We start from the raw sequence: 144,179 nt of genomic DNA, 5'->3' as shown, positions 1-144,179 counted from the left end.
GAAAGTTGCATTGTATTAAGATGGATTTTTAAAATTGAGATATAATAAACATATAACACTGTGTAAGTTAAAGGCATTTCCCAGACAACTTTGCAGTTGGATGTGGCCAGGCCACTAAGCCTTCAACAGATGTGAGTGGAAGTGGTGTGGACAATGGGTGTGTCTCTTCCACACCTTGTCTCCTTCTTGTGAGATGAAAAAGTACTGCTCAAAGGTCCATAAACAAACTGTCATGGACAGTTTTCTCCACATCTTCACTGGCACTTGCTATCTCTTATCTTCTTGATTATGGCCATTCTAACAGGTGTGAAATATCTCATTGTGGTTTTGATTTGCATTCCCCTGATGATTAGTGATGTTGAGCACCTTTTCATGCTGTTGGCCATCTTTTCATCCTGTTGGCCATTTGGATGTCTTCTTTGGAAAAATGTCTATCCAGTTCCTCTGACCAGTTTTTAATCAGATTGTGGGGTTTTTATATTGAATTTATAAGTTCTTTATATATTTTGGATATTAACCCCTTATCTGATATAGGGTTTATAAATATTTTCTCCTGTTCCATATGTTGCCTTTTCATGTTGTTGATTGTTTCTTTTGCTGTGCAGAATCTTTTTAGTTTGATGTAGTCCCATTTGTTGATTTTTGCTTTTGTTGTTTATGCTTTTGGTGTCATCTCCTGGTGTCATGTCCAAAAAAATCATTGCCAAGACCAATGACAAAGGGAGGACCAATATCCCCCCTATGTTTTCCTCTAGGAGTTTTATGGTGTCAGTTCTTCTGTTTAAGTCTCTAATCCATTTCGAGTTAATCTTTGTGAGTGGTATAAGATAGGGGTCCAATTTCACCTTTCTGCATGTGGTTATCCAGTTTTCCCAACACTGTCTGTTGAAGAGACTATCCTTTCCCCACTGAGTGTTTGTGGCTTAAGATGGATTTTTTTTTCCCATTATTTCTAATCCAGAGATAACCTGAAGCTTGCCGAGTTAACGCTCATCCCCAAAGTCCAAAGGACATGAAAGCCTCTGTCCAGCCTTCTCTCCGTCACTCTCCCTCGGAGGCCTTCCTTGGCCCAGCCCTGTCCACTGCACTGCCAGGCGTATCTAGCATGGCAACCTGCGGGCATTATATTCAGGCCACAGACCAGGGTGTGAGGATGAACTGTCACTGCCCTGGTGGCCAGCGGAGAATCAACTGATTGCTTTCCAGACCAGATTCCTCTTCTCCCCTTACGGTTCCTTGGGCACCCTCCTGGATTTTCTCCCCAATCCCCTGCTGCCCCCAGACGGGGTGGCAAATCGCACACATGAGCGGATCACACCCTTGGCCTCACACCACGTGGAACAAGTTTAGAGTGAAGGTAATTGTCTCTGACACCTGCTCAGCTCTGTGCATTTCACTAAATTCTTTCACGGGTGGCATTATTTTGACCTCACCATAACCCTAAGAGGTACACGGGCAGCTTTTAGGAGCCCTGTGCTATGGATGACCAAACTGAAGGTCAGGAAAGTTGAAGATGTAGCAATCAATGGGATTCCCACTCAGAATCTAAATCACAGGGGCAGTTTTTGTGAGTTAGGTCTGCCCTTCTGGGAACAAAATCTACCAGCTGAAGCCAACGTGCTTGTCCATTCATTCGGTCACATGTCCGTTTGCTAATCTTTGTATTCCTCCCAATGGCACCCTGTTTAAGCTAACAGTAAGCCTCACTAAACATATTAGAATCAATAAATGGCACGTGTCCTTTTCTAAAAACGGAGCATACCATCAGTTGTAATGATAAGCAGGTCAACAGTCAAACTACAGTGTTAAAACTATAATGATATTAATTAAATTAATATTTGTTGAGCACTTGCTATATGCCAGGAGCTGGGAAGAGCCAGGAAGGTGCTTGTGGTGTGGAATTTCAGCAGTGGATGGGAGCTTGGCACCTGGAGTCAAGTCCTGGCTCTGCTATTTGAGCTTTGGGACTTGGGCAAATTATTTAACATTACAGGGTGTCAGTTTCCTCCTCTGCAAAATGGAGATCATAAGACATACTTCACAGGGTAGCTGTGAGGACTGTATTAGTTAACATACGTAAAAGTTTCAGAATGGTGCCGGGTCAACGGTAATTTCTCAATAAGCGTTAGTTATCTCTATGACTAGTTATTGCATTTAGGAAGCTGTGATGTAAAAGGCAGTGTCTACAACTAGAGGGAAACTCAGATATTTTTAAATTATAAACTTCAGATAAAATCTATGATTTTATTTTTTAAAATAATTACAACCCACCAACATATATATATATATGGTCAATTGGTTTTTGATAAAGGTACAAAAGGAATTTGATGGGGAAATGAGAATCTTTTCAACCAATGGTGCTGGAACAATTATTAGATAGCCATATGCAAACAAACAAATCCCCATCCTTATTTCACACCATACACACAGTTTAACTCATAGTGGACAACAGACCTAAACGTAAAAGCTAAAATTACAAAACTTCATCCCCAAACACTCCCTCATTCTTTTGCAGTCTCTCCCTTCACCCTTGACCACCCATCACAAGCTTGCTTTCGGTCACTACAGTTCTGCTTTTTATAATATAAGAAATGCCATATAAAGTGGCATCACACAATATTTAGTCTTTTGTATATGCCTTTTCTGCTTAGCATAATGCTTTTTTCTTCCAGTTTTGCTGAGATACAGTTGACATACAGCACTGTATAAATTTAAGGCTTCCAGCTTAATGACTTGTCTTACGTACATTATGAAATGATCATCACAATAGGTTTAGTGAACATCCAGAATCTCATAGAGACAAAGAAAAAAATTTTTTCCTTGTGTGAGAACTCTCAGGATCTATTCTTTACAACTTTCATTTATACCACACGGTAGTGTTAACTACAGTCATCACGCTGTACATTAGATCCCTAATAGTTATTTACCTTATAACAGGAATTTTGTACCTTTTGACCACCTTCATCCAATTCTCCTTCCCCCAACCCCCAGCCTCTGGGACCCACAAATCTGATTTCTTTTTCTCTGAGTTTGGTGTTTTGCTTTGGTTTTTAGATTCCACATATAAACGAAATCATACAGTATTTGTCTTTCTCTGTCTGACTTATTTCACCTCGCATAATGTCTTCTAGGTCCATCCATGCTGTGGCACATGGCAGGCGTTCCTCCTTTTTATGGCTGAATAGTATTCTACTAGGTATATCACAACTTCTTTATCCATTCATCCGTCGATAGACACTTATTTAGGTTGCTTCCGTGTCTTGGCTGCTGTAAATAATATCATAATGGTTTTGAGATGCATCCCCGTTCTTGCACTTTTCTGAAGTTTGTTCATTTTCACGGCTGAGTGGCACTCTGCGGTATAGACAGACCACAATTTCTTAATCCATTCACACGTGAACACTTGGATTATTTGTAGTTTGGGGCTACCATGAATAAAGCTGCTGTGAATATTTGAGTACAGGTCCTTGAATGGACACGTTTTCTTCTCACTTGGGTAAATAAATACCTATTCATAGGATAGGAGAATGTTTATAAGAAACTTCCAAGCCGTTTTCCAAAGTGGTCATACGATTTTGCATTCCCACAGCCTCTAAGCCAAACTGGGAGGAAGACGAGGATAGGCAGGACCGCTGGGCTAGCCTCGGACCTTCTAAAGAGACGCACATATGGTGTCAGATGGCGCAAAAGAGCCATCCCTCCTCCTAAGATAGAACCTTAGGAAGACAGAGGCAGAGCTAAGTACACAGCAAACGAATACCTACCGCTGGAGCCCAAACCAAAGGCAGGGTCTCATGCTGGCATAACCTCAACACATCTTAAAGGCAAGAGAAGGCAATTTTCTTGCTCTCCAAGCTCACATTCTTCATCCCTGTGTTCAGTGTTTGGCACGCAGAAGTACAAATATTTAGGAAACAAGAGGATGGGGATTATTCTACAGACAGACCAGGGGCCCTCCTCGTGAAGTGTTTCCATTATGTGAGTATTTGATTCATATTTGCCTCATTTGTTTAAATTCATTAGACGAGGACTGAAGTCCCCATGAAACCCAACAGTTCTGTAAAAGGCCGGAGGAAACACAAACAGCAGTGGAATGTTCTGCAGAAGTGTCCCCTGCAAGTCCCTCGCTGACCTCATCGACCGCGAGGCCGCACAGACCCGGACACACAGGGCGGTGATCAAATCGGCAAAGGAAAGAGAGCGTCGTATGCTGGGCAGGGCTGGGATGGGGGAAGGGGTCGCGGGCAGATCTGAAGGCCTGATCCTCGTGGCTACAGGTGGTCAGGCCAGCATCGGCAGGTGGCTGCAGGGGCAGGGTGTAGAAGGGCTCCCAGGGGCTGGGGGAGGGCTTTTCACACGACACCCCACTGAGGACGGGAGGGCACATGGGGCTTCTGGCTCCTCTCTCTGCCTTCAACCAAAGCAGCTCTGCTTTTCAGTGTTCTCTATATATATTCAGGTTTGCACAAGATTTTGTTGGGTTTTTTTTTTAAAGCATTTTCTTTCTAAAAGCAATTTGAAAATGACTCGTTCAGAACTACATCCCCAGATCAGGCCTCTACAGAGTAGAGGTAACATAAATGAGTGAAGAAGATGGAAAAGCATATAAAAGGGAGCGGCGGGCTTCCCTGGTGGCGCAGTGGTTGAGAGTCTGCCTGCCAATGCGGGGGACACGGGTTCGAGCCCTGGTCTGGGAAGATCCCACATGACGCGGAGCAACATGAGGCCCGTGAGCCACAACTACTGAGCCTGCGTGTCTGGAGCCCGTGCTCTGCAACAAGAGAGGCCGCGATAGTGAGAGGCCCGCGCACCGCGATGAAGAGTGGCCCCCGCTTGCCACAACTGGAGAAAGCCCTCGCACAGAAACGAAGACCCAACACAGCCAAAAATAAATAAATAAGTAAATAAATTTAAAAAAAAAGGGAGCGGCAAGGACCGCGCAAACTGGAGAACACCCGTCCCCTAACTGGCGGCTGCTCCGGGACGCCAGCGGGCTGGGGGGCTGAGGGACTGAGAACCTGGTGCTTCCAGACCTGCGCATTCTCAAAAGAAACCAGAAAACCCGAACTTTACATAAAAAGTCTCCATCATTAACTGTCCTCAGCTAATTCCATTTACTTTAGATTAATGTCTGGTTCCAAAGCACATCAATGACCAGGATTTGCCTCTAGGTCACTAATTAGCTCTGGTCTGGAAAATACTAGAAATGATAGTTTTCCATTGGAGGCGGGTGGGGCTCATACCTCCCAGGAAGGAGGAAGCTGGCTCTGTCTTTGCATTTTCTCGTAATCATCATACCCCCGGCGCTTAGCACAGAGCCGGGCACATTTGGTGCCCCCAGATATTGGTTGAAGGCCTGACTGGATCACTTTCGCCCAGCTCCCTCTGTTTGCCCAAAAAGGAGCCTGGAATCTGGAACAAATCTCCACTTTTGCTCTGATATCCAGGTGGCAGCCCTGACCCCTCAGGAACACGGAGGTGAGATCCAGAAAGCCATTCCTGGGCACACCTGGCACATTCGTGTCTTTCTGGGCACCGGTGAATAATTTTAAAAAGACAGGCTGTAGGTCAGCCTGTCAGGGGCACCACTCTGCAGTTCCCAGGCCCTTTTAAGGAGCAAGTAACTTCTGGCTCGTGCCAGCAAACCTCTCCCCGCCACCAACACTTGTACTTAGGGATGATGGAGGCCTCGCTTCTCTAAGGAAAGGACATTTGAGCAAAATCTTGAATGATAATATGGATGGATGTCAAAGGGCTGAGCCAGTTTCATCAGATGCCCCAAGAAAGCCGAAAGCAAGTACTCCCACACTCCAAAGTGAGGGATTTGGCCGACTTTGCAGGACTCGCAAAGGAAATAACTGAATGACTCTGTGACCCGTAGCCCACCTTGACCTTCCTAAAAGCTAAAAATAGGTGAATTTGGGAATCAGGGAGAAATTGTCTTTTAAGAGTACTCAGTGGGTGGTGAGGTTGGAAGGGCATTTTCCCTTCGTCTAAGCCTTGTGATGTCATGGAACCATCTGGAGAGCTTCCCTCACATCTCCTGGAGTTTGGAGGGCTCTGCGGACTGTGTTCAGGAATTTTCCACCTTCCTATAATGGTGCCTGTGTCTAAATAAGAGAAGCCGCGGCTTTCAGCCCGAAGAGGAAGACATGTCCACCCACATAGGGGACAAAGAATGTGTCTAATGGATCAGATGTGGGTCACAGGAGAGAAAGGACTTTCATGGGACCACTTAGGTCCTGCCCGAGAGATCTGCCCGGGGAGGTGTGATGGCCCCAACCAGAGGTGGGTGGTTAGACCTGGATTCCTAAGGGCAGAGGGAAGAGACAGAAGTGGCCGCTGGAGGGAAATGTATCTCGTACGCTACAAGCATAGCTGACTATTCCCAGTGCAGACCCCAGAGGACCCACAAACGCACCCCAAGAAGCAGAGTCAGCTTTGCCCATCTACCAACTTGCCATGGTCAGAAGCAGTCAACAGTCGATGACACAAATACCCGTCATGCCAGACCTTTCCTGTCGCCCACCCGTCCTCCCTCCCCTAATTAAGACCAGGAGGGTCAGAAATTTCAACTAGTAAGCTGGGGGCAGGGCAGCAGGAAGAGAAGTACGGGGGAAAAACAGAAGAGAAGCTTCCCACTCACACCCCACCCGGTGCAGACACACACACACACACACACACACACACACACACACACACACCCCACAACTTCCACAGTGGGTGAAGCTGGGATGAGAGAGGGGATAGAAAATTCAACCTTGAATAAAGTTGAAAGCATTTTTTCCCCTTAAACATTGCATTGGACTGGATATATTAATTACTAAAATGAAAGTATTCTTGAAGCTAAAAATGACCCAAAGCCTTTTTAATTCTTAAGAATGAGCTCGCCAACTCCATTGATGGCCCAGGATTTCATCAAAGTGCAGAGGAGACATTCTCCCCAGAATGTTGTGGGAAAGAACAAAATTGTTAAAGTAGAAGTTTCCTGATGTGGAGGAAGAGGGAAGGCATTCTGGACCTTAGGACTAGGATGTCCAAAAGGCATCAAAGGTGGGAGGCTATGAGGTAGGCTGATGAGGCCAAAGCAAAGGAAGTGAAGAAAGTAGACGGGACCGGCTCACAGGGAGACTTGTTTCCAGTGCTCTGAAGTGTGTCCTTTGTTCTGCCGGAGAGAAGGGCATTCTCTGAGGAGGCAGATGTGGTCCGGTGGGAACTTTCAGAACGTGAATCTGAGGACAGTGCGGGCAGAGGCTAGAGGCGCTCTGAAGGTCATTACAATAATCTCAATGAAAGACGAAGGGCTGAACCAGTACAGCTGTGGTTGGAGTGGGAAGAGGATGGATCTGGGAACCTCTCTGGAGGGAGAACGGACAGGAACCAGGCCCCCACTGGATGGGAGGAGCTGGGGACCAGGAGAAGCCAAGGAGGGCAACTTCTCGCAGCTGGGGCAACAGGGAACTGAATGGCTCAATAACCTGGGTACGAAGTAGAGAAGGAGGAACTTGGAAGGAGAGTAATGAGTTTCGAACGCGTTGAGTCTGAGTTGCTATTGACAGGGAGTTCTTGGGAAGATGTCTGAGAAGCAGCAGGAAATTCTGGTGTTGGAACCCCAGACAGGTCAGGGCTGGTGAGAGGGAGGCCCTTCTCCCAGCTCACCCTTCTTCTCCTGGGAACAACTCCAGCAGAAGGCATTTGTCCACCCTTGGAAAATTCTCCCAATTATTTGTTACTCCATCTTAGCGGTAGAGGAGAAAAATGGATCTCCTTTTAACATTTTCATTACATTAATTCTAAAATTATACTCTCCTGATTTCCGAGGACTTCCAGGGCCTGGGGTTGATAGGTAACCACATAACTTCACCCTCTGTATCTAATGCTGAATCACTTATGCCTTGTCCAGGGCTCACTCCTGACATGGGATGTCAGACAGAAATAGAACATGCACGTCCTGCATCTGGGGCTGAAACCTTACAGAGAATTCCATGAGCTGCCATAAATAATCCCCGACATCCCTGGAAAGGAGCTCTGTGTGCAGACAGGGTAGGGTCATTGCAGATTTATGGCAGCGGGCTCTCCAGGGCCCGGGGCAGGGGCCTGCGGATTGTGGGAGGTCCAAGGAGCAAACACTACAGAAGGATGGCTGGTCCTGGGGCAGTGACACCTGGCCACCTTGAGAGCCATGTAACAGATGCTTCCATTTTCTAGCTTTTTTTTTTTTGTTTTTTAACAGTGACTTTCACTGCCAGAAAAAGAACTGGAGGTTTATGGAAATCTGGATGTGTTTTCTGACAGGCACATTCAAGTCTGACACCGAGAACACTGAGACACACTTGTGCTCTTGTGTGATAAAACATCTCCTGGCTACACAGCACGTCCAGAGGTTGGCCTTAGATGAGCGATGCCCTCCCTGCCCGGGTGACGATTCCTCCCCATCTCCCTGTTTATGTTTTCTCATCTCCCATCCCCTTGGCTTCCCTTCTCCCTCCCTCCCCTGACCATCTCTTAATTTTCCTACGAGAGCCCCCTTCTGGTGCATAGTCTGTGGTACTTTACCTCTCAAGCCCTTTATTTTCTCACCTGCAAAATGAAGGTGTCAGACCAAGTGCTTCTCAAACTCGAATGTGCAAACGATTCCCCAGAGGCTGTTGTTAACATACAGCTTGTGGTTTAGTCTCGGGATCTGGGATGGAGGCCTTCACGTCTTCAGGGCTAACAAACTCACAGGTGATTTCAATGCTGTTAATCCACCAACCTCACCTTAAGTAGGAAGAGGAATCATGTGTGGCAAAGGATCCTCACCTGCAGGGCTATCTTCCATGATCCCATGCTTCAGTGGTAAAGGCTGCTCGTAGAACTGTGTTGGGAGTTCTGGGGAAGAGAAGAGAGTAGAAAAACGATAGAGAAAAATCAATGAAAATTCAACAAAATTGACAAATCTTTAGCTAGACTGACCAAGCGTAAAGGAGAAAAGACTTGAATTAAAATCAGGAATAAAAGAAGCAACATCACTAATGACATTACCAAAATAAAAAGGATTATAAGTGAATACTATGAGCAACCATATGCCAAAAAATTAAATAATTTAGATGAAACAGGCAAATGCCTAGAAAAATGCAAGCTATACAAAACTGACAGAAGAAGAAATGGTAAATATAAATAGGACTATACAAATAAAAAGATTGAATTAGTAATCATAAAATTTCCCACCAGGAAAAGCCCAGAGATAATGGTGGAAGGAACGTAAAGTTGGATAAGGTTGAATTTACTGATATGGACCCATTAAACAGAGATTCTGGACTTGATGTTGTAGCTCAAGGGGTTAGCAAGGGTTCTCATGGTACTTTTGGTGGTTGGTGGCTAAAACATGGACAAAAAGATGGGAAATACTAAATGAAAGTGAAAAATCAGAACTGCCTTGATATACTGTAGAGGAAGGTAGCCAAAGGCTTAGGGAGATTGGAATGTTCGAGCGGATTTGTCACGTAAGACCTGCTCACTTACTGCAGGAGGGTCCAGAGGACACACCCATCACCACGACTGTGAGAAGTAAATATACGAGGGGAGCCTAGCATCCTTGAATTGCTCTGTGCTTGTTTATCTCTGAAGGTGAGAAGTTACAGTGGAATCTGCTGCCAGTGAGCTGGGATCCTTCAATACAAGAGGGATCATTGGATCTTGGAGTGGCAGGGACCAAATGTTGGCCCTTAATTGCTGAAGACAAGGTGGGTGTGATGACCATAATGGACGGTGGAGCCAAATATGCGATCAGAAGAGTCTGAGTCACAGAGACCTATGGCACTGGCAGGGGATCACGGTGTGCCAGAAGAGAAAGCGAGGCACAGTCTACTAAATGCTTACTTGACCTGTATAGGCAGAGGAGTTTTAGGCTGAGTGAACAGAAGTCCAAGTTGAATCACCAAAATAAAGAGTCATGGCTCCCTAATCAATTCCCCAGCTTGAGCCGGTTTACAGAATCAGAACCCCTTGAATGAAGGGAAGACCACCGTGTCCTATTGAGGAAAGACCCCAGTACACTGCCAAAAATGTATACTGTTAATCTTTCTCCTAGCCTTCCCCCAAAGGCACCTACAGCCTTTCACCAATGACGGTGCATTGGAGAAAGAAAATAATCAGACTTTTGGGAAATTACTGGACACCAGCTCAGAATGACACTAATTCCAGGAGACCCAAAATGTCCCTGTGGTCCACTAGTCAGGGTAGGGGCTTATGGAGGTCAGGTGATCAATGGAGTTTTAGTTCAGGTACATCTCACAGTGGGTCCAGTGCATCTCTGAACCCATCCTGTGATTATTTCACCCAGTCTGAAAAGCAAAATTGGAATAGATCTACTCAGCAGCTGGCAGAATTCCCACCTTGGTTCCCTGACCTTGCAGGCCTGGGGTAATGTTCTCAGGAGTCTGTATATGCTCTAAATCAGCATTTAAACCATGGGGCTATTTCTCCCATAGCCAAGATTCATGGGTCCAGGAATCAAGAGGTGGAAATGGCAGTGGTACCACTCACTCTTACCCCTACTGATCCGCTAGCAAAAGTTTTGCTTCCTGTTCCCATGACCTTACGCTCTGCTGGTCTAGAGGTCTGAGTTCCAAAGGCAGGAATGTTTCCACCAGGAGATACAATAGTGATTCCATTAAACTGGAAGTTAAGACTATTCCCACTTGGCCACTTTGAGACCCTCATGCCTCTGAATTGACAGGCAGAGTCAGGCGTCATTGTACTGGCTGGAGTGGTTGATCCTGACTCCCAAGGGGAAATTGGACTCTACTCCACAACAGAGAGGAGGAAGAGTTTGTCTGGAATACAGGAGATTGTTTAGGGTCTCAGTACTACCCTGCCCCGTGGAAAACTACAATCCAATTCAGGCAGGACCAGTCCTTTCAGGAATGCAGGTTTGGATCACCTCACCAGGCAAAGAACCATGACTAGGAGGTGCTTGCTGAGGAAATACGGAAAGAATAGTGGAACAAGGTAGTTATAAATATCAGCTACAATCGCGTGACCAGGGAAGACTATCATTGTTATGGGGACTATCATTGTTGTAAGTATTTCTTCCTTACTTTGTTATGAATATGTCTCTGTATGTGTATGCAGCAAACATTTTTATTTTCTTCTCTTTTCCGCTTATCATCTAATACAGATATATTAATAGTAGTTCACTTTATATCATATTATTTAAATTATAGGCTATCAAGAAGACTGAACATCACTCAGGGCCTTTGCACCCTCTTCTGTAGAAAGGGTAAGCGTATTTTTTGGTGTACACAGGATCATTGTACCATTTAAGCTTGTGTGGTGCCAGATGGGTAAAGAGTTGGGTTGGGTAAAGAGTGAAATTATGTCAGGGTTATGGTTTGGAAACCACACCAACAATGAAGGGGGGCAAGAAAATGATTTCAGTGATTGACCATGGATTTTAAGCAGGCTATGAAGGAAGCAAGAACAGGAGAGGAGTGAGTAACAGTGAGAAGATGGTAAGATCAATGGGTGGAAGGTTCCATTGGATCCAAGTGCGTTTGGCACCCAGGCTTTGCTCCTGGCCAGTAACTTCACCGTTGTCGTCATTCACACATTAGATTCCCCTTATTTCCATTCTAAAGAGGAAGGCATAAATTAATATTCAAATAATAAATAAGATGATTTTACATAGTGATAAATGCAAGCAAACAAATAAAGCAGGGTACGGGCATGGAGAGTCGTGGCAGAGGTGAGGGCTATTTAACCTTGTTGGTCACGAGACTCTGAGCTCGGGCACTTGCTCTGCAGTCACCGTCCTTAGCCAGGTTCCTCCCCCTCTTTAACAAGCCCCAACCCCACTTCTGCGTCTCATCCCACCCTTGCCAGCTAACTGTGCTTCCTTCTTCCCTGGGAAGCATCACCTAGCAATAAGGTCCTCCGTGTTCCCTGACCTCTGCCTCCAAATGTTTTCTCTTGCTCCAGCCAGCCCACATTTCTGTCTCCGCAAGTGAGAGACCTCTCTCCTCGTAAAGGACAACCTCTCCAGCTTGCTCCTTACGCAGCATGTTTGATCTTCTCCTCACTGTCCTGCTTTCAGACAGCACAGATCTTCCCGTGTGGAAAAGAATATTCTCTTCAACTTTGGTGCTTTGCTCGAGAACACTCAGAAGGGGACCCCAACCCTGAGTCTCCTCACCTGGGAAATACTGAGAGTCTGTGCCATGGACTGATGTGGGCGCCCACCGAAAATTCACATGTTGAAACCCGCATCACCAATGGGACGGAATGTGGAGGTGGCCTTTGGGTGATAAATAGGGTTAGAGGTGGTCATGAGGGTGGGGTCCCCGTAGTGGAAGAGGAAGAGACATACTCCCTCTCCCTGCCATGTGAGGACACAGTGGGAAGGTGGCTGTTACCAGCCAGGAGTCAGCTTCCACCAGACACCATATTTGCCGGCACCTTGATCTTGGACTTTCCAGCCTCCAGAACTGTGAGAAATAACTGTTTGAAGTCCCCCAATCTAAAGTACTTTTGCTATAGCGGCTCGAACTCACTAGGATAGTCCCTGCAACTCTCATCTTCCTCCACAATGCAGCTTTCTCTCTGGCCTTCCTCTTTCTTCCTTTCATTCTTGGCTGCATATCTAAGTGACTTTTCTCTTTTCCCTGTTCTTTATTTCCAGCCTTCTAGTTCCAAGTCTTCTTCCAAGTTCCCTCACAATGCGTCTCACAGCTGTTCTTCCAGCTGGAGTCCTACTGTCCCCATGAGAGTCCACACCCTTGCCACCCAAGACTAAAAATCTTGAACAGCCGTCCGACTCCAGAATCACCTCCCGCTAATCCATCCTGCATAGATGAACCTTTCTAAACTACCATTTGGGTCCTTTCATGCTCGAAATCATTTGCACCTCGCCCACGAAATTCCAGACTAAGGAGTTTGGACTTTGACCTGGAGACAAATCTCTGCAAACATGGCTTCAACCTATCTTTTTAGATTTGTTTCCCATCATACCCCTCAAGGGCCCTTCTGTCACTGTCTGACCTGCCTTCCACCATCTCCAGACATCTCCTGCATGCAGCACCGCTGTCTGCCTCATCACATCCTACCCATCTCGTGGCCAGTGACTTTCCCCGCCAAGAAGCACCGCCTCCTGCCTCACAATAACTAGAGGATTTGAGGGCTCTGAGTGCAGTACAGCAACTTTTGCAGTATATTAACTCATCCCATAATTTTAGAGCAAAAAAAAAAAGACCCTCACACTCATGTGTAAGATCAAGGACAGGGCTAGATGATTGCCCACACCAAGAGGGAGTCAGAAACTTGCTGCAAACCAAACAGGGATAAGCAGGTCAAAACTGTTTTACTGCTTTCCTAGCACCCCTTGCCTCACACAGACTAGCTCCTGAAGTCTGTATCTTTCATTCCAACAATGTGCTAAGCACTGCTCTGTGCTGGAGATGTAGCAATAAACAATGGAGAGCCCTGCCCTCACAGAGCTAACATTCTCCAGGAGGGAGATAGACATTAAGCAAAGTAAATGGAATATCTAGAATTTGGGGTGTACGTGCTATGGAAGAAGGAAAGGAAGTGTGGGTGGGGGGGCTGTTGGAATTTTGAAGAGTGGTGAGGGGCGATGTGGGGGCACAGACAGGAAGGAAGGAGGTGAGGGGGGAGCTCTGCAGGCGTCTGGGGTCAGAGAACGGCAGGCGAGGGAGACAGGTCTAAGGTGGGAGGCTTCCTGGAATGTGCGGTGGCCAGCAAGGAGGTCAGTGTGGCTAAGCTGAGAGGCCAGGTGGGGAAAGAGTAGGGGACAAGGTTAGAGATATTTGGAGACACCACCGGAAGGGCGGTTACAAGGACCTGAGTGAGATGGGCCACCACTGGAGGTCTCTGAGCTGAGGACTGAGTGACACGACAGAGATTTTTTACAGCATCCCTCTGCCACTCTGCAGAGTAAGCTACAGAAGGGCAGGTGCGGGGAGATCAGCTAGGAGCCATGGCAACAACCAGAGATGAGATGATGGTGGCATGGACCGTGATGGGAGCAGTGGAGGTGGAAAGAAGTGGTCGGTTTCTGGATTTAGCCTGAAGATCACGGCCAACACTTTTGCTGGTGAATTCAACGTGGAGAATGAGAGAAAGGGTTTAAAGGCAACTGGAAGGTTGGCTGAGCAAACATAAGAATGGGGTTGCTCTGAACTAAGAAAGTCTGCTGGAGGAGCAGGATGGGAGAAGATAAGGAGCCAGTTTTAAACAAGAACATGAGATGCCTCACGGCTTCCAAGTGGAAATGTTGTGTAAGCTGTTAGATGAATGAGCCTGAAGTCCGGGGGGAAGATCTAGGTGGGAATATAAAGTTGAGAGTTAACCACTTACAGGGAATACTTAAAGTCTGAAATTGGATGAGCTCACCAAGGGAGTATGTGTGTGTGTGTCCTTATCCTTGTGTATCAGTAAGTTTCTTGAAAGCAATACCCATTGCCTGTATTTTGTAAGAACTGTGTATATATATCAGGGCATGAGATGTATTAAACAATATCTGTTAATCTATTCCTTTTTAAGCAAAGATCTCAACGAAATAAAAAGTACAACACAAATTCATCAGCCGAGAACTTGAGAAGGGTAGGATGATTTTCAACTCTACAAGGAGGAGCAGTAAATTTAGCCATGCTTGGAACCTAGTAGGCTTGTAACAAAAGTTGATTTTTTTCAAGTGATTCGCTGATGAATTGGGGAATAAAAAGACTCTAGTCTTTAGCTTACCAGTTACTTGCATGACTATGAGCAAATCACTTCTCCTCTCTGAGCTTCTGTTTCCCTGAATGCAAAAAAGAGAGAATGAAACTAGATGACCCTTAACTCTCCCTCTCAGACTAGAATCTCTACTTAACCTTGCTGGGAACTTGTCTGTTTTTCAGCTATATGGCTCCCCCAAGTGGTCGACGGAATGAATGCAACTTGCGTTTTAGGCCGTGATTATTAATAATTGCACTCCACCGGTGAACCACTGTGGTCACCATTTTGGATGCATTTTTCTCATTAAATTTTCACCAGAACACTGAGAGGCACTTATTGCTTTTATTTCTAGCTCATAGATTAGGAAATTGAGACACAGGACTCAAGGTGGCAACAGTAAGTGATGATCCAAGATTCAAACCTAGGCATTTAGTCTGAGAAAAGAGAGGAAAAACTCCCCAATTCATTCTATCAGGCAAAAGTAACCTGATTTCAAAAAAAAAAAAAAAGTCTCAGAGGAACGGAAAAGTACAGGCTTACATCACTCAGGATTATGGATTATGGATGTGAAAATTCTAAACACAACTGTGATTATTCTAGTAATTAAGGAATGGTTTAAAGGATGGTTGAATATTAGAAAAATCCGTAAGTAAAATTCCCCACAGTAATAGATTAAATAAGAAAAATCATATACTGATCTCAGCAGATGCAAACAAATCATTTGATACACTTTAACCTCATTCACTAAAAACAAAACAAACTCTTCATAATTTAAGGTAAAAGGAAACTTCCTCACTTGGTGAAAGAATATCTACTAAAACAAAACAAAACAAACAAAACAGGGCAAACATCATGCTAAATGGGGAGATGTTAGATCCACTCTCATTAAGATAAGGAATAAGACAAACATGGCTTTTCTCCCCCCCTTCTATTTACTGTGGGATTAGAGGTCATAGCCAGAATAATAAGATAATAAAAACAAAATTAAGGTTTAAGGAAAAAAAGAAGGAAATGAGACATTCATTATTTGCAGATGATATAACCACTTAAATAGAAAACCCAAAACAAACTATAGGCCAGTTATCAGAGAAAAAAAGGGGAGTTTAGCAATGTGATGTATATATCATATATCAAGATTCATATATCAAAATTCAATTAATTTCTGTATACAAGTAAAAAATATAAAGAGTAGATCATATTATAATACCAGATAATATAAATTACCTAGTAATAATCTTACTAAAATGTGCTAGACCTCTATAGAAAACACGATTTTATTGAGATATTAAAGAAGATGTAAATAAATGGAAAGATACCTCATCTTTATGATAGGAGGGCATAATATGGTCAACATGTCAATGCTTCCCAGACTGATTCACAGCAGCGGTTCTCAGAGTACAGTTCACGGACCACCAGCATCAGCACCACCTGGGAACTTGTTAAAAAGGCAAATTTTGAGGCCCCGCCCAAGACCAACGAATCAGAAACTCTAGGGGTGAGGCCCAGCAATTCCTGGTTTAACAATCCCTCCAGGTGATCCTGCTCTATGCTAAAGTTAGAGAACGACTGATCTATACATTCATTGCAATTCCAATAAAAATCAAAACAGAATTTTCAAAGAACTTGATGAGATTATTCTAGAATCAGAGAGAAGAGATCAACATCTGCCATAACATTAAGAAGGGCTCCACTGACCCCTCCCCAGCAAAACTGGTGAAAAAAAATTTTTTTTTTTTAAATTTTAAGCCTCTGCAAATGGTCCTAAAGGCAAAGGACAAACAAACATCTATTCAAGAAAACCTACAAGAATTCAGTAAGGAAAGTAAGTCTGTGGTATTTGAACCAAGACCTGCTGGCTCTCCCCGTCTCCGTTCGACAAGGAGGAGGCCCCACTGCGGCCCAAACCACAGGCCCCTCTTCCCCGCCCCCAGACAGACGACTTTCTCCCCCAAAGGCGCTCGTGCTGCCTCCAGCTACCGGTCTCGGTCTCGGGGACCAAGTCCCAGGTGAGTCTGATCGAGAGGGGTGGGCTCCCTTTCCCCACCCCCCGCTCAGGAGACGGAGGCTGCAGTGCGCATGGGGCACTGTAAACATCTGCTCCCTGATGGCTCTGACTGTACTGGAGAGTCTGGCCAGGGAGATTAGACAAAGAAAAGAAACAAGAGTCGTCCAGACTGAAAACGAGGAAGTGCAACTATGTCTATTTGCAGATGATTATGACCTTGTATACAGAAAACCCAAAGGAATCTACAAAAGTCTATTAAAACTAATACATGAGTTCAGCAAGGTTGCAGAATACAAGATCTCGCAAAAAAATCAGTTGTCTTTCTATACACTTGCATTAACAATCTAAATATGAAATTAAGAAAACAATTCTGTTCACAATGGCATCAAAAATACTTAGGAATAAATTTAACAAAAGAAGTGCCAATCTTATATCCTGAAAACTATACAACATGGATGAAAAACATTTAAGAGGAGCTAAATAAATGGAAAAACACCCTATGTTCATGGGTCGGAAGACATAACACTGTTAACATGGTAAACTGACCCCCAAGCTGATCTATAGATTCAGCACAATCCCGGTAAGAATCCTAGCTGACCTCTTTGCAGAAACTGAAAGGCTGGTTCTGGAATCCATATGGAATCTCAAGTGATCCAGAATAGTCAAACAACCCTGAAAAAGAAGAACAAAGTAGGGCGACACATACTTCCCAGTTTCAAAACTTGCCACAAAGCAATGATAATTAAGTAGGGTGGTACTGGCACAAGACATATAGACATATAGGAAAATGGAATAAAATTGAGAACCCAGAAATAAACCTATATATCTATGGCAAACTGATTTTCAACAGTTTGGGTGCCAAGTCTATTCAGTGGGAGAAAGAATAGTCTTTTCAACAGGTGATGCCAGGACATCTGAAGGGCCACACACAAAAGAATGAAGTTGGACTCTTACCTCCCACCGTAAGTGACGATTATATCAAATGGGTCAAAAACCATTTGACCTATTTAAAAGTTAAAACCATAAAACTCTCAGGGGAAATAAAAAGGATGTGGAGAAATCGAAATTCTCATGCATCGGCAGTGGGAATGTGAAATGGTGCAGCCGTTTGGAAGACAGTCTGGCAGTTTCTCGAATGATTACACAGAGTTTGCCATATGACCCAGCAAATCCACTTGTAGGTATATGCATGAGAGAAGCAGAAACATACATCCACACAAAAACTTACAGCAGCACTATTCATAATAGCCGAAAGGCAGAAACAACACAAACGTTCAGCAAATGAGTGGCTAAGCAAAATGTGGTAGACACATACAGTGGACTGTTATTCAGACATAAAGAGGAATAAAAGACTGATACCGTGCTACTTGGATGAACTTGGATAAACCCTGAAAACATGCTAAGAAGCCAGTCATAAAAGTCCACATGTTATGTGATTCCACTCCAGAGTAGGGAATCTCCATAGAGACATAAAGTAGATCAGCAGTTGTTTAGGGCTGAGGCAGGGAGGGAGTTGGTTGGGGGTCATAGCTCAAGGGTAGGGGTGTTTTTGTGGTGGTGAAAATGTTCTAAAATTGACTGCAGTGATGGTTGCACATATCTGTGAATATGCTAAAACTCACTGAATTGTACACTTTAAATGGATAAACAAAATGTGGCAGACTCATAAATGGATTATTCAGCCATAAAGAGGAATGAAGTACTGATTCCTCTTTGTATGGTATGAGAATTATAGCTCAATAGAGTTTTGTTTTTTTTTTTTAAATGTATATAGAGGTGGAAAGGTCTAGAATAGGCAAGACACCTGTTAAAAAAGAAGAGCAGGAGGGGATATCAGATATCAGGGTTTATGATGGAGCAGTAGTAAAGACAATGTGGTATTGGTGAGGGAGAGACAAAGTGACCAATGGGAAAAAATTGAAAGCCTAAAATCCCATGCATGTTTGAAGCTTTTTTATATGATAATGATGGAATGTCTGATCAGTATGGAAGAGAGGAACTGATTGTTTAATAAATGCAGCTGAAAAAAATGATTATCACATGGAAAAGTTGAAATTATATTTCTACCTCACACCATTTACAAAAATCAATTCCAAATGGATTTAGAACTTGAATGTCAGAAATAAAACTTTAAAACTCTTAGTATAAAATATAGAGTGAATATTTTTAAATCTTAGGATAAAATCTTATATCGTCTTTTAAATAAGATGCAAAAACCATGAATTATACAATACTGCTGTCTGTCCGAATAATTGATATTCATAACATTTGTTCATCAAAAGATACCTTTTAGGGCTTCCCTGGTGGCGCAGTGGTTGGGAATCTGCCTGCCAATGCAGGGGACACAGGTTCGTGCCCTGGGATCTGGGAAGATCCCACATGCCGTGTGGGATCTGGGAAGATCCCACATGCCGCAGAGCAGCTAGGCCCGTGAGGCACAATTACTGAGCCTGCGCATCTGGAGCCTGTGCTCCACAACGAGAGGCCGCGACAGTGAGAGGCCCGCGCATCGCGATGAAGAGTGGCCCCCACTTGCCACAACTAGAGAAAGCCCTCGCACAGAAACGAAGACCCAACACAGCCATAAATAAATAAATAAATAAATAAAAATTTAAAAAGATACCTTTTAAAAAGTAAAAAGATAAGTTATCGATGGAAGGTATTTTCAATACACACACCCATGAGCAATTTGGACCAATAATATATAAATGATAATAACAAATCAACAAATAAAGCATAAATAACCTAATGAGAAACTGAGCAGAAACATGAATGAGGAAAGCTAACTGGCTAATAAATGTGTATATAGGCATCTCATCATTAGTGATTAGGGAAAGTCATATCAAGGTCACAGTGGGACACCCTTTAAACTTCTTCAATTGGAAAAAATTAAGTCTGAAATACCAAATGTTGGGAAAGACGTAGAGAGTAAATTAGTGCAATTACTTGGAAAACAGTTTGGTATTGTCTCTTAAAGTTGAACATTCAATGCATACTTTCTGATCCCACAATTTGACTCAAGCACCCAAAGGAAATTTTGTCACTTGTGAAGCAGGACACATGGACAAGAATATTCATAGTGGTACTGTTCACTCTAGAAAAATCTGGAAATAAATGCCCATGAATGGGAGAATAACCCATTTTTAATGCAATGGAATATTATACAGCAATTAAAATGCAATATGGATGTAATAGGATATTAAGAGGAAAAATCCTGAAATAGTATAGACAGCATGACTTTTTGATAAAATATAAGACCTAAACTCAAAAATATGCTTGATCTATCTATCCATCCATCTATCTATCTACCTACCTACCTACCTACCTATGGAAGGAAGGAAGGAAGGGAGGGAGGGAGGGAGGGAGAAAAAAAAGATAAAATAGTTAGAAAGGAAAGCAAGTGAATGACCATCACGGGGATTCAGGAGGATTCAGGAGGCTTAGCTTGTGTCAGGAAAAGCAGGGAAATGTGATAATAAGTAAACTGTGTGGTTAGATACAGGTTATTGTTAGAGTTATGACTTACATTTTCACAAGTATTCATTATATTCCTATTAGTTAATAACCAATCATCTAAATAAAAGTGAGGGGGGAAATAGTCACTAGCTAGGCAACTATATGCCCAAATAAAACTCGTGTTTTTATTGCTAAAAGGAAGGAAAGGAGAAGATTCTGGGTGGGTGGGGTGGGGGAAGAAGGAAGAAGTCTCCACCGCACCACTCACTTTATTACTTCAATCTCTACATTGTTCAATTAGAGAAGTTTTATTTGATCATTTTCACTTCTCAATAGACTTAATAGTCTCTTATTCCTGGGCTCATATTTTCAAACTTCCCATTGATTTCTTTAACATATTAAACATTTATTTTATATTCTTCATCTGATAAGTCCCTGTTACTGCTTGTGGTCTCTGCTGGTTCTCATTCAGCATCTTGTTTGTGTCTTTGTGATTTTTGACTGTGAGCTATTCATTTTCCTTTGAGCCTTACCTGTGGTAATCCTTTGAACCTGACTTGAAGGAAGAGTTCCTCCAAAGATGATTTTGAGTTGCTTCTGCCAATCACCTGGGGACGATACTAACCTAGGTCTGTTTAAACTCTCTGCTTGGGTTTTTGGACCACAGAAGTAGTGTGAATTCAAACCATGAACCCACATGGAAGTTGACTTGTGGTTATGGATTCTTGGAGATTTTTAAAAATTTCCTGCGTCCAGTGCCAAGACGAAGGCAAGTATGTTTCCATTCCATCTTCCACCACTTGGCAGATTTCTTTGTCCACTTTATACTTTGTACGTGGCCCTTTGAAGTCCCAGCCTTCCTGGAGGATTTCCTAGTAGATATCCCACATGCGGCAGGCACCACACCTTACTTCCTAAGCCCTGAACCCTGAATAATTTTAAACACAAAAGTTCAAGGTTACCAAGGTTCAGCAGAAACTCTCAGCATGAGACTCACCTGTCAGCACTTGGTTAGACAACTTTCAAAAGGCCCTCACATCTTCAGGAACAAAAGTTGCTCATAGCAAGTTCTTAACACTTTTTTCTGTCCTCAACTGAAGCAACCCTTCATGCTCTGAGAATGGATTTACTTTCTAGAAACAGGAGAAAGCGGGTTGGGATAAAGAGCTCCCGCTTCTTCTCTTTATGGGGGTGCTTCGGACATTCCTTACTTTTGTGCCAACTGGGGAAAGCATTTTAAAATACGTAATTTTATTTTGTAATTACCAGTGTAGTTACTCCAGTTAGGAGTACTGTTAATGGTATTTAAGCTGTCAGCAACAGACGTCACTAGTACATGTCAGTGACGGTTGACTACTTCTGCTCACACAGGACCTAAGACTGCGTTGCTGACGATTGACTGTGTGGTGCGCCAACTACAGTCCACGTTCACTTCCTTGCTCTTAGCAGAAATATGCCATGGACATGTAAATCCAATTCACTTCGCGCTGTTCTAGGAAAAAATCATCTAGGTCCGACAGGATGAAATGCTACCTTCAGGTGTGAAAATATCAGGCTTACATGTCCTTTTTAACTGAAAAGCACTGTCATTGTAGGACGGCCACACTGACTACACCATTGGGCCACCAAGATGACTAAGGCTGACCTCAACTCACAAATGAGTAAGGAAAGAGACAACTAATGAAACATGATTAAATGCTGCATAGAGTTTTGTTTTGTTTTTTTTTAAGTGATTAGAGCTTAGAGGACAGAACTGGGAAAGGCTTCCCAGAGGGTGTGACATTTAACCCAGGTCTTAAAGAATAAGCAGGTGCTTTCAAAAGACAAGTGAAGAAAAGAATTACAAATGGAAGGGACAAGCTTAGACACCAAGAAGAAGGCATAACAGAGCAGAGCAGAGCAGGTTCAGTAAACAATGAAAGGTTGTGAATGGCACACAGATTCTGTACAGGAACCTTAATCACTCAAGCTGGAAAACAACTTTCTTCCAGGCTCCCACCCCACCCTTTTCTTCCCCTCATCAGGAGCCAGTTAGCTAATTCCACCCCAAGCTGTCGCTTAAATCCTCTCCTGTCCATTCCACTACTACACCTCCCCCAACTTTTGCCTAGAATATTCCAAGTTTCTTAATTGGTCTTAGATCTCCCCACTTCCATTCCAGCGTACATAGTCACTGAAATGATTTTTCCAAAGTACAAAACACATCAAACCACTTGCTTGCTTAAAATCTCATCTGGTTCTCCAGCACTTATGAGATAAAGTCCTTCCTTGGCATGATGTACAATTCCTTATATGATTATGACCTTAAGCAACTTCCTAACTACTTAGGAAGTTAACTGTAAGTTAACTTCCTAACTTACAGTCCCTGTAAGACTGAGGAAACAATACCCTTTCGACCTCAAAGAGTTGTCTTCATATTAAATCAGTAAGTGCTATGAAAAACTAGAAGTCCTATTTCACAGTTCTTCAGCAAAATGTGTATGTGGAGAGAAATTTCACATGCAGATAGAAATTTGACTCATTATACATTATGATGACTCAATTTTGACTTTACACTATGCTATATATGGATTGACAATTTTAAATAGCAGAATCACATTTTACATTTAAGAAATATAAATACACTTTGGCATATCATCAGAAATAATTTGTTATTGCGGATATTGAATTATTAACCCATATGATGATTTCAAGGTTTGAGATGACAATTCCTGGATATTCATTTACCTGAAAGATGGAGAAGACCAAACAATACATCACTTTAGTCTGTAGTAAATCCCCAGAAGACAATGGAAGCTGATGTTTCACAGACTATGGGCATTCCTTACACTACACGGTCTAATACCAACTTTCCATGATACCTGTCTTACAGTGGACCCTCCGAAGGAAGCCACCCATTGCTGACTGGATTTTCCCTCAAACCACTTAACAAGGTATTTAAGGGAGCCAACAAGGTCAAGACCAATGGTTTCTAGGTTCTTTACCTGTCGCATCACCAGTAACAAGCACAGATGCTGCGGATGTGACTGGAGCATACAGCTCTGGCTGAGAGCTGGGGACACAAACCACCTCTGCACCTCTAAGACGGGCAGCTAGCATCCGGGCACCTTCAAGACTTCATGCATCCCTAATCTATCCTCCTGCAGTTAAGACAGATGGATGGAATCAAGAAGTGAAAGGGCATTTTAATACTAAAAGAGCCACCTCAAGTCCTTTTCCTGCCTCAGTGACTGCCACATTACGTCATCATGTTGATGGGGACCTCAAGGCTTCTATACTGAATTCTCAGATGTTGCGCTTAAGAATTAGGACCTAGAGTTCTCTGGTTAGTTCTAAGTAACTACCTTCTACACAGCTGCCTTCATGGCGGCCACTAAGCCCCAGTGTGGCCCCAGAACCTCGGACTTCAAGACAACAAAGCAGGCCTTGGTAAGGCTTGTGAGTGGAGCTATCCCCATAGTTCAATCTCCCGGCGCTCAGCTCAACACGTTCTTGACGGCAGTGTTTTAATTAATGTAATTTCTTATGGTAAGTGTTGGATGTGAATCTCAGCTCTCCTCCCTACTGTTATCAGAGCCAGAACTTCACTTCTCTGAGCCTTGTATTTTTCTAATCTCTAAAAAGGGCCTCTACCACCTGACTTCGGAAGGCTACAGTCAGGATAAGCTGAGGTTAGCAAACACAGGTAGTGTCCACGAAGCACGGAGTACATGGTCCACCTGCGACACTCTGTCTTGCGCACAGCTGGTGCTCAGCTGGGATCTGGAAACTCCACGGGGTCTCCGTTCCCCAGCAGATAAGGCTCAGCCAGAGGGGCCAGGACTCCTCTGGCCACACCCTTCCTTGGACAATGCTCGATAGCTACCACACCTGCTCCTGTGATGGTGTCTCCTGCCTCCGAGATCAGGTTAGCAGCAGGCACAGGAAAAGGGTAAGGTGCTGGATTAGTCTGTGTTCAACGAGTCAGGATGTCGTCAACGAGCGACAGCTGGGGGCACAACAGGTCGGTCCGGGGCTGGAGTTCCAGGCTCTTCTCTGTGGTTGTTCCCAGGCCTCTAAGGCTTTTGCTCATTTCCACTGTCCTCCATCCATAAACCTCCCAGGCCTGACCTCTGCAGGGCTCTGACCCACCGATCTCCTCCCTACCCCCTCCTCTCTCGAGTAGCCGAGAACGAAGGCATCTGAGCTGACGTCTGATGCCTGTCCAGCAGCCACAGGACGGGCAGCAGCCAGACGTCGGGCCGCGGCAGGCCGGGTTCTCACACGCTGTCTCTCCACCGTGACACAGCACCCTCCTCCTTCAGCAGTAAGAAATGCTGGGTCAGGCCAGGGCAACCAAGAAAGAAACAAATCTGAACTGACCCCATCATCACGCCCGCTCAAACAGAAAGCAAAGCTTCTTTCCAAGAAGAATAAGCAGAGAAACAGCAACCAGAAGAAGGGGGGGGTGGGGGGGGGGGGAAGAAAGAAGCCATACACACTTCCAGAAGAAGAGAATTTTTCCCAATGTGAAATGCACAGATAATTTAATGGAATTTACTTGATTTTCCCCTCTCAGGGTCTGGCTTCAGAAAATCAAATTACAAAGTCGTCATCACATCCTAGATTTATTACAACTGACCTGCAGGCAAAAGGATAGAACTATTACATAAACACTTCGATTCCATGTATATATCTTAAATAGAGGAAGAATTCAAACAAGAATACAGGATAAAATATTCCAAAGCTCCAAGAAGCAGTTATGTTACTGAGCTCCATTTTTACAGACAAATAAGGCAATATCCCTGCACATTAGCTTTTTGATAATTTTTATACATTTTTCTATGGTACAAGAGAAAAATAACCAGAGCTCACAATGTACAGTTCTTATACTATTTTCACAGTTTGTGAACACTATACACCCTTTTGTTTTAATAAAGATACATTGTAATAAACTCCTTGCCCTTAAGTTTATAGTTTATAATAATCTATGATTAATGCACTAAAATTGCCTTTTTATGTGGTCATCCACACAACAGAACGGTCAGATTAGCTCCTGGACAGTCAGAATTGCTTCTATCTCCACTGGTACATGGCAAAGTGACCCTATGCTGAGCCGACAGAAGGCTGGCGGCAGAGATGCAGATTCCTCTGGTGTCCCCGGGAACGGTGGAGGAGGATGGCTTGGTGTGGTCAGAGGCAGACACTGCAGGGCCTCCTGTAGAGCACTGGGAAGCCTGGGCTTCAGGTGCCATGGGGGAGAAAACAGGAAAACCAGGCAAGTGGACCAAAGCGATAAACCACGGGTGAATTCTGAAATTTACAGGTATGTAACCGTAAACAGCACCATTCTCCCTTTATTGTTGAGAAGTGTTTGTGACCGTCACCTGGGAGGAGACACAGCAACACCTACCACTATTTGGTTCCGTCGCAGCCCCATCTGCGTCTCAGACCACGGCAGCTTTCTACTCCAGTGTGCGGGAGCCACGCACGGTGCTGCCTGACCGACTGTCACACAAACGCTCGGGGCCAGGGAGGCCAGAGGGAAACCACTGAGACCCGGCCCATGGGTAAGGGAGGAAGGACAGCAGAAGATGGCAGATTTAAACGGCCTCTTAGAACTATTCTGGGGTTCCTTGGGGGTTTTCTGGTTTTTGTCTTTTTGTAGACTCCCAATTCCAAGAAATGGTGGTGACCTGCTCGAGATTCTCGCAGGTGATGGTCTCACCTAAGAGACTGCCGTTTCCCATCCTCCTCTGGTCAAGCGGTGTCTCTAGAAAAGATGCTCCTTCATCACCTACCACATCAGCCGGGCCCCACGCTTTCCAGCCTTTTAAACAGTAGAGCATGTGAGAGACTGGGGGCTAAAAATCCTTGGTAAGGAACATCCTTGGTAATTATAAACGTTTCTGATATAGGAGAAAAAGGCGAAATATTGGATTAAGCAGAAGTCACATAGTGGCAATAGACCACACAGGTGGGCAAAGAGATGCAGAAGCTGAAGACCTGGGCCAGTGATGTCGAACAACTGAGATTTGGTCTTTTGCTGCCTAGAAGAAATCTTTATCTAATCAATCAAGGCACATTGCTACCCGCTACTTCTCCCTGTTAGTGAGTTATGATGGCTAAAGCATCAGGCTTGGGACCAAGGGGAAATATGTAGCTGCTACAAGTTGTTCCAGGTAAGATTCTAGGGTTAAAAACATCTGTAAACTTTGCCCTCCACACTCTTTTCTTCGTCCAGTCCAGGTGGTCTGTGGCAGGTGGAACATCCAGTTGGCAGCACACCGAATTCTGAGCATGAAAGTTCTTAGGATCAGCACCTTCTCTGACAAGTGGCAGACTCCGGAGCTGCCCAGCGAAGAGCAGAGGACTGGGGAGGGAGAAAAGAACACGTTCTGTCCTGTCTCAGTCTTTTAGTGTTCACCTCTCTGAACGCAACATGGTTTTGGTAAAGATAAATTCCTTCTGATCTAACATGATATCTCAAACAGGGAAGGAATTTGGCTAAGTACATCCATCCCCAGACATCGACGGTGGCTGTAAAGCAACAGAATGTCACATCAGTAAACCTATTGCACTTGGTGAAGAAGGTAAACCCCTCCTCCGTCTCCCAGCTCCAGAAGGCAATGTGTCTCGCTGGCCGTGCCCGCTCTTCTCACTCCAGCCCGAGTCTGTGTTCAGACACAGCGCACCCATCACCGCATCCTTCCAGCATTTGGAAGTCTGACAAAACACCACTCCAGTAGCTGCGTCTCCAGGTTTCGAGTCTAGAAATGAATTTAAGATGTGATCTAATCACGGTCAACAAATTGATCATACGAACTTCCACATTTCATGAATACGTCCATCACGAAAGAGCAGGATGAGGTCTCTCTGACCGGCACTAACACTGCGTGATCGCTCAGGTATTACAGGGATGCACGTTCTAGGTGACGAGAGTATACAGACATGATGGAAACGAACACCAATCTTATTGCACATGGTGTCTGGGCGAGCAATAAAAACACTGTGGTACAGGATGAAGATTCTTTACATCTTGCTTCCTCTCAGCCCTTTTGCCTAGAGTCTGACGTAGCAGCGATGTCAGTCGACATACATGGGAGAGCTGGGAGTAGCTGGCATTTGATCCAGGATTTTACAAACATAGCATGCGACCTCGACAGCGCGCTCTTCATACATCAAAATAAAGGGATGTTTCTGCAAGAATATTGAAAAACAGAAAAAGAAAAGAAAAATGATCAATATTCGCATCAGAGCTCACACGGAACTTTTCCCAGTTTCGACACAGCACAGAACTGCAGGCTCCGGCCAGGTCGAGCTGTAAACGACTGTAGCAAGGCAAGCACAGTCTGCACTCCACGCAGACGTGTTCACGGGTGTGAGCCGCTGAGATACGATACACGGTGTCAGGCTCTGGAGGAGCCACCCTGGCTGTGAGGTCTGGAAGCTTATCTGTGTACCAGGACGGTACATTGCTCAGCACAAAACATAGCTGGAGCCTCCGCCGCCATCTGAGAGCCAAGAAGAGCTGCATGAATCCCGGTCGCTATTCCTCGTGGGACACAGGCATGAACTCCAACCTCCCATACCTCCCCACACGTAGCAGGAGGACCTTACAAAAAGGGTTCAGTTTCGACCCTTCTGACCCCCACTCCAAAAGAGGCACAATGGAAACTTCTCCCATGAGCTTGTGTGCTGTGCTCTCCAAAGCCCATGGCTCTGTATCTGCCTTGCAAACTCACTTTTTCGTCCTCCACCCCCAGCGATATTTTTCTTTCATAGCTTTGCTAAGTACACTGACCAAATACGTTTAGTCAGTGCCGGGGTTGACTGGAGTTCTACCTAACATCCTTGGAGAACCAGAAGCTAGTGTGACAAGTGGGTCTTTTCCTAAAATATTCCCACATTATTAGGTCACAGGACTTTCTTCACTGCCAAGACCAAGGCCAGATCCGGTAGACTGCTTAAAAAGTCCGAGTTCCATGGAAGGGTGAGAACTTCCAAAGAAATGAGAATTGGTCATACGATGTCAGTTTGTGTGAGAGCTTTTAATAAAAGCAGGATAAGCACAATAAATTCCTATGGCTGTGTTACACACACAGACCACGCAGTGGAAAATGGCTCCTCAGAGTGAATGTTCAAGCTCCTTCGGGTAGTTTTTATAACATGTAAAGGCCAAAATTTTCCATGAGAATCTAGCTAGTAAATTAGTAGGAAAATTAGACCTACAAATTTTCTCTTTCCAAATCTCTTTGCTTTAAAACATTCTTTAACAACACTCATTAAGGTCAAGCAGTCTATGACAGAGAGGCCGGCTGCTTGCTTAGTGAACCAGCATGCTGGAGGATTCAGGAGTGAGGAGATACCTCCAGTTCCCAAAGTCTCAGACTCACCAGAAGTTCTTTATACTTTGGCCTTTTGGATTCATCCTTGGTAAGGCTAAAATAACACAAAAATTAACATCGTTAAAATGGACACACAGTTACCCAAGTATTTTTATTTTCACGAACAAAATATTACAATCAAATAGGTAGTTGTTTTTTCCTTCAGATACAAAGTCACAAAGCAGACAACCTGCCAAACATAAAAAACACACAAAAAATTAGGCAATCTACAATCTAAGGATTTACCCTTAAGATATTCAATGTAGGAGCATTAGTGAAAAATTAGAAACAAGTTAACTGGTGAAAATTGGATAAATCATGGCATAGCTACATGTTAGAATACTATGTAGTTAAACGTATAAATGCATGTATAAGTATAAAATTGTAAGTGTATATGTCTGTGTATCTGTGTGTTTCTAAATATATACACATATAGATGGACACTACCCTAAGAGAAACTTGTAATCCAGCGAGTCTGGGAGATAAACTACATATGAATTTTATAAACTTATCCTTAGAATTAAAACATTTTTGCACTCTGTATCTTAATTCTGTTCTTTGTTCCAAAAGTTTACAGTAGTACAACGTCACTAAGGACTATATTGATATATTAAAAACCTCTGCCCTGCTGACATTTTCCCCTTCAATTCTACCTCGTCTAATTAATGTTGCCAGAAGTGCTTTCATTTTGTTTGTATTTTCCCGATCTATCTTGGACCGTACCTTAATCACCACTCTCCTCCAACCTCAATTACATTCATTTTTTTAGTATCAGACGTGAATCTGGGCAATACAGGTCCCCTATATCTAAACTCAGTGCTGTTCTTCACAGCTGCACCTTCTGTAGTGGACGCCTCACTGTGCTACACAGATGCCCTCTTTAGGAATGAAGGACTTACTCCTCCACTGCCGGGGGGGCTGCCAGCAGGCAGCCCTCGGTTGTGGCCTCTAAGGGATGGCGTCAGTTGAAGAGAGCCGCCTCGGCCTTCTGGCGCCAGCCTGTATCTAATGACTGATCCACAAAGGGGCATAAAACTCCAAGACCCTCCTCCCGTACGAGTCAACCGTGGAGGGCCAGCCCAGCTCCACAGCTTCCTACGGGGCTGCTGGAGGCTTCTGCTGAGGCTGCACTGGCAGCGCAGCTCCCCTCTCTGCCTAACGCTGCTTTCCCTCCCTTTGCTGTTTGTTGATCCAAAGATCGCCACCTACCACTTAACCAACTTCCTGTACACTTAGTACTGTCCCCAAAGCCTGCTTTCCAGGGAACCAACCTGCAACACCCTTTTGCTGGGCTTACTTTTCTTCTTGATCAAATATATCTTTTCAAAACAATCTATAAATGGTAAACTCTTAGGCTTTCCCTTCCTGAAAAAAAAAAATCTATATTTCCTCCTTATTTTGAATGATAATTGAGTGCCCATGTACAAAGTTTTAGGATGAGGCTGACAATTATTTTTCCTCAGCAGTCTGGAGCTATGACTCCACTGTTTTCTGGCAACTAGTGTTGCTGATGACAAGTCTGCTGTCAGTCTGATTCATTCATTCTTGCAGGTACTCTAAGTTCTCTTCCTGCCAACTCTTACTTTATCATTGTTCTGCAATTTTGCTTCAGTGCATTTTCGTATAAATTTACCTTTATTTATCCTACGTGATACAGAGACTTTAACTGAAATCTGAGCACCTATCCTAGATCAATTCTCAAATCTTTTCCACTATTATCTCCTTAAATATTGTTTCTCCACTTTCAGAGTTGTTTTTCATTTCCATTATATACATCTTAGAATTACTCATTCTCTTCTCACTGATTTTTAACTATTTTCTTTCATACATATTAGTCTACATCATGCTGGGGAAACCCTTCAAGTCCATCTTCCAGTTCCCCAACTCTGTCTTCAAGTGTTTCCAGTCCAGAGTACATCACATCTGTTGTATCTTTGTATCAATAGCTATGTTTTTTCATTTCCAAGCCTTCTAATTAGTTTTCATATCCAACTGTTTCATTTCTGTTTACTTCTTCCTCAGTTTTAATGAAACTTACACCTTTACTTCCTTGGGCATCTTAAATATACTTATTTTAAGTGTATTTTAGACTATTCCATAATCTCATCTCAATTAAAAGCAGCTTTATGTTCTAGTCTGTTGCTTTTCTTTTTTTTTTTAATTAATTTTTATTGGAGTATAGTTGCTTTATAATGTTGTGTTAGTTTCTACTGTACAGCAAAGTGAATCAGCTATATGTATATATTTATCCCGTCTTTTTTGGATTTCCTTCCCATTTAGGTCACCACAGAGCACTGGGTAGAGTTCCTTGAGCTATATGGTAGGTTTTCATTTGTTGCTTTTCTTAGCATTAGACTTCATGCTTCTTCATCATTTTTTCATTATTACCCTCCCTTCCCATGAAAGTTAAATACTGCATATTTACTACAAACCATTATGCTATGCAAGATTTTTCTGGCTCTCCAGAACAAATTTTTGTCCCTTAGGGGTGACAGCACTCCATTAAGAAGGCACATTCTAAACAGTTTTCAACAAGAAGTAATGATTGGATAGACATACATCATAAAAAAATACAGCTGTGACAAAAAGAAGGAAAATGGCTTGGAACAAGGTGATACTGGATTATGAGGAAACCAAATAGGAATCTGAATGATCCAGGTTAGATAACAGAAAATGCTCAGGGACAGTAGAAGGGAGAATGGACAAATGTGGAGAGCTGATATGAGCATATCACAAAAACAGATAATACTTCAACTGTAGACCTTAATGATCTGGAATGAGATGGAACTATGTACCTACTCAGGGAAAACAACGTGAGATTCAAGTCTATAACCATTATTTATGGGCGAGAACTTGAACCACGGGACACAGAAATAAAAAGTAAATATAAATATATATACATATTAAACAAAACCAATAGAGAGATCAGGAATTAAGAAGAAAGCAGTCCTGGTGGAGTGTTCCCAGGTGATTATTTTAGATATTATGCTCTATGACTCACACAGATTCTTTTAACCAAATATTTCATTAAAGTGGAATATATAAAATGATCACATTTTGCAATTATATACTGTATATATGTGTGCAAATTGGTAAAAGTAGATTGTTTTTTAAAAGGAAAAAGCAGCCAATTTGAGTCATCCTTATGGACCTCTTCTATCTAAAAATCTTGAGGTATTCTTCTCCCCTCTGAAAACCAACACAAAAGTAGAATTTGGTTAGAGAGGATGAAAGGGACTTGAAAACTGGAGTCAAACAAATGTTTTCTACACATTCAAAAAGAGGGCAATGCTAGACCGTGAAACATTAAGTCTTAGTCTTACAGGACCTAAGAGTAGAGAGAAACCGCATTCCTGGAAAGAAAAAATTAAGAAAAAGAAAAACATTTTCAAGAATGAAAGAAGAATATACAAAATGCTCTGGCTTTTTGCTCATAAATATATTTTACTTTTAAATCATGTTGGATAAACAGAATAATTATCAAAAATATTCAAATGATAACAAAACAGGTTTTATTTAAAATTTAGATAACAAGGCACGACTGTCCTGTTGCCATATCAGTGTATATTTATTCTCACATGCTACAAACACATACACACCTGTTAAAAAGGGGAGTGAACAATATCAGGCGTGGGGTTCCTAGAATAAGGAACTTTATTGGAATAAGGTTCCTTGGAATGAGGTCTCCGTGAGCCAGTATATGGTTCTACCAACTGAGCTTTGGGCCTGACACTACTACGTACACCCAGCTGGGTTACGTGTCAGGTCAGAGCAGAGAGCAACCCCTGAAAGTCTGATCTGGCAGGATCTTAACTTAGTAAAAGCTTCCAAGTGATTCTGGTACAATTTCACTGTTAGAACCACATCAGAATAAGATGATCAATCTCACCTAGGCTGCATTTCGTGTACAAGGTACTAGAAATCTGGAGGCAGCAGCTTCTCCACCACCCACATCTGTTTTTCATCAGTACCTGAGCAGCGGAATAAGAGAGCGATGCCTCGCCAGGCTGCTGGGGCCTTCCACGTAGCCACAGTGATCCAGAGTCCCGGCTGAGAAGACAGAGCGGTATGAAGAAGGCTCCCCTTCCCCAGTATAAAGTACCACTGTGGCTGAGATTAAGTAATTACCTCACTGTCCTCTCACCGTATGTCTTTGAGCATTCATAAATCAAATACTCACCACAAGTTGACAAAGTTGATGAAACTTGGGGAAAATTCCCTTTCCTCAGAATTACTCAACTGTGGTGGGTCTCCTTTCACAACTTGTGTTAGTTGATCAAACACACTATTCCACTTTGGATAAGGAAATCGGCCTGTGGCCAATTCGTACTAAAGAGAACACAGAGGAAAAAGCAAAATACACTGGGCATTACTTATTAATCCAGTACTTATTACTCCTCACTGGAAAGACCACACTGTAAATCTAAACTCCAAGCAAAACTCTTGAAAAAGCCTTGACTCAAATCAAGATCAGGTTGAGGTGCAATCTTCAGAATTATTAAGGCTAAGTGGAAAGGATATTTAGAAATCAAGATAGTATGTCCATATCGAAATCAAGATAGTATGTCCATATCTGCCACAGGTCAAACATATTTGTGAATTGTATTCTCATCTTTCTCCCACTGTTCTGAGGACAATGGAAACCTAGAAATTGTGCTTTTTCCAAGAACTAGGTTTAAATCTGCAGCATGGCCTAAATGAACCCCATTTTACATGCACTGACAGGCGACCCCAAACTTATCAGAGATGGCACATGACAGACAGAGCACTATCTGAGAAGACGGTTTTGGAGCTTCTTCCACTGAGATTTGATTTTGTCAGTTTAGTCACATATTAAAGTGCCAGTTTGCACACTGAAAGGAAGGCGAGCAAGCAACCATAAAGCCATCCTCCGACAGGAAGCTGGTACGGGAGGGCCTTCTTCCCCAGAAGAGGCCTCCTCCAGCTCTGCACATGCGCCTGTGGGAAAGCAGGCAGGTGGGCACGCACACACATGCGCAAATCCACTCCTTTGGCTGAGGTTTCTTTTTGATAAAAATACAGACGCTTGGGAAGAAGTAAACCTCCTTGATTATTCACAGCAATGGGAATTGCTTCATTAGATTCATTCTTGAGAACAGGTTTTAATAAGAGAAGGAAACAGTAGGATACAACATCATAAGGTGAAAGACTTAGAATCTTAGAAGTTAATTTCACACATCTCATAATTTAAAAAAAATTATATGAAAATAATGTCTCTATGAAAAATTAAAAAGCAATTATAAGTACTGAGCGCCTTGCTTTTAAACAAAGTTTAGCCAGAGGTACTAAAGGAAATTGCTAAAAATATTCCTATGTTAAAACCTTTCACAGAACAAAATTTTGTTTTTACAATAAAGTAAAAACTTGCTTTTTAAGCATAACTGGCTTGGATATAGATAGGTATTTCTGAATCGTGACTATCCCTTATATGCAAACAGTTGTCTCAGTTGGTAGCTATAGGTCTTGCTCCAGTCACCGGACCTAAAAGATTCCCAAGTTCTGTGTTCTCTCCTGACTAACTGGGAAGGAATCCCTTCTGGTTAGTGGCTTCACACTGAGAAAAGACTCCACGAGGTGTCTCCCACGTCTGGTCACAAGGGAAACCAGATGGAGTCTTGTGCAGAGCTGAGCTGTCAGCCTTCATGTCTCTAGACGCAGAATTCATTAGGTGTGGCACAGCGACGCACCAAGGACAGCTCACAAGGGTGTGTGATCCTCAGGAATAGGATCTTAGCACCCTATAATGCCAATGAGCAAATGGAGATTATTTAATAAGCTACAGGAAAAGTTCACTGCTCTGAACCTGGTGTCTCGGGGCTCTGGGGTCTTACTGAAGATGGGAGGAAAAGTTTTGGGTTGCCTACCACCAAACAGGACACAGCCCCACCTATACTGATGGAAAATTCACCTATACTGATGGAAAATTCCAATGTGGAAGAAGCTGCTCTGTCTGAGATCAGAAAAGTGCCATTCAGCCCTGGTAAAACAGCAAGCACAAGAAAATAGATCTAAAACTTCAAAACAAATTTTGGTAATAAGGAAATCAGCAAATAAATCTATTTTTAAAATAGAACCAAAATTTCAATACAGTCCACAGGTGAGACAGTTTATATTTCATCGTGCTTGTTAGTTACAAACTAAGTAGTCTTCTCACTCTTCTCGCTCAGTGTTGTTCTAAGGCATTCACTGAGAACTGTCCCCTCAGTGGTTCTTGTCCTTCAACAATAGAATTACTTTCAGCATTTGTGACTTTTCTAATCGGTGATTAGAAGATTCCAAGTAGTATGTAACTACCTTCATACATATAAGTATGTGCACCTAATACACACACTGTCCACAGTATTACTGGACATACGACTCCGGCTGGAGATGGGGATGCAGCTGCACTGCTGCACCGACTGCAGGTGAGCTGGCCTCCCCGTTCCTGCTCTGAGCGCAGTTCTGACTCCTAGTATCTGTGGCCAAGAGATCCAGAGCCACTACCTTAAAGAGCCCTAGGCGCTTCACAAAACCACCAGGGAAATAATCAACTCTAGCTTGATTTTTAAGATAAAAACTTGTTTTTCTACACTTGGGGGGCAGGGAGAAACAGGTATATAAAATCAAAGACTAGAAGAGACCGGATATGTTCTTATGAGTGGTGAAAGACTGGTTATGGTTAAATTTTCTTTTATCTCTAAATGTCTTATAACACGACAATGACAAGGTTGAGTGAACATGAACATACCAATGTGATCCCCAAACTCCAGACATCAGAGCGGACGTCATATCCTTGTCGTGACGCACTTGGGTCTATTCTTTCAGGCTAAAACACAAAGAGAAATCACAGTCATTCATTACACACACCCTCCAGGAGCAAGTAATGGAAGCAGGAGCTGGGTAGGCAGCCAGAATGCCAGCACACTCCTAGAGGAATCCATGTCTAGGGACAGACTGGGAGTAACAGGAAAGAGTTTACAAAACTGAAGCTGAGAACAGACAGAGGGAGAAAAGGGGAGGAAAAAGGAAAAACATAAAGAATTACAGGGCCAGATTAGTAGCAAGTAATGGTAAAAAGAAGAAAAAAAAAGACTAAGTTTTTGGATCTTATCACTTTTTGCTTCAGTGAATAAGGACATAGCACAGTATATTTGAGACACAAAAGCAAGTAAGAGCTAAATTTATTATAATTGCTCCACTCACTCTTTATCATAAAGCTAAATATCGATACCTTTAAAGATATAGATTTACGGGACTTCCCTGGTGGCGCAGTAGTTAAGAATCCATCTGCCAATGCAAGGCAAATGGGTTCGAGCCCTGGTCTGGGAAGATCCCACATGCCATGGAGCAACTAAGCCCGTGTACCACAATTACTGAGCCTGCGCTCTAGAGCCTACGAGCCACAACTACTGAGCCCGCGTGCCACAACTACTGAAGCCCACGTGTCTGGAGCCCGTGCTCCCGCAACAAGAGAAGCCACCGCAGTGAGAAGCCCGCACACCGCAACGAGGAGTAGCCCCCGCTCACCGCAACTAGAGAACGCCTGCGCGCAGCAACGAAGACCCAACACAGACAAAAAAAAATAAATAAATTATAAAAAAAGATATAGATTTACATCTATATCTTTAAAGATATTTGTCAATTAGTCTAATTGTTAACCAAATTAAGGCATTGCCAGTATCATAATACATTATCCTATCATAAAAACAGCAAAAATCATTTTTAGTAATTTCTATGAAGGGAGCATTTTTACATTTCCTTGAAATAAGGGACCATTATTTACATAGTGTGTCAGGGATAGAAAAGAAAAGAGAGAGAGGGTATCAGTAGCCCAGAGCTGACAATGGATCCTTAGCTAAGACTGACAGTAACTGCTGTTGAAAGAAGCGTCCAGAGAAGCATAATGGCCACTGTGTTATGTTCTCTGCCTGCCAGCGACAATTAGTTTGGAGACCTGTGCATTTTGTTTTGAGTATGAGTACTGTGTTGCGTAAATATTCACTGGAAGCTCCTCACTTTTACTTTTAGTTATAAATACATTTATTTACCTGATAAGATACACATTACATAAAAATCCCAGATAGTCAACCAAGAGAGAAAATACTCCATCCAACAACAGCAGAATACACATTCTTCTCCAGCTCACATGGAACATTCACTAATATAAACCATGATCTGGGCCATAAAACACTTTATGTTTAAAAACTGAAATCATGCAAGGCATGTTCTTAGACCACAAAGTAATTATATTAGAAATCAATGACAGAAAGATATCTAAAAAATCCCCAAATATTTGGAGATTAAACAACACACTTCTAAGTAACACATGGATCACAAATGTATGGATACCAAGGGGGAAAGGGGTGGGGTGGGAGGAATTGGGAGACTGGGATCGACACTTATACATTATTGATGTTATGTATAAAATAGACAACTGATGGGAACATACCACATAGCACAGGGAACTCTACCTAATGCACTGTGGTAACCTAAATGGGAGGGAAGTCCAAAAAGGAGGGGATATCTGTATGTGTATGGCTGATTCATTTTGTTGTGCAGTTCAGGCTAACACAACACTGTAAAGCAACCATACTCAAAGAAAAAATTAAAAACAAACAGAACACACTTCTAAATAACACATGGGGCTTCCCTGGTGGCGCAGTGGTTGAGAGTCTGCCTGCCAAGGCAGGGGACACGGGTTCGCGCCCTGGTCTGGGAGGATCCCACGTGCTGTGGAGTGGCTGGGCCCGTGAGCCACAATTACTGAGCCTGCGCGTCTGGAGCCTGTGCTCCGCAACAAGAGAGGCCGCGATAGTGAGAGGCCCGCGCACCGCGATGAGGAGTGGCCCCCGCTTGCAGCAACTGGAGAAAGCCCTCGCACAGAGACGAAGACCCAACACAGCCATAAATAAATAAATAAACAAATACTTTAAAAAAAAAAAAAGTAAAAGTATATTAATTAAAAAAAAAAAAACAAACACATGGATCACAGAAGTCTCAAGAAAAAATTTCAAAATATTCTGAACTAAATATTAATAAAATGAAGTTACAAAATGAAGTAATCAATGAAATTATTTATTGAAATAATTTCAGTAAATTATTTCACAGTACTCATGTTCAATTTCAATGGAAGTGAAATCACCAAAATGAAATCACCCAAAGTTTGTGGGATGCAGTGAAAGTACTACTCAGAGGGAGACTTATGGCAGTAATTGCATATATTAGAAGAGAAGACAGATTGCAAATCAACAGCCTAACTTGACAGCTTTAAGGAAACAGAAAAAGAAGAACAAACTAGACTCAAAGCAAGGAGAAGGAAGGGAGTAATAAAACGTAAAGCAGAAGTTAAGTGAAACAGAGAACAAAAATCAATACAAAATGTCAACAAAAGTAGAAGTTGATTCTTTGGAAAGCTTAGCAAAATTGGCAAACTTCTAGCTACACTGACCAAGAGAAAGAGAGGGAAGACTCAAATTATTAAAGTCAGAATGAAAGAGGGGACATTACTATTGATCTTACAGAAACAGATGAAATAGACATTCTTTGAAAATGAAAACCTACAAAAATAATGTAGAAATCTGAATAACTGCAAAACTTTTTTAATTTTTAAATGAATTTGTTATTAAAGACCTTTCCACAAAGTACAGACCCAGGTAAGTTTACTGGTGAACTCTTTCAAACATGCAAGGGAGAAATAACACCAGTCTTACTCAAATTATTTTCAAAACACAGAAAAGGAGGGTATTCCTCTCAACCCATTTTATGAAGCCAGCATAGCCATTTATGAAAACCTGACCAAAACATTACAAGACAATTAATATCCCTCATAAATACAGACACAAAAATTGTTAAAATATGAGCAAATCTAATCTAGCAACATATGAAGTGGTAATATATCATCATCAAGTGGGGTTTATCACAGGAATATAATATGGGCTTAACACCTGAAAATCAATGTAATGTACCATATTTATAGAATAATTTTAAAAATCATACGATCATCTCAACAGATGTAGGATTAGAATCTGATAAAACTCAACAACTGTTAGCATACTGAGAAGGAAACCTCTTATTTCATAAAATGCATGTAAAATAACCTACAGCTAACATCATATTTAGTGGTGAAATACAGAACACGTCCTTCCTAATTAATACTGGGAACAAGGCACTGCTTCTATTCAGCATTATATTGGAGGTCCCAGCCAGTACAAAAAGGTAAGGGGGGAAAAGCATGGCTTTTACTCACAAACATTTGGATTTCTACAACTGTTTAGTTAGAAAATCCCTACTAAAATTAATGGTGAAACCAGCAAGATCATAGGACACAATGTCAAAATATGCAAATCAGCTCTATTTCTCTAGAATAACAGCAAAATATTGGGAAAAAGTTAAAAATCCCATTTACAATATTAGCATCAAAAAACATGAATTCCTCAGGAATAAATTCAAAAGGTGCTCAAGAGATCCACACTGAAAACTATAAAACATCACTGAGAGACAGCAAGAAGATCTAAATCAATGGAGAAACATAACAGGTACTAAAAGACTCAGCAGTGTCAAGATACTCACAGCGGAATGGATAAATAAATTGTGGTCTATTGATACAATAACAACTTCTCTGCAATAAAAAGACTGAATGGCATATACACACGGATAGCATCGACACATCTTCAAAAGAAAGCACACACAAACAAGCACAGACTGTAGGATGGCATTTCTAAAGAACTCGAGGAAAAGCAAACCTAACCAACAGTGACAGAAAATAGGACCAATGATCCTATAAAATATGAGACATATTTTATATCTTGACTGATGTGGTGATTACATGACTAACTACATTTGTCAAAATTCAAATTGTACGCTTAAAACGGGCACCTATGATTTGTGGTTACGGTGTTAATGTCATTCTAAAACTGCTGTATGTTTATGTCACAAACAGCTGTAATGTCTAGCATATGTGTGTTAGAAAAACTTACCCAACACCAGGAAATAAATCCAAAAAAGGATTCCATTTCCTTTCAGTGTCACAGTGGAGCACCGGCAAGCCTGCCCGAGGGCTGTGTAAGTGTACTTGTTCCATTAGGGCCCAGACACTTAAGTTACACAATAACCTGCAGATTTTTGTCAGGTAGGGATGCAAATGATTTCTGTCCAACAACCCCAAAAGTTATTATTTTATTGACCTGGCGATAATTAGCAAATTTATATTTTGAGTAGCCATCTTGTTGCAATATTCCTTCTTTAGTGACTATAAATACAGAATTATGCAAATGTTCTTTGAGCCAGTTTCACTAACCTGTCTGTCCAGTTTTCTCATTAATGAGTTAAATATATTTTTGACACATGTTCGTTCTTTATTTGTATGTGTAATATTTTTAATATTTTGAAAAGTATGCTTTGAGAGGAGTAGAGATTTAAGATCCATGAAACTAATTAAAGACCCTGTATCCTAAATCTAAGCCAGAAGTACGGAGTTGAAAAACAAAAAGCTTTTTAAAATTAACTACAAGAGGAAAATATCAACTTAGAGAATAGGGTCTATAACGTTAACAAAGACAGCAAAAAAGTGGTAGGTAAAACAATTTTACATCCAAAACATATAATTTATAATAAATACACAACTCAAGTTACTTTGTATTAAAGTATACAAAATAAAAACCAAGGAATAAGGAGAAATTGACAATCTCAATGTTTTCAAATTTTGAACTCCTCAATTTTTTTAGATTAAAGTGGCAAAAAAGTGAAGAGGGACCTCCCTGGTGGTGCAGTGGTTGAGAATCTGCCTGCCTATGCGGGGGACATGGGTTCGAGCTCTGGTCCGGGAAGATCCTACATGCCGCAGAGCAGCTAAGCCGGTGCGTCACAACTACTGAGCCCGCGAGCCACAACTACCAAGCCCATGTGCTGCAACTACTGAAGCCCACACGCCTGGAACCCGCGCTCTGCAACAAGAGAAGCCACAGGGATGAGAGGCCCACGTGCCACAACGAAGAGTAGCCCCCGCTCGCCGCAGCTAGAGAAAGCCCGCACGCAGCAACGAAGACCCAGCACAGCCCCACCCCAAAAAAATTTAAAAATAAACAGTTAAAAAAAAAAGTGCTGAACAAATATAATTATAATACGGAACAGACCTCTTCCAATATTTCATTTTTTAATTGACCATTTATCATGCTAAAAGAAGAATTTTAATATGTCCCAAAAGGCAGAAACGTACCAACTAAAATGCTTTGAAAGCAAGTAGTAAGTAAAAAGATTAACAGGAATCACTTTGTACCGGTTAGCTATTTGTATAATAAAGCACCGCAAAACTTAACAGCTGACACCAACAGACATTTATTATTTCAGGTTTCTGTGAGTCAGGCTCCAGGGAGCACTTCTGTTGCTGGTTATGACTCAGGGTCTCTCATGAGACTTCAACTGAGAGGTCAGCCAGGGCTGTCGGCCTCACTGGGGCAGGAGGTCTCGTCACCAAGCTCACTCACACAGTACCGCAGGAAGCCTCTGCTCCTCACCACGTGAGTCTCTCTGTAAAGCTGCCTGAGTGTCTTCACAACGTGGCAGCTGGCCTCCCCCAGAGTGAGCAATCCAAGAAAGAAAACAAGAAAGAAGCCACATGCCTCTTTATGACCTACTCTCAGAGGGATGCACTGTCATTTCTGCCACATGCTATTCATGAGAAGTGAGTGACTAAGTTCAGTCCACACTCAAGGCTGTACTTAGCCACCGCCTTTTGAAGGGAGGTGTATTAAAGAGATTGGACAGATTTTAAAACTGCCACGTACTTGGTACTTAAAGCACTGCAGTAAACAGCTCTGACACCCAACACTTAAAACAACTAAGAAAAGGAAAGTATGTATATGTATACACATGCACACACACACCCACCCACGCACATGTGTGACGCTAAGGAAACAGTAAAATTTCACAGTTTTCAAAGAATTATGGGGACTCCCCTGGCAGTCCAGTGGTTAAGACTTCACCTTCCAGTGCAGGGGGTGCGGGTTCGATCCCTGTTCGGGGAGCTAAGATCCCACATGCCTCACGGCCAAACATCCAGAACATAAAACAGAAGCAATATTGTAACAAATTCAATAAAGACTTTAAAAGTGGTCCACATAAAAAAAAAAAAATCTTAGAAAAAAAAAAAAGAATTATGTATCTTTCCCCAAAGACTCCTGGCCAAGATGGATTTCAGCCTCAAAGAACAGAAAACTATACTGTCACAACTGTTCTGAGCTCTGGGGAAAATTTTCTGAGCTCAAGGAGGCCAAAGTTATGTTTTTGATCACTAGGTGATCAATACTTTTTTACTGTATGAATAAAATAAAGATGAAAATTTTCCCAATTTGATTTTTAAAACTTGCATGACCCACCTAAAACCTTTACAATGTACACTATAAACCAATCTCAAACATTTTTATGTAGCAATCATAAATATTAACATAGCACATGTAAAAATATATTAAACATATAAACTATGAACCATGTAGGGATTATTTCTGGAATGCCAGAACGGTTCAACCACAGGAAATATTATGTTACTATGATGTGTCATATCAACAGCTATACAGAAACATTTTATCATACACTGAATGATGCCAAAAAGGCATTTAATAAAATTTAATAGCCATTTCTGATTCATTCTTATTCTCTCTCTCACACACACATTCTCACACACAGATATATACACATACACTTAGTAAACCAGAAAAAGACATTTGCTTTCAAGTCAAGCAACATAAGAATCCTACCATCAATACTGTCATTCAACATTGATATAGTTCTAGGCAAAGCAACAAAAATAAACATGAGAAAAGTAACAAAATATATATAATATGATTATAGGTAGGTAGGTAGGTAGATAGATATGAGAAAGACCAATAAATATGAGGAATGCCAAGGCAAAAACTACCTGCAGAATGGTACCTTGAGTGCCATCTGAAACCTATTCAAAAAAGAGGTAGGGACTTCCCTGGTGGCGCAGTGGTTAAGAATCCGCCTGCCAATGCAGGGGACACGGGTTCAAGCCTGGTTCTGGGAAGATCCCACATGTCGAGGAGCAACTAAGCCCGTGCGCCACAACTACTGAAGTCCGCACACCTAGAGCCCGTGCTCCGCACCAAGAGAAGCCACTGTAATGATAAGCCTGTGCACCGCAAAGAAGAGCAGCCCCCGCTCACCGCGACTAGAGAAAGCCCATGAGCAGCAACAAAGACCCAACGCAGCCAAAAATAAATAAAAAAAAAAAAAAAAAAAAAAAAAAGAGGTAGATCAGTATTTTGGCTGGTTACAAAATAAACATATCAGTATAAGTAGCTTTCCTACGCATCAGCAGGTATTATGACACTCCAGGTTGGGAAATAACTAATGCCTCTACCTTGCACGTGTCAGTGAGTTTCTCTTACCTCTGAACATGCTATGAGACATACTGAGTTCTATGAGGAATTCGGCTTCCCATTCTTCTCTAACCGGAAATAGCACCACTTACATTATCAATATGTCTATTACAATAGTACCTCCTACAGTCAAGACGGCATATGGGGGTCTAGAGATACAAAGAGGCCTTCTGAGAACTAACTAGAATATAATGAAAAAATAGTAATCAGAAAAGACCATAAATGCTAAGTGCCAGGCAAAAGGAATACAGTAAGACAATGAAACAGTAGTTCACTGGGATAATTTCGCCAAGTTTCATAGAAGAGCTAGAACTGAGTTTGGTCTTCGTGGAAGAGGAGAATATTCTAGGATGGTGAAACTGCACGACCAAAGCAGATTCCTTAGTAGTAGAGCACCAAAGGGCACAGGCTCTCTGTGCAATGACTGTCAAGCAAGGTTTGGCCTTTGCACTTACTGCCATGTATGGCCTGCACCCAGCATCTCTTGTCTTGGCAATGGAGTCCACAAGCTGTCCACTGATGCCAAAGTCGCAGAGTTTAATATTTCCACTTCTATCCAGAAGAATATTGGAAGGTTTGATATCTGCAAGACACAGATGTCATTCAACGTTCAAGTAATCAATCAAACGAGCTATATTCTAAAGTATTTCAAGGAAAAATACTGAAAAACCTTAGAAAACATAAGTGATCAAGTCCTTAAAATTCAGATAGCTAAGAAGATGAGAAAATTTTCTGAATGCTAAAAACTCATTATCAAAAAACTCCTCATATTAAATTTAGGCATTCTATAACGTTTTCTTTGTTTTCATCAAGAGACATACTAATTTACTTGTTTCAAATTCATTACTTAACAGTCAAAACATGTAGGATGAATTTAATCTGTAAGAGTATACTAAGCTACTTTACAATATGTGTCAAAGATTATACAACTAAATGCAAAGTATACAAATTATAAACTCACAATTTAGTTAAAGGAGAGCTTTATCTAACTTAGGAAAGTATCCAGTCCAGTACATCTAAAAGACCACAAGCTTCGGGATCAGAAAAGCAAAGGTTCAAGACCTGGGTCTGATATTCACAATGTGACTTGGCTCAAGTTCCTGAACTTTCACTTAGCAATCACAATTCCCTCATCTACAAAACAGAAGTAATAATTCCTAACTTATAGGATTGTGGAAATGAAAACACCTATTACAGAAATTGAACATTGTTAGTACTCAGTAAATGCATCCACTTAATAATTATTTGTCCTTGAGAGATTTTCCTGATCTTAGATGGCTTCATCAAGTTTCTCCCAACCAACCTTCTTTAAGAGTCATCCTGGAGAAACCAGATTCATTTTTACCATTCTCAGAGTGTGTGTGCTTTCCCGCACACCTGAGAAAGTTGAATCCTTTCCATTTGGTTCTCCTGGTTTTATACAGTCTTGTCACATTGGTCCTTGGGTTATCACCTCCTCCTCACTCACCATCAACTAACTCACTGCCAGTGTGTGCAAGTCAGCTAGCTGGACAGTTCTCTCCCCTTGCTCACTAGTTCTCTGTCCCTATCTCAATCCTTCGAAGCATTTCATTGTCACTGTCATGGCTCCGTGAATAAAAAGGACAGAAATAAATAGAGGATACAAAACTATCTGTCTGTAACTCAGAAGGGGACCTACAAAAAAATCCAGAAAAGAACGCTTACCATCACGGACACGGCTGACTGCCTATCAAGCATCCACTCCTAACCGTGCCATCATCCTTTCTAACGGAACTTTCATTTTACTGAGCTCCATCCTCCTCTGTGCACATCTATCCGCACCTCCAAACACGGGGTCCTGATTGGTCTAAGCTTATCAGGGTAGCCTCATGCTCCTTGCCAGGGACTAGTTTAGGTAAGGGCGTGAGTGAGACAAGAGAAAATGTGAGAGACAAGTAAGGAAGAGCTCCCTGCTGCTAAGACAGCCGCACAAAAAGAGACAGCTCCTTCTTCAAGAGGCTGTTACGCTAGGCGTGACACAGGACCTGCTTTAGTCGTTACTACCCTGAGGATGGAGCCAACACGTTCAGGAGAGCAGAGCCAGGAGAAGGGAGCCTGAACCCTAATCACATCGTGCTTGGAGCCACCCTATCTTTGGACTTACTATGACAGATAATGAGCTTCCTTGAAGTTTAAGCCAGTTAACAGGATTTTCTCTTACGTGTAATCAAAAGCACTCTAATTACAGCAAAAAAGCTAACTGATCCTAGCTGGTAAAAAAGACTGCTATAAATTCATCATTTTATTTAGTCACAGGAAAACCAAAGTTATTTTTGAAGCCTTTCCCTTTTATTTAACCTTGGGCAATGTCTTAGTGCTTTATTGTGATTGGTGAGAATCCCTAAGGTAATTGTCAGATGCCCTAAGGTAATACTCCCATAATTACCAAATATAGCCAAAAAAAAGGGAGGGAAAAAATCCAAAACAAGAACAAGATGAAGTACAAGAGGAACAAAATAATTTTGTTTAGGGACCTAATCCTACATGATTTTAGGCCAAAAGAGAAAATAAGAAGCCTACCCAATATTATTTTTAACAAGCATTAAGCCAGGCAAAATTAAATGAAATATTCTGATGTTCGAGGTTAACTAATTTCAGTGGTCCAGTGTCAACCTCAAATAAAAATTACTTAAATCAATGCCCTAATTACTAATTTCTTTAATCACAACCTTAGAGCCCTTTAACCTTAGAATTCAAGGTTTTTCGCATCTCTGAATATGACTGTTTCCTTGCTGTCCTGTGTTGTCAGGCTGAATCACACACTGCCATGTATCACCTTGGGTTTGTCCACTACAGATTTACTGAGGGCACAGAACTGTGCCTCTTCAAAGCCACTGCCTCACTACCCCAAGTCTGGCATAGTAATAAGACAGAGCAACTACTTAAACTATTTGCTGAATTAAATTCAGGAATCCCACTGTCTCCCAAAAGACAGACACCAAATGTTTGAATTTGGACCTGTGTCTAAATAAGGCCAAGATCACTGTTTTCACAAATACAAATGCTTTAGAGGAATTTCAATGTAAAATACTAATTAAAGAATCTTTCTCAATTTACAAAAATATCCTCCAAAGTAAAGAAGAAACACTTGATAGGGACAGTAGCGTGCCTTTAAAATGATCGAGGGTGCTATCCTGCAGATCCTTCTTTGACGGTCCACAGGTTCACCTTCCTGCCTTATTTGTATAGACAGAGAAACATTAATTATCTATCAGGCAAATGAATAATTATTTTTCAACTAAGCCCCAACATTCTAATAAGTTAGACTGAAATTTATAGAATCCCAAAGGGGAAAAAATCCTAAATTAATAATAAAGTTTTAGGGTACATATAGTATGTTTTGCTAAAAATACAAGTATTTTAGGAAAAGTTATACAATGCACTGTAACTTTTAATTTTTTTTCCTATTAAGGAAGAACGTTAATTTCTAGTCTAAAAAAAAAAAACAATTCATACCCACCTCTGTGAATGATTTTCAAGTTTTCTTTTAAGTGGTTTAGTGCTTTCACAGTCTAGGGAGGAAAAAGCAGAGACGGATGGGATAAGCAATCAATTTCCTTCTAATCAAACAGCACAATAGCTTACCGTAAAGTAACAGCTCGGGTAGCTCTTTGCATTCTTTTAGGCTTAATATTTCAATATTCTGTCCATTTTTTATGTGAACTGAAGATGCTAAATTATGATTTTAGATCTGAAAACTCAGTTGCCTTCATACGCCCTTCCCTGACAGCTAAAAAAACAAACAGGTAACTTACAATTTTTAAATAAGTCATTAAAAAGTTGTATAATCTTTCTCATACCATCGAACTTTAGGAACAGATATATTTAGTACAAAAAGGTCCAACAGTCTGGTTCCATTATCAATCCTAATTTAATAAGTTTTTCCAAATTCTCAGTTTCTCACAATCATTCACCCTCGCTGGGTGTGGAGCCTGCAAAGTAATTTTTGCAGAGCCAGAATTTATCCTATTGTTTGATCACTGCTCATGATCAGGAAATCAAAGATTTCTCCAGGAATAGAGGAAACAGAGACTTGAATTAAAATTTCTACAACAGCAAACTAATAGAGAAGTGAAGCACAGGCCTACCATTAGAAAGGTCAAGTCTCCGCTGCCATCAAGCTGCTGGGTGCAGAACACAAACTCAACAATGTTTCAAACAGCCAGGCTTGTTCATGGGGTTATTAATTAGCAAGAAGGGATTTAACACAAAGTAATTTTAAATGTTACGCTTAATATAAAGGATGATCACCAAGTCTAGAAACACAGGCAAATACATAATAAATGATTTATTAGTATACATTACATATATTGCAATATAGGATAAAATAATTTTATCTATGTTTTCCAACTTCATGATCATCCTGTCGTGCAGTGGTTAACAGCTGGATTCTAGGATCAGGCTGCCTGGGCTTAAATCATTTACACTTACAAATGTATGAAATTCAAAGCAAATTAATTACTTAACCTCTCCATGCTTTAGATTTGTCATCTGTAAATAAAAAGGGGATTACACTATTTACCATTGAGAGTTGCTATGAACATAAAATGTCATGAGATCTTGGCCTGACACAAATAAACACTCAATAACCATTAGCTATTATCATTATTCTACTATTGTTCCATTATAATTATTATGAATAGTAACAAGTTCCAAGATAAAGCTAGGTTTGGTATACTGAAGAGAGATGACTAAAGTGATCAACATAAAATTTCATACACCTGTCTGAATAATGAACAAGTTCCTAGTAAAACTTGTTTATACTAGACAGCTTCTTTATAAAATTATATGAAAGGGTGTATATCTTAACAGCTCATAAAACATTTAAATTAAGCATTAATTCAGGTAAATAATTTAAAACATTAACATGAGACCTATTAATCTTAAGATTATGACTAGAGTTTAATCTGACTTTTTAAATCCCAGTTATACACACGTATCTCTTACAACTAAAATACAGTTCAGAAACTGTCTACGTATTTCAACAGTGACCCTTAATGATTAAACAGGATAACCTGACAATTAACAGGCAGGCTATACTGGATGAGGAGGATGCAATGAAGAAAGGGGAAATTACATACAACCAGAATATCTATCTTACAACTTCCTATAAAGTTTAGTTTACACATCCACTAACCCAGGTCATGTCATTAGTTCAGATTCTCAGGGGTTTCTAAGAAACTTACTAACTTTACTCTATCAAAAAAATTTGTTTTTCTTTCTGTGAAAAAACTGTGAATGACCTTTGTTAGCTAAAAGAACAAGAAAGAAAATGATCATTAATTCATTTTCAAAACTATAAACATGTAAGCAAAACAGTGCCTCTTTTCTTTTTTGGTACTATGGTAAAAGTGATTTGACCAAATTAGTAGTAATGCTGGTTACTGAAATTGCTAGTCAACCATTTAAATAGTTTAGACAGAATAGCCCAAATCTTAAACCACAGGAAATATAATTTGTCCAAGAGTTTCAATTAAGGGAATTCAAGGAGACTGCTGCAATTCTGATTAATTTAAGGGGAACTGTGATAATATAACCTATTTAAATACCGTTAAAGTAACAAGGGAAAGAGGAGCAGAAAATTGCTTTTTCTAGCCTTATTTACAGCACAATCTATTATGGTTCACTCTGATTTTAATGGAAAGAATACTGTAGTATTTATTATTGAAATGTATGATTTCAATATGTACTTTTCGATAATGAAAAGTATCAATGTAGTATTTTGAAAATTGTTCTTACTACTTGTTGTGTTAATTACCCCACAGAAGTGATTTTTGTCTCTTTTCCTATTATAATTATTTTCCAGGAAGGTCAGTAACATTCTGTGAAGGGCATTCAGATGTGTGCATTCAAAACTCCAGTAGCATCTTTACGTAAGTGTGTATACAAGGAACAATTTGAAAACCAAGTACTTACTGCTAAAGTGATTTTGCCTAAAATTTCTTCTGGAATAACATCATCTAATACACTATATACATATTTGTAAAACTTATCAAACGAGGTAGACATGAGTTCCATACAGATCCAACAGTCACCCTATAAAAAAACAAATATCGGTTATTCTTATACATCTTAACATTAAGTACCACCTTTCCTTTACTTAAAATAGAAATACAATGAGAGAAGAAGCAATCTTCTTTTTTTTTTTTTAATTTTTGTTCCTTATTAAAGCGCTGGACAGAATATTCTCCTCATGTTCAAACACAAACTTAGTTGCCCAAGTTTCCCTACTCTTAATTGTAAGGATGGGCACAGTCTTACATAGAAAACCTTTGGACTTTTATAAAAATTTTCAAACTTTGCCATGATTAAATAGAAAAACAGAAAATATGTGGGAAACTGTTCATTCTCACTAACAAAGGAAATAGATTACAGGAATCTTGAGAAACTATATAAACTTCTTAAATTAGTAAAAAAAAAAAAAAATACATAAAGCAAACCCAATGCTTAAAGTCCTTGCTTAAATGCCATCTTCTCAGTGGCCGACATTGAAAATGCCCAATTCAAAATGCACGTCATCCCCCTCTCAGCATCCCCTTAACTGCTCTACTCTGTAGAGCCTTTATCATCTTCTAATATAAAATATAATTTACTTATTTATTATGGTTTTCATTTATCTTCCCTATTAGAACATGCAGTCCACCACGACAGGGGCTCAATAAACATTCCTTAAATGAACAAATGCTGGCTATAATCAAATCAAATCATTCAAAAACTACTGGCAGCATTATACAGTGTTTTAAACCAGTTTGAAGGCAATTTGACAATAAAACAAGAGAAATAAAAGTGCCTATACCCTTTGATAGAGTCATCCCATGACTGGGAATCTAACTTAAACAAACAGCTCGTAAATTACAAAAAGAAAAAACAAAAACAAACTAAAAACCTCTGAACTATCTCACAAGAAGAAATGGTACATTATTAAAAGGATTACCTAAAATTAAATTATTTTGAAAACTATACAGTTCATGAGGTATGCATGAGAAAACACAGGCTATAAGCAGATTCCATGTTTATAATGCTGTAAAAGTATGTGCACATATAAACAAGGACTACGAAGTACCTTGTAAGAGTGAAAAGAGGTATCGGGATGATGACAAAAATTATCTTTAAAAAATTTTGTATATGGTTACTAATTTATGGATCCAGCTATATCTTTACTTTTATTTTTAAAAAATTTATTTATTTATGTATGTATGTATGTATGTATGTATGTATGTATGTATGTATGTATGTATGTATGGCTGTGTTGGGTCTTCGTTTCTGTGCCAGGGCTTTCTCTAGTTGCGGCAAGCGGGGGCCACTCTTCATCGCGGTGCACGGGCCTCTCACTATCACGGCCTCTCTTGTTGCGGAGCACAGGCTCCAGACGCGCAGGCTCAGTAATTGTGGCTCATGGGCCCAGCTGCTCCGCGGCATGTGGGATCCTCCCAGACCAGGACTCGAACCTGTGTCCCCTGCATTAGCAGGCAGATTCTCAACTACAGTAGCACCACCAGGGAAGCCCCCAGCTATATCTTTAGAGATTTTCTACCACTAACCTCCTTCCCCTAACGTCTGACTTGGATTGATCATACAAGAGATCTATGCCCGTTGAAGTAAAATGGCTTGCTCAGAACAGCACTGCTAATTAGCGGTAGAGCCATGAACAGAATCCATTTTCTTAACTCCTTTCTCCTATCAACACCTCCAATGCAAGGACATTTAACTTATATGCAGAGACAGCACATGCTGTGATGACCGCTGAGATGAATAATCCCACTCTTAAAACAGAACCGCCTGCTGCAACATCCATGTAGCTCCATGGCTTCACAGAACGCTGGTTTGTAAAGCATATTTGACAAAGTGAACTTTCACTTATAGTTATTCCAATCTTTATTCTTAGGTCTCTTTTTCTGGGTGCTCTTGCAGAATAACCTTCATAAACGACTAACACTATTAACCCAAAACACACACTTGAATTTACTTCAATCTAAAGACACCATCTCAATAGATTTACTAGAATTTTTTAATTAGAGAAAAGGATAGCACATTTAACTCAGCTGCTTAGAAAAACAGCGAAAAAGGAACTTAACTTCAGTAATATAGCAAAGTGGGACAATCATTGATTAGAGTGTGAAGGCCTGACTTACTCATCCAGGCTCTCCCACTTTCCACTTACATAAGCTTGGGCCCCGTCAACTCCTAACTGTGAAATGGGATTTTGCCCCACAATCTTCGATGCACTATGATAAAGATCAAACGAGTTAACATACATAAAGCACAAAGTAAAGTGCCTGGCGGCTGCTAAAAACTTGAATTAAGAAAATGAGCAGAGAAGGGGAAAGGATAGAAAAATAGGAGAGCAACCAAAAGAGAAGGAAAGACAAAGGAACAAGGGAAATAAAGGTGAGAAGTAAACTGAGGTGAGAAGGGCAGGTACAAAGGAGCAATTAGCTCCAGGGCGTGAAATCTTTGTAGTTTCTAAGGCACATAGCCTAATGTAAATGTATTTCTTCTGGCAGTTCCTTTTGGCCATAACTGAGAATAGACAACAGCAATGAGCTGCGTTTAAAAAAAAAAAAAAGGAATGGTTTGAGCTGCCTCAAAAGCAGTGACAGCAACATTACTTTCATGTTCAAGCAAAAGACAGGACAACCACACAACTGAAATACAAAAATAAAAATTACTGAATACGGATTTACTGAAAAGGAAGGTGGACGATAATGAAACTGAACTACTAAGATCAAGATACGGGTTTCAGAGACAACAACCGGATAAAACCAATAACATAACTTTTATACCAACAGGAATAACTTAGAAAATAAAATGTTTAAAAAGACACCACTCACAGTAGAAAGAAAAAAACACCTAGGAATACATCTAACAAATTAGCCAAGCCACACTAATCAGGAAAAATTAGAGAAGATACAAATTACATCAGGAATGAGAGAGAGAGGGCGGTAACATCACTGTAGATTCTACAGATATTATGATGATAATATAGGGCTACTATGAATAACTTTATACCAATTAATTTGACAGTTTAGATAAAAGGCACAAATTTCTGAAAATAAAATCAAACTACCAAGTATCACTCAGGGAGAAACAGATAACCTGAACAGAACTCTTTGAAAGAAAACTGAACTGCAAAATAATTATGCTGAGTAAAAGATGACAAAAAAAAAAAAGGAGGGGGTACATGCTGTATGATTCCATTTACATAAAATTCTAGAAAAAGCAAACTCATCTACAGTGGCAGAAAGCAGCTCTGCAGTTGCCTAAGGATGGTGACAGCAGAGAGAAAGTGTGTATAACCTACGGGACACAAGGAAACTCGGGAGAGGTGGGTATGTTCATGACCTTGATTATGGTGATAATCCCACAGGTGTGTACATTTGTTCCAACATATCAAATTGTATACTGTAAATATGTGCAGTTGATTGTCAAGTTTACCTCCATAAAGCTGTACTTAAAACTTGCCGGGGCGGGAAAGGAAGGGGAAAGGACAACATGGGCAGAAGTAGGGGTGGAAAGGGAGGAGGTGACTAAATTCGGCTAATAGCACTGCCTTTTACATAACCTGATGAATTCCTATAGTCACAGATTACTCAGAACAGTATTTCCTACACCAGAATTTCCCCAACCTCAAAAGATATCTTAAATAAGGGATTCCTTGCTATTAAATTCTGAAAATGTATATATTAAAATACATTTTAAAAGTGCTTCTGAGTCTCAGTATTGATAACATAAATAGTAGGTCTGGCCTTTATGTAAGCTATAGACTAAAAGTCACTTTCATTATTCAATACTGTCAAGCTCTTTTTTCCCTGTCTACCAAGTCGGAAAATGAATTTAGGAACCTGTGTAATTAAATGTCTTAATAAATTATCTAAATAAAATCCAAGTTGTATTTTGGACTTCTTATCCTCATTTAGTTTCATCCTAGAAAGAAGTATACACATGGTTGGAGACAACAGCAATAAATGAGTTACCAACTTCAGTATTAAATGTTATTTATTCACTGCTCCAAATAAAGTTATGGAACTTTCAGAGGCTCAATATTACCCAATGGCAAGATTAACCTCTACATTGTTGCTGCCAAGAAGAAGAAAAATAACATCTCATGGCTCCGTGACTGTTGGTTGACTGAATCAGACCAAGAGCTGATGTCCTGTGGTCATATAAATTATGTGAAATGAAATACTCTGGAGGCTTTTCACAGGGATGGGAGTTACAAGCATTTGTCTCTCTCACAACAAGTCCTGAATGCGCTCATTCATGTCCAGTCTTTCCTTTCATAAACCCAGAATTCTGTGTCTATTATCAAAACTGAAGGTCATGTCACCAAGAAAAGATCCTTTTCTTTTAAGTGATCTATCTCAAAACTCCTTCCCCAAACCATTATTAAATAAGTGTTTATTATTTTTAACCATTGTAGCTTCAGGAAAGTTACACACTTTGACTATGCATATGCACTCTTCAAGGTGAACTTTCTGCTTCTAAAACTTCATTATTCAGAAAGTACCTATTACTTCTTGCATTCGAAGATCTAAGGGGGGGCGGGGGGTGGCTTGCCTAACTAGGCATTTTGTGACTTTACACAACTTAACTGTATAGCTCCTGAGCCTTCATCTTATCACACTCAAAATCTGCAATGTTTAAAAAGCAGATTATTTCTTAAATGAAGCTCAAGTTCTTTATCCCTGGACCACTTGTGGTATAACAGAAAGAACAGTGAGATTTTTGTCTCTTAAGTCCTGTCCGTGACACTTCTTGGCTGTGTGACTTTTGTCAAATTAGTACTCAAATCTCAGTTTCCTCCCTGGAAAAAGGGGATAATACCACCAACCTCCCCGAGACTGTTGTGAAAGTTAATAAATGTGGAATCTATAGAGCATTCAATAGATGTTAGTGCTTATAGTTGCATATCTCAATTCCAGTCAACCTTCCTGAGATATGAAACTGAATTTTACCCGGCTATTCATAAGAAATCATAACGATCCTGTTCAGATACTATTCCAAGCTTTTTGTTTTGTTTCCAGTAACTTTTCAATCACTCTGCTTTCTTTTCATAAAATCAGACTTCACACTATCTAGCCTGGAGCTATATATTTAAATGTTGCTTAAATGAATTATCAAGTAAATGAACATGAGAAATAAACTGGCATACCTGAGCACTATGGAGGTGAATTAGGGCTGAGATAGAGCCCGTGAGAGTCTACGGAGACAGTGAGCACAGCATGGGAAAGCTGACTGTGGCATCCAGTTAGGAGGGAAAATCTAGTCCATTCCAGATAACTACTGCTCTTCATGAGATGTGAAGAGTAGTGTGGCCAGGGGATTTATGATTATGAAGAAGAAATTCATGGTTTGGGGGGAGAAGGGAGGAGGAGATGGCAAGATTCCTGTGCAACATGAAGAAAGTTCCAGATTCATGATCTTACAAACAGAATAACAGTATATAATACTTCAGTGCAGGATACAGTTACCTGCCTAAATACATGACTGTGTGTGCTGATGTGATGTAATACTATGTGACATGGGGAAGAAAGTTAACAAATTCAACAGATCTGGTCATAAAAATGAACACTCAAGTCAAAAAAGTACAAGGACAGGAGGAGAAAGAAGCTATGTGAGTCTAAAACTAATAGTGATTAATTAGTGATTCAACAAAGGGATGGGCTCTATCATGAAGGAGAACACTTCTGGTTAATAGAGTTATCTATTAAGAGCACAGAAAAATAAATAAATATTTCAGGATTGGGTGAAGAATTAATTGACGAACCTCTAAGGTCTTCTCCAATGATAAGATTTCCTATCTTTCTATTCAGTGTAACATTCAGTCCTGTCTTACAACATAGTATTTTTTAAGTCAATAACGATAACAAAACCCCCAAAACGACACCCTCTGCGATCCAGTCCCAAAAAGAAGGGCAGGGAGGGTGCAGTTTTTCCTCACCAGTTCATAACAAATCCACCAGTACCAGCTCATCCTAACATTTTCAGAATGATAATGGATATTTTTTTAAGAGTATTTAAAACGCTTAAGAGTTCAGTTCAATTCCCATTCACCTAACTAAATATCACAAGTGTGTGATAACTGTCCAGGACACCATAAAGTATCTGATTCACTGACAGCTCCACCTTTACTTCCTGACCCCAACTCACTTCCCTGCTTGAGGGAGTGGGGTGACTGAAAATGAGCAAGTGCACTGACAGGTGCAGGCAGAAGTGATAACCTGTAGCAGGATACGGGAGAGTCAGAGACCAAAAGAGATATATGATCCTGACACCAAGAAACTAAAGTTCTAGTTTCTACATAAAAATCCGGATAGCAGAATTAGATAAAAGAATTTCTACTGCAGCTGTTAATTTCCATGTCTGATGAATTTTATTGAGGATTGTGGGTGGACACGAATAAATGCTTATGCTAAATGCAGATACATTTGATGACAGAAATGAATAAAAGTTTAAAAAAGGGGTGGGGGAGGACTGAGGGAGCTCAAGGACAAAAGAGATAGATCTAAATACAGTAACATATTTAGAAGCCAGATGATTTGTCAGGTTCTTAAAAAACAGAAAATATTTACATATGAGGAAGGAAATATGGAATTCACAATGGCAGCCATAAAATACTTAATTAACTAATATAATTAAAGTATGAAATTCACCCCTTAACCAAAGGAACATGAATGGTAGAAATTAATGTGTAAATTATCATGGCGATATACTAAAATGTTGAGAAATTAATGTATTACTAATGTACGGCATTTAACTGAAGATTAGAATCAAATCCTGCCATCCTCTTACTTATTCCAAGTAGACGTCCACTTGTCAGCTAAGACCCAAGCTTAGGTTTATTCCTACCTCTCTGAAGAGTGCACCATAAAACTGAACAATGTACGGGCAATCACTACTTCGCATCACTACATCCAAATCCATGAGAAGTTGTTTTTGCTCTTTTTCATCCACTGTTGACCGAATTCTCTGGAAAAAAATGACAAAATTTGTCACAAAAACATAAAACAACTTTAGAAACCAAAGAAAAACCACTACCACAAGACTAAAAATTCCAAGCAGACTTCACAAATACTAACCAGACATAAAAATTATCGTCTTCCTTATACTTTACAAGAATAATTTTATCACAGAAAAACAAAATAGCACTTAGAAAAAATTTTTTGGACAAAATAGCACTTAGGTACTCTTTAAGGGACGCAGGGCTTTTTAACCACAAGCACTCACTGATGATGCTGGAAGGAATACCCTGCAGGCAAATATAAAGAAAGTCCTAACGAGCCATCCTCCGAACAGTTTACGTTGAATAATTCTCAGTAGCTTCATACATACTTTTAATCACCATTTCAGAATTGTATGGGATCGGGGCATTCAACGCAAGAACAGCCCTCTTCACGCCCTGGCATCCTTACGCCTTAGCATCCTCCTTCTTTAGAGACGGAAAACAGCCCAGAACAGGTAAAACTGAGAACTAGCGTAGGGGCAGCACACAGACTACCATCCATGTCTCCCAAATCCTGTACTGGTATCTTCCCCCTTCACCACACTTTCTGTATGTTGAAAACAAAAAGTTCTACCTGACTCTCCAACTCGTGAGTCAGAATGCAGGGCAGCATAAACATGTGGAGGAAAATCTAAAAGTGAGGAGACAGAGGGCTGTTTGTCTACTCCTCAGATGACGAGGTCCTCCCCTGTACACTGCAGACCCGGGGTATATCCCCAACCCACCTGTACAACGACGACTTTGCACAATTCTAAAAGACTGCCACAAAAGATAAGGGTCCCCAGCCCTGCCACCCACCCAGGAACTGTACAGAACATGGAGATGTTCAGAGCGACAGCTCCCACTGCACTAGAGACAGGAAAGAATCAAGTTCAGACAGCGTAAAATATTAATAATGAAGTTATAGTTTAATGACAAGGCATGCAAACAGCTCTGTTCTCATAAAAAAGTTCACAATGTCACACCGCGCCACTGTGTACAATACATAGCACATACTTACAAGGCAAGTTAGTATCAAAAAATATACAAAGTGGCACTTTGTCTTCCAAAGACTTCAAGGTATCTGTCCTCAATGTTCTTGAAAGGGTGAAGGCAGTCAATTAAACTCTTGAACCCATTTTACAGAAGAGAAGCCAGAGGCACAGAGAGATACAAAAGATGTATTCCATGCAACACGACAATAAGCAGGTGTATAAGGAATAGAAGTAAGTTCTCTCATTTTCATTTTTCCCCACACTAAATGAGGAATTCCATATATTCCAAATACAAACAAATTTAATTTTGCAACTTAAAATTTACAGCCTGCTAGCTACAGTACTTCATACCAAATAAAATTTACTAGCTGGCATCCATCTTGTACATACTGATTTATTCCAAACTTTCACACTGAATATCCCGCCCAGATAAATAAGAAAAAAATAAGAAGAAGAATGAAAAATAAAAACAAGTAAGACTAGTACTTTTAAAATTAAGAAAATACCCCCCCATCCCATTTCTGTACTTTCATAGTTTGGAGATTAATAATTTTGCTTTTACATCAACATCGGCATAATGTCTGCTCAAAAGGGATAGTTTTAAAAAGTCAAATTAGCCCAGAGATGTAATTTGTATTTGCTCAAAACATGGCACTGAAATTTTTGTAAACATTTTAATTACATTAACTCCTGTTTTAAAAAATATACTTTAAAAGTGTAGCTGTGAAAATATTAATTTGGGAACGCTATTATTTTTAAAAGACTTAATAATCCTATGTATCTAAACTTAAAAGACAAAGAACTGGTAATTAGAGACAAACGGAAGAAAAAGCAAATGATCCTCTGGTTGCGGAAGATTTCTACCTACTAAAGAATTCTCACTATTAATAGATTAAAAATTTTTTTTTCTATTTTTACTATTTTTCCTTATTTACAAGTGTACTAACACACACACTTATAAAACACTATTTTAAAAGATGCCCTCCTTTCTAGTTTATTTTTTGTTTCCCTAAACTGGTTATATGGTTTTCTCAATTTACAATAAACCTCAGTAGTTATCATCAATAACTGACTCTTGGGGACCAATTTCTAAAAACACTGCTGTTGCTACAGAAAGGATACATGTTACTTTGTGAACTGGAGACCTAACTGAAGTCCCAGCATCTAATTGATTTAATAGGATTATTACTAACCATACTGGAGAGAGAGTTCCTGGCACAGCTGTAATCTTTGAGATCTTCAGCATGGTAGGAAAATCTGTCCATCTGTAAAATATTCTTTAATGCCACTGCTAGCACGAAAGAGAACATGGGGGGGGCTGCTGGATGGCCTACTGCTCTAACGATGCCTGTCACCACCTCCTCACGCTTTCTGAACATCTCGTCCAAGTGATGGGCATTGGAGGACTAGCTGCTGGTACTGCATCTCAATTGTTTAAAACTGAGCAAGTACAGCTAGCTCTTAAATACGAAAGTTTTAGGGTCGTATTGCAACATTTATTATATGTGAGGAATTAATAAACTAAGCTAATTCAAAAGGCCTGAAAGACTCAAAGAGGAGATAAACTATAAGCATACATCTCCTACAATAGCAGTAGCTTCAAATTAATGATTTTAATTCAGTAATTCAATAAGTAATTCAAGTTGGAAAACACAAATAATTGATGATTCAAATGACAAAATACTTAGTAATAGAAGTCACTACCAGGAAAGTTTTTCTAATTGAACATCAAAGTAATGTGTATGGAAAAAATTTCTACTATTTGAAATAAGTAAGGCTCGGATTCTCTAACGAAGGGAGCATAATCGCTAAAAATGGAACACATCGCTGAGAACAAACTTCCCTTCCCCTTACAAAGCTGTCCTTAATGAGGGTACTGGAAAATGCAAATGCAAAGGTGAAGCCAATTACACTACTTGAAATTCTCTTGTAATTGAAATGTTCAGAAATCAAATGTGTTGATAAATGCCTTGAATTACAGGAAATTTTCATTTATTGATACCATAAATTTAAAGTTAGATAAGGCTAATGTTTATTTGGGCTTAGTAAACCCTTTTCTTTTTTCTATTTAAGAAAATAGAAAATATTTAAGAAAATCATCTCAAGAACCTTAAGTTTTAAAGAAAAGTTTCACTTTCACCCAAATATCATTAAAATTACTCTTGTTTCTTCATTATGGGGCTATTGAGCTTTTACTTGTCACTGTTTTATTAACCTAGCTTAAGTTATCACATTCTCTCAGGACAAACTAAACTACTTTTTGAAAATCAAGCTACATAGCATTTCCAATAATGAAGTATTTTCAAATTATTACAATTTTACTTTATTTGGAACATAATGTAGAGAAAACACTTTTAAAGCAAAACAAGAATTACTACCCTACTTATATAAGCAGGTTGCTACAGTGAAGAAATTTATATACCTGAAGCTAAAAAAATATTTTTAAAATTGTTGTCCAAATCTGTATACAAAGCTGTTTTATACTCTAATAAAGCTTTAAAAGCAGGTAAATGCCAATAAAAACTGCATGTAGCTACAGATCAGCAACACCAAAATGAGTCTCATTTAAATACACTTAGTAGAGGCAAAGGAAAAAAAAGATAAATTCCTAGTTCCCTGGTTGTATGACTATTAGCGTCATACGTGGTTCTTATCTAATTAAAAAAAAAATTCCAAAGAGCTTCACTTTTCTAAAGCAGCCAATCCAACTAGTGCCATTGGCTGAAGCAGCCACAAATTCAGTTACTAGAACTCTGTAAGGATTAAGCTACAGTTATAGAAAGTTAAGAAGTTCCATAGGACAAGCTAAAAAATTTAAGTTAGAAATTGCCCTCTTGCCCTCTCCTACCTCATGCACAGAACCCGGCAATGCCCACTTTGAGAACAGTCCCAGTCATACAGAAATACCAGGAAGTGGTTGAAAGTTTGCTTTCCTTCTTCCTGTACAATGTGGCATCTTCAAGTCACTGGTAAATTTAAATGTTGACAGCTTATACCTGGCCTCATCTGGAATGCCTCAATTTTTAACAACTTGAATTTAAAGTATAAATACTCCTTTACTGATATGAACAGCTATTTAAACATGGCACAGTTCTAGATGTCCTCTAATTTTTCACTGGGATTTCACACACACTATTCTCCCGCCTTATCTCCAAACCCTGCCAACCCGACCTCTCACGTAATTTGCTGGTACTCATCAAGGATGAATAGTTAGGGACAAAACTAACACCAGTAAGTATGAAGGACTTTCAAGTTGATTAAGACACATTACTAGGATGGAAAGGGACTGGGGGAACTATTAAAACTAAATTCAGTGAAGCACTGGGGTGGAAAGGGCAGAGAGAAAGAAGCCAAGAGGATGGGTGAAAACAGGCAGTACACACTCTTAAGGAAACTGATTTCACCCCTTCTTACTGAGATACTATGACCGCGTTAGTGTCGCTTTCTCGTTTCTCTTCCTTTCCTAAATTTATTTTCAGAGGTCAGGAGTGACGTGGAGAAGGGATAAAGGGAAAGAGTATGATGATGACTCACTCGCTATTATGGGGTAAGGCCAGGATGGCTCAACTGTGGCAAAGAGTAAATGAAAAAAGGCCCACAGGGTAGGTCCTCAGAAGCGGGTCTCCAAGGAGCATTTTGCCTGGGCGCTAAATGAACACCTAGCTGATTCCGGTAGTGTCCTTGCCACCCACTCTGATTCAGAGTTAACCCACATCTCCGTGTCAGAGTTCTCAGAGCTAGCTCAGTTGCTAGAGAAGCCAGGCACACACCAAAGCACTGGGGCCCGCCCTGAAAGGACCCCAGTCTGTGTCTGCCTGTGTCCTATGCAAGAACTCTGAACTCTCACCAAAATCCCAGAGTTGTTCTACCTGCCAACTCAAGCTATAAGGAAAGGTCAGGCCAATGACCAGCTCTATCTGCTGGATAATGTGTGTGTGGAGAAGGCCCTCTGGGTTACCTGATCCCATTCATGTTTAGAGAAGGAGAAAATAGGTCATCACAGACTCGAAAGACTCAGGGTAAAGAAGACTGATAAGTCATACATGTTCTCGATTAAAAACAGTAGTTCCACAATGTGTACGACAGATGTTTCTAGGATCTGGGCGTTCCAGGCAAAAAAGATACACGTCACCTGCAAACGTATCAGGAATCAAAAACCGAGGAGTCCAGGAACTGACTTCAGAAAGACTTGAAAATAGCAACACAGTCAAATAAACTTACAAAATGTCTATCAATTCTAACTGATACTCCATCTGTGTTTTTGTTTTGAAATGGAGAAAATACATGGGGAAAGAGATGTGGGGAACAGAATAAATGGGAAAAGTAATGTGAAAGGGCATGACCACTAGTCCTGGCAGGTACAGTCTCTAAACTCTAAACTCTCACATGACACATTCTTGCCGGGTCTTGGAAGGGCTCAGCTGAGGCTCCAGAGGACAGTGTAACAAGGTGCCCGTGTTCATCTGTGGCTGCTTAGAGTAAGTTAGGAATAAGGTATGAGTATTCAAAAGTGAATGAGGGGTGAGTTCCCCGATCAGAAATTTGGGCACGGACACAACGAAACTCAGCAAGGTGATGTATTCAACAACTATAGAGGAAATCAGTGTATGGCTTTAAAGATTATTCTAGGCATTGACTAAAACAATTTAACACGGAATAAAGTGATGCAAGCTATTAGTATTTGGGCCATTAGGCAAAGTGCTACTTTCAATTTACCGCCAACCAAAATCAGAGCACCAGAAGGTCTTTACCCTTCGGCAAAGCCGTGTGGGATCCGCTATCACCTGCAGGTAGCTCGAACTCAGCTCTCAGTGGCTGTGGCTCATCCCTCGAGCTGAGCGCCTCTCACCATCTAAGGTGACCAACAGTATTTATATTCTCTACTCAAGTAATTGCCAAATATCTCGCCAAAATGGGATGAAAGCTTGCGCAATCACTCACAGGACAAGAATGAGATCAAATGCTCCCTGTGTCGATCAGATGCCCCATAATATGGGGCAATCAACTGTGGAGTTCTTAATAAGCCACGTGATCTAGCCAATCGAATGAGAGCCTAAGACACTGGACTGAGTAGACACTGATAAATATCACCCGTGCAGGAATCCTAGAGCTGGTACCTGGGCAGACACAGCACATGGGATCTCGAGTGGACTCCTCTCCACAGAAAATAAAGAGGGATGGAATGAAGGTTCGACAGCATTTCATTTAAAATCAAACGATGAAGAGAACAAGGATTTCTTAATTGATATAATTGTAATAAACGTATTTCGAAAGTACCCCGTTCCTAGGATCCACAAGCACCAATACTGCCCTGCCAGAAGTGCAGCCTTGTTCACTAAGCAGTCCCTGCCCTTTGGTCAGGGACTCCTCCTAAGGTTAATATGTGAGAGAATAAAACGCAAAGGGGAATCCACTGCCAGTCAGTGGACGACTTCAGATCAACCTAAGTCAGGGAGGTAGGGGATAGGAGAGCAAGGATCGCACTCAGATCCCCAAGGGTCCCCTTGGATTCTTACAAACCTTCAATCCTTACAACAAATGTGCTGCTTTCCCAGCAGAAATGTCCAGAATTCAGTTCTAATACAAAGTTGGAAAACCCCAGAAACCACTGCTGCACATCAGTGAGCTATCACTTTCCTCTGAGCTGCAGGAAACCCTAGGCATTCTTATTTTCCTAATTTCTAAACAAAGATTCTATATTCCACAGATGCAGCAAGACACTTAACCTTAGCTGCTAAAGAGTCTTCTAAACCCATCACATAAGAAAACGTCCACGATATCTTACAATACTATCACTAATAAGGTCAAAGCAGATGGCAACATTAGCCAAAACAAACAGTAAAAAAAAAAAAAAAAAAAAAAAAGGCAAAGTATTTGGAGTGCTGATCACAGATGCAAAACTGTTTTTCATGTCAAAGAGTAACAAATTGTGTGTCTGTTAAATCAATTGTTTTAAATTATGAAAACACATGTTTTTACAAAGGAAGAAAGAAAGGATACTAAATCTTAATTGCAAAACCATCTGAGTCTTTAGAATCAATTTAATGAACTCTCGATTGTATCTCAGTCAAATTAATTAATTAATAGTAGGACCTCCCCTTCTTCTCACTGAGGATACTGAGGCCCAATTAATTCCTTCTACATATCTTGTGCTGTGCATCATCAGAGAACGTGCGAGGTCACTTCCAACAACATACGTGATATCACATCGTGGGAAGACCTGCCCTGAGGACAAAGTTAGTAGGACAAGCTTGATTACGTCTTGACAAGGGTGGTATCATCTTCCGCTTTACTCATGACATCATCCACATGTAAAGAGCACCATGTTAACCTCAGCACTGAAATATTTAACGGCCTAAAGATCACAACTTCGGTACCCATGACAACACAGTGAGATAAGAGAGAAATTTGATATACAAACCATTACAGAGGCCTGGCTATAACATAACAAAGAACGACAGAAAATGTGCCGGAGGTATTGTTCAAATATTGTTCTGGAGGATCCTCATTTAGAGTGAGGTGTGTTAAGACGGGTTTTTCTCCAAATAACTGCATAAGCTGGGATACAGTCCTATGTCACAGTTCAGTCAGGTCAGTCAAGTGAAGGTAGAGGGTTTCAGAAACTAGGTGTCCAGGATGTTCAGAAACAAACATGGTTGATTAAAGTTCACCGAGAGCAACCATTTCCAAACTGTCCACGTGGATCCCAGAGGTTCCTCAGCACTCATGCCCCAAGGGCTTCCGATGTGGGTGGGCACCTCCTATCCATCACATCAACCAGAACAGCACTGATTTTGTCTACTTTATTTATTGGGGTCTACATACAATTCTATTAACAGAAAGAATCCACTAGGAGCAACAGCAAAAGAAACACACGCAGACTAGGAGTTCCAATCCCCACTACACCAGGGACGGGGGGCAGGCCTGCCACAGCCTTGGGATCTGTCCACTCCTGGAAGGGCACCACTTACGCTTTTCATTGCGATGCCACAACATTCAAGCAACATTAGCAACATAAAATAATATGGGCAATCAACTGTGGATTTCTTAATAAGCCGTGTGATCTAGCCAATCGAATGAGAGCCTAAGACACTGGACTCCAGTCTCAATTCAAAACAAGATAGCCATGACTTCTGCATCCCACAAGTGACCTGGATAATCAAATGCTAGCGCTGTGGACCTTTGAAACTCAACAAAACTGCCTAACAAAGTTCTCTATACCATCAGAAAGAAGCTTTTCCAATTAGGGCCACGCCTGTCAAGTCTCATTCCACTGCCCTCAGAACACTGGGCAAGACCAACGCTTGAGACTCAAATGACCCTCCTCCAACAGCGCTCACGGTCCCCACGCCAGCTATTCAGCACTGAACTTCCGACAGAAACGGCGAGGTCCCCACTGCGCAGCTGCCTCCCGACCCTCGCAGCCCCACCTGCACAGGAGGCCCACCCAGTGAGCAGGGGAAAGCCCCACGCTGCTCTGCTCGGGGAGGGCTGGGCTGTGGGTGCTGATACTCCCGGGCGGAGGGCTCTGGTCCTTCCCACCAGGCAGCGGGGTAACCTGGGTCTCAGCTCAAGCACACTGACGTCAAGACCCAAATACCAAGGAGAGGCAAGAATGCAGGAATCGAGATCGGGCTAGCAGCCCAGGATCAGGAAAAGTTAAACCAGCGCAGCAGGAGAGTTGGAAGAGTAGAGGAAGAGCACTGAGGGTGGAAGGAGTAACACATGTCAGGCAGATGGCCAAGAAAGGGAAACACCTGAAACCCTTAAATATGAGGTCACAAACTGCAAAGAGCCGACTGCTTTCCCGATTAACTCAGGGAACTTCTCAATTAGAAGACTCAAAGCTCATCATAGTGACCAGCAGTGACAACCTTCACACCTTCCTACCCCATCTAGAGGCCCAGCATCAGCTCCACTCTCCAGTGAGATGAGACCTTTACTCCCACGTTCACCCTCCAAATAACAGTTCCACTGCCTTCTGTCTTTAGCAACAGCAATTTCATTCCTTTCTATTCCCTCCCATTTTCATTCTTTCCTACTCTCCCCTGTTTTTCTCTCATAGCCTACAAACAAGAACAGGGCACGATCCTTCAAGAAGTCAATCCGGACCTAATTAACAACCGGGGGGCGGCAGTGCAGGCCTGCAGGAGGTCACTCCTCCCTCTGGTAGCAATCTGCCTTTGCCGTCCCACTCAATTCCAGCCATGGGCCCGAACCGTGGCACTGCAGCTACCCTTCCTAACTCTTTACTCCTGTGTCCCTGGATTGTTCTGAGTGGATTCTGACCATCTGTGGACTAACTCTGCGGGGGGTTTCTCCCAGATTCGAATTTCTCTAACCCTAGCCCGGAAACCTAATCCTGACTGCTTCTTCAAACACTTGGTCTGAATTCTGGGCTCTTCCCAGAATTGGTTGCAATAACCAGCCCTGCCAGAGAGCTAAGCAGAGCTCAGCTAAGCCCTACTTCACCTTAGAGGATGGTGACCGTGCGTGTCTAATCTTTGCATTCAGTGGTTATTCCACCATTGTGCAAAATGGGGCGTGAAATAAATGTTATTTGCAGAGGATACTGATCCAAGCCTGAAGTACCAGCTGGCGTCAAAGGACGTCCCTCCTGAGCTTTAAAAGACCCTGCGGCAATGATGGCTTTGCCCTCAGCAGTCCCGTGACTCAGTCGCTCAGGCAGAGTTAGACAAAATAGTACAAGACAAACTACTCACAGAAGAGTAAAACCGGCTTACCCAAGCGTGTGCAATTAAAAATGAAGGATTCAAATTTCCCACATCCTAGGTCTAACACAGAACCTCCCTGGCAGCTTGGGGAACTGTGCTCAGGCCAAAGGTCAAGAAACTATCGTAAGTATAACTCTTACATATATTGTGTGTTATGTTGCTGAATCTGATTTATGATATCATAACTGATTTTTAGATTAATTATCTCTTGGAGATAATTATTTCCTGTAACTAGGAGCTCATTTTTTCAAACATTTCTTATATGTGGCAAAATAAATTTGGGGAAGGGCTCCCTCAAAACTAATAATGAGGAATAAATGATAATTTTTAAAAATCAGGTTAATACCACAGTTCACTTTGGTACAGATACTGCAAGTAAATCTTACGATAATTTCCAGGATAAGCTTAATGTCTGATAAAGAAATCCTTCTACGGAACAGGATAGAAAGCCCAGAGATAAACCCACGCACATATGGTCACCTTATCTCTGATAAAAGAGGCAAGAATATACAACGGAGAAAAGACAGCCTCTTCAATAAGTGGTGCTGGGAAAACTGGACAGCTACACGTAAAAGAATGAAATTAGAACACTTCCTAACACCACATACAGAAATAAACTCAAAATGGATTAAAGACGTAAATGTAAAGCCAGACACTATAAAACTCTTCGAGGAAAACAGGCAGAACACTCTATGACATAAATCACAGCAAGATCCTTTTTGACCCACCTCCTAGAGAAATGGAAATAAAAATAAAAAGTAAACAAATGGGACCTAAATGAAACTTAAAAGCTTTTGCACAGCAAAGCAAACCATAAACAAGACGAAAAGACAACCCTCAGAATGGGAGAAAATATTTGCAGACAAAGCAACTGACAAGGGATCAATCTCCAAAATATACAAGCAGCTCACACTCAATATCAAAAAAACAAACAACCCAACCCAAAAATGGGTGGAAGATCTAAATAGACATTTCTCCAAAGAAGATATACAGATTGCCAACAAACACATGAAAGGATGCCTAACATCACTAATCATTAGAGAAATGCAAATCAAAACCACAATGAGGTATCACCTCACACTGGTCAGAATGGCCATCATCAAAAAATCTACAAACAAGGGACTTCCCTGGTGGCACAATGGTTAAGAATCCGCCTGCCAATGCAGGAGACACGAGTTCGAGCACTGGCCCAGGAAGATCCCACATGCTGCAGAGCAACTGAGCCCGTGCGCCACAACTACTGAGCCTGCGCTCTAGAGCCCACGAGCCACAACTACTGAGGCTGTGTGCCACAACTACTGAAGCCCACGTACCTAGAGCCCGTGCTCCGCAACAAGAGAAGCCACCGCAGTGAGAGGCCCGTGCACCACAATGGAGAGTAGACGCCGCTCACCGCAACTAGAGAAAGCCCGTGTGCAGCAACAAAGACCCAACACAACCAAAAATAAATATAAAATAATAAATTTATTTTAAAAAAATCTATAAACAATAAATGCTGGAGAGGGTGTGGAGAAAAGGGAACCCTCTTGCACTGTTGGTGGGAATGTAAATTGATACACCCACTATGGAGAACAGTATGGAGGTTCCTTAAAAAACTAAAAATAGAACTACCATATGACCCAGCAATCCCACTACTGGGCATATATCCTAAGAAAACCATAATTCAAAGAGAGTCATGTACCACAGTGTTCACTGCAGCACTGTTTACAACAGCCAGGACATGGAAGCAACCTAAGTGTCCATCGACAGATGAATGGATAAAGAAGACGTGGCACATATATACAATGGAGTATTACTCAGCCATAAAAAGAAACGAAATTGAGTTATTTGTAGTGAGGTGGATGGACCTAGAGTCTGTCATACAGAGTGAAGTAAGTCAGAAAGAGAAAAACAAATACCGTATGCTAACACATATATATGGAATCTAAAAAAAAAAAAATTAGTTCTGAAGGACCTAGGGGCAGGACAGGAATAAAGACACAGACGTAGAGAATGGATTTGAGGACACAGGGAGGGGGAAGAGTATGCTGGGACAAAGTGAGAGAGTAGCACTGACATGTATACACTACCAAATGTAAAATAGACAGCTAGTGGGAAGCAGCTGCATTCCACAGGGAGATCAGCTCGGTGCTGTGTGACCACCTAGAGGGGTGGGATAGGGAGGGAGGGTGGGAGGGAGACGCAAGAGGGAGGAGATATGGGGATATGTGTATATGTATAGCTGATTCACTTTGTTATAAAGCAGAAAGTAACACAACATTGTAAAGCAATTATACTCCAATAAAGATGTTAAAAAAAAAAAGAAATCCTTCTGTATTAAGTGCATAATAAGACACTTAGTATACAGCTACCTCTAGTGAGTTTCTCATTTCACCAACACCAAGGAATATTTACAGGAGTGTGAACCACTGTCTCACAGTTCCTTTAAATCTCCCCAGTCCTTATCTCAGAGATAAACCCAGTGCATGCTCAGGAATAGAGCCATCTACGTGTAAAATGTCAGATCTAACTCCTCAATCGTACAATGCCTCTGTGTATCTGCACTCCTCAGTCTGGTCTGTGTGCCCAAGTGAAGAGTGAATAAACTCTCGGTATGATGAAGGGCTAAGTTTTTTCAAAGAGACCAACAATAATACGTTTTAAATTTGTAGTAGATGGCATATACTAGTCATCAAATTGGTATCCAATTTTAATATATATTAATGCACAAACACTCTTCCAGTATTATACGAACTCATGAAATCCAATCCTTACACCCCATCAATATGTTGACTGGAATGTCAGATTACCAAGTTCAGTGAGAGTGTGGCCATATCTCATGTTTTCCTTTTTCATTTTAAATTGCCCTCCCACCACTCCCATGCTAAACTATCATGCTTGCTCAAGAATTCAAGGTGACAAAGATAGACAGCATCACCTGATGAGTACAGACGTGACAGTTATCAGTCTGCGGGTCCCATCACCACCTGAGGAGTACTTCTTAAGAACTGGAGTTTTTAATAGCATTCCAACAGGGGATCTCAAAATAAGGTCAGATTACAAATGGCAGACAACAATTTCCTGTTTTCACTCTTAAATTCTTTCAAAATTTGACTAAGCATTATACAGTTGAAATGTTAGCAAATTAAGAAAAACTTTAACATCCAAATGAAGGAACTTCTTTATTTACCTTTAAAACCTATTAACCATGATTAAAGTCTATCCAGATTACCAAAACAGCTCATGATGCTGATCAACATAGTAAAGCACACATAGCACAGACTGAAAAAAGCAGGACATAATTATTTAAAAAGTACCTTCCCTGGTATCTGGGAGAAAAGTTTAGGACTTTAGTTATGTAGGATAGCTTTCCCTTAAGCCCCAGCCAAGTAAAAGTGAGCGTCATGCACAGACAGTACATAAGGGCAATGCAACACTCATGCAGAAAAGTCTAAATAAAATGACTTTCTTTCCACTCACACTACAGCTCACAACATAAAAAGAATTTTACATTCCAAGAAAAACAACATTTTATTTCAACAGGTAATCCAAGGCAGAGGTCTTAGCCTGGGCATCTTTAGAGGTCTGTGGTTATATGCAAAATTTTGTATATGTATGCATCTTCCCAAGAAAAAAGCCTACAGTTGTCACCACATTGTAAAAGAAATACGACCAAAAACAGGTTAGGAACCCATAGAGAGAATCCTAAGGTTTCTCCCCACCATTAATTTTTCATAAGTTTTATATAACCCAGCAAAGAGAAATGCTCAACAGTGAAGGAGGCTAAAACAGAGTAACATTTTGCTCACAATAAACTTCAACACAGGCAGCATTTTATATTAATGTGACACAAATCCACTCCCAAAAGTCAAGTAGGAAACAGGTCACTCCTCTCATCAAGCCATTTTGATAAACTCTCAAAACAGGGAGGGGACTAACAGGAAGATGATTAGCTTAGACTGTCGGCAAACCCATTCTCAGTTCTTGCAAACTGGGAAAGTATTTGTTCCCATAAAAATTTTAAGTTCGATGAGAGTGTGGCCGTATCTCATTTTTTCCTTTTAAACTGCCCCCCTCCCCCCATCGCTGACTTTCCTGAAATATCTTACACAGAGCAAATATTTGTTAAACATCTGAACAAACACATGAACAAGTTACAATGACGTGGGCCCTCTGGGAGTCAGACGGAAACCATGAGTTCCTCACAGGTACCAACATAAGCCTGCCAGGTACAGTCTAGCGGCCAATCTCCACTTCTGGCCATTCTTGATGTTTTTGCTTTAAATGAACATATTCAGTGGCACGACACTCACAGTAATGACAGACTGGGACAGCAGTATCACAAAGTGTGCGTTTCAGTACAACCTTGGAGCCAGGGCACAGGGCGGTACTGAGCGGAGGTGAAAGGAACAGAGAGAAGCCGAGCCGGTCAGGACCGAGTAAGGTTGAGGTTAGTGGCAACAGCATGTGCGTGGTTTCCGGGAAACCGTCAGCGAGCCTGCTGTTAGCCCTAGCCCCGCACCCTGCCCAACCCAGTGCGCCGCCTCTTCGTCCAGCTCTGGCGCGGCGCGGCGCGGCACTGCCCGGCCCCCAGGGTGCGGCCGCCCCACCGGAACTCACCTTGGCAGCCAGCGGGAGGGCCTGAAGTTTAAAACACGTTAAAGAATCATGCCGCAAGTGCAGGGGACATGCACATCTCGCGACTCATGTTTCCCGAGAGGCAGGAAACATGCCACCGGTAGGACAACCTCTATACAAAACACCCTCAAAAGAATTCGGAGAAACCATTTTAGGAACACCCATATTTACCACACCAGTAAGGACAGAGCAGTAGTAGTACTACTGCACCAAGAAATTGCACCGAGTGGACTAAAGTACCAAAAGTAATCATGGGTGTCACCTACTTTCACTGCCATTATCTGCCCACTCGGTTTGTGGACCATTTTGTTGACAGAACCATAAGCTCCTCGTCCAATTTCTCCAAGGTCTTTCAAGTCCTCTGCAGTGAAATCCCAGTGCTGCTCAGGGGAGATCTTCAGTTTTCCTGACGATTCAATGCTGTGTGTTCTCAGTCTCTCTCTGTTAAAATATTGGGAAGCAATTTTTCCACATTTTAAATAGGTTTTGACTTTTTTTCTTTTAGCTAGCACTGATTAATGCGTGGGAAAATTTGTTTTCTCATCAGTTACTAAAACAGTCTGCGCTCCGGGTTTCTGGGGATTTTTTCTGTTCGTTTGTGTCATCTTGGTTTTTTACACACTGAGTTAATTAAGAAAGGCCTAAATTTAGGCAGTCAATAAACTTAGCTTTTATGGGATTCATAAAACCAAATTTCCATTTACTGAAGAAACTAATACTGCAGACCAGTTTCATTTCCAAATATGAGATCTTTTCCGAACTTTGCAAAACTGCATTATCAAATGCAGAATCCCAGGTGCTACGAACCTCACTTCCAAAAAGTCCTTACCCTACCTTACCCAACATTAATCATTCCAGGTCCTCAATCCTTAATACAGCTGTTCACAAACTCTGCTGCTCATCAGAATCATCTGTGGAGATTTATTAAATCCCAATGCCCAGGTATCATCATATAGCTATTGTATCAGAATATGTGGGGATAGGGGTCAAAAAACAGTATATTTAAAGATACCCAGATGATTCTAGCGAAGTTTGGGAATGAGCACCTTAGGATACTGCCCTATTCATGTTAAAGCCATGCTGAGGTGGGAGAACAGTTAAACAACTAGCCAGCTGGCTCTAAGAGGAAAACTACCATGTGCTATTCAAAATTGAGCCTCTCAGCCCTTGATCAACAGATAGAGCAATGGGGTGAAAAAAGAATGATTTATGGACAGAAGCGCTCACTTGTTACACATTTTCTTTAAATAAAAAAATCATCTCCAAAATGCCAGCACGGAGATCAAAGTATTAACTTCTAACCATACTTTGTAAAAAAGCAAATCCAATGAAAAATGTAAAATCAATCTCGTTTGTGTCTGTCTTTCTCTCACACACATACCAATGTGTAGGGATGAACTGTATCAAACCAGAGAGTGCAACAGACATAAAGAAAAAGATTCCATTGAATATCATCTACATTTCTTCAATTTCATATTAAATGATCAGAATCTCTTTTAAAATCTGATCTAATGATACAAGCAAGAACATGATTGGTTATCTATTTCTTCTTCCAAAATGTAGGAAATGTTTTCTCAGATTAGTAGAACTGTTTTTTGTAGTTACTTTTAAGGTTCTCATATATTTAGAATTTTAAAATCACTCCTTCAGAATAATCATTTACACTAGTATTGATATTAATAATAACCAAGAGTCAAGGTTAGAGTTAAAAAGTTACTACGCTTTGTCTAAATAACAACTTAGTGAACCAGCATTCCAAATGCCAGATTCTCAAATCATCACTTTAATAAGTCATAACACCAGCTTTCATTCATACAAGTTCTTTACAGTTTACAAAATACTTTCACCAATATTATATATACCCTAGCATCTAGAGTCAAAGGAAGCCCAGAAAGCAGTGGCCTAAGTGACCATTCAGGTATGGAGGTGAAGCTTGAACTGGCTAAGATGGAAATCAGATCTAGGCAAGCAGATGAAGCCCAGTTGACTTATTTTCTCAGTAATCTTCTTCATGAAGTAGACAGGTTAAGCCAGGAAATATTCTAACATAAAGAAGTTCCATGAATAATGACTATTGTTCTATGATCACTGGCAAGAAAACACCATCTTTATGGCTCAATTTAATCACTGGTGAAATATACAGCACTAGCCTACTGCTGAGGGTAGTGGCAGACAGGCTCTAAGGTGTTGCCCATGACCTCCACTTTCCTGGCACCCACATCTTTGCATAAGCTCCTCTGTTTGAATATGGATGGGACCTGCGACTTGCTTCTAGCCAACAGAATATGGCAAAGGCTATCGGCACTCATGATTACATTGTGTAATATAACATTTGTTGCTAGCATTCCTGAGAAATGAAATGAAATGAATATTTCATTACTACATAAAGCCAGAGAAAAACAAGTTATAATATTGTCTATCACACTGAAGATCAAATTTTAGAATTATGAAATATCTCTGCTAATAGTTTAGCTTACTATAGGCCTGCTGCATGGTTTCTGGATAAGATTCTTTTTTCTTTTTGAAAGTGAACAGATTGACAGATAAGGGATGTGAGTTATCTTCTTAGGCTAACGAAAATGTTCAAAAATTGAGTAAGGTGACAGATGTACAACTCTGAATATACTAAAAGCAGTAGGATTATACAGTTTAAATGGGTGAGCTGTATGGTGTATGAATGATATCTCAATACAGTTGCAAAAGAAAAAGATGAACAGGAGAATGTGATTACTACCCAGAGTTCCATTTTCTCACTTAGACAGGAAAAGAGTTGTGAAAACCATGGAAAAACATGCTACGGTTATGCCATCACCAAGGCATGTTCATAGCATCTTCATTCATACTGGACTGGCGATCTTTCCAATCAAACTGAGTCAATTTTTACAGCTACTGTTATAAGAGTTAGTCCAACCATGATTGCTTCCAAAGAAGAACTGTACGTAGATAAAGCACTGTAGTGACCAGATTTGGAAGCCTGACCTGAACCTTTACCATGAAACTCTAGCAGTCAACCACTGAGGCAACTGTACCAAGTGGCCAAAACCCTAGTTATAGTTCTTTAACTTTAAGCAAATCTATCAAACAAGATTTAAGTGTTACTTCTACTAGACAGTATCAGAAATTCCCAGTCATTTCATTATTAATTTCTTACCTGGAAATTAGTCTGACTCAACTCCACAAACCTGTAAGTCATCCTCAATGCCTTTGCCTATCAGTAAACAAGTTATTTACTCTTATATTCCTTCTAAAATAGGTTAAGTGCTCTACATGGGCAATACTTAACCAGGACACCCCTCCAATGTTTTTGTTGGGTCCACTCAAGAAACAAGCAAAGGACTGAGGTTCCAAACCTCAAATTAACCCAAGTCTCAGAAAGGAATACAATCCCAGCCCCCTATCTAGCCCTCTACATAGGAAAGTCCAGTAGAAAAAAGTCCATAGAAAAATCAGTAATATTCTCCTCTGGATTTAGAGGTCTTTAATATGAAAACAAGTTTTAGTAGTCTTTGTTGTATTAGGACTTGTAATTAGATTATCAAATGATACACATTCCAGGTAAAAAATCAGCTACACACTTACATTTTTTTAATGCCTTACAGATCACAAATCTGAATTAAACATGCAATGTATCTCTTGAATACAGCATTTCAAACAGTATATATTTTTGGATAGATATTAACAGCACCAGGGAAGCTGTTTAGATATAGACTGATGTTACCATTAATATATTTTCTCCTATATAAAGGTTAGTAGAATTTTAGTGGTAATAATAGACTCTGGTGAAATCTACAGACACCAACACAAAGGATTAAAACGTAAAAAAAAAAAAAAATCAATCAACCTTATCAATTTGAATCAAATTTGGAAAATCAATTCATGGACATACCATACCTTACCAACAGATACTCAACAGCTACTATAAACAGATTGGGTGTATGTCCCATGTGGTCAGTATCTTCATGTTCCTTTTCAAAAGACAATATTCCCTGGCTTTATAAAAAGATGCCATATGAATGACTGGAAAATATCAAAGATTTCAGGGCTTACCTCTCCCAGTTGTCTAAGGGAACACTTATTCCTCCCATGCCTCACTGTTCCATGCAGAGGGATCTGGTCTCTCACCTGAGGCCTTACTGACTGATCAGTGAATATAGAGAAGAAACTAAACACACTCAGTTCAATTCCTCTCTTTCAGAGCTAACCCTACAGGGAGGGTACACATGCTCTGGCAATGTCTCTCTCGTGCCTTATATCGGGCTGCCACTCACAGGGTGGGTAAGTCTACGTATTCAAGGGCAGGGGGAGTTAGCACCATAAGTTTGTTTTCTATGTCTGTGAGTCTATTTCCATTTTGTATATAGATTCATTTGTATTATTTTTTAGATTCCACATATATGCTATATAGTATTTGTCTTTCTCTGACTTACTTCACTAGGTATAATATTCTCTAGATCCATCCATGTTGCTGCAAATAGCAATAGTTCATTCTTTGTCATGGCTGAGTAATATTCCATATATATATATATCATCTTCTTAAACCAGCTGTCTGTTGATGGGCACTTGGGTTGGTTCCATGTCTTGGCTATTGCAAATAGTGCTGCTATGAACCTTGGGGTGCATGTATCTTTTCAAATTAGAGGGTTTTTTTTCCAGATATATACCCAGGAGTGGGACTGCTGGATCATATGGTAGCTTTATTTTTAGTTTTTTAAGGACCCTCCATACTGTTCTCCACAGCGGCTGCACCAATTTACATTCCCACCAATAGTCCTATAGGCAAGTTTCCTTTTTCTCCACACCCTCTCCAGCATTTATTATTTGTAGACTTTTTGATGATGGCCATTCTGACAGCTGTGAGGTGATACCTCATTGTGGTTTTGATTTGCATTTCTCTAATAATTAGGGATATTGAGCATCTTTTCAAGTGTCTGTTGGCCATCTGTATGTCTCAGTACTTTCTCTGATAATTGATCTTCTGGATAGAAAGGAGCAACTTGTCCGTTTACTATTTAATACTGAATCATCACTACTATTTATTTATTTATTTATTTATTTAATTTATTTATTTATGGCTGTGTTGGGTCTTCGTTTCTGTGCGAGGGCCTTCCCTAGTTGTGGCAAGCGGGGGCCACTCTTCATCGCGGTGCGCGGGCCTCTCACTATCGCGGCCCCTCTTGTTGCGGAGCACAGGCTCCAGATGCGCAGGCCCAGTAATTGCGGCCCACGGGCCCAGTTGCTCCGCGGCATGTGGGATCTTCCCAGACCAGGGCCCGAACCTGTGTCCCCTGCATTGGCAGGCCGACTCTCAACCACTGCGCCACCAGGGAAGCCCATCACTTCTGTATTTTAATTACCATCCCTTCATTGGCCCAGACTAATCTATGAATTTCTGAAATCCTACCGATTCCAAAACAACTAAAGAACTGTGACATAATGTTCCAGAACGTAATCAGACTGGGCACTGAGAAAAGCTTTATTTCTATCTCATGTGTCTGATAAAGCTGCCTGGGGCTTTGTACATAGGTGGGTGGGCTTGTTTTTTAAAGAAACAGAACAGCACGGCCAAGGTTACCTGGGAGAGCTCTAGCCCCAGCCCCACCATCTACTAAACACAGGGTTCTGCTGTGCAAATTCAGCAGCAGGACAAGTTCCTGAGCCTCTTTTTCCAAGCAGACTACCCAATCCTAAATCCCTCTTACAGCTACACAGGTAGAAGAGAAATTTAAAAAGAAAAATCAATCATAATCCGGAGAAAAGTACTACTAACAATTCAGTATAGATCCTTTGCATTTTTCTGTACTATGTGGATAGGTCACCGAATGACCTGTTGCACCTACTGCTTTACAGACCTCACTGAGTGCATCGCTGACGTATCAGCCATCACCGGGTCCACGTGGCTGCACAACGCTGCCTGGAGAGCCTGCGCTGACCGAGCAGCAGCAGCCGCGAGAGCCTGTGCCCGGCCCAGAGCGCCCTTTCCCTCAGGCCAACCTGAAAGGTGATTAGGGTTAGATCACTCACTCTTAAGTGGCATTCTGATGTATCACTCTTGGAGTTGCATGTTCTGAGCTATCTGGTAAACACTGTTTCTTTGGTTAACCTCCTGAGGTAACACCCCCTTAGCCAGACCCCTCCTAGACGGGTGTTTGTTTTGCTGTCGCTGCTTCTGCTAAAAAGTTCTTTTTCTATTAACATACCTATCAACCCTTCGTCCTGTATTGCAAATATTTCTCCAGGGTGTTGTTTACCTTCCGACTGTATTTATGCATTTATATATGTAAAAAATGTGGTACTTTGTATGTTTTCAAATCAGTTATTCCCATCACATTCTTTTCTTTTGCTGTCATGCAGTACCATTTAAGTTCCACATGCAATATGGATTTCATTCTACCACTGCATTTTCAGTTTCCTAGCAATGTCTTTTTTTCTCATCTATCACCCTTTTCAGTAATTCTGTTGCCTATTTATCCAAATTTGTTCTCTCCTCAGTATTTTCCAATCCTTTTTTTATGAATGTCATGATTTCATCTACTTTATTACAAATGCTAATCATTCTTGTAAAAAACGATTTGGAATGCCGCAAAGTATCATATTCAGAGACGCTCCTTCTCAAGGCACTGAAGATACTATTCCCTACTCCCCTAATTCTCCTCCTGTCTCACGACGAGCGTCTGTGGCACTTGTGCTTGGGCTATTATGGAGCGTCGGGAGACAGACTGATACTCACACCTGAAACAACTGAAAAAAAGGTCCATATACGGAAAGGTCTTGAAGACCCTGCACAGTGGACAACAAAAGGCAGCGAGCACCGAGAGGCAGGAAATACATGAGGCGAGCCCTCAACCACCCCAGCGCACTGCCCAGGGAGACTTCACAGACCGCAACACAGGGAGGGCAGATCCAGCACATCCTCACGAGGAGGTGATGGATCTGGGAGTCTGGGGAGACCGAGTTCTCAAGGCAGAGTACTAGATAAGAGAGAGCCGCACAGAAGGAGGACCCCACAGACATGCAGGGGCCCCCCAGTGATCAGCACAAGCTTATGAGGAACCTACACAAGGCTGAGGAAAGAAACACCCAAAAGCATTAGAGGGAATGATACCCAGGCTCATACAACAACTCCTGTTCTTGCCCACAAGAGTGGAAAACTCCACAACTCATGGGGAATTCAGGAAAGCACGCAGAAGGATCTGGTCTCACCTACTGAAGCTGAAAAAAGAGACCCGAAAGGATCAAACTACTTCCGAGGAACTTAACCAAAGGACAGAGCTCAAAAATATTTATAAGATACAAAAACAGCCAGCACCCAATGTCTGGCAAGCAATCTAAAATCATCAAGTATGCAAAGAAGCAAGATACTATGACCCATCATAAGGAGAAAAAGCAACCAATTCAAAGTGACCCAGAAATGACAGAGATGCTAGAATAAGTAGACAAGGACAATGAAACAGTGTTTATTACTGTATTCCATATGTTCAAGAAACTAAAGAATGGAGAGAAGAACCAAATCAAACGTCTGGATATAAAAACTACAAGGGGGCAGGAGGAAACTCTGGGGGATGATGAATATGTCATTATGTTGCCTGTGGTGATGGTTTCACAGGTGCATACATACCTCAAAACTCAGCAAATGTACACCTTAAATAGGTGCGGTTTATTACATGTCAATTATACCTCAAACCTGTCAAGAGAGAGAGACTGAGTTTCCTCGGGCCCCACTCTGTCTGAAAGGGATCTGCCTGTCACACGTCTACAGTTGAAAGCACGTGTACAGTTTGAGGCATCCAGGGCTCAGTGCATTCAATCAAAGCACTCACTGCTCCAAAGGCAAATATTCCTCCCTCCAATCTCCTTGTTCTCTAACACTGTGCTCTCAGCTGACAGCAGCAAATATAAAAATACAACTCTCAGTCTATTTTGCTGCTACAACCCTTCTCTGCGTCCACCTACAACACTTCTCAGAACGACCACACTACCCAGTGGAATGTGTCTGCATCCATTTCTCCTCCTCCTCCCGTTCCTCTCCAGGTATTTTCTGTAGTTACCAGTGAGGGGGGAGGGCAGAAAAGAGAATGAAAATGCTCGGTCTTTGAGACTAGAGGCTCAGAAGGGGCCCCCTTACCTCAGGCAGTCTCTGCAGGAATGTTGGAAGAGAAACCCTGGGTACATTTTTTTCTTTACCCTGGCTGTTATTGTTATTAGCAATCAGATATAGCGTTTAGCATTAAGTTGTCTTAATTTTCTACGTTTCATATTTTCACCTTTGTTTCTTAAATATTTTAGCAGGCAGCTGCTACTCATACATCATTTTGTACTACAAATATGAAATTGCTTTTACAAAGTCATAACTTTAGTTCCTCAAGCAAATAAGAACCAAGGGTCTGAACCATTTTTTTCATTCCTAACCTGTAGCTAATTTTTAATACTATTACTATGTGAATTATCTTTTAAACACATAACTATGAAACAACTACATTCTCAAGCTTATTTTTATTATTTTGGGGGGACATTTATCCAAATAAGTCAATGAGAAAAGAAGTTTTTATAGAAATAAATTTTATTAACAGACACGTTTTGCTATGCATCTATTTTATATAATATATCTACTTGAAATCTAGCGTATTTTTGAACCCCTTAGAGTACTTAAATTTTAGCTTGTATGAACTATGATCAGCTTAATTTAATCCCAATCTGTGCTTTAAACCTTATCTCATTCTATTTCCTTATGTATATTCTAGATGCCAACAGAAAAATTAAAAGTTAAAGTAATTGTAGCGGGGCTTCCCTGGTGGCGCAGTGGTTAAGAATCCGCCTGCCAATGCAGGGGACACGGGTTCGAGCCCTGGTCTGGGAAGATCCCACATGCCGCGGAGCAGCTAAGCCCGTGTGCCACAACTACTGAGCCTGTGCTCTAGAGCCCACGAGCCACAACTACTGAGCCCGTGAGCCACAACTACTGAAGCCCGCGTGCCTAGAGCCCGTGCTCTGCAACGAGAGAAGCCACCACAATGAGAAGCTTGCGCACCGCAACGAAGAGTAGCCCCCGCTCGCCACAGCTAGAGAAAGCCTGCGCGCAGCAACAAAGACCCAACGTAGTCAAAAATAAATAAATAAATAAATAAATAAATAAAATTTATATAAAAAATAAAGTGATTGTAGCTAAATTTGAATCCTTCTCTGAAGCTGTTTAAGCTGAAGCACACAATTCAACACGGGTGGCACTTAGTACACAAAACATCTTGTTAAAGGAAGAAGAGAAGAAAACGTCCATTCCTACCGCTTGCTAACGTCTCAGTTTGGTGTTGAAGATACACACAGTCACAGACTAACAGAATTCAATTAGAAAGAATATATGAACTTCATCTAGTCTTGCCCTTCAGGAAACTGTGCCTGAAAATCCTGGCTCAGGCTTCATGTTCCTCCTCTGTACCCCCATATGGTGAAATCAAGAAACACCCAGCCCACAGCAAATTCCTGATCTACAGCCCAATAACTTTTTTTTTTTTTAAAGTATAGTAGGCTAGTTTGGTACTGCTTATTCTTGGTGAACCCTTATTTGGATCCACTTCTAACCATCTTTGCTTAATTCTCCTGGTGATTATCTTCATCAAGTCTACACCAGGGGCTTCATTTTCAGGTGTACAGCTGAGGATGCAGGCCCTAGGCTGGGGTCCCTGAGATCACAGAGTGAGGAGGATTTTCTCTGCAGCTCCAGCACCCACACTGGAATCCCCCGTCTACCATTTGATTCTTCACCATGGGCATGTATCACTGCTTAAACATTTCCAAATATACCCAAATATGCTAGATGAAACTTCCAAGGGATGCAAGGATAGAGATCTACTGTCATTACTATGGCTTATAAATGTGCTCAGAAGGTAAGAGGAAACATCACGGACCTCGCCTGCCTAGGCCAACAGTCTATATGCTCTCATAACAATACAAAGGCTCTCTAACCAGAGTCAAGTCTCAAACTTACAGCTCTATTCACTCCACTCATGTATGGAATCTATGTATTTTAAATCATATATGTATTTCCCATTGTCATAATCTAGTCATAAGTCTAATCTCTCAAAATTCTGATTCTCATTTTGGTTCCAACTACCTTTCATTAAATTTCCAGATTCACTTTGTTGTTTTTTAGGGGGTGGGAGTTGAGGAGAGACTGATGGAGACATGTAACGTTAGACAACGCTCATGGTTTCCTGTGAATATTTTAGTACCTTTTCTCCTGCGAATATTCCAGTACTACCTCTACCCAGCTGCTTCTGTTTGCATCACAGAGGCTGTCTGCTATGATTTTTAACTATGCCTGTATTGTCCGGTCCTTGAAAAGTAAATTTAACACCCTCTCCAGCAGGTCAACGAGTCTACTTCAGAGGATATGCCTCACAGGTTTCCAAAGGAAACCTGCCAGGAACTGACTTTTCTTAACACAGAATGTAGTCTAAGAAGCCAAAACCCAGTTCTTTAACACCATATGCAGTCGGCTGAACTGTAGCCCCAACAAAAGACATGTCCATCTGGAACCTCAGAAGGTGACCTCATCTTTACAGATGTAATTAAGAAAATGGTCTCGAGAAAAGACCATCCCGGATTAGGGTGGACCCTAAATATAATGATGAGTGTCCTTAAAAGAGACAGAAAAGGAAACAGAGACACACAGAGACAGGGAAGTAAGGACAGGCAGCAACTGGAGTTATACTACCAAAACCCAAGAGACGCCAGGAGCTACCCGAGCTAGGAATAGGACGGAAGGATCCTCCTCTAGAGCCTTCCAAAGAAGCACAGCCCTGCCAACACCTTGACTTCAGAATTTCTGGCCTCCTGAGCCCTACAGAATAAATTTCTGTTGCTTTAAGCCACCAAGTCTGTGGGAATTTGTTACAGCAGCCCTAGGAATCCAATACACCATCTAAATCACAAGTCACCAAACTTTTCTGTAAAGGGACAGAGAATAAATATTTCAGGCTTTGCCCTCTACACAAGTCTCAGTGGCAACTGTGTAACCAAATGGGTGGGGCTACATTCCAATAAAACTTTATTTTCAAAAACTAGCAGCAGGCCACATTCGGCTCATGAGCTGTAGTTTGCTGACTACATAACCTACATGACATCTAGTCAGCTAAATATCACCTATCATTTAAATGATCTAAATCCTATCTATTTTTCATATCATGTCTTTCAAATTTACAACCATGCTCTGGAGGATAAGAAATTCCAATTATCTACCCAAGTCCTATAGATTTATTTCCAGAATTTAATCTCGAGATACATTTCAGGCTTTTTCTTAAAAATCCTCCACAAATCCACAGGGAGTAGGACTGAGGGTCTGACGGCCCTTCCCTGACTCTCCCTGCGTGCAGGGAAGTGAGTACACGAGGCAGCAGCAAACCTCCCCACACCCAGAGCAGCCCTCACAGCTGCGCAATCAGCCTTCAGCAGGCAGCAGCTCATTACCTTACCAGCATTCTCCTTCCCGTACAGGAGAACGTGATTCCCTGAGCTCGCCAACGCCTGCTAATTTTCCTTCGATAAATAAATATCTTCTTGTGTCTAGAACCACCCTCTGTAAGACCCCTTTATTGTTTAATCAGTTTGAAGTGTGTTTTCTCCTCTTATTTCATTATCGCATTCTTCTACTTCATTTATCTTTATCTTGATTTCCTCCCAATGCTATCAAACACATCTTTCTTCCCAAATTATTTTTCCTCCTTTTTCCCAAAGCTTCTCTGATTTTAGCAAGCCAGCATATACTAAAACGCCTCAAGCTGTTTTACCCTCTCCTCATAACTCGTAATCCTCCTTAGACAGGAAAATAAACATAACACATACCCTGCACAGCACTGCAACTGTTCTTCTGTGTCCATACTGTTAGGCTCGCTAGATGAATACTGCTTTATGCATCCTTCTGCAATGCAGCTCTGTTAATTCCGGAAATTTCCACAGTAAACGCAATCTGTCAGTTGCCATGGAAACTGCCTGCTTCCTGGCACTACTAACAAAATGAGTATCTTTGCTAAGACTTAAGATGAGGCAAAAGGAAAAACTGAAAAAAGAAAGATTTCTAGAAGAATCGCTCAAAGACTCCAGAGATAAACTTTCAAATTTTGATATCCATATTCAGTGAACAGAAGGTATTAATTGTACAAATCTGCAGTATTTTGAAGTAGTATTGATTTATGAAGTAGAAAGCACTTTTTCTTTAATCAACCAGGAAGACAGTAATAGAACACACGAACATTCACGTTTACATCTCGCTGCATATTCCCTAAGAGCTGATGTTTCCCACCTATGCTCAAAGCATACCGCTGAAATGGTTCTTCTGGCTGTGCTTCTTATAGAAAAGGTTAGGAAAGCTGCCCTAAACCAATAGGTTACAAGTTTCCATAAGATCCTTTCCCTATTTGGGCTCCAATCTGCACTGGTGGCTAAAACCCCATCCCCCCAAGTATTACAAGAAATCAGAGTAGTTTAAAAGGGCATCTCAGGAGTCATCACTAGCAAAGCAGCCTTACCAGTACTCTCAGAACATTAGACCTAGTTGACCACCCCCCCACCCCCGCCCTCGGAAACTATGCTCGGTTCCCATGACATCACCCTCTATGGATTTGCTTCCTACCTCTCAAACGTCTTTCCTATCCCAGCCTGTTGCTCCTCTTGTATCCAGCCTCTGAACGTCAGATTTCCTCGGGGTTCAGCCCTGGACCCAATGGTCTCATCAAGATACACTCTCTTCCTAGACAATGTTATCATCTATATGCTGACAACTCTCAACTTTTTATCTCCAATCTGTACCCTTTTCTTTGCACACCAGACTCTCATTTTTAACACCAGAGTATGTGTCATGTTTATTTCCTTGACATCTCTGATAGGATATTTCACAGGCATCTCACACTTAACACGTCTAAAACTTAACTCTTGCTCTTCTGTGCTCCCTTGTCCACTGAAGCTCCAGACCCATCCAGTGGTCCCCCATCAGTAATGGCAACTGAACCCATCATTCAAGCAGGAATTCTGGAAGTCACTATGAATGCCTTCCCCTCTTCACAACCCACATTCAAATTATTACCAATTTCCGTGAATGCTGCCTCCAAAAATCTCCGGAATCTGTCCATTTCCCTCTGCCTCCACTGTCATCAACTCAATGTCATCACCACCCATATATTTCAGCTACACCACCACAGCCTTACTGGGTCTCCCTAATTCTATTCTTGCCTCTCTCCAGGGCATACCCCACACAGCAGCCAGAATCATCACTTTAGAACGTAAATCAGATCATGTCACTCACCTGCCTATAACGTGCCACAGCTTCCCACTACACTTTGTACATCACCCCAACTCTGCCTACAAGACCCTGCATCATCGCCCATGACTGTCTCTCCACCCTTACTTTAAATCCACTTCTCCTTCCTCATTCAATTATTCTCCACTCAAACTGGCATTCTTTCAGTTCCATAAAAAGCTGAACCTTTCGCACCTTGATATCTCGAAACTTCAAATACATGCTATTCCCTCTGCTTGGAACACTCTTATCAGCCCCTTCCCCAAACCTAGTAAAAAGCTACGCAAGCTTAGAAGCCTTCCATGGCTATCTCTTCACCATCTCCACTCCAAATTAGGCCCCTCTTTCATTCTTTCATGGCATCGGGTTATGTCCTTCAATAGCAGGTATACTAGTTATAATTTCATTCATTCATTCATTTGCTGAATGTCTGTGTCTACCTCTAAACCTTAAGCTTCATGAAGCAGCACTCACATCTCTTTTTCTCAACATGAAATACCCAGTGGCCACCACAGTACCTAGTAGATGGCAGACATTCAATAAACAGTTGCTGAACATATGACAGAACACCTATCGGGTTGCTTTGGTTTCTGACAGCTGTCAGTCGCTCACCAAACTCTGACGCACTCCCTGGGCTCTATGAGGTATCCCTATATCCCTTCCCTACATTCCCCTTTTCTGCACCCATTGAAACCCCAAGCTAAGGAGGAACACGTCTCTTGTATCTGACTTCTGCAGCTCCTCCATCAGGAGAGGCAATGGCAACCATCCGGGTGTACCTGCAATGCTCTGTGTGTCAGTGGTCCTCAACCAGGGGCAACTTTGCACCCCAAGGGTCTGGAGACATCTTTGGTTGTTACAACTGAGGGAGGGGGGCGCTACAGCATCTAGCGAGTAGAGTCCAGAGGTGCTGCCAAACATCCTACAACACATAGAACAGCCCCTACAGCAAGGAGTTATCCAGCCTAAAATGTCAATGGTGCCAGGGCTGAGAAGACACAGCTGTGCCTTCCAAGTCTCCTAACATAGGAGAAAGGCCAAAAACTGTCAATCTATAATCATTAAACATTTTTTAATTTAAAAAAAATGCAACATTTCACTAACACAAAGTTATTCTTAAAACATTGTCTTTAATTTAAAAATGAAAATAATCTAAATTGGCTATAAAATGCAATGAAAGGTACACAACTGACTGAAAAATAGGGTATGTGCTAATTTAGAAATATCTGCAAGATGTACTATGTGAAAAAAAACAAGCTACAAAGCAGTCTATAATAAAACTACTTTATGTATAAATATTTTCATGGTTTTATATAAACTATCACGTATTTTGATATATGAACAAGTTTTTCTGCAAGGACATATTATACTTTATAATAAAGTCGTATCTTCAGAGAGCGATATTAAGGACATGGAGCTTTTTATTTTAGAACTTTCCATACCAACTGAATTCTCTTACTAGAAGCATATATTACTCATTTTTTAAAGGGTAACATCAATTATGTGGACAGTAAAATTATGGGCCATTTTGGTTTTCTTCTTTATACTTTTCTATATTCAAAAACAGAAAAGAGAGGAAAGACAGAAAGAGAGGGAGGGAGGGAGGGAAGCAGGGAGGGAGGGAAGCAAACACCACCAGTAAATGTGCTTTTAAAAGCACAGTAGGGGGCTTCCCTGGTGGCGCAGTGGTTGAGAATCTGCCTGCCAATGCAGGGGACATGGGTTCGAGCCCTGGTCTGGGAAGATCCCACATGCCGCGGAGCAGCTGGGCCCGTGAGCCACAATTACTGAGCCTGCGCGTCTGGAGCCTGTGCTCCACGGCAAGAGAGGCCGCGATAGTGAGAGGCCCGCGCATCGCGATGAAGAGTGGCCCCCGCTTGCCACAACTAGAGAAAGCCCTCGCACAGAAACGAAGACCCAACACAGCCATAAATAAATAAATAAATAAATAAATAAATAAATAAATAAATAAATAAAAATAAATAAATAAATAAAAACACAGTAAAGACAACATGTCCCTGCACCTTATAACTTAAGGGTACACCACACCTCATGTGACTTGATGAATGTTCCAGATTAATCCTCAAAAGCAACCTGATAACCTTCTTTAACTTTTCACTCTAGGTCTCTTTCAAACATCATGACAAGGGAAACCAAATGGGCAGAAACAAAATTTGTCACAGGCACAGCAGCCAAATCCAATAAAAACACAGGGTTCATATACTTATCAAGTGACTGATGAAACACAGAGGTGCTTTGAGACCAAGAACAGAAAGCCACAAGTACTGTTTAGTGAAAGTAAATAATATACTCATAATTTTTATCATTATTGTTCTGGCCTTTTCGTAATTGAAGTACCATTTTCATATAGTGAAATGCACAAACCATTAAGTATTGCGTTTGATGAGTTAGCAAACACGTACACCCTTATATCTCACAACCCTAACAAGATATAGGATGTTCCATCACCCTGGAAAGTTCTCTTCAGCCATGCTTTTCAGTCCCCTCCAGAGACACACGCTGTCTGATTTCAGCCACCATAAATTAGTTTTGCTTCCTTCAGAATTTCATAGATACAATCAGATGGTGTGTTGCGTCTGGTCTCTTCTGCTCAGCCTTTTCGGTGATTCATCAATGTGACTGTGGGCATCAGTACTTTGTTCTTTTTTACTGTTGAGAATTTCATTGAATTATATACCACAATTTGTTTATCCATTCTTCCATTATTAGACATCTGGGTTGTCTCTGGTTTGAGGGCAATTACAAATAAAGTTTTTAATGAACATTCGCATGCAAGTCTTTCTGAGGACATTTTCATTTTGGGTAAATAATAAGGAGTAGAATTCCTGAGTCATGGGGTAGATGTATGTTTAACTTTATAAGAAACTATCAAAGAGTTTTCTAAAGTGATTGTACCACTTTCTACTTCCCCAACAATATGTGAGAATTCCAATTACACCCTATACTTGCCAATATACTGCATGGTCTTTTAAATTTTATGCATTCTGACAGTATGCATGGTATTTCCTCGTGGTTTTAATTTGCATTTCCCTAATTAATGATGTTGTTAAGCACGTTTTTCATGTACTTATTATCCATCCCTATACACTTTGGGGAAATGTCTGTGAAGTCTTTAACCCACATTTTTCTTTGTTTTGTGTTGTACTTCATTATATTTACTAAAGTTCTTTGTCAGATATATTAACTATGACTATTTTCTTCCAGTATGTAGCTTGCCTATTTATTTTCTTAAGAAGCTTCTGATGAGCAGAAATTTTAAATTTTGGTAAAATCCAATTTATCGTTTTTTAGTAGTTATTTCTTTCTTTGTCCTGTCAAAGAAATCTTTCCCTTATGCCAGATCACAAACTGACTTGGATATTTTCTTTTATAAGCTTTATAGAATTTTTCCTCATAGATCTATGACCCATCTCAAACTACTTTTTGCGTATGGCATAAAGTAGGAATCAAGATTTACTCTGTTCCATTTCTTCTTCCAGTTGTTCCATCACCATGGAAATTCTCTCCTTTTCACCACTGAAGTGTATAGGCAGCTGATCAAAAATCAGTGGATTCTATCCATTCCTCTGTTGATGGACATTTAGGTTGCTTCCATGTCCTGGCTACTGTAAACAGAAGATGCAGTACATATATACAATGGAATATTACTCAGCCATAAAAAAGAACAAATACTGCCATTTGCAGCAACATGGATGGACCTAGAGATTGTTATACTGAGTGAAGTAAGTCAGACACAGAAAGACAAATATCACATGATACTGATTACCTAAAAAAAGGGGTACAAATAAACTTATTTACAAAACAGAAGTAGAGTCACAGATGTAGAAAACAAACATAGCTACTAGGGGATAAGGGGGGGAGGAATAAATTGGGAGATTGGGATTGACATATACACCCTACTATATATAAAATAGATAATAAGAACCTGCTGTCTAGCACAGGGAACTCTACTCAATACTCTGTAATGGCCTATATGGGAAAAGAATCTAAAAAAAAAAAAAAGAGTGGACATAAGTATTGATGTACGTATAACTGATTCACTTTGCTGTACACCTGAAACTAACACAACATTGTAAATAAACCATACTCCAATATAAATTTTTTTTTAAAATGGATTTTATGTTTGTCTACCGGACTTTCTGTTCTGTTGATCTATTTGTCTATCCTTAATGTCCTTCCACAAAGCCCTAATTACTGTAGATTTATAGCAAACCTTGAAGTTTAAGTCCTCCAACTTATTCTTTTATAGTATTGCTTTTGGCTATTCTAGATCCTTTGCATTTCCATATAAATTCCATGTATTTAGGTCTTTAAGTTCTCTCAGCAACATATTATAGTTTTGTAGTTTCAGTGTAGAAGTCTTATGCATTTTTCACTAAATTTATCACTAAGTATTTTATACTTTTTCATTCTCTGACAATCATTTTTTCAATTTCACTTTTCAGGTGTTCCTTTACTAATATGTTTTAAATTGATTTTGTAATAATGATCATGTATCCTGCGACCCTGCTAAAGTCACTTAATTCTAATGTTTTGTAAATTAACTAGGATTTTCTACACATGTAGTCATATCATCTGCCAAAAAAAAAAAAAAAAAGACTGGTTTGCGCTTTTTTTTTAGATTTATCATTTATTTATTTTATTATTACTATTACTATTATTATTATTTTTTGGCTGCGTCGGGTCTTAGTTGCGGCATACAGGATCTTTGGTGAGGCATGAGGGATCTTTCACCGCGGCATGCAGGCTCCTCTCTAGTTGTGCGGCAGGTTTTCCCTTCTCTACTTGTGGCGCGCGGGCTCCAGAGCACGCAGGCTCCAGTGGAGGCGCTCGAGCTCAGCAGTTGTGGCGCGCGGGCTCAGCTGCCCCGCGGCATGTGGGAGCTCAGTTCCCTGACCAGGGATCGAACCCACGTCCCCTGCATTGCAAGGCAGATTCTTTACCACTGGACCACCAGGGAAGTCCTATGGTTTGCTTCTTTCTTTCCAATCTTCGTGTCTTTTAATTCTTCTGCTTACCTCATTGCACTGGCTAAGACCTCCAGTATAATACTGAATAGAATTGGTGGGTACAGATATTCTTGTCTTATTACTAATCTTGGAGAAAGCATTAAGTCTTTTGTCTCTAAGTATGACATTAGCTATAGGTTTTTCATAGATGTACTTTGAACAGCTGAGAAAGTTCCCCCTCTTTTCCTAGTTTAATGAGAATGTCTATAATGAATGGATATTGAATGTTGTTAAATGTTTTTTCTGCATCTACTGAAATGATTATGCCATTTTTCTCCTTATTTTATTAATGCAGTGAATTATATTGATAATTTTCAAATGTCAAATTAAGATAAATCCCACTTGGTCATGACATATTATCCTTTCTATATGTTGTTGGATTCAATTTGCTAATATTTTGTTGAGGATTTTCAAGTGTATGTTCATGAGGGACAGTGGTCTGCAGTATTTTTTTAATAATATCCCTGTCCAGTTTTGATATCAGGGTTACGCTGAACTCATAAAATGAATTGGGAGATGCTCCCTACTCTTCTATTTGCTGAAAAAGTTTGTGGAAGCTTAGTCTTATTTATTCCTTTAATGTTTGATAAAATTTACCAGGAAAACCATCTGGGGCCCCAAGTTTCCTTTGAAAGTGAAAGTTTTTCACTCTAAATCCAATTTTTAACAGATATGGGATATTCAGATTTTCCATTTCTTCTTGGGTTAGTTTTTATTATTTATGTCTTTCAAGGAATCTGTCTATATCATTCAGGTTATTAAATTTATTGGCATAAAGTTACTTATTATATTTCCTTAGTATGCTATTACTGTCTGTGGGATCTGTAGTGATTGCCCTCTTTCATTCCTGACAATGATAACTTGGGCTTCTTCTTTTCTTTCATCTGTCTCGCTAGGGGTTCATCACTTTTATTGATCTTCCCAAGAAACAACTTTTGAATTTGTGACTTCCTCTATTATTTGTTCATTTTCTATTTCATTAATTTCTGCTCTTATCTTTATTATTTCCTTTCTTCTACTTACTTTGGATTTAATTTGCTCTTCTTTTCCTAGCTCCTTAATGTTGTTATTCATTACTCTGTCTAGTGATTCTGTGTTTGTGCCTTGCCTAGGCATTTAAATATTTAGGAACACTGTTATAACACTTTTTCTTTCTTTCTGATTCATTTAGAATCTGTAATCATTCTCTCAATTGAGTTTAATTCATGCCCATTTCTTTTTCAAAAAAGGACACTGGGTAATTCTCCAAAGGAAAAAATCAGGCACCTCTTCTTCACCTCACTGTGAGTATCACCAAGCAAATCACAAAGCTTCCAATCACCTTTTGGTTGCCTCTTTCATGCATGTGTGTGTGAGACAACCAAGGATCAACCAAAGACAAACAAAAAGTGAAAATACATATGAAGCTGAAGGAGAAAAAAAGTTAAGGAAAACAGGGACTCAAACTAAGAGGTCCAAAACCTAAAGTGGAGTTTCAGCAGGAGAGCTACCAGAAAGGTGAAAATCAAAAGAATAGGAGAAAATCAAAAGAATAAAAGAAAAATAAAGCATATATCCTAGAATGAAAGATAGTGGTTTCTAGTTTAAGAGAGCAGTGAAAGGAAAGAAAGGAAGGAGAAGAGAAAAGGAAAATAAAACCAAAGCAGATTTCTGACACTGGGGAAAAGACAAAATCCTACAATCATCCACAAAGAAAAAAACAGGTCATATTCCAAAGTTCAAGAAACACAATGGCATATAACTTTTTAACAGCAATCCTTGAACACTGGAAACATTGGAGCAACGCTTTCAAAACTCTGAAGAAAAATGTCTACCCCAGAATTCTATAGTCAATAAAACTACTAATCTATTAAGAGGGTTAGATAAAGGCATTTTCAGACATGCAAAGACCCAAAAACCTTACTTACTAAGAAAAAACACTTATCTTAGGAAACCGTTAGAAGATATACTCCCCCAAAATGTGAGAGAAAAACTGAAAGAGAGAGAGAAAGAAAGAGAGAAAGAGGAAGAAAGGAAGAGAGGAAGGGAGGAAGGAAGGAAGGAACGAAGGAAGGAAGAAAACATGAAATCCCCGAAACAGGGAATCAAATTCAGGAGAGTAACATAGGCATTCACAAAACAATGGCACCAGCCATAAAGTGCAACCACTCCAGAATACAGCAAAAGTGCTGTATACATGGACAGATGACTCTAGAAAAAAAGAACTGAGTGATCACCTAAGTAGTTAATTATGTGGAGAGGAGATTCACAGTGAACCATTAAATGAGGCAATTATTAACTCTGGGGCAAACACATTTGTTCAAGAACAGTAATATAATTATACTGTGACTCAATTTTAAATAATAATAATAAGAAAGAATACTCTGAAAAGAGATGATGTTTCCTTTAAATGGTAGAATTCCTTATTAGTAGACAGAAGTTTCCAGAAACATGTCTACATTACAAAGGCAAAGGACTTCTATAACATTATAAAGTAAACCAGAACTCAAAAACTTGCTGCCTGATTACAAATGGTTGGAAAACTCATCTAAAGCAAAGCAACCGGACATTTCTTTAAAGAGCAGAACTTTGCAGTACTACAGGTAAAGAACTAGGGATTATATATTTTAACGTCTAAAGCTCCGATTCGAGAATCAAGATGACGTAAAACACCAAAACTAAGTTCATTTTCGGGAGACAAGCAACTCAACAGCATTTATCACATTAATTTCTTTAAATAAATATTTCAGAATTAACATCCAATACCTGAGTCCAGCTGGAGGAGAATTATACTAGTGACTCTCCAAGGGTGGAGGGCCACATAGAGAATCAGCTCAGTCATATCTAGTACCACTGCCCTCCAAGTACAACCATCAGGTGCACGGAGGTGGAGTGTGGAACTGAAGGAAAGATTAAATACCTCTGAACTTTAAGAATGCAAGTTTTGAAAGATTATCTCACACAGCAGCATTATTCACTGTAGTCAAAAGTCGGAAACACCGAAATGTCCATCAATGGATAAATGGATAACAAAATGTCATATATACATACAATATAATTCACCCTTAAGAAGGAAATTCGGACACATACCAGAACACAGATGGAGAGTGAGGACATGCTGAGTGAAACAAGCCAGTCACAAAACAACAAGTATTGTATAATTCCACTTATATGAGGTACCTAGAGTAATCAAATTCACAGACATAAAGTAGAATGGTGGTTACCAGGGGCCAGAAGAAAGAGGAATGGAGAGTTAGTGTTTAGTGCATACAGAGTTTCAGTTTGAGAAAATAAAAGAGTTCTGGAGATGAATGGTAGCGATGGATACACGACAACATGAATGTACTTAATGCCACTAAGCTGTACACTAAGAAATTGTTAAGATGGTAAATTTTATGTTATGCATATTTTGCTACAGTAAGAAAAAGAAGTTTGCTGCAGTAAATCTAAACCAGCCCAAAATAAGTAAATTACCCCACAGAATTTGACACATTTGGCCTTTTTAAATTTGGGGTACTCATTTGTACCTATAAATATTTCTACCATAAAATTACTGCCATTATGTGAAAGGGCTCCACCATAGAAATGTAGAGATTCCAAATGACTATGATTACATTAAAAATTTCAGAGACAGAAAAAAAAGTTTTAAGCTCAAGTAGACTAATGGTTTTCACACTCAGGAACTGACCAGAGATGTCCTGGGACTATTCTGAGGAATGAATGTAGACAAGACAACAGAGCTCTCTCCCACCTCCACAAACAGCCTGTCAGGCTCATGCACAAGATTTTATTTCAAGAAAGGAGCACAACACTGGCTTGATTCATATTCATTCCTATTCATATTCATTTTCTCTCCCCCACCCCCCGCCCCGCCATTCACCATACAAAATAATGAAAGTCACTACCCTAATTCAATGCCTGAACTAAAATCAGAGTTAAGTGACACACTGAAGGTCACAGAGACCGTGATGACGCTGGGATAGAAACCAGGACGCCAGTAGTAACAAAACAGTTAATCCAAGATAATAAGTTTAAAAGATAAAGCTTCCACAATTTAACTAGCAATAAGTGTCCACGTAACTTATAATTACTGTTCTGTGTTTTAAGATGATGCTCTACTGAGTAGGCTCATCGTGGAATTAAGAATACTAGTGATTAGGCTTCCCTGGTGGCGCAGTGATTAAGAATCCGCCTGCCAATGCAGGGGACCCCGGTTGGAGCCCTGGTCCGGGAAGATCCCACATGCCGCAGAGCAACTAAGCCCACGCGCCACAACTACTGAGCCTGCGCTCTAGAGCCCTCGAGCCACAACTACCGAGCCCACGAGCCACAAGTACTGAAGCCCGCATGCCTAGAGCCCGTGCTCCACAACAAGAGAAGCCACTGCAATGAGAAGCCCGCACACCGCAACGAAGAGTAGCACCCCACTCACCGCAACTAGAGAAAGCCCACGCGCAGCAACAAAGACCCAATGCAGCCAAAAATAAATAAATAAATAAATAAAACACTAGTGATTAACTGGGGACTTCAAAACTTCTTTTAAAGCTACCTCCTAGATGTTCTATGGCACAACTGAGCCTTTTTCTGTTCAAATATAATAAAGATAAATGAGATCCTCTTGGTCTCAACAAAACAGAGCCCCTTAAATTTACAACATATGGTTCCCAAATGTTTAGCTTAAGCCCCCAAATGTATCTTTACTCATCATTATTTATTTCCAATGTTAGCTTTTAAGCTGGTGGTTCTTCTTGTACAATCCTGATACGTTATGAAGATAAAAGGGCTGTTCTTCCAGAATAACAATCGTATTTGGTGCATTCTAAATGATTCAGCACACTGACAGCACTCACACATCACTCAGCGTGATGAAAGCACAGAACACAGCCGTGGAATATCTACTTCTGTTCAGGTCAAATTTTATATACAGAACATGATTTTAGCACAAGCCTGCCACATTTATAAGAATACCCTTGGGGTATCAAAAAGACATATAGTGCCTAGTATAATCCAATCCTGATGGAAATGTCAAAAGTAGCCAAACATTTTTTTCCTTTCGTCTTTCCTTGCACTCTTTAGTTTTACAGCTTAATCTTTCATTTAAAGAGCCAAATGGCAAAATGCTAACATTTCTTACATCTAGGTAGCAGGTACAAGAGTCTCTAACACTCACTTTTTCGTGTGTTGGAAATACTTATAATTTTAACCAATGATAATTAAAAACCAAGGTTTCTTGTTCAGGTTGTCTCCTCACTCTCTAAGGACTCACATGAAAAGAATGATTTTTTTTTTAAAGGAAATAAACAATAAAGAAACAGAGATTTAGACAAATTTCTGAACACCTGAAAGCAGACAAAAATATCTAGACAAAGCAAAACTAATAAATTCCAAGGGAAGGAACTCTACAGTTTCAAAAACTTGTCAGCCAAGTGCAGAGTAAAACCTTGTTTAGCTCCTGCTTCAAACTTGAAAAAAAAAACAAAGTGATGAAGTAATCTATAATACTTATTTGATGATATTAAAGAATCATTTATCCTAGTAGATATAATGATAATATTATGATTGTGTTTTTAAAAAGGAGTCCTTGTCTTTTAAAAACACATCCTGAAATATTTATAGATGCAATAATATGTCTGAGGTTTGGTTAAAACTAAGGAGGGTAGAGGAATAGACAAAAATAATATTGGCCATATTAACTGTTGAAGCTGCTAAAGCTGACTGATAAATATATAGAGATTCAGCTACCACTCTCCAGTTTTGGATATATTTGCAACTTTCCATAATAAGGGGTTAAAAAAAATAGCAATAGAGAAAACTAGCACCCATAACACATGGTGGGAGGGGAGCATGCCGCCGAGACGAGAGATAGGTAATGGTCCCAACAGAACCTTAGAGAGGATTCATAGCTGGAAAGTACAAAAGCCTGGAAATGGAAGAGCGATTAAAATTCTTTCCAGAAGAAAGGTTTACTCAGCTCCTCCTTTCCTTTCCACCTGCCCCAAAATGAAAAGAGAGCATGTCTCTAAAGAAAACAAACATGCTATCTGGAAAAAACAATGCCTCCTAGGGCAAATATTGGCCTACTCATTATGGCATCTAGAGTATTCCTGGCCTAACAGCCAGCACTCAAACCATTCACAGAAAAGTCAAGTCAAGCCCACCAGTTGGCTGCCTCTAACCAGAGCTTCCAATAAGTCTTCTAATTTCCTCATCCTCAACTATCAGTGGACAACCGAGAACTACTAGACATGTGGAAAAAAGCTAACACAAAGGAGAAAGACAAAGATAAAAGACAAAGTGACCCTTGAGGAAATAGATTACCTAAAGGATAGAAAAGAATTTTTAAATTCCAGACTTTACATCCATAAATTAAGAACAGGATACTAAGAAAAAGCCAGAATCAACTCTTAGAAATAAAAAATCAATTCCCTAAATAGAATATTCTATCGAAGGGTCAGGAAATAAAGGAAATCTCCTAGAATATAAAGCAAGAAAACAAAGAGATAGAAAATATAAAAGTCAAAGACCGAGAGAATTCAGAGATACAAAAACCAAATAACACACATTTCAGGAAGAAAGACTAGGAAAAACATGAAGGAATCTATCAAAAGAAAAGCAGCAGAAACTCTCTCAGAAAAAGATACGTGACTCTTCAAACTAAAACAACTCATCCGGTACACAGAAAGATGCTCCAAACCTAAGCATTTTCTCATATAATTATAGAACACCAAGAATAAAGGCAAAATGCTGAAAGTGAGAGAGAAATAGGTAATCTATAACTAACATCTCCACTACGATGAAACAGATCTACACATGGTCCCCAAATTTAGCTTGCGATGACACTCACCAGAATGCCATTCTCCCCTCTCTCCACCTAACCTCCTCTACGGGGCTTTCAAAGTCCAGTTCAAACCTTGTTCCTTTGTGAAACTTTTCACCAAGCTGTTTATCTGAAGTGCTCTTACCCCTCCTGCACCATTCATCTGACTTTTGATCTGTATCACCTTATGCCTTACTTCTTGAATTTCTGTCTTCTTGAAAGTTTATTTAAACTGCTATTTCTCAGAAAATAAGGACACTGTCTTAATCTTTTTTTTTTTAATCGTCCACAGAATCCTGCACCCAGTAGACATCAAATGTCAGATGGATCTGAAACTAGTCCCTGGGACATAACTTCATTAGTTACTTATATTTCATCTTATCTTTTCCTAAACTCATTTAAAAAGTTTTATATTTATATCTATAACTAAAGTTCAAGAAGAACTGAATGCAAGGAAATTTTAAAAGGAGGAAACACATATAAATGGCATAGAGGTATCTTTTTCAAAGCCTCCACCTACTGCAAGTTATATCTTCTAATTGCAAACTCATCCTAAGCAGTGATCAACAGTGGTTTTTAGTGCCTGATAGTATTCAATACACAGGAAGAATACAGAGGATCCCTGTGGAAGGCGGTGGGAAGGTAGAGAAGATATGCTGCCCTAAGCAGGGAAGCAACTGTCTCTGAAGAGTATCAATACTAGTAGTTGCCTATTCCTGATCCAGATAACAGACCAGCGCAATAATAAAACTCAAAGGCAGGGTCTAAAACTTTTACATACTAGAATCAAACTCCAAAGATTCTATCACAAAGATGTCTATTACTGTGTCCTCTCAAACTTTTAACACCTTCTGGGAAGAGATAAATAAGAAACCTAGCTGGTTACAGGATTATTATGAAGTAGTTTTAAAAAAAGAAAGAAAGAAAAAACAAACAAAAAAACCCTGATAGACTCAAATTTTGGAAGAAAGCTTTTTCTTCACCACCCGTTTACTGTTTAAAAAAAAAAGATTCTGTCCATGAATTCCCCTAGACATGAAGTAAGTCTAATGGGAAGAGAGTACAAATATGTAAATGTTTTTCTAGTTCTAAATGCAAATCAGGTTGTCTTTCTCTTTGTCCAAGGGGGCTTTTAAAAAAAGAAAGAAAGATTTGTTAAGTTTGGCGATTACTACATATCCTTCTTTTTTAGACTTCAAATGTGTGGTTCAGCTGGCAACCAAGGTAACAGAAATGGAATATGTTCAAGAATTAGTTTTGTACTAGCTTTCACTAGAAATTCTAGGAAATGAGGAAGGAGGTTCTTTTAAGGTTCTTTTAAGTTCTTTTGTACTAGCTTTCACTAGAAATTCTAGGAAATGAGGAAGGAGGTTCTTTTAACAGTGTTTCCTTACTGCTGGAGCTCTGACTAATTAAGCAGTACTAAGAGTTTCCTTCCTCAATATGTTTCAGAGAAGGTAACAAGGTTGAGCTCTGACAAGAAGTCTCATTGTGAACAGCAGTCTAATAAAGCTGACAGACACCACTCCCAGGCAAATAAACTGCGACTCAGTTTTCATTGAAAATCTCTTTCATTCCCCTTTAGGTGATAGGTGTAAGCATAAGAGAGTACCACACGTACATGCTGCTTCCTTCTAGACACTGATGTTTTAAAAATAAAATATTTTCAGCATTCCTACTGCAAGACAGTCTACCTTCTACCAATGTGTTACTGTTTGCAAATACAATGTATGCTAAATGTCAAACAGCAATAAATGTGCCTCTTTGGGAAGAATAAACGTATCTGTAGTCTAACAAAGTTTGAATACAAATTGCTGAGGAATTATTAAAAAGCTATAAAATAATGGATTCTGACAGCTTTTTAAACCATACCTTCTACCACTTGCTTTATAGTTCTCAATACTAGAACTAGGTGAAAATTATATTTCTGGACATTAGTAGAAATGTAAATCCACTGGCTTTGACCCTTCATGTTCTTGCCAGGTTTGAGAAAAAGAAAACATTATTATTTAATACTTCACTTCACTTTGATTCAAAGGTTTCTGTAAAATATTATTATGGCAAGATTGCTTTAAATTAACTAATATATTTCTAATACTTTTCAGTAAAATGCTACAATATCATTTCTATTTTTTAATTTGAAAATATCAAGGGAATCAATTTTTTAAAAAATTACTGACACATATTCTTTCAATCTACTATGACATGGAAATCTTACAGACACTCAGTATATTAAGAATGGAGATCTATTTTGTCGCCTAGTAAGTGGGGATGATTTGTGCAGATCTACAGGAGAGAGTTAAGTTTTCTAAATACTACTTACAACTTAACTGGAAATCCAGAAGGAGCGGTAAAAATAATATTCTCAGAGTTCAATAAGAGAGAAATTAAAACGATATAAATGTAACTGTATCTTCAGCTCTTTCTTTCCCTTCAAGTAAACTTTAAAAAGGAAAATCGTGTTTGCCTACTTCAGACTACAGAATCAACAGTTTTCTATCTGAGTTCAAACAGTAATATTTCAAATGGCCCAGAGGATAATAGAAATACCAACCCCTCGACTTGAAAAAATTCATAAAACACAATAACTTTAAAACCCTTGCTTGAGTTGAGCCTTTTATTTGGTTACCAGGAATACTCACATGTGTGGGTTTTGAACTCCTGCAGGATTGGGATTCAGAGTAAACCTTGCTGTAGATTTGAAAGGTGGATTTGCAAAATTCAACTTCAGTGCTTTGCGTTTACCTAAGAAATAACAAATAAAAAGTAAAAGTTTCAAGTACTATATAAAACAGGTAGGATTCTGAGGGCAAAAGAAATTCACACCAAAAGGCAGAAAATTTTGCTTTAACATATAATTAATATTTTGAAAGGTGGCAAAGAATTACTCAGAATTAAGAAAAAGTAAATAAAAATGATCTAAAGTTGTTACTAACCACAAATCACTCATTATCTCCATAACAACAGAAAACAGTGCTCAGTGCTTCCAGTTCATATTGCTCAGAGATGCTAAGGCTTTTGTAAGTAAAAACGCCACAGTAAAAATCATTCCCCTCAGCAGATATACTGAAAAATACTAAAATACTAGCACCTTTCCAGTGTTACATTTTACTTCCTTAGTTTAATAAAAATCATTTTCCCTCGAATGTAATATAAACAACTGAGTGAAGAATATGAAGCATTCTGCAACCATAATGGCCTAAAAGCATTATGGTACAGTCAACTTCAAGTTAATAACACAGGTATACCAAATAATCATTTTTTGGGGGGCAATTTCTGTGGTATGGGAAGGGAGAAAGTATTAATACCTTATATTATACCAAAAAAAAAAAAAAAAATGTCCTTTACAGAAAAGCCAGAAAACTCAGAAAAGATAAAGAAACAAAAATGTATAAAATATTATATATACACCTATAAGTATATAGGGTTTTAAAAACTTGTATATACACTTAAAAGTCCAGTTACCCCAAAATAATCATTATCTATTGCACACTATTTTCTTTTACATAGATGGAGACATTATTTTTTCCTCTACAATTAAAATTGGACAACAATACTGTTTTGTAACATGCTCTACTCACTGACCATATTTTTTTCTATGTCAATAAATCTTACAAAATCATTAACGCAGGGTTCTACTATATGGAAATTTTGAAACAGAGTTGGGTTTTTCCACATTCTTAGTACACCTTGGTTTCATGTACATATTAAGGATACTTTTCCTAGCACTCACTCTTCACACTTTATTATACATATATCAATCAATACCTATTCCAACAACATCTCTGCCATTCAAGCACCTTCCCACCTCAGTGGATTCAGAAAATGGATTAGAGGGCTCAACCTGTTCAGCCCGGTGCTTTCACGAGACGTGGAAGGCTGAGCGTGCCACGCTAGTCGGACAGGACTGCAGGACAAGAGCTGGATCAGCTCTCAGGGATGGGCCTTTCTACAGGATAATGGCAGTTCCTAAGAAGCCCACTGTCAGACATAACCATCGTACAACATGAATTTTCCTCATAAGTTGCCCTTTTGGGTACCAATTTTTTTTTTTAATAATTTTTATTTGACTGCAAGTTAGAGAAAGGCCATTCAAATTATACATGCAAAAGGTACTCTACAAAAAATGGCAGATTTGACTGTATTTAAAAAGCAAACTCTGTATTTACCCAAAAACCTTTAAAAAGTTAAATGAAAACTTGGGAAAATCCTTATAATACAAAATCAGAAACTCTAAATATATAAAGACGTCACACAAATCAAGAAAAAAATAGAAAAATTGGCAAGGGTATGAAAAATTAAGCAAAGTTGAGAAAAAATTATGAAAGGTATTCATAACACCAAAAACAGTTAAAATTTTGGTTCATGTGAAATTGGGAAAGTTTAGAGGTTTTATTTTGTACACATACATTTATTTTTTTTTAATGATAACATGGTGATCAGAGTGACCAGGTAAAAGAATCACTAGCAAAATACACTGCTGGTAGAAAAGTAACCTCTGGTGAGAGGTTCAGCAATATACAAGAAGCTTTAAGTGAATATGTTCTTTCACTTCTTGGAAATCTGTCTTCAAGAAATACTTAAAGGCAGAGGATTATTTGCAGGCCCTGCTAGATTCTGAAATTGCTTGGGACTGCTTGCTCACTCCTCTGGTCCTTCAGTTTTCTCCCTTTTTGAATGGGAATCTCCATCACTGTTATCCAATGCCTGACCCACCACTGTATCTTGGAAGCAGATAACTCATCTTCTAGTTACTAGGTTCATAGATGGAGAAGAATTTTGTGTCACAGTGGATCATACTCAAGAGTCTCACCCCATAGCTGATTTAGATGCTTTTGATGATGAGATTTAGGGCTGGTGAGCTGAAGATGTAATGAGTTAATAAGCCTTCTGGGGACGAGGGAGGAGGGTGAATGTACTTTGCATGTGGGGCAGATGTGACTATATGGGGGCCAGAAGGCAGACTGTAGTGCACTGAAAAGGTGGCCCCCAAAGTACCAGAAGCGATGAATGTTACTCCATATAGCAAAGTTTCTGGAGATACACTTGAGTTAAGGACCTTTGCAATCATAGATCTGAATGAGCTCAATGCTTACAAACTCCCCAAATCAAAAGTTGAACACCACCTGCCACGCGTGTGCGTCTGAAACTACCTGGTACATCACCCATGTTCTCTATATGGTGAAAAGTGATAGAAAACTGAGATCAAATGCTAAGGATAATAACAGAACATAGAATCATTGTGAAAACTATACAAAGAAAAACACCAAAAAGGGCCCTCTCTTCAAAAGCCCAATTTGACAGGACAGTAGCTAACCTTCCAAGGCAAATAAGGTATGTTACTACAATTAAAACGTACTCAAACTGTTCTTTTGAAAATAAATATTTCTACCTAATACACACACACACAGAGATTCCTTTTCGCACTGCATTCACATTTAAACAAAAATAAATTGAAGTCTTTAAAGGACATTTACTGCATAAATGAACAAGCACACAAGTAACAGAATGTGACATAACTTACATAAATTAGATTTAAACACACTCTATACTTCAGAAACATCTGCAGCTATCTTGAAAACAGTCCAAGTATATATTTTGATCTCTCACCAACAAAATATGCCAAAGAATTCTATAAAAGTTCAAAGCCTCTGTAAGCAGCAATGGCTCAGAGCCCGAGGTCGAGTTACACGGCCTGTTCTCAGCAGCGCACCCCAACTGCCCAAATGATGATCAGTTTAAGAGGAACTCATAAGGTGGTCAGCCTACAGGAGGAGAAGGAACGCTCCAGAAAGTCCATCAAAGGTGAGATTCCGGGAAAGGTAGAAAGAGGCAGCTTTTACAGTACCTTAAAGGCGTTTTCTGAATCTCTGTAGGCATGAGCCTTTTTGTTTGTTTAAGCATCTCTTCCTCTCCCATTAACTTTCTCTAAGTAAGAACCTCTATTAGGTCTGGTCTTTCTCATCTTAACTTCTCTTTCTCAAGGGCCCCAAAAAACTAAACCCTAAAGGCAACCTGTCACCATGTATTCAGATATTTTTAATAACAAAACTACAAACAAATAGGATATTAGATCAATGTGGGTTTTTTTCAAAAGCCTGCAACAACTTCCACAGGGAGAAAAGGGTACAAGGAAATAAGTGATACTATAAATGGCCAGTGGAGATTTTTAGAAGTTAATAGGGATTAAAATATTTGTACAAATAATTTAAAGTAATTATCAAGAAAGACCATAAATTTGTGATTATAATTACCCCTTTGGTAAGACTGTCACCAAATAATCAATTCCTAACCAGTCAACAGAGATAAACAGACCCTCCCCTTTAACTACAGTAGGATAGAAACAAAGTATGTCAAACATCTTAAATTATTCATATGGAAGAAGTGTCCCATCCAGAAGACTGTCTTTGTATACTTAAAACCCAAGTTCAGTGCCTGATATAGAAAATACTTTCAAATGCTTATTGATCTGGGAATAAATTTGACATGGACAGACCAAGACAACTGAAGTGTGGGTTAAATTAGCTAGAGTAAGTTTCTGTTGTTGGCACCCAAGAACACTGACTGATAAGGAAAACAGTATTTGTCCTCATCCCCCCCAGACTTCCAAAGCGCTGCTGTATCCTTTAGGGCAATACTGCCTAACTTTTTTCATGCCATAGCTTACACAGAAAATGAGGACATTGGTTCAACACAGTGAGAAAATCAAAACCAGAGCCGGCCTGAAAGCTGGCCGAGGTGGTTCGGCAGCCTCCGGCCCCACTCAGCCACTCCAGGGACTGAAAGGCCAGCCTTTCTGCGTTACCCTTGGAATTCTGGCTTCAGAGCTCTGCCTTAAGAGAACACCAGTAATACTGACACAAACTTCTCCATATCATGCATATGCAATTTCTTCCTCACAGTTCTCATGAGAGGAGCGTTCCTAAGCATGGGATCCTCAAGAATATTCAGAACTATGATTCTGAAGAAGAAGGATTTGTCCAAGTATATCCATACTCCCTACAGCCTAGGAATATCTTTTGCTCTAATTCTGACCACAGAACAACTCAGACTCACAGAATATTGAAGCTGAAAGGAAGACAGCTTTCAGACCATTGTGGGTTATGTGGTAGATTGTTACAAAAATAGCCACCAATGAATCACAGCTCCCTGTGTCCACGCCTCTTTGCAATGTGACTTTGCTGCTCTTCCCATCAACAGGTGGCATCCATTTCCCTCCCTCTTGAATCTGGGCAGGCCTTGGGACTTGCTTCGACCAGAATAATAGAGCAGAAGGGATGCTATATGACGTCCAAAGCTAATAAGCCTTATGAGCCCTTGCAGTTTGCACTCTCACCCTTTTGGAAAGCTACCGAGTCTAAATGGAAAGCAGTTCAGTCAGGCTTCCTTGATGATGAAAGAGCACATGGAGAGGCCCAGAAGTCCCAGCTACCCCAGCTGAGCTGAGACCGCCCCAACAGACCGACTAGCTGAATGCAAACATGTGAGTAACAAATAGAATCATGAAAAATTAAACAGCTGCTCTTTTAAGCCACTACTCACATGCTAAAGGAGCTGGGTAGAAACAATGAAAAAGCGATCAGAATCAGTCCCTCTTTGGGGGCTTCCCTGGTGGCGCAGTGGTTGAGAATCTGCCTGCCAATGCAGGGGACACGGGTTCGAGCCCTGGTCTGGGAGGATCCCACATGCCGTGGAGCAGCTAGGCCCGTGAGCCACAACTACTGAGCCTGTGCGTCTGGAGCCTGTGCTCCGCAACAAGAGAGGCCGCGATAGTGAGAGGCCCGCGCACCGCGATGAAGAGTGGCCCCCACTTGCCGCAGCTAGAGAAAGCCCTCGCACAGAAACGAAGACCCAACATAGCAATCAATCAATCAATCAATAAATCTTAAGAAAAAAAAAAAAAAAAAAAAGAATCAGTCCCTCTGAAGGAACTCCTACCACCACCACAGGGGACTCCCCAGAACCAAGCACAGGATAAAGTGGGAACTTGAACTACAACGGACAAATCACTCATATGATACCAAGTATTCCAAGCATCCCACCAGAGGTGGGGGAAAAAGAATTGCCTTAAATTCTCATTTCTCCCTTGGCTCTAAATCTGAGTACCTAATTTTCAAAACAGAAAGAGTAACCAGAATAATTTTTTAAATTATCTGTAATCACCGGAAAAGAGGAAGACAATTCCAACTATGCAACCTCAAACAATTTCAGAAATGAGGAAATAAAGTGGTAGACAAGAACTTACTTTCATTCCCTTTTCTGCCTAAATTACTACTGTGACAAGTGCCCTAACTTATTTCATAAGCTCGAGAGAATAAGAGAGGAAGGATGTTGACTTGCAGTTAGAAGAAATGGGCAACTCTGTACATTTTAGACTTGCAATCTCAGGCCTTCCAAGTAGTAAATGAGCTACTACCAGCTAATATTATATTACTCCTCTTCTGCCAGCCTTTGGTACATCAGGGTGAGCAATTTCCAAAAATTCACAAAATCTCACTTAGAACACTGAACTCTCATCAGTAAAATAGAACACTGTCATTCAGCCATGCAGCTAAGCATTTTGGAAACTGGACAGTGCTGAGTTTGTTTAAGAAACCAACAGCCCCTTTAGCACATTTTGACACTTTCGTGTGTAAGATAGATTTGGGGGAAGTCCAGTGTAATAAGTTACATAGCCATTGGTGCAGAAATATCACACTTATACACAAGGTGGTTTGCCAGGCAGTGGGGACAGAAGGATAGACAAGGTAGTGACATAATTACAAAGACTATTTTCTTTGGCATCCTGCCAAAATTAAAAAGGAACATGGTGGGAGGAAGTTAAAGGGTAGGAATAGGGGGGAAAAAGTACTTTTGCTAGATGCTAAATGACCACCAATGAAATACTGATAAAGATAAAAAGAGGGATATTTCTGTGGTCTAGTAATTCACACATCTGTAAAACCAAGATAAACACCACCCCTTACTTGGCAGAACTACTGTGGTAAGGACTAATATGAGCCAGATGTCTATTACCAGCAAACAAATATAATTCCTCAGACTAAACTAGCCAATTCCTGAGTAGTCCAAACTCTTCAAAAACACCCAGGGAGCAATTTAATTCAGGAGGACCCTCCTGGGATTACCAAGACAGCACAGGTGTCAAGGCTTTACCGAGATAAACAGGGCTTGAGATGCCTGTCCACACAGTCATACAGACAGAATCAAACTTTCTGCTGAGCAGGATCCTGGCTTTGGATCGCCATGGTCCCAAGCTCTCCTGTGAGGTCCCCAGGTTCACTGAGGGGCAAAGAGGAAATCCTTCTGTCTGAACTACAAACCCCAGCTGAAATCACTACCTTCTGAAATGACAAGCTGGGAGAGAATATAAGGGCCTTACTGATCAATATGACAGCAAATATCCCAATTAGAAAATACACAAAGAGCATGAACAGGTAATTAACAAAAGAAGGAATACGAACAGAACAGAAATAAACCATTAACATGAAAAAAATTATCAAATTCTCCTAGCTCTCCAAAAAATTAAAATTCATTTTTTGCCTTTAATACCACACATAAATGAAGTCCTAATATCAATGTTAACAAAGGGTATGAGAAGCAGCAGTCCCTTCAGAACTTGTCAGAGCTGTACTTTTACACCTATTTGTAGTTAGGTGATGCCCACCTTGCCCACCGCACCCTAAGTTTTAGGGGTGCAGAAACCATTTCTCATGTGCCTCAGTGTCTAGAATTACACCAGACACATAAATCCTTAACACTTCTTCAGTAAACAAAAGAACACAGACAAATGAATGAACAAACAAAGCACTGCTGTGAGATAAACTGGTTCACTTTCTCCATAAAAAGGGCCATACCTAGCAAGCATCTCAAAATGTCCTCACGGCCAACCCATTCCTAAGAATTTATCCTTTAGGAAGTTAAAGGCTATGCAAAGAAAGTTATTCAAAGCAGAGACATCTGTGTTAGATTAGTTACAAAAATTATGGCACACCCATAACTGGAATACTACACTACTACCAAGAAAACACACCATAAAGACTATTGACATTAGAACTAACTTTAACAGTGAGAGTTCTTTTTTAATCAGGCAATAAGTAATGTGTCTGATAAATTGTCATTTTAGTAAAGCACATGTGCATATGATAATCTATAATACACACACAGGCCACATTCTCCAGAATATCACTGGTGATTAATTCAAAGTGCTACAATTATGGGTGACTTTTTTCTTTTCCTACTTTTCTGTTTTTCAGCACTAAGCGTTTTTTGTCTCTGTTTTAATTATAGTCTCCTAGCTCCTCACATCAGAGCTTTCTAATCTGTTCTCTAAACCTAATCTTACTGAGCCCTAGAGAACAAGTAAAAAAATGGCCTTAAAAATACAAGTACGCATTGGCACTTTGACATACCTGCTAATACAACTTGGACATTTCCATATCCCTATCATCTTGTAATATTTCATAAGTTATATCATTTGAGATTTTTGAAGGTATATTTTTTTAACATCTTTATTGAAGTATATTGAAGGTATATTAATCAGCTAAGTTAACAATATTTTAATCTCCAACAAAACAGGAAAACACAATCTCCCCCCCCTCCCACATACACACAATGCCATGCTCCTGACTGTGAAAGCACAGCCTCCATGGGAATCTAAGAGTGGGAATTCCAGTTACACACCCACCTTGAGAAGGTTCCATATGGATACTCAAAAGGTGGCAGCCATACCGTCAGCGCACCTCCACCCCCAGTTTAGGGGAGGAGAGGAAGATGTGCTAATAATTCTGAGTCCTTCATGTGCCCCCAGCTTGTTGTTTAGCATTCTCTTTTATGCCATCATCCTTCACAGTCCTTGTACGAAAGGCCTAACCCACTATACACCTGCACTGCTTCCCTTCACAGAGAAGCTCAACGGCCACACGTGGCGCTGACAACCCTAGTCAGGGAGGGGAGTGTCTGCAGCACAGTAAGTCAGTAAAGGTACCCAGCACCTTGTCCAGGAGCTCAGAACACTTTAAATCTGTGCAATGCCCCAAACTCAGCCGAATCCACAGGGCATTTTTGTTCTTAAGCTTCAAATCCGTGAACATGTCAACAGGGGCCCCACGGAGACAAGTGACACGCAAACACTGTGTTGACCAACTCCAACCAAACTTTCTGTGCAGGCGGTCTGTGATGCCTTCTCCTGTGATGTGCAGGCCTCCCAATCGGACCCTTCAACATTCTAATGAAACTCCTCATCAGCTCCCCCAAGTTTTAAGTTACCGTCTCGCCACGCGCCCAAAGCAAGATGTTAGGATTTCTGGAAAACCATCCACATAAGGAGTCTTCCTTGTCGGTAGCCCTCTTTCTAGTGGGACAAGGCACATAATATGTAAACTTAGGAAAACCGTGTCAAGAAAAGTCGCGAAGCTTGTTCCGGTTTTCGTCCATACCTCGAGCCCACGCGGCGGCTCTGTGGAGGCAGAGGCACAGGCCAGAGGCGATGTTCTCACGGCGGCTTGCTTGAGCTCTAATGAGAAGCCAGAGTGCCCACTGCGCTTATATCACGTGCACGCTTCCTGCTCGGCAAACCCACAGCATCCTGCCATCATCATTTTAACTCCCCACCACCCAGAAATGAAATAAGCTCATTAACCATATTTTCTAATAATACCATCAGTATTTTTTCAATCAGTGCTTCAAACCTTTTTTATATGTACCACGGTGTTAAGAAAAGCACAGGTGCACAACACAATGAAGGAGAAACAAGGCTGTTCTTGGCTAAGCACCACTGACCTAGAGCTCTAGTGAGTGGCTCCAGGCCATAGGGCTAGGAGATGAATATTTCAGCCAACAGCAGTGCCCCAGTTGGGGAGCTACTAAAACACCCAGATCGGACTTCTTCTTAAAGAGTTTACTTAGAATAATATTATTAACCACACAACAAAGCCAGATTTTTGTCAAACGTTAATTTCTTCACTTATCTAATTTCTTTCCTCATCTGCCCAAAATACCAATAAGGATTCCCACACAGTCATAAATAATTAACTCTTCTAGACTCAATCCTTTAAGTTAGCAAGTAGATTAGGATACAGAAAGCTGTATTTTTTACAGACAATTTAGCATCATACTAGAGGTACCACTTTAGTCCTAGCAGACAGGACATCTTGATCCTTTTCACAACAGAAAATCAACCATCCACTGGCCAAAGTGATAGTGGATACCCACTCTTCTTTCCAGGTCACTATAGATTAGCCTGTCTAGAAAGCTTACTGATTCAAAGCTATATGTCTATTATATGCAGGTAGTTTTGCTACAGACACTGTCTGTGATATAATAAAAAATATATTTGGTATTTGTTGGAGGTTCCTGGCACAGAGCTCCTACAATCCTTGGAATTTCCTAAGTGATGAGCGTCTTTTATTATGCATAACAAGCCTCTTTCCACTATATCAGAGTTTTTGCGTATTAGGTGGGGGTGGGGAGAACCTCCAAAACTTCAGGATGGGAGGGCTGGTCTCCAGAAAAACCAGTCAAGTGATCAGAGGGTTATAACTTCCAGCCCCACCCACTAACCTCCATGTAAGGCAGAGGGTCTGGAGATCGAGTTCAATCCCCAAAGGCCAACGGTTTAATCAGTCATACCTATGTAATGAAAGTTTCATAAAAGCTCCTAAAGATGAGCCAGGGGAGCTTCCTGGTTGGTAAACACATCAAAGGGCTAGAAGGATGACAAGCCCAGAGAAGGTGTGGAAGCTCTGCACCCCCCCTCTCTCCACACCTTGCCCTGTGCATCTCTTCTATTTGGCTGTTCCTGAGTTACATGTTTCTAATAAATTGGTAAACATAAGTAAAGTGTTTTCCTGAGTTCTGTGAGCTATTCTAGCAAACAAGTGAACCTGGGGGCGGTGGGTAAGGGAACCCTGTAATCTGCAGTCAGCCAAGCAGAAGCGTGAGTAGCCTCGGCACCCCATTTGCAGCTGGATCTGAAGTCAGGGCAGCTTTATGGGGCTGAACCCTTTAACTTGTGAGATCTGATGCTAACTCCAGGTAGATAGTGTCAGAATTGAACTGAATTGTTGGGCACCCAATTGACATAGGAAAATTGCTTGCGGTCAGATAACACCTCAGAGTGGCAAAATGTGAAACACTGAGAAGTGAGGACTATTAAGACTTCCTGAAGGCAAAAGAAGTCACTTTCAAGAAATAAATCTTTCCTTATTTCCATTAATACCTGTAATTGATTTTTTATGCTATCCAAACCTATAAGCAAGCCTGCAGCTTGCACTGCCTAAAGCAGAAGGGAAGCTTTATTTCAAAGATGGCTTCCCCAATTCTAAAACACCATGAGTAGTTTAGCAATAATTTAATAACTGCAGAGGAGGGGCACAAAGCCCCACACTACACAATTTTCAACTAGTCACCAAGAGCATACCACATTTGTTATATAACAACCCCTTGCTTCTTCGGGAACACAGTCAACATCTGAACATAAGCATTCTCATATTCATCTGGATGACTTTTGACCACTGGAAATTAGATTTAGCATTCTGGTGACTTTTCATAAAAAAAGCACCTGCGTATCACAGGAACTCAAATATTTCTTGAATAAATGAATAATCCAAGCTCAAGTTTTGATTTAACACCTTTAGGACAAACGGTTTCACTCAGACATCTTGACTGGGGGTTTTATCCATACTTCCCAATAGATCTAATTAGTTGCTTCTTTGGTTCTCATTAATCGAAAGATGCGTAACTAGAAGTTAAACAGGTTCTCTGAAAAAGTTAGCCAGCAAGCTTTAACGAGAGAAATGCTCCTAACTATAGAACTTCATGACACATGGATTAGTCGGCCATCCTCTGGCTTTAAAAAAAGATAGCTGGCATTTTTAACTGCCTTGCGCTGCATGGCCTGTGATCATCTTTTATACACTCAACCAACTTTTTCCATTTCAGTGCTGTATTACCCTATACATCTTTTTAAAGAAATTTTAAGTAATAATTCACAATCCAAATTCAAATTCAAATCCAACAGTGTTACTACCAAAGCAAGTAACAGAGGTGGAAAACGAATCAACATCCTCTATACAAAGCTAATATTGTATATGTATAAGCAATAACTACAGCACTATTATACTCCTCTCACCAACATCCAAATAGCTTCTTTGTACCCCACAGAATAATCCTTCCCAATTTAAAAAAAACATTAAGATGTGACTAACACTTTCACTTCTTAGTGGACACAGTTAAGTACTATTTGTTGCCCATAAATGTATTCTATGAATTAAGGTTTTTAAAAGGTTAGAATAAAGTAAGATTAACAAAGAGAGTTAAATGGCACCCAAAGAGGATATACTGCACCCTATCTACTTTCTAAATATATAGTACATGAGAGTATCCTGACTGAAACGTCTCTGTTATTTACAAATTGTGCAAGGTCAAATCAGTGTTAGAACATCACCACAGGGAGACTTTAATAGTGTAGTTACAAGACAGGTGACTGAACAGGGATAGTGAAATGGGAGAGTTGCTTAAGAAAGCTGGAATCCAGTTTGGGACTTTTAAAGATCTCTTGATCTCTGGTGAAGTCGAAGAACCAGTGGGTATGTGAGACCAGTTCTGTCAAATTAAGATCAGTCCCAAACCGGATTCCAGCTTTGCTCATTAATTTATATTCACTGATTAGAATGCTCAGGTCCTTCAAGCATTATCTTGCCAGTACTTGGGAACCAGAGTTAGTCATCGAAAGGCAGTTTGGTGAGACTAGAAGTAAATAGGAGTTCTCATCCGAGATATAAAAAACACGTGAGCTACTTGTGTTCCAGTTGGCAATTACCTTCTCAGTGACTGGTATGTACTTGTCCAACAGGTGTCATTATTCACCTTTTAGTAGTGACAATTTCTTAAGCAACTCTTGCATTTCACTAACCCTGTTCAGTCACGTACTTCATATCCTTCAGCACTGGTGCAGTTAAGTCATAGATGATCAATGCAATAATTTGCATTTGATAGTATGCCCCAAACACAAACTTTGTTTCTTGGTTGACAACAGCAACTATCTGCAGAGCCCACAAACGTTTAGAAACACAAGTTAACCAGTCCCAAATGAAAGAATTAATCTAGACAAAAATCACTGATGGTAGCCAGAACCATCAGGTGAAAGGCTGATGGGGAACTTTATTCCATATGAAACACACTGACAGCACCAAAGCCCACTGATCAATCTTAACAAGAGCTGCAACCAGAAATCGTATGCCTCCTGATACGATGCAACAAAAAATACACAGCACCACCTACCAAGTGTTCTTGCCAAAAATTTGAATATCTATGTGATCAAAGCCCTTATTTCTAACTACAAATTAATAGGAAATACAGGGCAATGTGAAACACTCATTACTAAAAGGATGTAATCAGCCAAATCCAAAATGTGCAAAATGCTACAAAAATATGACCCATTTTTTTTCAATGAACAAATGGCAAGAAAAAAGGAGAGAAGAGGGAACTACTATAGAGAAACTTAAGAGACACATGAACCAAATGCAGTATGTGTGTGGGCCTTGTTGAGACCTCAACTTGGAGCAAATCAACTGTAAATAAGGCATTTGTAGGGCATTTGAGGAAATCAGAACATTGAGTGGCTATCTGATACAACTGTTTTGTTTATTTAACAGTGTGATAATGGCATTAAAGTTATGTATTTAAGAGTCCTTATCACTTAGAAGATGTGTGACAAACACATTTGTGGGTGAAATAATGATAATCAGAATTAGCTTTAAAATTTTTTAGTAGAGATAGGTAGAGGGAGGAGGAACAAATGAAATAAAATAGGCCATATGCTGGTAATTGTTGAAGCCATGTAATGGGTACATGGGGTTCACTATACTATTCTAAGTTTGAAAACTTCTATCATTAAATGTTTTTAAAAAATTAAATAATGTGCTTTCTTCCACCCCTAACTATAAGAAAGTAGGCGGGACATAAATCTGAAGACATCAATTCGTTTTTAAGAGCCTGTACACAAATCTGTCCTCACACAGCGCATGGCCACCTTGTTCACTGACTCCCCAGTCTCCTGACCTACTGATCTTGGTCAGCTGTTCCCCAGACACACAAGTCGTTCGAGAATCCCAAAGCAATCCATTCTCTGCACCTGTCTAAGCCAGAATAATTCTGATTTTTTGAAAATACTTTCTCCCTAGTGGTAGATCCCTCTGTCCCTAGCTTTGGAGCCACAAGAAGGAATCTTTCCACTTAAATGTTCAGTCAGGCTCATTAGATAACGTTTTGAAACTCTCCAGGGCCAGAAAATCAAAAATGATATATAAATGTATGTCCAGATCTCATGACAATTTTCAAGTGAAGACTCCTCAAAAGCCATTTGGTTTAGAAAATCATTCCTATGAGTGCTCACTGCTTTCTTTCAAGAATCAATAAAACACTATGGTTTATAGCATGTAACCTGTGACCAAACCAAGGTCACACAGTCTGCTACTCCTTAGCTGTATGACTTTAGAAAATTCCCTTAACCTTTCTGTGCTTCCGTTCCTCATCTATAATAATTATTATACCTACTTCATAAGATTGTTGGAAGAAATAAAGAGTTAATAACTTACTTAGATAATTTAAATAAAGTGATAGATAAGATTAGATAAGATAAATAAAAAGCTTAGAACAGGGTTTGGCACACGGTAAATGAGAGTTATCTGTTATTATTTCTACCACATAGTCTGTCTATACGTGTTCAATTTCTCAAAGACCATAAACTTCTTCAGAGTAGGCTCTAGATTTAATCCATCTTTCAAGACCCCAGTGCCTCTTAGCATTAGTGGTATAGATATGTTTGTTAAATGTTATATTTGTGCCTCTGTTTATTTAACCTTTTAAGAGGTTCTCTGAAGGGGAGTAAATATGTATACACTTGATTTTCACTTCTGATTAATGTTCACTGATTTCTACCTAGTGAGAAAATCAACACCAACATGGCAAGTGCAAGTTTCTTCTAGAACATCTTTTCATCTAGATACTTGTGTCTGGATTTTGAAAGCACTCATAAAATCATGCAGTAAGAATTCAAGTATTTACTATACCTTGTTTGAAAACCATCACCCTAAACTTATTAGCTAAGTTGAAAACCACTTTGATTAACTGGAGAGTTAGTTGGGAATAATTTCTGGAAACTTCTCACAAAAGTTTTGTCAAATATCCTTTCATTGCTCATAGTAAACTTCAACTGGCAAGTAAAAGGAAACTTTCTGCAATGTGGGAGAATCACTAATTTTTTTCTCATTCAAAAACACCACACAGTAAGCTTCTCCAAATGATTTTTAAGGTGCAATAGATATTTGAAACCTTCCTTCCTCTAGCAACAAAACCAATTTTCAGGAAGAATTAATGTTCCCACCACTTCCAAGATCAAAGATAATTAGGCAGCATTCCCCTTGGAATGGTACATGGTATAAAGGGGATGCATGAACCTTGACTCTGCCTATACAACGATTCTTGGGCTTCCATTAGTATAAAAGCTGTTGGAAAGCTTGGGCTTTCCCCTGGCAGTTCATCATGGTCCACAGACAGTGATGAATGTACTAGACGCTCAGTCCTAGGGGCTTACGGCAAACCCTGCAATAGTCTCATTTTGTAACTAAGTTCATCGTGTATATAGATTTAAATAAACCACGTTACCCTCCAGTAGTAGCAAATGTGGTCATTCTGTTTCTTAGGATTGCTGAAAAACTTAGGTGAGCTTAATAAATTCCAAACAATAAAATTTTAGTGATTGGGTATAGATTTTTGTTACATAAAATGGGAAAACAGAAGTTTAATTAGTTGAATGTTCTAAGCTCTTAGTTTTAAACACAGGACAGCTTGACACTCCCTCCACTCCTTCCTTTCCGTGGTTTTCTATACTCCACCTCCAGTAAAGTCAAATACTCTCTTGAGTGAAACATCATCTTTTACAGTATCAGGTCAGTAAACTTATTAATGACGTCCTCAAACTTCTGGAAAGATTCACAAAACACCCTTCCTCCTCTTTACTGTTTCATTTTTATTATTACCAATTTAAAAACAATTTGGGGTACTTATTTAAAGAGAATAGTTTCACAATGAAATGAAAATCTGTCATTAGGATACCTCCATTTTCCCCCCAAATACTTTGGTGTGCAGTGTTACCAAAAGCGATCAATACCTGTAATCTAATTTCTATTAGCGACTTCAAGGATAACAGTCAGCTCTGCAACATGTAATTTTCTAAATAAAGATCCTGTTGCTATGCAAACATTCTCAACTAAAACAATTTTTTAAAGCCATTAAATCTTTTTAGAGCTATCAAAAGTAAAAAAGGCAAAGCTACGGAAACTCAACACTACCAAAACTTGTCTTTAGCACTCAAGAACTCTACAGCCATGGGCGGAAAATGCACTGCAGTAAGGGGGGAAAAAAAGGCTAAAAGTGCCCTTGTATGAAAACTAAATTATTAAGAGTATTTGCCAAATTCCTAACTACTCTCACTTTGATCGGCACAGGATTCTACTAGGCATTTTCTGAGGAAAATCCCCATGCCCTGGGATCTTTAGTGCGTCACAATTCTCATACAAGCAAAAAGTCAAAATGCCGATCCACTAAGGTAAATTTGACATTTACAAAACCATGTCTCAAAAACTGTTTCTAGGCAAATCTCCTGCCCCCCTCGCCCACAAAAATTGGTTTTATAAAGCAAAGCAAATCATATTCTAAAGAACTATGTTTTCAAGTTAGCTCATTAAAGCCACTGAGATATGATCATTCAAACTGAGTCATAAATCACATAAACATATTTACAAGTACAAAATCATTATCGCCAAATGGTAAATGACGAACTAATCAACCTTCTAAATGTAGGAGCTCTACATGGGAAAAAAACATTTTCCCCTGATGTAGTCTTACATACAGACCTTAGAAAAATTCAATTATCTAACAGTGTTAAAGAAATATAACACTGTTGGCTCAAATAACAATTTTATGTTAAATATATATTATCTTATATATATTTAGAAAACCAAAAAGCAAATAAATGCAGAAACTATAATTGATAAAAAAAGATCATGAAGTGCAAAGTGGATTTTTATTGAATTTCTATAAAAATCTGGTTCCAAAATTAAATATGCAGTCTCATACTATTTGTCTGTGTGTGTGTTAAAAGCCTACACACACATCACCAATAAAGCACCACTAACTCGTAACAGGCAATTGTAATAAACTGATTGGAACAGTAATGTAACAATATAAAAAATAAAAACTACGTGTAAGTCAAACAATGGGGGAAAATTAATCCTTCAGAGCTTCCATTAGTCATCAGAATCATCTTACAATAAGTCTTTTTGGTTTATGATGGAGAATTGAGCATTTGAAGCAGACTCAAACATAGTGGACTTTTAACAATATGTACTTTTGTGTTCTTTGTACTCTATCCCCTCCTACAACTACTGTATGCTATGTAATTATTTTTAGTGAATTAAACTGTAGTTTTTCTGAAAATTCTGCAACACCCTTAAAATAAAACTGGAGATTCTGGCACTAGAGTATGCACTAATAGGTAAGAAAACATCGCTTTGGTGATTTCAAGCCCTTTATTTTTAAAGAAATGAGTGACTACTTCTAACATACAGTTAATGGCTATATTCCAGAGCAAACTGGAAGACTGATTTTCTGCAAACATTACCAAATTGCACTTATAATTTTTACGACATGCAAATCATAGGACCAGTCTTGGGAAAGAGTGTTAATACATGTAAGCAACAGAAAACTTACCCTAAAATATAGGAACCAATAGTTCAAAAATAAATGCTGTCACCTTAGAGCTGGCCCTCCGTACCATCATTCCAGCTCCAACCCTCCCTTTCCTCAAGACTTCCACTGAGGTCTGAGCCAGCACAGACAGCTCTGCTTGACTCCAAAGCAGGACAGGCCATTGCTGGATCTCTGTCGTGGTCTCCAGTCAGGAAAGCAGCTATCATGAGACCCCGCAGCAGCCCTCACGTTAGTTCTCTCTCATGACAGAACAGTGGAAGCAAAGGTGCCCAGTGCATATGCGGTCCTGCACCACCTCACTCTGGGTTCAGCTACTAATCAATCTGCAGCATCAGTAGTCGCATGCTTGCAATCAACGCAGGAACAGCCCTAGCCCACTGCACTAAGAGCCCGCTAAGGGCAGAGACCTATTCTATTCACTTCTGCCCCAATAATCTCCCTCATTTGATGGTACCTATGTGTCCAACATGTGCTTTGTGAATGAATGTATAAAACTGTATGAATTCCAAAAGCTGGAAAATTAAGAGAAGGACCTCCCAAAGAGAGAGGGAGAAATAAAAGGGGAGATATGAGAAAGCAGTGTAAAGAGGTAGTGAAGGCAACCAAAAGTGGGCATCAAGTGGGAATACACAGTTAGGTTCTGCCACGTGTAATAAAGCAAGCAGCACTGCAAACCTATCATTTCTGTAACAGTGGGAGAGGGACAGTACCATTCAGAAAGTCTAAAGGCATTTTACATCTACCTACAGCACCATTTATAGTCACTGTATACACAATTTTAAATTTAATAAAATCAATGTTTCTCTTGTTTTATGTTCACAATAGGACTAAGAGAAAAAAAGCAACAATGCAAATGCAGTTTTAAATTTTTTAAATGTCAGCATTTTTCTTAAATTAGATTTTATGTCAATATGTAAATAAAAATTTAAAAGTATATTAAATATTAACAGAAATATTTAAACAGAAAGCTAAAAACTGTCATAGTAGGTGTGTTAAAATTAAAATATAGCATACAATAGAAGTTGTAAGTACATTACACGTAGATATGTATCACATATGTAGGTTCACTAAGAGCAGGAAATCATGTACTATTTTTAATTTAAGGTAAGAGAAGGATGACAATAATGCACCCATTAAACATTTTTATCCTAGGAACTAGCTGCCTTACTCTATTGCTCATTATATATTTATATCATGGATAAACCAATCAAGAAATAAATTTTTGTTAACTACTTTTCAAAGGAAGTCACAATGTTCAACCAATGGAAATTAAACATTTTGATTCCATCAGAAAATTTTAAAACAGCAGAAATGTTTTCTCCAGGTTAAACTTTATTTCGTTTGAACTAACTTACTTAAGAATGATACATATCAGAGGATCTAAAAGGTACAGCATGGTGACTACAGTTAACAATACAGCATTATATACTTGAAAGTTGCTAGAAGAGTAGATCTTAAAGGTTCTTACTACAAAAGAGAAATACTAATTATGTGAGGTGATGGAGGTGTTAACTAACCCTACTGTGGTAATCATTTCGCAATATGTAAGGGCAGCAAATCATCATGCGTACACCTTAAACTTACACAATGTCATATGTCAACTACATCTCATAAAGCTGGGGGGAAAAGACAATGATGTACATCAAAAGGCGGTCGTGGGAGTTCCCTGGTGGCCTAGTGGTTAGGATTCCAGGCTCTCACTGCCGTGGCCCAGATTCAATCCCTGGTCAGGGAACTGAGATCCCACGAGCCTCGCGGCACAGCAAAAAAAAAGAAAAAGCGGTCATTATTCTTCCCCACTCTATGAGTCAACAAGCAGAAGATGAATACGTTATATTTTGGGATATATTTATGTTAACTGGAGAATAGCTTTCTTGAGTTGGCATTTTTTTAAACTGCATTTTATACAAATGACATTTAAGTTTAAAATGCATTTGTTTTAACTTTATAAATTATGCTTTCTTATAGAACACCTATTCTGTAGTATACGAAGACTGGCGCCCTAATATACAACCCTAGTCTAAGGCTTCCCTGGTGGCGCAGTGGTTAAGAATCCACCTGCCAATGCAGGGGACACAGGTTTGAGCCCTGGTCCGGGAAGATCCCACATGCCGCAGAGCAACTAAGCCCATACGTGCAACTACTGAGCCTGCACTCTAGAGCCCGTGAACCACAACTACTGAAGCCTGCAAGCCACAACTACTGAAGTCCGTGCACCTAGCGCCCGTGCTCCGCAACAAGAAAAGCCACTGCAAGGAGAAGCCCGTGCACGGCAACAAAGAGTAGCCCCCTCTCACCACAACTAGAGAAAGACCGCGCGCAGCAACGAAGACCCAATGCAGCCAAAAATAAATAAATAAAATAAATAAATTTATTAAAAAACAAACAAAAATCCTAGTCTATATTGGGGGGTGGGGAGGAGGAAGAAAAAAATTTTGTTTTAAAGAAAAAAATTAAAATTCATTAAATGTATGCTTTAAAATAAATCAATTTTAAAGCATGAGGTCTCAGAATACAGTTATACTGTATACTTTCTGCACTCCAATCTTAAAAGTGAACTTTCCTCAACCTGTGATTTAAATTATGGCTAAGTCCAAATATCTATGTACATCTTTCTATATAACTATATACATATGAATAGGTGTCTTTCTATACCTGTATACATCGTTCTAAATCTAGTATATCTGTCTATATCTATATACATCTTTCTATATTTACATACATTTGAATACCTACATATATGTTTCTCCTATTTCAATTGCAAGTGAAAGCAAGAATATAACACAGTTGTTTTGTTTTTTTTTTTGTATTTGGAAAATGAATGAAAAATGGAAGCTCTTTTAAAGTAAAATTGCCATGGTTGGTTAGTTGAAACAATAGTGGACACATTCCCAATACCAAGATGGATATGAAAAAATTAGGTAGCATAATATCATAAAATTTGTAGCTTACTTTGTGCCTTTTCACAGAAGTTTATCTGAAAGCCTAAAGTAAAAGAGATAAGTTCCAGTTCATTTACTGTAAATCAAACAAACCAAAATTAGAACATGACATAGCATTTTTATATTACATTCAAGAACAGTTCAAATCACATAACCTCCACTATCACAGATAAAACTATAACATACGGGCTTTCTTCAAAACTCAGCTCTTTCTGACGTAATTGTACTTTATTATATGAAACTGAAATCAAGTTTAAATTATAAGAGTTACGTTGTCTTTACCGTTAATTTTCACACCTATTCAATAAAAAGAATAGCTATTAGCCCTTGGAAGTTAAGAACCACTTTTAAGACAGTTTTATCAATTTCTTCAATCTACAAGTTCAGAACATATCACAAGCTATTTTATTAACTCAAATTACTGACTTGGAATTACTCGATTAATTACTATCCCTGATTAAAAAACTTTGGTAGTTGATAAATTGTGAGAGCTAAACACACATAGCAACATTCTGCCAGTGAGCGAACCTCAAATGATAAGACAGTGAACTACTAAAGAGGTGCTTAAATTCCTGTGAAGTAGGCCTGAAAAAAGACCATGTCCCTAGAAACGGTAGGTAGGACTATAGCAGTTATAGGAAGAAAACCTGTGAATTCTCCTTAGAAACATAAACATATTTTCCAAGTTCAATTGGGCCTGGTTATACCTTATGCATATATTTATACAGGTGTAATTTTGTAAAATGCACCCAGTAAAGTAAGCTGTTCAAAACAAAAGGCTTCCCAAAATATTCATTTGCCATCATAGTCTATTGTGTGAATTTCTGGTTTTCTTAGTGGTCTACCTATGCTTGTGTTTATTATTGCTTTGGGGAGCAAAATGGGGAAAGCATATTTAGAATGAGTATCATTCAAGCTGTAGTTATATAAATTCAATCAAAACTTGCAGGAAAAAAAGCCAGGACTAAAAAGGATATGTTTAAGTAGTCTTTCCCATCCAGCTATTGAAATTCCTAGGATTTTAAGATATAGTACCTATAATGCACAAAACCTGGAAAATGGCTAATGTAGCTACTCTGACATGAAGGTACCTTTGGGGCACATAAGTAACCCACTGCCTACTTACTACCTGATGGCAAAGTGGGAGGAAGTGGGAGTGGAGACTTCAAGGGACAGAAGTCCTGGGGGCAAACTGGAGGCAGTGCCCTGACACCTGTCTCTACTGCTGAGGCCCCATACATATGCTGCCCGCCCCCTTGCCCCCCACCAGATGTGCAGCAGGAACAGACATCAGAGGCAAACACAAACAAACAAACAAACAACAACAAAAAATGGATCCTGTGGATCTTATAAGCCTAAGCAACTAAACACCAGCCAGCCTCCTACCAGGCAAAATGAGCTGGCACAAGTCAGGAGGAAAGGGAGCTGGCAGCTGGCACTGTGGAAGCAGCAGTGGAATAGGAAACACGGAGGAGCCTAGCCGCAGCTCAGAAGCCGCAGCTCAGAAGCCCATCTCCCACCCCCTCCGCTGGAAGAGGGAACGGAAAATTCACCTGGAGACCGGAGAGGAAGCTGGTGAAACACTGAAACAATTTCAAGGCGATAGTTACTATTCTCTTTTTAGCTGTAAATACAGTCAATAGTTGCTACTGGGTAGCAAAAATAAAAGGTGAGCAAAGAGGTGAACTAAATGGCAAGATGAATGGGGAAAGGAGCAAGAAAAATAAATCTGAAAGGTATGTGAAAAAGAATGAATTGGATCTGTATAGTTATATAAAAATAAGTTAAAGGATAAAAGTATAATGAATAGGAAAAAATTTAAGGTATATGTAACTGGGAATGTTAGAGTATCACCAATTACTCCCCTAACACATCAGAAGTTAAGCCCACTTTTAAATGCTAAAAAATTCTCAAAACTTGAAGTTCTGTCATCAGTACAGAATCCATACATGTAGCTAAAAGGGAAGGGGTGAAATTCTCAAAGCATAACTACAGACTTACTCTTTCTACCTAATTATGGATGAAGTGACCAGATGAACAGATTCTAAGGACTCATACCTACATCTATCTCTGCATTATTTCTCACTCAGAAAAGACTTGCTAACTGACAAGCACAGGCTACAGTAACTGGAACAGATGGCTCACCTTTTCCTTGGGACTCCATGTAATCTTATCAATTAAATCAGATAAAAAGCCATTACCTAAATCTTTCTAGACCTCTAAAAGACTATATATACAGACACACACACACACACACACACACACACACACACACACACACACATACACACAGGGCGGGGGGTGGGGGGTGGGGGGGAGAAACTCTATATAGAGAGATTATATATATGGAAAAGAACCCAGGACTTCCCTGGTGGCGCAGTGGTTAAGAATCCGCCTGCCAATACAGGGGACACGGGTTCGATCCCAGGTCCGGGAAGATCGCACATGCCAAGGAGCAACTAAGCCTGTGCGCCACAACTACTGAGCCTGCGCTCTAGAGCCCGTGAGCCCCAACTACTGAGTCCACGTGCTGCAACTACTGAAGCCCGCGTGCCTAGAGCCCATGCTCCGCAACAAGAGAAGCCACCGCAATGAAGAGTAGCCCCCGCTCACCGCAACTAGAGGAAGCCCGCGTGCAGCAAAGAGGACCCAACGCAGCCCAAAAAAAAAAAAAACAGAACCCACAAAGGTCAGAGAGTTGGTGCTTACAGTACAGACGTGGGAAAGTACATGGCCCCAGCCCAGTTTCTTTTCATTAAATCTCAGACCCCCAAGAATAAATATTGAGATGTACAGGGCAGGGTGCTAGTAGGCCTACCAAAGAAATAAAGCTCTGTGGGGGGCTTTTTCCCCTCCTTTTTCTCACCAGGACTCGCCCACCACATTTTCCCCTCATTCTCACCGTCCAACCTCAATCTTGAGAGTCCTTAACTGGCCATAACTGGAAACCTGCAATTTACTGTATTTACCAAATAAAGTGAGCTTGTCTGTATCCGTTTAAAAGGCTGTTTAGGATGTGTATAAGTGTATATTAAAACCAAAGGCAGGGCTTCCCTGGTGGCGCAGTGGTTGAGAATCTGCCTGCCAATGCAGGGGACACGGGTTCGAGCCCTGGTCTGGGAAGATCCCACATGCCGCGGAGCAACTGGGCCCGTGAGCCACAATTACTGAGCCTGCGCGTCTGGAGCCTGTGCTCCGCAACAAGAGAGGCCGCGATGGTGAGAGGCCCGCGCACCGCGATGAAGAGTGGTTCCCACTTGCCGCAACTAGAGAAAGCCCTCGCACAGAAACGAAGACTCAACACAGTCATAAATAAATAAATAAATAAATAAAAGAATGTGAATTTCTTAAAAAAAAAAAAAATTTATAAAAAAAAAAACCAAAGGCAAAGAGTATTTGAGAAAGTAGAAAACAAAATGAAGAATGTCAGACCAGGGTTCTAGTTCCAACTGTGAAACTCAAACGAGGCATCTTGCTTGAGCCCCCGTTTCCTCATTTATATATAAAATTAAGAATAATATCAAGTAATCTTAGAATTTGAAACAGCGTGCCCATGTGTAATTTTGATTGTCTAGTGGCCCTCATGGGGCACAGCAACCATCCGCACTGCCCTTCGCCTGGGCTGAGGGTGTAGTGGGGGGGGAGGGCGGGACAGGGGCGTAAATAGCTTCCCACCTCCTCAGTAGTGCCTTATAGTTTCCTGGACACCCTGGATTCTGGTAATGCTGAAAAGGATAATGAACTCCAGTATGAAGCCACACTGACACAAAGAAAATCACAGCTGCCTGCCTTACTGGGTCAGGCCCACAGACCAAGCTCCCAAATCTTCCTTCAGCCACAAGCATGAAGAGGCCAGCAGCTTGCCGCCTTCCAACTTCAACCTCAAAATTTTGGCATGTGCCTTCAACTGTAAAGTTACTCATAGTATACCATTCTGACTCTAACATCTCAGCATTTATCTAAGCTTATCCAAACTTTGTATTTTCATTGTACTTAGAGTGAGTTCCACAAGATTTCCTGCTGTGTTACTTCCTTGAGCTTTCCTGACTTCACCTTTCTCAAACTTAAAAGCGACCCACCTTCATTTAGTAATTCCAGGTTATTTGCGTCATCCGGAACCACTCATGATTTTATGAATACTAAGCTTTTCCACATTTTAAAAAATTCAGGATCTTGTCAGCCCTCGTATGCCAGTTTCTTTCCTTCCTGTGGCTGATGACCACCTTATTCACTCTTCGGTTTGTAACTAAGCACTGTGTTACCATCGAGCCCGTTCAAGGAAGCCTAGTACACCCGGGAGAGCAACTCATGAACCATGTGACTGTGGGCAAGTATCTAACCTCTATGAGCCTCAATTTTCTCGTCTGTAAAACAGAATAATAATACCCAAAAGTGTTTTGTGATGATGGAATAAGGTAATAAATGCAACACAGAGCCTGGGATAAAGCAGGTTAATGTTATCAGAGTCATTATTATTCCTGGTCTCTCCCTCAGGTGAGCAACGATTATGGCACCTTCCCTATCAGACCAGCTTAACCCACACAAAACCAGTCCCTCTCCTTTCATTCCCAGTCACCAAGAGAGGTAAAAGCAAAGGATTCCACACTCTGCCTCTCCGTTACAGCCCTTCCTACACCCAGCCTGCTGTCCTGAGGACTTAACTCCGGAGTGGGTACTGTCTCCTGGCAGGAACCTAACCCAGATCTCAGGGACACTGGCAAACGCATCAGGAGAGCCATTTAATGTCGCTCATTTTTCAGCAAAGTCAGGCACAGATAGACACACATATATGTATGTCAGATGTATAACAGAGATCTATCTGGCAACCCTCTTCTAGCTTCCCCCTTTTGAAAACTTTGGGTGACTGTTGGTAAGATGAGCTATAATACAGCTTGAAAGAGCTGCTGTGGTGTCCACTTCCACCATCCTTCCCCCTGGTGGGGAATGACATGCTGTCCTTCAAGAATCAAGCCGTGCACGACGGGACTGCCAGCTTCTTTGTAAAGGTCCCTCTTGAGCTGCGCTAACTACTGGCCCCAGTGCTCCCTCTCACTGCGTGGCTGCTAAGTCAGGCCCATCTCCTCTCTCCTCGCCCTTGAATCCTTTCTACAGGGTCACGTTAATTCTCAACCTTGCCAAGAGTGTGAAGAGACACATGGAGACTTTCTGGAGTTGGGGAAAAGGGCCAGAAGCTAACCCATGCCCATTAGCAGGACAGTAAGTTGCCCAGATGACAAATTTAACCAGGATGGCAACGTATGCTATTAACTCCTATGCTAAGTGGGTGCCTTTTCCACACTATGCATAGTGTTGAAAGAGTTCTATTACCTTTCAACATCTAATTAAAGTTTTCTGCTTGCCTGTAGATTTGCAATCAAAATGCCCCCAAATTCAAAGTGCCAGGGTAAATGCCCCAGCAAGTTCAGAACTCTGCAACACAAAGAAGCATCAGGAAGCCCTGAGGCTCCAAACTCAACCCAAACATGGCTGGATGCGTACAGCTTCCACCCCCTGACTGAAACCTAAAATAATCTCTTCCTTCTATTCCGGAATCTGCATCACTTCTGGCAAAGATTCTTCTCTCAGACCTGAATGGCTGAAGTGACTTAAATAGAGCTCGGAGAAGCTATGTGAACCTGGGCAGAGGAGTCGAAAGAGCAAAGGCTGCCTGTCACCAGGTGGATTAAAACCCACTTCAACTAGGGCAAATTCCTTACTTTAAATGTCAGTTCCCTAATATATGAAAGGGGACCATGCCCATCTACCCTTAAAGAGCACTTATGAGCATCAAATTAGGTAAAGACAGTGAAAAAAGAGCTGTGTTAACTATTAGTTTCCCTTCTTAATTTTAAATCTGAATTAAACTTCCTCAGGTTGTATCATGTGGGCTGTCTCTATCTCCTAGAGATGCAGACTGACCTGAATTATATGTGATGGAGTTGATTTTGACCTCCAGACCCCTAAAAATAAGAAAAACTCTACGGGCCCAAATCAACCCAGCTTCTCAAATTAGGTAAGAGAAATGGAATGGAAAAAGAGAAATTTGCAAAAATAGAGACATGACTCAAAATACAGGGTTCACTAATATCCCATCTTAAACAAGTTTCAACACACACTCACACTCTAATAAGGGACATTAAAGGAAAATGTGAGAAAATAAGTATCCTGAAAGCGTTATGTTTTTCTACTTTTTTAATTTTAATACTAGGGTTGCTCTCCTTTTTAAGGAACATACAGAAATGCAATATGTGCTCTGAGGAGGGACCAATTTCCTGACCTGGATTTTATTTATCAGGCTATGTCAAATAAATGGTGAAAGAAATAGTGTGCAACACAGTGGGAAAGGCAAGCAGTTCTAGGGTTTGGTACCTTGTCCACTGTCTGCACAATTCAGTTCTTTAAATTGGGATAAAGGCACCCTCCTATGGTTCTTGAAAACCACAAACTAAATGGTAAAAATAGAAAGACAGTCAAATATAATCACAAATAGGGCATTTCATACTAATGTTTTTATTCAAATATTATTGGGAGAAAAAAGTATACTGATTTTAAACCTTCACTTTTTCTTAACAGATATGTTTCATTACACTTGAAAGTTCTGTGTGTTTTATTTTGTAAATATTTTTACTGAGGTATAATTGACAAACATTATATTAGTTTCAGGTGTACAACTTGATTCGCTATTTGTACATATTGCGAAATGATCGCCACACAGTAAGTCTAGTTAACATCTGTCACCACACATAGTTAAATAATTTTTTTTCTTGTGATGAGAACTTTTAAGCTCTACTCTCTTAGCAACTTTCAAATATGCAATACAGTATTATTAACTATAGTCACTATGCTGTACATTATTTTGCACATTTTTAAAAAGTAAAATCAAGCTATCATCTTTTTACTTAAATTGATATTTATAAAATGTTCAGCTGAGGGTAAATGGGTAAGGACTGGACTAGTCCATAACTTTTCTGTTATACATCTATATCTGAGACTCAAAAAGAAAAAAAGAAAACCTACATGAGCACATTAAGAGAATCTGAGGCACTTACAACATATACTTTATAACCAGTTCCTGTAACAAGTATTTTACAAATGACTCCATGTTTTTCAGACTCAATTATAGATTCTAACTATTCTACACATTTTTTAAAAACTGACATTTCTCAGCTATCCAAGTAAAGTTTAAGGAAAAGTTTTATCTTCCCCTGCTTTAAGTCTCCTATAATAAATTTAACTTCTTGTGTTCATGAGATTTTTAAAAATCTACTATATTTTAAGGGTTTAGTAACTAAAGCATTTAAATAGCCATGTCTAATAGCAATCCTTATATACGTATAGATATTTCATAATTTTCAAAGCCCTTTCATGTGCATTAATCTAATAATGTGATTCTCACAACAGCCCTGTAAGGTATTATCCCTATTTTAACAGATAAGAAACTCAGATGAGTTCAGAAAATGTAGGTAATTTCCCCAAGGTCACAGAGCTTGTACACAGCAGAGCAGTTACCTGAACCCAGGGAGAATAAAGACTCATCAAGAATACTCTGACCAGAAATGCTCAATAATGAAAAATGGAAATAAACAGGGTAGAGAAAAGGGTAGGACCCAGTAATAATGAAGCTAAAGAAACTGGGTGATGGATCATGAGGGGTTAGGGACTCATCTGCTAATAATGAAAGAGACAATTAGACCATTACAAATAAGAGTACTGTTGCTATTAACAATGATGATGGCTAACATGTATCAATCACATCCTTACTGTGTGTCAGGCCCACACTTTACATGCATTCTCAAAGTTCCTGTAAGGTAAGCATTATTCCTGCTTCCCAACTGAGAAACTGAGGCTTGGAGAGGTTAAGTATCTTGCCCAAGGTCACAAAATTCTTAAGTCCCGATGAGGGGATTCAAATCCAGGACACCAGAGCTCTGGCTTAACTCAAGCATTATTATATATAAAAAAAATAATTCTCAACTGAGACCACTCTTGGGCCACAAACCTCAAGCCATGAAAAAATGTGCAGGGTGACCCAGTGCCCAGCACGGTGCTTCTCACACAGAACGAACACCAATGTCTGTTATATGACATGTATTCCACGCGTCCCACAGCTAAACCCTGCTATTGGAAAGAGCTTGGCCATTAAAAACTCCCAGAGAGACAGTGCTCTGGGGGTGGCAGGTGACCATGCTTGGGAGTGGCATTTACCAAACATCTTCTAAGGACCTGAAGTATGATCTTAAGCCAAAGATCTGATAGGTGAAGTAAGGGAGGTTGGGCTCTAACATCACAAGACAAAAAAGATCCTACACAGCTGCTCAAGCTCACGCTTTGTAACCTGGGTTGTGCGAGAGAACGTCTTGAGAGTTTCAAGCGCTTCTCTTCATTCTGAGTAATCAAGAGAGGTTCAAGAAGATACGACAGGTTCCTGAGTCAATCAAGGCTAGACACAGTACTGATAAAAGAAAATTGATCAATAATTCAAAGAGAAGTCTTATGTCCTCCCTCTCCCTTTTAAACTGGGTTCTACTTAGCAGAAGATTCAGTTTACTGGGTATCAAAACTCAGGGGTGTGAGAGGAGAATGGAGCGCATCAGAATAATTCCTAAACACGATGACTTTCTCGGAGTTCCTAGAACACTCCAAGCTCTTTCCCACTTTGGAATCTTCACACACACTGTTCCCTCCACCTAGAACCCTCTTCTTTATCGTAACAGAGTCCTGTTTCCAGACAGGTCTTCTGTGACCATCCTACCAAAGCATACTGCCCCCTCCCCCATTAACTTCTAACCCAGCTTGTTACCTTCATAACACTTTTCTCAATTAGCAATCTTTCTTACTTATCTGCATGTTGTCTTCCCTCCCCAATCCTATCAGGAGGGTAAGCTCCATCAGGAATGAGACCGTCTGACTCACACTTTTCTATATACCCAGCACTAGAGCACTATGCCTGGCACCAGGCAGATGCTCAATAAACATTTCTGAACGAAAATTAATTTCTACAGCTTTTTCGAACTATCAGCCTCCCTACTCATCCCCTCCCGCCCCCACCCAAAAAAAAACCTTGCATTTTTATAAGCTTTGTAAGTCACCCGTTTGGGATATGCAACATAATCTTAAATTGTCATTTTGCTGTTTCATTTCACCACCACCACCACCGAGACTGTAGAGCTGGAAGATCAGGAAACCCATCCTGTACTTCATCTATATATTGTACAACACAGTGGCAGCCAATAGCTAATTTAATTTGAATTAATTATCTGAGGGCCTGCACAGAAAGTGTCCTCTGAGCTCTGACATCATCCTGTCTATATATCTATCACTGTTCCTTACGTATATCCCATGGGGAAGGGAACAGGGATATAAAAATGAATAAAATCCCGCCTCTGCTTCATGAATCACCCTCTCATAAACCCGAAATACTCAACAAACGTCAAACCTAACTAGACAGACAGTTAAGATAGACCTCGGAGCCCTTTAGGAAGATTTTAATCAAAGAGTAACCATGGTCACACGGACCACGAAGGGTACCCCAACTGATGCTGCTAATAATTTAACGCAAGCAAGTCTGCGAAAGTTGTCAAGAGATTTCTGAGATTTCCTGTTTTCAGAAATAACATTACTACTCAAAATTCCCCAGTAAACGCAAGGAAACGGTCCCTCATGGGCTGGGGCCTGGTATTTTCACAACAGCCCCTGTCAAGAGCCACACAGAGCTAAGAAGCATTCCCACCGGGGAAAGCCATTGATTAGGAGGGCTGCTTCAGACGTCCAGTCCCCGCAGAGAACCACTCTGACCCCTGCCTTTCGATTTCCCGGATCTCTGCATTTCAACCGAGCTCCCTCTGTTTCATTTATTTATTTATTTATTTGGTCTGCATGCCAGGCTAACACAGAAACCCCCGGCCTCTCCCAGGCCAAGGGCTGTCTCATCACCTCACAGGTGGCACGGGCCTGAACACCCCCGCCCCACCCGCCCAGCGCGCAGAAACCCGCAGAAGTTTGGAAACCGAGGGTCCAGGAGGACCGCGGAGCCCAGAGGTCAGGCGGCGGCCGGGCCCGGCGGCGCCCGCAGGGAACCAAGATGGCCCTGAGCGGGCCCCACTGCGGCGGCGGCGGCGGGGAGCCGGGCCGGGGCGCCGGGGCGCCAGGGCGCGGGACCGAGGGGCCGAGTGGCCGAGGGGCGCGGGGCCGGGACGCCGCCGCCGCCCTGGGCGGCCGGGACCCGCGGGCCAGGCCCCGGGCGCCTCCCGCCGCTGCAGCCCGGCCGCGCGTTCCCGGAAAGGCGGGCGGGGCGCGCCAGGTAAGCGGCGGCCGCGGCGGGGGTGGCCGCGGGGCGGGCCCGGGCCAGGTGGGCCCCCGCGGGCGGCCGGGAGCCCGGCGGGCCGAGCGCGGGCGGAGGCCGCGGCCCGGGCCTGCGCGGCCCGCCGCCCGGAGCCAGGCCGAGCCCGGGGCGGCCGGCCCGGGGCGGGAAGCGGGGAGGGAGGGAGGTGGACCGGCGCGGGCGGCTCGGTGGCTTCCTCAGCCGGGTCCGGGGGCGTCCGCGGCCGCGGGGACAGGCCGCGACGACGCCGACGGCCGCACCGGGAGGCCGGGGTCTCGGCGCCGCCGCCTTCCTTACCCTGCATGCTGCTGACGGCCGGGTGGCCGGGCGCCGGGGACCCCACGGGGCCCGGGGTGCCGCTGCCGCTGCCGCCCCCGGAGCCGCCGCCGCCGCTCGGGCTCGGAGCCGCCATTGTTGGGAGTGAGGAGCCGAGCGGCGCCGCGGCGGCTGCAATGCAGCAAGCTCGGCCTCTCGCACGACCGAGGGGCGTGGCCAGCGCCCGCCTTGGCCACGCCCCCAGCACGCCCTCCGGCACGCCCCCGCCCGCGCCTGACGCGGAGGCGCACCAGATGCTGAGCGGCAGAACTGCCCGGGTCGCCGGTGCGGGACCCCAAAAGCCGGCAGAAGTCCTGCACCGGGGCTGCGGGCCCGCCGCGGGGCCTAGAGCGGTTTGCGGAGGAGGAGTGTGTGCATTTGGGGTATAAAAGGGTACACAGCTTTTATCATTCCTACAGAGGTCTGTGACCCCAAAAGTTTCAGAAGCCCCTTGTTGGAGTCTCAGAACCCAAAACCAGAATCGTAAAACTGAAAGGGATCGCAGAGCTCGCGCTTCTTGTCCAGTCTCTGACACGGCACTTCCAGAGGGGACTTGGCTCTACCTGTGGTTCCATCTGGAGCTCCCGCTAAGCCTTGCCTAACACCCTAAGCCTCTACCCTGCCCTGGGAGATCCTAAGGAATGCTACTGAAAGTACCGTCAGTGGACCCATCCCAAGAAGACTGAATCAGAACTTACATTTTAATAATATCCCCAGGTAATTTGTATGCACATTAAATTTGAAAAACAGTATCTTAAGCACGCAAGCTCCCTGGCCTCCCAAACTATATTATCTATATCACCGACTTCCCCTAAATACACACTGGATTCTCTCCCCCACCTCTTCTACACCTTATAAGACCAGCCATATAAATTATATAATTTAAATATGAATTATATAAGATGGAAACTTCACAGAACAAAATCAGGTTTCTTCCAGTGCTTGGCACAGAGACTGGTTTTAGGAAGGCAGCAGCTAAAAGAAAAGAAAAAAAAAAAAAAAAGTCCTCTGTGAGGCTGGGGGTTCGTGGACCAACAGAAATGTAATTGGAACGGTAAGGTATGAATCTCTGGGCAGAGGTATGTCTCGTCTATATATAGCATGACCAACTATACAATATGCCAAGTCGTCTGAACCATGGAGCTGGATATTTCCTGCCCTTTGGAAGCACTGAGCAATCTATACCAGGACATCCTTCCACACAGGCCTTATCTGTGCTGGAACTTCCTCGGGGCATCTTGGTAATGTCCCCTCCATCAACAGAAGCCTTGCCTTCTTGCTCCGAACCCAACCTCAGCCATCATCTTGACTGCTCACAGGGGCTAGAGTTAGGGCTTAGGGAAAGTAAACTGGGGAGGCAGTGAAGGCAAACTGAAGGTGAGAGCAGGTAGGTGTGCTTAAAAGTGGAGAGCCTCGCATTCCAGCCTGCCAGAACTCTCCTCTGAGGGCCTGGCTGGCAGAGCGACATCTCCATTTCCAGGTCATTATAAACACTGCCAAATTCCCATCTGTGAATCAGTATCCCAGATTGCTCTTCTTGGTCCTGGGGAATCATAAAAGTGGGGTCCCCAGAAAGGAAATATAATCAGAACCTGGAAGGAAAGTGTCCCATCCAGCCTGTTCAGACCAGAGTACAGGCTAAATACTCAGTCTGCATCTTTGGCACGGTGCTGATGGGAAGAGTAGCAACAAATGACAGAGAAAAGAAGGAGCTGAGGCTCCCTAAAGGCTCTTCTTTGGAGGTACACATTGGAAGACAGCTTTCTTTTCTTTGAGGTTTATATTTTAGTGCCTGGAGGGGTTAGTATCAAAAATCAAATGAAATTCTTCTCTCAAAACATCAACACAACTTGCCAACAATTAACAAAGATTGATGCAAAAATATAGGGACCCCACCACCACCACCCCCAGGCAATAGTTTTGCACTTCCCTCGGCTTGGCCATTTTAACATCCTGGGAAAAGGCATCAACAGCCTCATAGTTTTTTGGCAAACAGACCAAATGTCATCATCAGACTCCAGATGCAGGATTACCAGACACCAAATAGTTCTATCTGAGCAATTTTCTGACACTTTATTCCAGTACCTGCCAATAGCTTTCACAACCAGTTCCTGCTGACTAAATGTCACTGTTGTGTATGTCATCTCATTTCTCACTTGCAGTTCCTTGGGTTTTGGAGTGGTACCAAGAAATGACTTGGAGGACTTCTAGTCTCCCCACCCGCATTAGTACCATAAGTATCCCTCCCCCATTTTTTGATGTGGACAATTGATACACTTACAGTCTTATGTAAAGTGCTACTAATCCCTTTTTCCAATTATACATATTTCTTTAATAGAAACTTATTATTTAATAGAAATCCTAGAGGCAATACTAGAGATTAGTCAACTATTTAGTAGGAAAAAGTTTTCCAATATTATTTTAGATTATATAGGTTACATTTAAGATTGTTCAAGAAGAGTTTAATAAAATAAGAAAAACGACCTGATACAGTTATGTGAACTTGAATGAGGAAAATATATGTAACAAATAAACCTAAAGGAAAACATTCCAACTAGGAAATTCATTCAGGGAAGTTGAATTAAAAGAGTAAATATATTGCAGAATCTAAAATATGAGACAAATGAACTTATTTACAAGACAGAAACAGACTCACAGACATAGAAAAGAGACTTACGGTTACCAAAGGGGAAAGGGGGTGGGGGAGGGATAAATTAGGAGTTTGGGATTAGCAGATACACACTACTATATATAAGATAAGCAACAAGGTCCTACTGTACAGCACAGGGAACTATATTCAATATCCTGTGATAAATCATAATGTAAAAGAATATGAAAAAGAATATATATATATATATATCTGAATCACATTGCTGTACACCAGAAACTAACACAACATTGTAAATCAACTATACTTCAATGAAAAAGAAATTTTTAATTAAAAAAGTACTTTAAGATAAAATGGGACAAAAAGAGTCTAAAGAAAGCAGAAATAAAGGATGCTTTCAGACAAAAAAGAAGAGTAATATGTAACTAATTAGTCTTTTGTTTAAAAATGCCTAATGCTGAGCTTGTAATAAAACGGACAGTATACTTGGATTGCTGTTAGTATTGTGAACTAGTGCATAAGAACCAGGGATAAGAACCATCAGGGACTTCCCTGGCGGCACAGTGGTTAAGAATCCACCTGTCAATTCAGGGGACATGGGTTTGAGCCCTGGTCCGGGAAGATCCCACATGCTGCGGAGTAACTAAGCCCATGTGCCACAGCTACTGAGCCTGCGCTCTAGAGCCCAAGAGCCACAACTACTGAGCCCGCATACCACAACTACTGAAGCCTGCACGCCTAGAGCCCATGCTCTGCAGCAAGAGTAGCCACTGCAGTGAGAAGCCTGCGCACCGCAACGAAGAGTAGCCCCCACTTGCCACAACTAGAGAAAGACTGCGCGCAGCAACAAAGACCCAACACGGCCAAAAATAAATAAATTAATTAATTAAAAAAAAAAACTATCAACTAGGTCTGAGTTTGGGCAAAAACAAGAAAGGATCTTGGTTTGTTCAAATTGATGAAGCTATGAGCTTTTTACTTTTTCTTATGCTCATATTTTTCTTATATATTTGTGTTTTATGGTTTCTTATAGACTGAATTGTGTCTCCCCTGAAAAAAATATTCGTATGTTGAGGTCCTAACCCACAGTACCTCAGAATGTGACTGTATTTGGAGATAAGGCTTTAAAGAGGTAATTAAGGTAAAATGAGGTCACAGTGGGCCCTAATCCAATATGACTGGTGTCCTTATAAGGAGAACAGGACACACAGAGAGAAGGCTGTGTGAAGACACAGGGAGAAGACGGCCATCTACAAGCCGAGGAGAGAGGCCTGAGAAGAAGGCATCCTGCTGACACGTTGATCTGGACTTCCAGCTTCCAGGATTGTGAGAAAATACATTTCTATTGGTTAAGCCTCCCAGTCTGGGGTACTTTGTTATGACAGCCATAACAAACCCATACATGGTTCAAAATAATGAATCGCTTAAAAGAAGTTCGGCCTTTTTAGTAATATACTAGTAGCTGGCATAATCCTTGGGGAGCAGAAAAGGCAATTAGGCAAAATATGTTTCAGTAACCCGCAAATTCACGTTTATAAGAGCTCCTTGAGAAAAATCCCTAAAGGGGCCTGAAGTTCTTGGCTCTGTCATGTAATGACTTTTCCTTCCCACTGGAGAGGATGGAAATAACAGAGTAAGGCCATTGCTATGAGCAATGTATGACAAGGTCAGAGTGACATCTGCATACCCCCTGCTTAGAGCACCTTTGCTTAGAAATGCAGCTTGCTTGTTCGTCTTGATACATGTCCCAATGGTTACATTAAGAGGACAGTTTTCTCTTCACATTCCAAATAAGGCAAAAATAAGCTGCAATTGGATTTCACCTTAGGTCCCCAGTTTCAGTCTCTGAGAAAGTTAGAAGGGTCAGGCACCTCTATTTGGCAGTAACAATCACGTGACAGTCCTTACAAGGGCTCAGCAGTTGGCTTTGAGCAAAACCCATCTCCTGTCCATCCCCAAATCGCTGGGGGTTTAGGACCAGGCCATTCAATGACCGATGTTGCCTCTGTGCAGGTTTCTGGATATCGGTTGAACATTGCACTTAATTGGAAATGAAGGGAATGTGAGTTCATTCCATCAAAAGAACCAAAGTTCAGTCTGGTTCAGATAAAGGGAAATATTAATTTGACTATTAATAACTATACATGCATCTAGAGATTTATAGGAAAATGTTCATCACAACATTATTTATAAGAATTTTTTAAAAAATGGAAATACCTCACTCTAAGTCACTACCACAGTGAGGTGTATTATTGATAGTATTAACAATGGTCTGACCAGATACAAATATATTCCAGAATGATACAATTCTCATCTGCCTGAACTACACCCAGAGCCTGTCCTCATCTTCTGTATTCCATCGATCTATCCTCACTGTTTTTTAAAAAACAAAATGAAACTAAAATGGAAAAAAAAAAAGAGAGCGAGAGAGAGAACAGTGGGCACTTTTGTCGGGGAGAACAGGAAATTCAGCGTGATTGGCTGGGAAGGGGCCAGAGGAAAATTTCCTAAGGTAATGGTGATGTTCTATGCCCTGATAGCAGTTTGGGTTACATGAGTTTATGCATCTGTCAAAATGCAGCAAATACATGCTCAAGATTTGTGCATTTCAAAGTATGTAAATTATATATCAAAAGAAGAAACTGTGAACAAATCCTGAACTCAGGCTAATGATCTGAATGCTGAAGTCTTAAAGAGGACATGTACTGAAACGTGCAGTTTACTTTGAAATGCGTCAGAAAAAACAGATGGCTGAATGGAAGGTTAGAGGGATGGATAGATGGATAGATATGTGCTGAAACAAGCGTAATGAAATGTTAATGCTAAACTCTAGGTAGTGGGTAGACTGAAGATAACTACAAATTTTTTCAACTGTATGTTTGAATTTTTTCATAAGAAAATATTAGAAGAAAATGAAAAACACTATAAAACCAAAAAAACAAACAAACAAAAAAAACAAAAAACAAACACCACACAAAAATTAAACATATTGCTCAATTATATTGCCCTAGAGCAAAATTACAATACAAGTAAACTAAGTATAAATGTCTAACTAATTTAATCCAATCGAATAGGTATCTTATAAAACTCAGGACTTATTGAAACTTCTCATCTAGAAGAAAGGAATCACCTAAGGTAAAGCCACACAGGGTCGTTTTTGTGCAGGGGCATATGTTGACCGTGGACTTACATGAGACCACAACAGGTATCTCTGGCTCACTCGAGGTTGTAGCATTTAATAATTACTTAGGGGAGGACATTGTGGGCTTTGTTTCATTTTTGGTTTTGCTTTTTAGATTAAGTAACACGATCTGGCTTCAATTTAAAAACATTGTTTTTGTTTCATTGTGTGGGTTTTTTGGTAGCAGATTTATCGAGCTATAATTCACATATTATACAATTCACCCATTTGAAATGTACCGTTCAGTGGTTTTTAGTATATACACAGTTATGCAACCATAACAGGAGTCAAATTGAGACCATTCCCATCACCCCAGAAAGAAACTCCATACAATTTGCCGTCACTTTCAACTGGCCCCGACCACCCCCAGCTCCAGCTCTAGGCAACCACTAATCTACTTTCTGTCACAGATTTGCCTTTTCTAGGTGATCATATAGTACATGGCCTTTCGTATCCTACTGCTTTCAGCCAGCATAATATTTTTAAGGTTCGTCCATGTTGTAGCTTGTATTAGAACTTCACTCCTTTTCATGGCTGGATAATATGCCGTTGTGTGGATGTACACCACATTGTGCTTATTCATTTGCCCATTGATGGACATCTTGGGTTGTTTCTACTTTTTGGCTATTATGAATGAAGCTGCTGTGAACACTTGTGTACGAGTTTTTGCATGGACATATGTTTTCAAATTTCTTGTGTACATGCCTAAAAGCAGAATTATTGGGTCACACAGTAAGTCTGTGTTTAACCATTTGAGGAACTGCCAGACTCTCTTCCAAAGTAGCTATACCATTTTACATTTCCACCAGCAGTATTTGAGTGTTCCAGCTTCTCCACCTCTTAGGCAAACACATTATGATCTGTTTTTTTTATTAGAGCCACCCTTATGGTAACACTGTATTTTGAGGCATTTCATCTATAATAGCCACTGAATTGGACATTGGCAGACATTGTATATTTTATAAACTTAAAATGAAAGGTGTTCATTTCAAGAGGAACTACCACAGCATGAATTCCTGTGACCACAGATGACTCACTTTTGGTACATCAATCCATATCAAATCTACCAGTCAAAATTCAAGGAAACTGTGCCCTTTTCTGAGAGGTACAAACAAATTTGTTGGCTTCCTCTAACCATCAGAAATCAGTAACTAAATTCTATTAGTAGTGGATGAAGCATTTTATCAGTGACATAGATTAACGAAAAAACTAATGCTGGACACATAGGAAATTCTCTATTTTTGGAATATTAAAAAAAAATTCAATTATTCAACAATAGGAATTAATAATAAAGTTATACACTATACACAGCACAAAAATATTAATGAGCAGGAGAGAAGATGTCACAAGAACAAAAAGTCTGAATTGGGTATTACAAAAAGATAAAGTGGACACTTAGGAAAAATGCAACTTACCTTATATTAGTCAGATGCTAAGAGCTTCTCTAAGTCTAAATACACCTCTGAAAACTATACCTCATTACACCCCAGAAGCACTTCATATGTTTGTCTGTAATATATAAATATAAAGATATATTTATTTATATATCTAAAGAACATATGAACCAATAAATGAGCACCAGCAATGAAATAGAAAAAAAATGAGTAAAAGATAAATAAATATAAATGGCTTCTAAACCAATGATTCCAAATCTCATTCATAATTATAGTAGTGTGCATTTAAATAATAATGGTATATAGTATTTTCCTTTAAAAATTGATAAATATATTTTTCTGTTGACATTTCTAACTTATGAACTATCTCAGACACAAGCTCCCATTAGTTCGAAGAAAGGTCGTATTTAAACTCAGTTCATTCATCGAAAGTCATTCTCTCCCTGATCTTGTCTTAGATCATAGATAAAGACAGCCTCTGATGGCTCACAAAACAGCCACATTCCAGTACCAATTTATTCTTTTTAATTAATTAATTTATTTATGTATTTATTTTTGGCTGCATTGGGTCTTCCTTGTGGTGTGCGGGCTTCTCAATGCAGTGGCTTCTCTTGTTGCAGAGCATGGGCTCTAGGCGCGGGGGCTTCAGTAGTTGTGGCACGCTGACTCAGTAGTTGTGGCATGTGGACTCAGTAGTTGTGGCTCACGGGCTCTAGAGCGCAGGCTCAGTAGTTGTGGCTCGCAGGCTCAGCAGTTGTGGCTTGTAGGCTCAGTAGTTGTGGCTCGTGGGCTCTAGAGCGCAGGCTTAGTAGTTGTGGTGCACAGGCTTAGCTGCTCCGCAGCATGTGGGATCTTCCCTGACCAGGGCTCGAACCCATGTCCCCTGCATTGGCAGGCGGATTCTTAACCACTGCACCACCAGGGAAGTCCCTCCAGTACCAATTTAGAGTTGTAAGACTTTCACATAATACTGCATCAAAATTTGTTATAAAGAACTAAAATTTCAAAAAGAACTAGAATTTTACCACTTCCTATCTGTTTTATTCATCTTTCCTTTCTCCATATAAGTGACTGGGCAACAGGATTTGGAGAAAGTCTTTTGATGATAAACTTTTGGTAGCTTATGAATTGTGAATATTGTAAATGTAATACCTAATGAAAATTATTTAACATGTAGCTAAATCGAGATTGATACCTGTCCTTTTGTTGTTGCAACAAGCATTCCTTTATGAGTTACAAAGTATTTATTACCATACATTTATATTATTTTAAGCAGTTTCATTTAAAAATTAATCAGAAACACAAATTATTTTTGAAAATTCTGTTTTATAAAAAGATATGTTTTTTCCTTATATATTCTATTTTACTTACACAAAATGTTTCTTTTCTTCTCTTTATTGAACAGAAAATAAATGTACTGAGTTTCTATTCTCTGCTCAGGTTCTACTTGAATAGCAATGAATTGCAAGATACATAGATGATAAATCATGTAAGAATTTACTCAGTGAGTATTTATTACTAGATCAATAGAGTAAAAATTTTTTTTTTTTAAAGAACTATTTTTTTTGGGGGGAGAATTTCATTGATACTTCTCTTTATTTATTTATTTATTTATTTATTATTTATTTTTAATTTTTAGCTGTGTTGGGTCTTTGTTTCCGTGCGAGGGCTTCCTCTAGTTGCGGCAAGCGGGGGCCACTCTTCATCGCGGTGCGCGGGCCTCTCTCACTATCGCGGCCTCTCTTGTTGGGAGCACAGGCTCCAGACGCGCAGGCTCAGTAGTTGTGGCTCACAGGCCTAGTTGCTCCGCGGCATGTGGGATCTTCCCAGACCAGGGTTCGAACCCATGTCCCTTGCATTGGCAGGCAGATTCTCAACCACTGCGCCACCAGGGAAGCCCTAGAGTAAAATTTTTGATAGTACTTTTTTTACTTAAAAGTCTTTATTGGTTCCCTTTAAGCCTGAAAATAAAGTTTTGTTAAGCTACCATCCCCATTTCTCTCTGCCTATTCTAACCTGTTCTTGACAGGTGCTACTGTAGAGCTTTCATGCCATTTTTGGTCTATTATGCCTTATTAAATCCAAGCCACATGTGCAGTCAAAGAAAAATGATATTCTTTTAGTCATTTCTAAACTACTCTCTCCTGATGTTACATATATAAGCCATGTTTTAGCAGGTTTTTTTTCCCCTACCACCTCACAAGTCTGTGTGTTAGAATTCGGGAATATATTTTTAGACAGTTTGGTGCAGTTCAGTGGTTTTCAGGAAGCCAAGTTAAGGGATTTCTTTGTTCTTTTCCCCCTCAGCCAGGCTGGAGCAAGGAGACATGATCTTAAAAGCTCAGGAATGTATGACGACACAGAGATGGGTAGCATTTGTCCTGGAGGACCACAGGACGCCGCAGGGACCTCAGGAGGACTCACATCACTGTTTCACGAGGTCCAAACGATGCCACTCGGATGTGGTCGCCTTGAACACAACTGTCCTCCTGCATCCATGCGTGGTCTGGGTGGTTCTAGGGGTGGCCCTGGAGGGAGACACAGGCTCACAGACAAGGTTGTCTACACCAGACCATGTCTCCTTGACTACATATGTTTTCAGGTATGTGGAGGAAATCCAAGATCATTCTTCATGGAGAAAGAAGTCCAGATCCCAGTTTATAAGAGAGTGTATCCATGAGACAAGTGTCTTACTCTCCCAGATAGCTCTTGAGGATCTAACTCTCTTCTTTCTCTTTTTTTCCCCCCTAGTGGACTCTGGTTGAGCTCTAGTGCTCACAAGTCATGAATCTTCCAGGACGGTCACAATTCAAATACTATGTTCCCAATTTTGGACCATGAGGTCTGAATTTTGGTCCTGAAAATACAGTTACAGGACACCTAGGCTAAATTCTTGTTGTTGCCCTTGACTGATTCCTTCGTATTTCTCTCTTGGGAGCTGCCCTGAATAACGGGGATCTGGGGAAGGACAGTTCCTAGACGCCTGGTGCCTGGTGGAGACAACAGACTGACAAGAACATGGCCAGTGCTCTGGGGGAGAAGGGCTCTGGGGGAGAAGGGTTCTGGGGGAGAAGGGCTCTGCGGGAGAAGGGCTCTGGCGAGGCAGTGCCCTCCCCAGGCTGCAGTGGTCAGCCTTGCCTCTTCCCCTGAAAGCCCTCCAACCCACTGGCCAGCTGAGCCCTCAGGCATCCGCAATGAGCTCTAAAATTCAGAATCCAAGGTGGGCATCATTAAACTACCATCTCCTCTGACTTCTGGAGAATATTACTGAGCAGTTCTGTTCAAACACCTTTAGAGACCAGGTTAAAGTCCTGGAAAATGTAAAGAGACTTGATTTACAGGGATGGTCAGCGTATGTCATACACCATAAAAGGCGTTCACCTTCAAAATAAGAATGTAAAAACTGTGCTTGCCAAACGAAATACATGCTTCCAGTTTCCAGCGCCTGGTTTGGAGGGTCCACAGCAGCATCAGAGGAAAGAAGGGATCTTTGGTAAAATTCTGCAAGCTTTAATGAATACACTCTATGCCTAATTCTTGGTATCCCAGCTTCTTCCAAGATGAGGTTATGTTCTGTGCCTTTGGCCACATGCTGTTTCTTCTGCGCATCTCCATGGGCAGCCTGAATCTCTCTGCAGTGGCCCTCCAAGACTTCCTAAAACAGACTACTGCTGCCGATTAACTTAATTTTCTCTCTGTTCTCCTAATACCACATAATGAATAGACTACATTCTGGAAAATAGGTGTTTTGGTATTTTCTTTTAAACCCCAGTGTCTGGTTAATCCCAATCCTTTTCTCTCTGTGTGTTCTCCACTGTTCAGACCCTTTTTGTTAATTAGCAGTGACAGATGACTCACCCGTCTTGCTGGCTCCCCAGAGGAAGAAAAAGCTTGCTTCCTTTATTGATCTCAAGCCCTTCAAGTGTCGCCAAATGCTCCTGGAAGCTTCTGTCCCAGGGAGGAAAGTTCAATCTGAAAAACTTGGGCAGTGGTCCAGCCATCGCTTGCATCCGGCAGCAGGGACAGATGGGCCTCCCACTGCTCGATGCTGATGGGGTTTTCAGGAGCCCTGGCCATCAGAAAGAGGGAAACGTCACAGATTCAGCAAGGGCAGGGGCTGGCTGTCCAAAGCCGGGAGGGTCATCAGCTCAGCAAGAGATCAAGCAGCCTGAAGGGAAGGAGGCCCATGGAGGCCACAAGTGACCATGCGGAAAGCAGAAATCAGTAACAAGCATCAAGATGAGGCACCTAAGGGACCAAAGAAGGAGAATTCTGGGTGGTAGAATGTTTAAGGGAGTCTGAGGCCTCTTACTCAATCTCCCTGAAATTGTTAACCAGATAGAACTCTCCAAGCTTTAAAGGACGCCGGTCAATTAATGGGATAAAGAATCATCTGCGCATCACACTAAGCGAAGTAAGTCAGAAACAGAACAAATACCACATATCACTTGTATGTGGAATCTAAAATATGACACAGATCAACATATCTACAAAACAGAAACAGACTCACAGACATAGAGAACAGATTTGTGGTTGCCAAGGGGCAGGGGGGTGGGGGAGGGATGGATTGGGAGTTTGGGATTAGCAGATGCAAACTATTATATATAGGATGGATAAACAACAAGGTCCTGTATAGCACAGAGAACTAGATTCAATATCCTGTGATAAACCATAATGGAAAAGAGCATGAAAAAGAATGTATGTATATTTATAACTGAATCACTTTGCTGTACAGCAGAAATTAACACATTGTAAATCAACTATACTTAAATAAAATTAAAAAAAAAAAAAAGAATCATCTATGGAATTCAGAAGTTTTCCACATCTGTACCTGAAGGCAGGAGCTCTTTTTCTGGCACGAACAAAAGACAGATCAACATTACACAGAGAGTCTTGACGAGGTGAGATCCCAGCTTTCAGTAAACTTTAGGCTCTGTGGTTGAAACCGTATCCAGAACACGAAGATAATTTTCAGTGATGCTTAAGGTCATACAATATCCTACCAGGTACTTTTTGGAATTTCTTAGTAGGCACATTTCTTCAAAAATTGCTTAATTAACAGATGGTATTGAAAAATGAAAATGTTTTGCCAATGATGTACTTTTTCCATTTGGAGGGTTTGTGAAGTTTCTTTTTTTATTTATGACAACCATTAAAACTAAGTGTTGAAAAAAAAAAAAGTAAAGGTAGAACAAGACCTGAAAAATCTCTGTATAATGAGAGTATTAAATCAAGATTTGCTCAAATAATGAGGCCTGTTCCATCTCATTTTAAGTGGGAATTTTATTCAACAAGTAAAATAAGTACTTTGAAATATTATTTTTTCATTCTTACCTCAGTCTTTGTTAACTTTTATAGTCACATGTTTTATTATATAGAATATGTAGGCAAAATAATACATGTATATTAGTTATTAATAAATACATATACAAATAGTGCCTCTCTAGCCTCAAAATAGTTGTACTGGTAAAGGGTGCTTGATCAAAAAAGTGTAGCGACCACTGCTCTAAATCAGGGCTTCTCAAATGTGGCTGCAAAGCAGACTCACACAGAAGGCATGTTAAGCCCAGATTTCTTGCCTTCTCCTCTAATTAGGTTCTCTGAGAAGTGGAGCCTGGAAATACAGCTTTTAAGCAAACTTCCAAAATGATGCTTTTGGCACTGGTCTGAGGAGAAGCACTGCAATGCACAGTTAATACTAAATAATTGTCTCAACTCAGACTTCAAGAGACTAACAGACCTAGTTAGTGGCCAAAACTTTTATGGGCAGGAGTGATGATCACATATCACAAGGGGCAAGTTGACAGTTTATAAAGAAATTAGTAAACTGCCAAGTGTAGCTTCCATATCGAGAACCATCTATAAGAATTAGAGTTTTCAACCTGAAGTTCGTGGGTTCCAAGGATGCACTTCAGGGCTCTGTGAAATCCCTGAACTCGCGTGCAAAATTTTGTATGTAGATATGTATGCCCACTTTCCTTGTGAAAAGATTTATAGCTTCCATCAGATTCACAGAGGGCTCTGTGGCCCAATTAGAGCTTTCAAATTACTGTTATCTTCCTTGGATGTTGATCAGCTAAAAACTTACATGTTGAAGATAAAAACTCATCATCTTCCCTTTCCAAACCAGCTCACCTCTTGAATTTCTTAGAAGCAAAGCACGTTGGTGTTGGAAGTAACACCCTCTGCAAGTGTCTCTCTAAATGTTTCTGACAAATTGTTACCCATGATCTGCTCAGGAACTCAAAAAACAGCTTTGTTACACAAGTCACCTTCAGAAACTTCCACCTGGGTTAAGCTGAAATAGTATTTTTCACTATTTTCGCTGCAGAGTGGGTCTTGCTCAGGCCCTGGGACCTAGAAAAACATGCTGAATCCCTTTCCCACTGGTCAGTTTTTCAGCTATGTGAAGACATCATGACCCACCCATCCCCCCCTTCGCCCAAAGCTTTGTTTCTTCAGAGGAGATGTCTCCCATTCCTCCTAACCCTGGGCAGGGTACTTCACCATATTGACAACCTCTTTTTTAAATGCTCTACGGTTTGCCAATTGCCCATGATTGAACATTCATACGATACACACGTAACTCCATTCTCCCAGATTTGGACCTGATACTTACTACTAACACAGCTTTGTCCCACAAGATGACTGTGTGGTCGAGTGCAGGATGGCCTGGAAATGGGCAAGCCTGGAAGTTCTGGAACTGGTGAGGGCTTCACCCGTTACTCCGGTTAGAAATGATGGGGAAGGAGGTAGGGGTAGAGAGCGGACAGAGCGGAGGTGTCGAAGAGATAGACAGGCGGCAAAATCATAGGACTTGGCCATTGTTGGCACGTGGGAAAGGGAAGAAGGGGAGGGAGGAGGCGAGGAAGACACCACGTTGAAGGAGTGAGGTGGGGGGGGGCAGACAGGCAAGAGACAAGGTGGGCAGAGAGTTTGGCGCCCCACTGAACTTCAACACTGAAAGAGGGGAGGTGGAAGGAGAGTGCCCGGGAAATGCAGAGTAGGCGAGAGGTGGAGAAGCGGGACAGAGCAAGGTCGGGGCAAATCATATGCCCCTGGGAGGCCAAGTGAGGTGAGAACCCCAAGGACGAGAGACTCCGGTTAAGAACCTGGGATAGGGCCCGAAAGCTTCAGCTCTGGGTGTGGGACTGGCAGAGGGGTCTGGGAAAGTCACGAAAACGACCTCTGCAGCCCTCGCAGTGCTTGGTCCAAGTGCCCGGCCCAGACCCAGGGCTCACTACACATCCAGGTGAGGACTGAGTGATCGCGCGGAGCTCGAATGAATGACCCAACCGCCCGCTGCGGGCGACGCACAGTGGCCTCGGCGCCGCGGAGGCGCGGGCGGGGCGGAGCGACCCGGGAGGCCAATCGGAGCCCGCGCCTCCGCCCCGCCCCCGCCCCGCCCCGCCAGGCCCAGAGGCGCGCGCAGCCTCCCGTCTCCCGGAAGTGCGCCGGGAGCCGGCGCCGCGGGCCGAGGTGAGCGCGCGTGGGCTGGACAGGCCTGGCCGCGGCAGCCCGGGGTCTGGCCTTGCGCCTCCCGCGTCCGCGCCGGACTCGGCCGGAACTCCGGGAGCAGCGGTCGGGCCGGCGGACGCGAGCCCGAGTGCCCGGGAGCGCGCGCGGGGACGCGGCGAGTGCGGGGGAGGGGCGGCGGGGCTGTGAGTGGACTCTGGGGTCGTGGAGACCCGGTACCCCGGACCGGGCCCTGCGTCCCTGAGCCTGTGGGCCCCTCCGGACTCTCCGGCCACGTCTCTGGACTGGGACCGAAAAGGGGCCCCTCCCTCCTGCCTTCCCCCCAAAGGCTGGAAGTGAGCCTCGGGAAGAGGGAACCCGGATGGGCTGATGCCCGGAGTCTCTTTCCCGGCGCTGTCGGCGTCGTGGGCGCAGGGTGGAGAACGCAGTGGGCAGCACTGCCCGGCGCCTGGCAGGCCTGGATCCCCCCTGGCCTCCGGGGCGCTAAATGCCTGTAGCTTCTCCTCCCCTCCAGCCCTTTGTGACAGCTCCCAAATCCGCCCCCCCAAATTCAAAGGTTTGCAGCTCTCCTCCCCAGAGCACAGGCTTAGACCTTCCTGGGTTTGAATTTGGCCGCCGCTGTGAGCCTCAGAGGCTGCCGACCTGTACACTGTAATACTCGCCTTGCTGGGTAATTGTGAGGATTAGAAACGACTTGAACCGGGCCTAATAAGGAGCTGATGCATAGTGTTAAAGAAAAAGTTCTCAGAGACTCGTTAAAAACGGTAAGGCAG

At 40.8% G+C, this 144,179-nt stretch overlaps 2 protein-coding genes across 13 annotated transcripts in view; one reads left to right on the top strand and one right to left on the bottom strand.

Annotated features, from left to right (window-relative positions):
- Window positions 1-24,767: 24,767 nt before the first annotated feature.
- On the bottom strand, window positions 24,768-128,920 carry MAP2K4 (mitogen-activated protein kinase kinase 4). 5 transcript variants are annotated; one of them, XM_082373329.1, is made up of 13 exons: window positions 128,730-128,920; window positions 118,122-118,187; window positions 98,042-98,144; window positions 70,555-70,729; window positions 55,809-55,928; window positions 48,876-48,995; window positions 47,048-47,083; window positions 46,420-46,471; window positions 43,394-43,521; window positions 35,291-35,368; window positions 32,723-32,871; window positions 28,552-28,597; window positions 24,768-27,355 (listed from the first exon to the last, which is right to left on the bottom strand). In XM_082373329.1, exons 1-13 carry the CDS (start codon window positions 128,842-128,844, stop codon window positions 27,242-27,244), a joined length of 1,302 nt encoding a protein of 433 aa, XP_082229455.1. In that variant the 5' UTR covers window positions 128,845-128,920; the 3' UTR covers window positions 24,768-27,241. The 5 variants fall into 5 exon arrangements, with proteins under 5 accessions (XP_082229455.1, XP_082229459.1, XP_082229456.1 ...); XM_082373333.1 differs by lacking the exon at window positions 32,723-32,871; XM_082373330.1 differs by lacking the exon at window positions 47,048-47,083.
- Window positions 128,921-143,385: 14,465 nt separating this feature from the next.
- Window positions 143,386-144,179, top strand: part of ZNF18 (zinc finger protein 18) — a 20,347-nt gene continuing 19,553 nt past the window's right edge. For 7 of the 8 annotated variants that reach the window (XM_082373297.1, XM_082373296.1, XM_082373295.1 and 4 more), the window contains exon 1: window positions 143,416-144,170. The gene's annotated coding sequence lies outside the window, so the exon portion shown is untranslated. The other variant, XM_082373294.1, reaches the window with a different exon arrangement.

Source organism: Balaenoptera borealis, assembly GCF_965194805.1.
Source record: "Balaenoptera borealis genome assembly, chromosome: 20".
NCBI classification, from domain to species: Eukaryota; Metazoa; Chordata; class Mammalia; order Artiodactyla; family Balaenopteridae; genus Balaenoptera; species Balaenoptera borealis.
Note: the sequence above shows the minus strand (reverse complement) of the source record. Positions and strands in the feature narration are given on the sequence as shown.

Excerpts from the sequence above, each read along its gene's own strand:
- MAP2K4 (XM_082373329.1), bottom strand. The coding sequence starts at position 128,844 with ATGGCGGCTCCGAGCCCGAGCGGCGGCGGCGGCTCCGGGGGCGGCAGC. Across the intron at positions 55,929-70,554 it reads GGCAGATAATGGCAGTGAAA|AGAATTCGGTCAACAGTGGA; the intron begins GTAGGTGACACC and ends ATTTTTTTCCAG. Across the intron at positions 46,472-47,047 it reads GAGACTTGACCTTTCTAATG|ACTGTGAAAGCACTAAACCA; the intron begins GTAGGCCTGTGC and ends TTTCCTCCCTAG.